The sequence below is a fragment of the Calonectris borealis genome, chromosome 1, assembly GCF_964195595.1.
Source record: "Calonectris borealis chromosome 1, bCalBor7.hap1.2, whole genome shotgun sequence".
In the NCBI taxonomy this organism is placed as follows: domain Eukaryota; kingdom Metazoa; phylum Chordata; class Aves; order Procellariiformes; family Procellariidae; genus Calonectris; species Calonectris borealis.
The window spans coordinates 58,470,389-58,604,628 of NC_134312.1; the positions used below are offsets into that span (position 1 = coordinate 58,470,389).

At 44.5% G+C, this 134,240-nt stretch overlaps 8 protein-coding genes across 19 annotated transcripts; 3 read left to right on the forward strand and 5 right to left on the reverse strand.

Annotated features, from left to right (window-relative positions):
- Positions 1-264: 264 nt before the first annotated feature.
- TMPRSS6 (transmembrane serine protease 6) lies at positions 265-19,386 on the forward strand. Its single transcript, XM_075155934.1, has 17 exons — positions 265-415; positions 591-733; positions 928-995; positions 2,231-2,415; positions 5,149-5,190; positions 6,153-6,357; positions 6,704-6,840; positions 7,418-7,530; positions 8,001-8,110; positions 9,594-9,739; positions 10,712-10,810; positions 12,942-13,055; positions 13,348-13,464; positions 14,193-14,361; positions 15,974-16,245; positions 17,495-17,631; positions 18,325-19,386. Exons 1-17 carry the CDS (start codon positions 268-270, stop codon positions 18,481-18,483), a joined length of 2,364 nt encoding a protein of 787 aa, XP_075012035.1. The 5' UTR covers positions 265-267; the 3' UTR covers positions 18,484-19,386.
- A 462-nt stretch (positions 19,387-19,848) lies between these two features.
- Positions 19,849-29,015, reverse strand: KCTD17 (potassium channel tetramerization domain containing 17). Of its 4 annotated transcripts, none has more exons than XM_075156026.1 (7): positions 27,016-29,015; positions 26,277-26,385; positions 24,413-24,504; positions 23,363-23,458; positions 22,863-22,988; positions 21,984-22,128; positions 19,849-20,598 (listed from the first exon to the last, which is right to left on the reverse strand). In XM_075156026.1, the coding sequence occupies exons 1-6, from the start codon at positions 27,226-27,228 to the stop codon at positions 22,033-22,035; spliced, it is 732 nt and encodes a 243-aa protein (XP_075012127.1). In that variant the 5' UTR covers positions 27,229-29,015; the 3' UTR covers positions 19,849-20,598; positions 21,984-22,032. The 4 variants fall into 4 exon arrangements, with proteins under 4 accessions (XP_075012127.1, XP_075012118.1, XP_075012108.1 ...); XM_075156017.1 differs by having other exon boundaries at positions 21,984-22,200; XM_075156007.1 differs by having other exon boundaries at positions 21,984-22,200; positions 24,398-24,504.
- LOC142084847 (3-mercaptopyruvate sulfurtransferase-like) lies at positions 24,424-36,766 on the reverse strand. 3 transcript variants are annotated; one of them, XR_012674459.1, is made up of 5 exons: positions 36,659-36,766; positions 35,441-36,092; positions 34,709-34,824; positions 29,023-29,646; positions 26,297-26,385 (listed from the first exon to the last, which is right to left on the reverse strand). XR_012674459.1 is itself a non-coding variant. In XM_075155956.1 (4 exons), exons 2-4 carry the CDS (start codon positions 36,033-36,035, stop codon positions 24,496-24,498), a joined length of 720 nt encoding a protein of 239 aa, XP_075012057.1. In that variant the 5' UTR covers positions 36,036-36,092; positions 36,659-36,766; the 3' UTR covers positions 24,424-24,495. The 3 variants fall into 3 exon arrangements, 2 of the variants coding, with proteins under 2 accessions (XP_075012057.1, XP_075012044.1); XM_075155956.1 differs by lacking the exons at positions 26,297-26,385; positions 29,023-29,646 and adding an exon at positions 24,424-24,504; XM_075155943.1 differs by lacking the exons at positions 26,297-26,385; positions 29,023-29,646 and having other exon boundaries at positions 33,825-34,824.
- A 50-nt stretch (positions 36,767-36,816) lies between these two features.
- Positions 36,817-45,491, forward strand: LOC142084864 (thiosulfate sulfurtransferase). Of its 2 annotated transcripts, none has more exons than XM_075155982.1 (2): positions 36,817-37,485; positions 45,005-45,491. In XM_075155982.1, exons 1-2 carry the CDS (start codon positions 36,891-36,893, stop codon positions 45,301-45,303), a joined length of 894 nt encoding a protein of 297 aa, XP_075012083.1. In that variant the 5' UTR covers positions 36,817-36,890; the 3' UTR covers positions 45,304-45,491. The 2 variants fall into 2 exon arrangements, with proteins under 2 accessions (XP_075012083.1, XP_075012093.1); XM_075155992.1 differs by having other exon boundaries at positions 36,822-37,476.
- Positions 45,492-46,003: 512 nt separating this feature from the next.
- On the forward strand, positions 46,004-51,961 carry CIMIP4 (ciliary microtubule inner protein 4). The gene is made up of 6 exons (XM_075155969.1): positions 46,004-46,205; positions 48,338-48,413; positions 49,078-49,718; positions 50,221-50,368; positions 51,474-51,584; positions 51,794-51,961. The coding sequence occupies exons 1-6, from the start codon at positions 46,188-46,190 to the stop codon at positions 51,877-51,879; spliced, it is 1,080 nt and encodes a 359-aa protein (XP_075012070.1). The 5' UTR covers positions 46,004-46,187; the 3' UTR covers positions 51,880-51,961.
- A 4,938-nt stretch (positions 51,962-56,899) lies between these two features.
- Positions 56,900-73,899, reverse strand: LOC142084887 (cytokine receptor common subunit beta-like). Its single transcript, XM_075156046.1, is given in 16 exon segments — positions 56,900-57,916; positions 57,918-58,006; positions 58,008-58,866; positions 60,529-60,626; positions 63,108-63,177; positions 63,457-63,547; positions 64,592-64,766; positions 64,870-65,015; positions 65,589-65,749; positions 65,852-65,984; positions 66,080-66,251; positions 66,724-66,932; positions 67,525-67,691; positions 70,026-70,155; positions 72,801-73,196; positions 73,505-73,899. Coding segments are annotated over 15 exon segments (2,697 nt in total). The 5' UTR covers positions 72,889-73,196; positions 73,505-73,899; the 3' UTR covers positions 56,900-57,807.
- A 9,845-nt stretch (positions 73,900-83,744) lies between these two features.
- Positions 83,745-99,635, reverse strand: LOC142084891 (cytokine receptor common subunit beta-like). 6 transcript variants are annotated; one of them, XM_075156113.1, is made up of 14 exons: positions 99,389-99,635; positions 98,376-98,471; positions 96,197-96,326; positions 94,016-94,200; positions 93,546-93,694; positions 92,900-93,071; positions 92,672-92,804; positions 92,409-92,569; positions 91,690-91,835; positions 91,412-91,586; positions 90,277-90,367; positions 89,928-89,997; positions 86,370-86,473; positions 83,745-86,087 (listed from the first exon to the last, which is right to left on the reverse strand). In XM_075156113.1, the coding sequence occupies exons 2-14, from the start codon at positions 98,443-98,445 to the stop codon at positions 84,890-84,892; spliced, it is 2,784 nt and encodes a 927-aa protein (XP_075012214.1). In that variant the 5' UTR covers positions 98,446-98,471; positions 99,389-99,635; the 3' UTR covers positions 83,745-84,889. The 6 variants fall into 6 exon arrangements, with proteins under 6 accessions (XP_075012214.1, XP_075012203.1, XP_075012193.1 ...); XM_075156102.1 differs by having other exon boundaries at positions 92,939-93,071; positions 98,376-98,537; positions 99,389-99,614; XM_075156092.1 differs by having other exon boundaries at positions 98,376-98,537; positions 99,389-99,614.
- A 2,498-nt stretch (positions 99,636-102,133) lies between these two features.
- Positions 102,134-113,014, reverse strand: NCF4 (neutrophil cytosolic factor 4). Its single transcript, XM_075156124.1, has 10 exons — positions 112,812-113,014; positions 110,951-111,035; positions 109,542-109,695; positions 109,172-109,242; positions 108,243-108,370; positions 107,205-107,262; positions 104,944-105,042; positions 104,083-104,213; positions 103,924-103,989; positions 102,134-103,155 (listed from the first exon to the last, which is right to left on the reverse strand). Exons 1-10 carry the CDS (start codon positions 112,841-112,843, stop codon positions 102,906-102,908), a joined length of 1,074 nt encoding a protein of 357 aa, XP_075012225.1. The 5' UTR covers positions 112,844-113,014; the 3' UTR covers positions 102,134-102,905.
- Positions 113,015-134,240: the final 21,226 nt, after the last annotated feature.

Consider the following 134,240-nt stretch of genomic DNA (forward strand, 5'->3'; position numbering starts at 1 on the left):
CCGAGGGAACGCCTTGAAAATTGAGGGATTACCCAGGAGGTATAGACAGGACAGTGTCCTGGAAGCCTGTCTCCCACTGATTTAGGAGTTTTACTCACATTTGCACTGAGCAAAGTCTTTGATGGTTAGCACACAGATCTCTTGGGGCTATAGATCTTGGGAGAGGAGCACAGAGAGCACAGAGCTCAGAGCACCTCCAGAGACAGATACAAAGGGATACAGAAAACCCAGCCTGACCATGGTGTGCTGTGTCACTAGATGCCCCTGATGGAGGCCGAGGAACAGGAGGAAGATGCCAACTCCCTCTCAAAGGACGAATCAGAGACTAACTCACGTGACTGCCTCCGCTATGTGCCTCTCGGGATAGCCTTTCTTTTGCTGGCTGGAGCTGCTGCAGCAACTTGGTATTTCCTAGGTAAAAATTCAACATGTTTTGTCCCCACGCAGGAGGTGGATGGGGTGTAGTCAAGGCAATGCCCAGCCCAAAGCGCATTAGTGACTCTGGGTGATCTTTACAGACTCATACACAGAGGTAAACCCCTCTCTCCTACATATCAGCAAGGTAATCCAGTAGTGTCTTCTGTTGGCAGACTACAGACCGTGGCACCTGGAACCAGCCGTCCTGCAGTTTTACTCTGGCAGCCTCCAGGTCCTCAATCGCCAATACTCCCCGGACCTTGGGCAGGTGGAGTCCAGAGCCTTCTGGTTGGAGTCAGCTAAGCTCCAGAAGATGGTGAGGACACTTTCATGACCAGAGCTGGCCCTGAGGCAGTTCAGTGAGTAGAAGGAGGAAGGGGCCAGGCACCCCCATGCAAGTGACAGACTTGGTGGGCCTGTACAGCAAGAGGGATGAAATATAGGGTTGGCCATAGGTCCTTTTCCACTGTAACATTGCGCGGTAGTTATCAGATGACATTCTCGTTGCAGCTGAAGGAACTGATTCGTGCCACAGAGCTGGGTCGATATTACAACTCGAGCACAGTGTATGCCTTTGGGTGAGTAGCACCCAGAGCATTTTTGCTTGTTCATGTGTGAAAGCTTCCAGTCAATTGTACTCTGTTTCACTGAAATCTGACCAAGATAAACTGCTGCAGTCCCCATCATGAGCTGTAGGCTAGGCTGGGCAGTCCAGAACCAGAATGGTTCCAGCATGACAGAGCTGGGGATATTTTGATGTTCATGTTCATCTGAGGTCATGATGAAAAGCCAAAACTGAGCAATTTTTCAGAGAGGCGAAAGTTCAAGAGAGGAAAAAAATTCACTGGAAAGAACTGAAAAAAAATCTGGGCTTGGCATTCTCAGTAGAAACTAAGCAGCTGGAAATTAATTTCTCTAAATTCAAGAAAGTCATTTTATGGCCTGATTCTAGGCACCAGAAGGGAGAGGTCAGAATGCACCATAGAAAAGGTATTCCAGCCAAGAAGCACGATCCCCCTGGGAATAGGGTAACAGTGGAATGGGACAGATGTGGTACTACAGCTTTGCAGGTCATCACAGTAGACCAAGAAAGCAGGAATAACTTCCAAACTGACGTATACATTTGCTTCTGATTTTTTTCTTCCATGGAAAACTACACCCCTAAATTTGTCCTGCAGCTAAGGAAAATTCCAATTTTGATGCAACTCCATTTTCAACTGGGGAAAGAAAAGTTTCACTTGCAATTCTTCCTCTAGCCTTTTACTGAACTAAGGTTTGTTTCAACATCTCTTCCCCCTGCCCCAGCCAATTTTCTCTGCCAGCTGGTTGAACAGAGCTTTCCCAGTCACAGTCTTCTGCAGCTTGAGCCTGCCCAGCATTAATGGCTTGCGGTAAGGTACTGAGTCATAAATCATCCACTTGTCACCACTGGGAGGTGAGACAATGAAGTCTTCAGTATTTCTTTTCAACTCCTGGTCAGTAGTAACCAAAGGTCATTTCTACCTGAAATGAGACTACTCATTAGACTAGTCTTGATTAATTATCACATTAGTTTGACCACGTATGGTCATCACTAAAGCCAGATGGCATAAAATGGCTTCCTCCCCCTAAGGACTGAGCATTAACTAGCACCATGGACGTAGCAGCTCTCCTGCCCCACTCAGAGTGGTTCCTCTGGGTCACAGCAGTAAGCTGGAAAGTCCACACAGTCTGATTTGTGGAAAAACAATCAGGAGTTAATCTCTGGGGTTTGCCTTTCCAGTGATTCTCGAGAGGAAGAGAGAGGATATTTAACATGTTATTTCTCTGTTAGGGAGGGGGCTCTGACCTTCTTCTTCTGGTTTACCCTCCAAATTCCTGAGACTCATCAGAAGGAGGTGACTGCTGAGAAGGTGAACACAATGCTCCACCAAGAGCTCTCCACCAGCTTCAATAGCTCGGGCAGCCTGTCCTACCAGACGGAGTACAGGGTCAACCCAGACTCGCTGGTTCTGCTGGGTAAGTACCAGCTGCTCAGCTATGGCCTGAGCAGTCAGAAATGCTCCAAGATTTAGAAGATGCAGAAAGGAGGTTAGGAGAAAAGGCCAGAAGTCACTACTGAAGGGGTAGGGGAAACCTGAAGAGGATAGGGAAAAAATGAGTATCAGGAGATAAAATTACACGTATTTCTTCCTGATAGAGGAGAACTGAAGTTTGATAAAAAAAAGCATCCTTCCTTTGAAGGATTAAAGATTATGGGAGATACAGCTGACCATGACCAGCTACGTAACTTTTTTTTTAATTCCTTCTCCCATCAGCTTTGGCTTCTGTGGAGTAAGATCTTACATAGGTCATTACTTTGATTAGCTCAGCTCAAAAATAGCGAGCAATTAGGTTTCCTACTTTCCTTTGGGAGATTATTCCAGGCTACTTGATTGAGAGAAGAACAAAGGCAACGTACCTGAGTCACCACTAGTCTTCCCCTGAGACAAAGCATTGTTGCCACTTCAGTTCTTGACATATGATTTTAAGGATTATTTACTGTTGCCTACAGTGAAGATCACAACCTGTTTAAAAAGCCACCCCTACAGAACTGCTCTAAAATAGGTGTTAGATAAAGGACTAGAGATATGTCTATATTCAATGCATCCAAGTCCAATGGAATTTTTATTTGGTCTTTATAATGGAACTTAACTTCTCAGCATGATCTGATCCCTCTTACAGAGCCCCAGACCTCACAGTTTTTAAAATACGTTGTGTTTCTTCTCTCCCCTTGGGACTCTCATTTCCAAGTTTCTTCTTCCCATGAAATGTTACATCACCAAGTTTTTTTCCCCAGACATGTTATCTTGCATTTTTCTAAGGCGAATCTTACTTTAATATATCCCACCCATATTTTCTTTAACTTTTCCCTCCACATCTCAATTGTTTTGTTTTAGGGGTTATTTTTTTGGTGTCCCCAAAGAAAATTTTATTTTCTCAAAATGATTTTCACTCCCTCATCCAGACCATCATGTTAAGATCTTATTCTGAAGCTGCATTAGCATCTCATGAAGACATCTTCTCACGCAGTTACCATTAGTCACTTACTTTTACTTATGATTTGTTTCCAGCATACCAGACCTTATGCTCAGCCAACTTAAATTAACTTTCTTAAGAAAGATATCATAAGATAATATGCTAAATGCTTCCAAGCCAGCCCATCTAGCATTTTCCCTTTATTTACTCACTTCATAATGTAGCTCTTAAACAAATAAAAAGGATGGTGCCATTCTTTTAGCAGTCCCCAATTCCCTCTTATTCCCTTTGCATCTATTTCACTGTTTTATTCATTTCAGCAGAGCACACTTCTTTCTATTTTGGAATTTACACACCAGTTGTAGTTTCTCCAGCTCCTTTTGCTTTCCCTAGTCCTTTCCACCTCCCTCTCCGGTCAGAAGCACAGTCTAGCAACTAAGGCAAAAGCCTGAAACCTCTTATACTGCTGGGCTAGGGCGACTTCAAGCCAGTGACTTAACCTCTGACTTTATTTGCTCTGTAAAATTAGAGTGAAAAAATAGCTAGCTAATAGCAAGTCATTAGCACTTCATTGCTTTCTGACAGACTCATCTGCTGACCTAAACATTAAGTCTCGCTGCAGCCTGCCTTAAGACACAGAGCTGCAAACCACTGACTAACGCAGGAACCTCTCCAATGCTTTATTTTCACAACAGCTACACTCGCCCCAGGACACTAGCCTCCCCTTTCCCCCAAAGAGTTTCAGGACTTCCTTCTCCTTAAAGGAACTCAGTTTTATTACCTTCAGGTAAAAGAGTACTTAATATCAGCTCAGCATCCATCCTTCCCTACAGCACATGAGCTTCTCTAGGAGCCTGCAGGATCATCTTTTCCACAACATCTGTTTTTGCCGTGACAAAACTGCTCAGCTCTCCCCACAGAATTGCAAGCTCTGCTTAGGAGCCACAAAAGACTAAAGCCCTGACCTAGGCAAGCCCCCACCAGCAATTCTCACACCCAACTGACCTCACGGTGCCTTTTATTTTGGCAATTATTCCCAGTAGCACCTGATCTCTGGCCGCTCCCAGTTCAGCTGGGAGGCTGGAGCAAAGCCCAGCTCTCCTAAAAGCATTGTCCACCCTGTGACTCTGTTTTGCACAGATTTGTAGTCCTTGCTGGTGGCTTTCTCTGCATCTCCCTTCTCCAGAGGTGGACTCTATAAGGATGTTGAGTAGTTCATCAACCAGTGGTCATCGAAAGAGACCTCCCTCCCCACCTTCAGTAACTCCCATGCTTTTCAGTGTGGGTTATTTAAACTAGGAGAGCAGGGGAGGGGTGAGCAGATGGTGAAGGCTCTGGGAATTGGGGTTGTGCCCTGTGGTGTGACTGGCAGGGGAGGGGGATGGCTGCCTGAAGCAATGCAGCTTCTCCTGGGAAGAGGAAGAGGTCTTGGAATAGCACACGAAATGGGCAAGAAAATAAGGCAAAGAAGCCCGTAGTGGGCTGGAAAACATGAATTGGGGCTGTTGGATTTGGGGCAGACGCCAGAGAGATTTCCCAGAGAGATGGGGTGGGGAAGGCATGGCTGAAACGGGTCCCCAAGAGCAGACAGAGAAATACCTGGAGGATGCCCCATGCCAAAGTTGTGAGTCATGTACATAGGAAGGAAGGGAGTCATCACCTGCCATGCTAGCATTCAGATACTACCAGTTTATCTTTTTGTTTATCTTCCTTTATATATTTCCTTTCTAACAGAATCCAGTATGAAAGACATAGTAGTGCTGAAATCCACTCTGGGTAGGCTATGTTTTCCTTTCCTTTTGAGTTTGTGACTTTATGGGAGGGATTTTTACAGGGGACAGAAAGCTTGTTGGCTTCCTGGAGTTGTAAATCCTAGGAAGGGGAGATGAGAACAGTAGCAAGGGAGCACCAGTGCCGCTGCTTGGCCAGATCCAAACTACATGATGCAGCTACATGCTGGACTGCTCTAAGCATCCTGACACCTCTGCCCCAGTAGCCCACTGCTCTGCAGAGATACCAGCTCCCAGCGGCAGTGCAGCCGCCTTAGTAAAGTCTTGCCCCTGTCCTGATAAGTCCTGTCAAATAGATTGATATACTGATACAGCGGTGCTAATTCCAGGCCCCATGAAAACCTACTGAGTGGGGTGGGGGTTTCCTGCATGGCTCTGCACTGGATGTAGTGTCAGTCATTTAGGAATCTGTTGTCTTAGAGATGTTTGAAGGTGCTTTTAGTAATTTCAGGCAGTGTTGTAAGTGCTGTGGCTGGCAGCTTGCATTAGATATGATATTAGAAACTCACCTTTAAGCTGAGTTTTACTCAAAAATCCTCGTCTGGAAACCTCCTGAAACCTGGAAATCAGTTGAGGTGATGTAAAGGCAGGAAGAATATGGGGGTGAGAGGTGAAAAAGGTGAAAAAGAAAATTAAACCAGTGGAAGATAACTGTGTTGTGCTGATATTTAAAGCCTGAAGCAGTATTGGCTTAACCAACGGAGAGGGGACAGTTCTTACAGAGAAAAACTGGGGCACTGGTACGAGGGGACCGGTGCCACCGCAACATATGTAAAAGTAAACTGAGATCATTGGGATGAGTCAGCCTTACCCCGAAATAAAGCTCACACTGATATCCCAAGTGACAATCCTATATCTTAATTTCCCTTACAACCACTCCTAAGCCCCTCTTGCCCCCGTTTACATCACCCTGAGGTTTAAATCCCTGTATCTTTCCCCTGGATTCAGGTTGCTACAGGTACAGCTATGTCCAGGAGGATGATGTTCTAAGGCTGGAGGGCCCTGACTACCTGGCCTCCAGTTGTCTTTGGCACCTCCACGGCCTCGAGGGCTACATGATCAAGCTACGCCTGGAGTGGACTCTCCTAGACTGCAGGGATCGCCTGGCTATGTATGACGCAGCCGGGCCCCTGGAGAAACACCTCATCACCTCGTAGGTAGCTCCTGAGCTGGGCGAGCACGGCGGGGAAGCCGGGCAGGATGGCACGACGCACCACAGCAGGGGAAGGTGTTAGACTACATCAGAGGAAATTCTCTTTGATGCAGAACCTGCCTCTCGCTGATCAGCTGAAGTCAGTGATGTGGGATATCACACAGCCAGCAGTGCAGTCTGAGAGATTACAGCAGCACGAGCTGTCTCTCTGCTGGCCCTTTATTTGATTCAGTTAGTGCCTCACAGCAGGCATGTGCTGTGGATGCCGTTGTCTCTCTCTCTTGTTCTTCTCTTTCGTTTGTTTGTTGCATGTTTCACTTCCATCCTTTTATCTCTTTTCCCTCAGGATCTATGGCTGCAGCCGGCAGGAACCCGTTGTGGAAGTCCTTTCATCAGGCCCTGTCATGTCCATTGTGTGGAAGAAAGCCATGTACAGCTACTATGACCCCTTCATCCTCTCAGCACAGGTGGTGCCCCTGGAAGGTGAGGAAGGCTGGAGGATGAGGGGCACAGAGATACAGGAAGGAGACAGGTTATCTCCTACAACATCACCGCTCCTAGAGTGCTCCATCCCCATTAGGGGCAGAATTCACTCTAGATTGCAAGAGTAGAGGTGATCAGTAAAAAGCAGGTTAGATGTTTCTCCCTCACCTGGACTCATACGTTAGCATCCGGCGTGAGTCTTTACAGCCGGGCTCTGGCAAGCAGAGCCTGAGTTATCGTGATACTTTAGGAGCAAGCCCAAGCTCACATGCATGGACAGACCAGATGTGGCCTGGACATCATGTCCAGATGCACTCGCAGATAAATGTCAATTCAATATAAGAGTCTAAAGCAGCAATATACGTTACCATTACCCTTCTCTGAGCAAGAGGAGGAGGCTAAAAGTCTCACCAGGTGGAAATGGCCCCTTGAGGGGGGACGGTAGAACATCCCAGTCACCTTTAGCATCAGGTCTTAGAGCCCCTTTTCTCCCTTCCTACAACGTGATGAGTACACGGCAACCCCAGACTGAGGTTGAGCTGACAGGTAGCAGGGCTTTGAACGTCTGCATTTACAGCCTGTGAAGTGAATATAACTCTGCGGGAAGGCCTGGAGCAGCAGGGGAAGATCGGCACCCCACACTACCCCAGTTACTACTCACCCAATACGCAGTGCACCTGGCACATGACGGTAAGAGCCAGCTCCCACAAGAGCATCCACCCCATCCCTGAAACCCACGTGGCACTCCCCACATTACAGGGGAGTACGGACAGCGGTCTCAGTCAGATCGTCATGAGAAGCAAGCAGAGGGTGGCAGCCTGCCTAGCCTCCACATAATGTGTGTTTCTGAAGGGGCAGGACTCTAATATTGCATGCCGGAGCAGAGATGCCATAGCTGAGGAGGAATCTGAAATCTGGTCTCCAGAGGAGTTCTTCAAGGCAGAACCAAATTGCTAGGAATTACCATGCTTTGAGACCGGCAGCAGAGCCACCCTGGGCTGCGGCATGGCCCCAGTTTAGACGGTGCTTCCTTCTGTCTTGCAATGTGTGAATTGGCAGCTCTCCCCTTCACACCTACCCTGCTTGTTTCTGGCATTTGGAGTGGGCTGCAACACTCATAGGAGCCATCTCCACTCTGCTCTGGACCCCCTTGCCTGCAGGTCCCATCCCTCAACTATGGGGTCACCTTGTGGTTCGATGCCTACGCGCTCAGCAGACAGAAGCATGACCTGCCCTGTACCCAAGGCCAGTGGATAATTCAGAACAGAAGGTGTGTGCTGGAGTCTTGGTCTCTGTCTCTCACTTCCCACGTGGGATTAAACTGGTGTTAAACTTCTGCAGATTTCCTGTTCACTTCAGCCACCAGGTCTGAGGAAGGAGAGCCCATCACCACACTCAGCAGACACTGTTTGTGTGGTGCCTCTTGCTTGTCTACTTCTCTTTCAGCCCGTTGTTTGCAGGCTCCCCGGTGAGCACATTATTATAGATTTCCTTCGAGCTACCAGCCTGCCTTCTCCGTCTTGCTGTTTGCATCAGGCTTCCTAGTTTTCTCCTGTGTGTGTAGCGTTGGCGTCCTCCCACGTCTCCTGTGTTTGCAAATCTGCCTGTCATTACCTCTGCAATATTATCTGTGTGTGCCATTGCCTCTCATCCACCTCTGTACAGATCTTCCACCTAGCTCCCTATCCTCCTGCTTTGATTACAGCCACTTCCCCCCTGCGGGACTTCCCAAAATCAGCATCCATACGCATCTGGGGCTGCTCCCCACCACTGCCCAGGTGCAAAGGACCAAGAGCTGCTCTGCTTCCATCTCCTCAAAGCAGGCTCTGAGCTGGATGGCTTTTGTTTTTCCTCCCACTTACTGCAAAATTTCCCCTTTCCCTCCAAAACCTCCCCCAGCCCATCTCATTAACTTCCTCTCCACTGCTCCTGTGGGGGTAATGTCTTTTCTTCTGAAGGGTCTGATCCAGAATCTACGTTCCCCTGGCTTGGGATTTTCACTTTTTCTCTCCCTGCTCTCCTCTCTTAAACTGTCAGCGCCACAGTTTCTACAACATGGCTTCTTCAGGAAGATAAATGTAAGAACTGAATTGCTTTGTGTGGCCTGAATTCAGAGCTTGCCCAGAAAGTGGGAAATGTCCAAAGATAATAGGGTCACTCTGGACTCGCATATGGCCTGAGGGTAGAAGTGGGTCACCATATCCATAGACTGTTTTTGTCCTGTTCGTCAGGCCTAATTTTGTCCTGTTGCCCCCAGTTATTTAGTGCTGAATATCACGGCCATTCCAGTTGTTTCCCCTCTCTCTGCATCAGTTCCCACCACAGCATTCACGTGTGGTGGTGTTTTCAGACCTGTTTATTTCTGGGGCTTCCTCACCTCACTTCTTCAGCCATTTTGGGGGAGCCCCTAGGTTAGTTATGCTGCCTTGCACCTAGAGAGGACCCCTTGTTTCACCCGGGTTACTCCCTCCTCATCCTGGTCTTGCTCAGTCACCAAGATGTGACCAGGCATACCATAGTCCAGTGTCAGCTCTCCCACATGTTAACAGGGCATGGGTTTAAATCGCAGCCTTTTCCCATTGATCCTTCATAATCTCATGACATATTGAAGGCATTTTGCCTTCCCAGCTTCCCACACACACCCACTCTGTGTGGCCCCCTTCGCACCCCAGCCCCACCGACCACCCTTGCCCCACTTTGTTGTCTTCTCCTCTCTCCCTGTCCGGGACATCCCGCCTGTATTTGCTCCTCAGGTTGTGTGGCCTGCGGACCCTGCAAGCCTACGCCGAGCGGATCCCAGTCACATCCTCAGCTGACATCACCATCACCTTCACCTCGCAGATCTCCTTAACCGGCCCCGGCGTACAGGCAGCTTACAGCCTGTACAACCTATCTGACCGTAAGTTCAGGCTCCTCCTTGCTCCTTAGTGGGGTGGTGGGGGTCCCAGTTGGCTGCCAGCAGCCCTTGTGCACTTGGCTTGTGTTAGGAGAAACACAAGACACAACCCGTGAGCCCTAGGTGCCATCTGCGCTTCAGGCACACGCTGACAAATGCGATGACGCACACACCCCTGATCTGCCAAAAAGAAGAGGCATTTACGTGCGAAGCTGCTTCTGCACATGTGGCCCTGCCTCATGTTACCAGAGCATCCATGCGCCGCAGCCCAGCTTCAGAGAGTTGTCTGCAGGCTCACCCTGTGCCCGCATCACAGACTGGCCTTGGGAATTCAATGAGAGACCATCTCTGACTTGAAGCGACTTTTATTTCGATTATAAGGGCTCTTTGAGAGAGCTGTTTCCTGCTCACCTTGGAATTCGTGCAAGTGAGAGACAAATAAAACCACACACAAATATGCATACGCACATATGCAAATGCACGCCCACAATTGTCTTTCCAAGGTTCCCCCATCTCCCTCCTAAAAGGTGCCTGTAATGCATACCAGTCCCTGAATACGTGCACCTACCAACACGTGTCTAACACCAACCCCTTCAAGGCCCCGACCAAGTTTTAATAACAACTCCAAAGAACTTATTTCAGCTTTCCCGGAGCATTCAGGAGTTACAAAACAGCGCTAACCCAGAGGTATAGCACGCCAGGCGGGTGGTTGTCTTGGCTCTTGCCCATTGATACAAAGGGAAACAGGGAAAGAGCCCTCCTTCCCCTGGTGCATAGCCTGGCTCCATTTGCCCTTGTTCAGAGCAGATGACGTGACAGATTCTGGGGAGCGCAGCGAGTGCCGCTGGCATGCTGCTGCAGCACACGTGTGGTCAGGAAGGTGTGCGGCTCCACGCTCCACTTTCAAGCCATGGTGCTCTGCTGCAAGGAGGTTTCCAGTCACTGGGGACTAACTACTCTCTGGTGGTTTCACAGCCTGTCCCGGGGAGTTCCTGTGTTCGGTGAACGGCTTGTGCGTCCCAGCCTGTGACGGGATCAAAGATTGCCCCAATGGGCTGGATGAGAGAAATTGTGGTGAGTGATTTCTTCTCCCCGCTGGTCGCTAGTCTCAGCAGAACACAGTCCCTTTCTCCTCCAAAGCTAGGGAGAGATGGGGAGTATTCAGTTGGCCTAGGTACCGCCTTGTACCTCCCCTCCAGGAGCTTAAAACCCTGCATGCATAAAAGCTCATCCCACTGCCAGGTGGCTTCAGCCTGCTCGGGGAGGAGCAACAACACTTCTTGCTCCTGTGCACCGCACAGTCTTCCTGGGAGAAACCCCTGATACCCATGCACCAAGACCTCCAGGCAGCCTGAAAGAAGGCCCCTGCCCAGGCTGTCCTCCACCTTGTCCTGCTTTCCCCCCACCCAGGCCCGACGATCAACCTCAGCCCTGGCCTACAGCCCCCTCTGCTGTCATACCACTCAGCATCCCCTTCCCAACCCTCCCTCCTTGCCCACACCTCCCCGAGCCAACCCGCTGCCTTGCTCTCTCCCCTCTCCCCCCAGGCCATTCGTGACACTTGATCTGTACAGATCTTTACCCACATATAGCCCCCCAATTTGGGAGCATCTAAGTCCTCAATCAGCCATCAGCTCTTCGTGCCAACAGCAATTAGTGCTGATGCAGATACTGTCCCCAGCATCCCAGGAGTCCTGCAAAGCCCCATTCTCATAGGAACAGCTATTTAGGCTCAGGCATGACACCTAATTCATCTACTCTCCCATCCCTGGTGTGAGGGGGGAGGGGCTTATCACATTGCTGCCACCACTAATTTTTCATTAATTGTCCCCTACATCTGTTTTTTCACAGACAGAAAGATCCCTGAACCACTGTAGACAGTGGCCAATTCTGAAAGATTCAGAGGAAGGTATAGAAAAGTCTAAAGTAAAAGGAAGAAGAAATCTTTCTCAAAGAAGTTTTAATTCAGTGTTGGAAGTGTGAGAGTTCGCACAGGATCACTGAGGCTGGGTTTTGCATTGTCTGCAGTCTTGATGGTGCACTCTGTTCCATCATCCAGCTGTCTGACATCAGGGCTTTCTTGCTTCCCTCATGCAGACAAGGATACATATGCATGCTTATGAATATCCAATCCTTTCTTGAATTCTGTTAGCTTCTTGGACCCAGGGATATCTTGTGTCATTCAGTTCCACAGGTTAACACAGACCAAGACTGAACAAAAAAAGTATTTGTTTCTCAGTGTTTTCAAACACCTCTTTGTATTTGAAAAAGTAAATAGAAACATCGTGATTTCCTTCCTTTCTTACACTCTTGCCGCTGTTGCATCCTTGCTTATTCACTCCATTTCCATATGGAACAGTCCCTGTCTTTAAAATCAATGTTCACATTGCCTGAGACCTCCAGTCATTTGGAAGCCTCACACTAATTACTGAAGAAATCGTAGTCGTTGCAGTAAGGAAATGCCCGGGAGGTACTGGCCCATCGTGCTTGGTGTTGCACACAGATACACACAAACACGGGACAAGGGGACAGTTCCTGCTATGAAAATGTGTAATCAGCAGTCAAACTCTGTGATGGGTAGGCACCTTAGGCCCATCTCCATCCTGAGTAGCTATCAGAGCTCATGGACATCAAGGAATCCATCATTGTTCAGGACTCACCTATCAGAGAGCAAGGGAAGCAGCTGCTCTGTAGGAGAAGGTGACCCATGAGCTGAGGGTGACAGCAAGGCAGGAGGAACAGTGACCTCACTAGACGGGATGCAGTCCTACAGAACCTGAACAAGGCAAGCAGACCAGGTCTGGTGATGGTAACGTGGGGTCAACCAAGAGTCCAGTGACCACAAGACAAGTCCATAGTGATGAGGCAGGTCCGAGGCCAAGCCAAGAAGTCAAGGAAAGTTAAGTCAGCATCAGCAAGGTATAAGACAGGGTGCAGGCATACCTACAACGTAGATCAGGCAAAGACCGATAGCAAGGACCTCAGATGAAATGCAACTGAGGGGACCAGGCTGCTGCTCTTCACGGCAGTCTGTTTCAAGACTACACAGTTGCACTATACCAGAGCTGGTCTTAAGCACAGGCTGCCAAATCCTTACGAGGTGGGGGATGAGGTCGCGGAGCCTACTGGTGCACTTAGGGCCCTGACCTCACACCTGACGCCTTGTCTTGCATGCCTAATTCCCGAGCACTTCCCTCCCGCGCAGTGTGCCCTGCAAAGTTCCAGTGCCAGGAGGACAGCACTTGCATCGAGTTCAGCAGGGTCTGCAATCAGCAGCTGGACTGTGTCAACGGGAGCGACGAGGAGCAGTGCAGTGAAGGTAGGGAGGGGACGGTGCTGGGCTGACAAATACCTTCCCCTATGCTTGAGTCATGGCTATCGGTAGCATACTTCCCTCTTACGAGGTAAGGGCACCAGCTGGGAGTTAACATGTCCAAACTGCTCACAACGTTTGCTCTGTAGCTGACCAAGCTTGCTCAGGAAATTCCCTGTCATCCTTTATGGAGTTCCCCCAAGCTCTCTGTTGCCTTCTTTCCCTCACTCAAAAGACTTCAGGCTGTGTTTGCAACCTGCCACCCTTCCTCAGCCCTGGTTCCCGCTCCTCTTCGCAGGGGTCACCTGTGGTCCTTTCACCTACCGCTGTGAAGATGGGACCTGTGTGAAGAAACCCAACCCCCTGTGTGACACCACTGCAGACTGCAAGGACCTGTCTGACGAGAAGCGCTGTGGTGAGGAAATGTTCAGTCGCACATCACCCAGGCAGGTTCAGGATGCCACGTAGCTGCAAGTCACCCCCTTTTACCCACGCCACCCCAACATAAGCACCCGCCCTCCCTTGTTTCACCACCTTCTCCTTACCCCAGCCCCACGGCAGCAGTGCCACTGCTCCATCCTGCAGGAGCTGCCAGGAGGCATTGTCTGCTCTTTGGACAGCTGCTCCCTATCTCCTTCAGGCAGGGGCATCAGGCCAGATAGACGTGTCTCACAGGCCAGGTCCTACCCACAGGCTGCCTGTTGGACCACTGTGCTGGCTTATGAGAAGTAATGTCATCCTACATGGCTCCAGCCAGGGAAATCACCTGTGAGTGCACGGTCACTGGCAGGGAGAGAGCTTGTGTTTTGATTTCCCTGCTTGGTATTTCTGGAGCCTCGGTGGGCAGCGAAAGGGAACGGCCGCGAGGGACAGCAGATAGCACAGGCAGCGTGCTGCCCCGAAGGCATCCCCAGGCTGCAGCTGGAGGTGGGGTAAGGCTGTGCAGGCATCAGCAGGGGCATGCACTTGGAGGGAGTGCTCTCCAGACCTGTCCTGGACAGTACATAAAGCATCTGCTGGCTGGGTAAGGCAAGGGATTAGAGGTCAAACACTTCAGTCAATTAAGTAGGAAAGGAAGGGCAGGCACAGTATATCATGTTCCCTTCCTCCCCTGAAGTACCTGCTATGTCTCCTCCTCCTCAGACTGTGGGCTGCAAGCCCCTCTCAGCAGGATCGTGGGTGGTGCAAATTCTGTGGAAGGGGAATGGCCGTGGCAGGCCAGTCTGCAAGTTCGGGGACGCCACATTTGTGGGGGAACACTCATTGCTGACCGCTGGGTGGTCTCAGCCGCACACTGCTTTCAGGATGAGAGGTAAATGGAGAGGGGAGGGTGCTGGACAGCAGAAGGATTTACATTGCCTTCCATGTCACACATGACGGGAGGATCATCCGGCTTGTGAAAATGTCACGGGGCAGCTGCACCCTTCATCTGGCAGCCATGTCATGCTTCCCGTGCCTGCCCTTTCAGGAGAAAGCATGGTCTCTCCCCCAGTTCCTTCTACCCAGTGTACGTACCACAACAATGGCAGTAACATACAGATCAGGGGGGTTCACTCATTCTTTCAAATTGGGAAGAAGTGAGGAGAAGGAAGGTCCACAGCTGTGCTGGGCGACAGGACTGGGTGGGGGAAGGAGTGTCCGCCTTCATGCCCAGTCTCCACCTCCTCCAAACTCCCTTTTTCCTCTGCCAGTGGGGATCCTCCACCTCCCCAGCTACTACTGCTGGACTTCCCCAGCTGCCCTTCCCTCCTGATGCAATGTGAGCTCCGGGAGGAGAAGCTGCTGGTCATCCTCGGTATGGTGACACCAGCCTTGGTAGGACTGGCACTGCTTTGCGGTTGCACTTCTCACCTTACCCTGCTCCTGCCATGCTCCTACCCGTGTCCTACAACCCTGCAAGGAAGTCCACCAGCACTTGGAGCAGGCCTTTCAAGTGGTCCATGAATTTGGCCATTTTGGAGTGTCCCAATGCAGGATGGATGGAGCTAGCACAGCCCTGTTAGATGGCATACGTGTGTGCCTCTCAGGGAGAGAGAGGGAATTTAAGTGGTGTGAGAGATAAGAAGTAGGAGAAAAAAAGAGGAGCAGCCTGGGGTGGGTTGTGCTATGGGCAGCAGTCTGTGCAGGCAATAGGCTGGACGTGAGTCCTGAAGGGGAGTTTGGAGCAAGAGAGATGGTCAAACCAAACCAGGGAGTTTTTCACACCCAGAAAGGCAGTGTGGGAGAAAATGGCACATGTAAGGCAAAAGGTGGACAGGACTCTGAGTCTAAACCAGCCCTCTTCCTGCTTCCTCCTGCTCTGGTCCAGGACGAGGTCCCCTCTGCTCCTCACCCTCCTGCTGGAGTCAGAGTCTCCCTCGGCTGTTAGCTCTTAGCTGTTCTGTTCTCAGAGGTGTCACCTTGTTAGGCTGTCCTCAGCTTTAGCCCCTGCTTCTGTAAAGGGCTATCATACCTTTTAATGCCCTCACCTCTAAGCTGCTTTTCTCGCTTCACTCCCTCTTAGCAGTTTCTCAGAGTTTGCTCCCCTTCTCCATGTCTTCTTCTCCTTGCAGCTTTGCTTCACCAGCTCAGTTCTTGTTCTCTGCCCTATCATAGTCACTTGCATGTGACCAGCCCCACTTGCTTGTCTAACCTACACACATCTTTTAGCCTGCTTTGCTAAGGAAAATAAGCAAATACAAGCAAGTTGCCCGTGTGTATGAGTGTCTGCCCAAAGTTGGTCCCATTGTACAGGCATGTCAAGGCATCAAAGTGATGTACTACCTAGTTTCTTGAAATCAGTAGCCAAATAAAGAAAGAGGCCCCTCTGAGGGAGATGATCATCCATATCAGAGACTCCTCAAAAGACTGTGACAGAAGCAGCCAGGCTCTGCCCATCCTTTTCTGTTCATGTGATGAGTTATCTTCTCTGCTGTGTCATACAGACTGGCCTCCGCCTCCATCTGGACCGTTTACTTGGGTAAATACTTGCAAAATGCCACCAGCCACACAGAGGTGTCCTTCAAGGTCATCCGCCTCTTCCTTCACCCTTATTACGAGGAGGACAGCCATGATTATGATGTGGCCCTGCTCCAGCTGGACCATCCTGTGATCATCTCGCCCTTAATCCAGCCCATCTGCTTGCCTGCTCCTTCTCACCTCTTTGAGCCTGGCCTTCATTGCTGGATCACTGGCTGGGGAGCCCTCAAGGAAGGCGGTAGGTGCAAAGTCTTTGTTGGTGGCCTATTGTAGCAGAGCCAAAGTGGAAACATAGGTTCTGATGTGGGGTAGGCAGAATAGACTTCTGTTCACCCCAAATCATTATGCCTCCTTCACCCCCTTTGATTTTGGGTCACAGGTTGGCCAAAAAGTTACTTATTGAGTGCCTTAAAACCTCATTCAGAGAGGCAGGCATGAGAGTCTGGTAAGCTATATGGGGACAGCATGTGTTCCTTCATCCAAAGGCTAGAATAGCCCTTCAGGAATTAGGGGTCTGACCAGGGGCTATTCAGCCATGGTCACAGCATGGAGCAGCCCCAGTCCCAAAGCCCAACCCTATGCCTACACAGATATGTGGGCTCCTGTTGGGTCCTTCCCCAGGGACAGAGCCTGACCAGAGAGAGTAGAGATGAACAACTGCTCTTCATCAAACCAGGACTGGGTCTCCTGGGGACACCTGTCTGCGGCCCCTGCAGCAATATTTTCCCCATGCCAAAGACCCTAGGACCTGGGTCCCCCCAGCAACACCTGCACTAGTAAATTCAATGATGGGAGCAATGCAGGGTCTGAGCACTGTCCCCCGAGGATCACACTTTGTAATTGTCAGCATGTGCCCTGGTGCCATTTTGGCCACATGGCAGCCTGCACACTGCCAGGGGACAACATGGACCAAGACCTGTTCCCATGGGGAGGTATGGATCCATCCATTCTGTTTTGTGAGGAAGAGTTTAGCTGTATGGGCATGACTCCTCATGTTCCCTCCCCATAGGGCCAACAAACAGGTCCAGGCTGTTCTCTAGCAGCGCATGGCACAGGAATATAGATGTGCTCAATCAGGTCAGCTTAGTGCCTTCACTCACACACTTGCTCCAGTTGCTTCCTAAATGGAAACACTCAGAGGTCTATCCAGCAGTGGACGCTTCTGGTTTGCATACTTAGCCAGAAGAACTTAACATTGAGAAGCAAATCCAAAACTCCAACATCTCAGAGGTTTACCCAAACCAGAATCCTCCTTATCCCAAAAGCTGAAGTACACACAACATATCTCTGCAGGGGGATGTTACTCCTCCCATGCAGGTGAAGTGCTCTGCTGAAAGTCAGACTGCGATGCCAGTGGAGAGCAGAACAGTAATTCAGATGCCAGCTTCCAGCATGCAGTGAGATGGGCATGGGCTGGGGGATCGCGGTAAATAGTGGGAAGATCCACCATTGCTCACCTGCACTGCTTTTTGTGCTCTACCCCTCAGGGCACATCAGCAATGTTCTGCAGAAGGTGGACGTGCAGCTCATCCAGCAGGACATCTGCAGCGAGGCCTATCACTACATGATTTCTCCCAGGATGCTGTGTGCTGGGTACTACAAGGGCAAGAAAGATGCCTGCCAGGTGACAGAGGAGTTGTGGGATCAGGGTTGACTACTGGAGGTGGGGTGTGTCCCAATCTCCCAAATGCACTCCATAGCCTGAAACAAAGGTGAAAAGACCATAAAATGCCTGACTCCTCCAACCCTTCCTCTGGTCTAAGTGGCCAACAACAGCTCTGAGGACCACTTCTTCCCAGCACCTTTGCCTTAGACAGGATCCAAATACATGTAAACTTCTCCTTTTCTCATTTCAGCCCATTCTCCACTCTTTACCTCCCACTTCCAAGTCTACATTAGTTTTCCCCCCTCAGCCTCATTAGCATCTGTCACACAGAGTAACCTGTCTGTTCCTTCATTACTAGCAATCTCAAGGAATTCCTCTGTCTCCCATCCCTCCGGGTATCCAGTTAAATTCCACCAGCTTCCTTGCTCTCCATGTATTTGGAAATGCCACACGGAGCAGAAGGAAACAACAGAGCTGTCAGCTTCTTGGGAGCTAGCTAAGGGGGAGGAATTTGCATGATGAAGGGTTGGATGTTTATGCTGGAGGCTGTGTTTGACAGCTGCCTAAGGTACAAGGGATGTTGCAGATGTCCCAGGCATGAGTTGAGGGGATACAGGAATCTGCATATAGAGGGACTCAAAGCTAGTGTAATCATCCAGCAGGAGAAGCTGGTGGATCACCATCACCCTATTTTTCTTTCCCTTTCTCTAGGGTGATTCTGGAGGTCCGCTGGCCTGCAAGGAACCCAGTGGCAGATGGTTTCTGGCTGGTTTGGTCAGCTGGGGAATGGGATGCGCACGTCCAAATCACTATGGGGTATACACCAGGATCACTAAAGTGCTGAGCTGGCTGAACCAAACCATGAGCTGAGAAAAGTGCATCTCTGCCTTCTCCCCATCAGACCTACACTCACGTGGCACTCATTCCTGATCTTGCTCACTTGCCTCTCAGAGAGAGTTTCTGTGTGGGATGTTGTCAGACCCAGGATGCTCTTCTGAGCAGGGTAAAAAAAGCCTGCACTGGGGATTGTACAGAAAAGCAAGCAGACCCTCTCCCCCCTCAGTGCTTCCCAGGGAGCATCCCAAAGTGTTTTAGGCCATCCCTCCAAAAGAGTTGGCGGGGGTGGGGGGGGGCACGACGACACACAGCAACGGTCGCAAGTTGATGGTTTCTGAGAAAAGGAATAAGGGGAGTTGAACTTTCCATGAACCATGTGATTCAGCCACAATCTTACACTGGAACATTTGCTGAAAGAAAATGTGACTGATGTAGTTAGAGATTCCAGTAACTGTGAAATCAATCTGCCTCCCTCTTCCTTCCTGCTGCTCGTCCTTCTTCCCCCTTCCCCTCCCATCACTCCTCCTCTTCCATCTCCCTAATTGCTTCTTTTCTTAGCTGGCGTGTGCTGTTCAGCTCAGTCAGGCAACTCTTCACGTCTCACTGACTCCCAGGCACGAGTCCAGCATCGCACCCCCAAGCGCGTGTCCTGCCTCCCTGCTGGCGCAGCACCCAGCCTCCGCTGCTGCACTTGGACTCCCTCAGGCAAAGGCCCCGGCCCCTCAGTAAAAACATTGGAGCAGCCTCCCATCCCCTTCCCTCAGCCCTTCTAAATACCTTTAACAAGAGGGCATCTCAGCTGCTTCCACCTCCCAACTCAGATGATAATCCAGGAGGTGAAGGAGAAGGCTTAAGGGCACAGTGCTTAAACAGTGACTGCTATGGGTTTGGTTTTTTTACTAAAGATATACATATATATGTGTGTGTGTATATACATATATAATGGACCACTCTCCAGAATTAGAAATAAAATTAATTTGAGGGTTTTTTTGGCTCTAGTTTGCCTTATTCTGTTAAAAATTATCTTGGGGTTTGTATCTTTTTGACCAAACTCCAATCCTGGCACTGGCAACTTGGCAAAAGTTTCCACAGCCCTGCCCTCCCTCTCAGCTGTGTCCCAGGCGCAGCGGGGTCAATACGCTAGCTAGATAGGCGGTCCTCGCCTGTTGTTATGATTTAGGAGTGCAGGTACCAATAAGCAAACCTGCTCTGTAGCCCAGCTGCCTGCAGTGGGGATGCAGCACAGACCCAGTGGGAAGTATCTCCAGCCCCCAGAAGACAGGCGCAGCACAAGCAGCTTCTGGTGGCTCCAGGTGATGAATCCAAACTCCTCTTCTCCAGCTCCCACCCCCTTCTACCAGCCCCAAATTTCTGCCACTTGAAATAAGAGGCGGGAAGGAGGAACACACTGTGAATTTTATTCAAGAGTTACAACCTGGTGTCCGCAGACAGAACAGTGAGGCAAAGGCCCTGCTCCCCGAGGCAGGGATCTCCTCGTGCTAGCAGACACGACACCAGGTGCCAGCGTGCTCCCGGTACCCGGGCAGCACGCCTGTCTCCTCCTCACCCTGCCGACACAGGGCTGCTTTGGGGGACAGGAAGGGAGGCACCAAGGAGCGTGACACCCCGCACAGGGACACCCCGTGAGCAGTGCAGGTGGCCCAGGAAAGGGCAGTGGCTCTGCATTTGCCTTCTGGCCACAAGCCCAGACCAGCTGCCTGCAACAGCGAAAGGGCGAGGACTGGTCCTACAGCAGCTGCCACCACCTCGGGGCCCCAGTCGCATCCAGGGTGTTCAGGAAGGGACCGCAGGCTGCAGTGGCTGATCACTGATGTCCCCAGCAGGGGCCACTGTGACATTAAGGAAAGCCAGCCTGCTAGGCATGGGAAGGGGTTGTGGGCTCCAGCCCCTACAGCAGCCCAGGGGCTCCTTGGAGCATCTGTCCTCCTCCAGAGCTGAGGCTCAGGCCTTCGAGGTGAGTTTGTAAAAAAGAATGGCTGCATGTGAAGAGTGAAGGGGGCTGAGTGGTGTCACTGTGGGGCAAGGGGCTGCTGTACGCCGCAGTACAAAAATAAAGATATAAACAAGAAATTAAAAGGCTGGAGTGGAGTGTTGGGATCACATCCTCAGACCTCTGGCTTGTAACAGCTAGAGAAGGAGAGAGAAAGAGAGAAAGAAAATCAACATCAGGAAAAAAAAGTGATTGAGCATGGAGAGGAAAGTGAGAAACAGGAAAAGGGAAATGACAGAGGAAATGAGAATAGAAGAAAAAGAAGAGAGATGAGGAGTGAGGGTGGGAGAACAGAGAAAAAGGAAGGAAAAGTCCGCGTGATTAACATACACTGACATTTAAGAGAATAACACTCAGGTCCCACAGCCATGGACAAGGAGGCTCTCGAACAGAGGGAGAGAGAAATGTCAGTTAGCTAAGTAGCGCCCTCCACCAGGAGAGTGGCACTGAGCACCTCTGGTTTAACAAGAGCCCCACAGTTTTCCAGTATGAGAGAGGAATACGCCTTCTAAAGCTTTACCCAGCCCCACGCACACAGGCCAGGCAGCCTCTCTGAGCAGGAGGCAGAGGTTCATTTCGCACACAGCTGCGAGAACATCTGGAGCGGGGACTGGCCGCTTCCGCTCTGCCTTAGCCACCCTCTCCCACTGCGCTCTCACCCTGGCAGAGGCGGTGAGAGAAAAGCCCAGGGAAGCGAGAGCAGGGAGGGGAAAATAACAGGCTGCCTTCTGCAAACTGCTCTCGGGCTGGCAGGCAAAGGAGCTGCGGATGGCAGTTTGGAGAAGCGATCTGGCATGCGTGTCAGGCAGACACGTGGCAGACTTCCTCGCCTTCCCCCTGCCACCCCTGCCTGCTTTGCATTCATTTCCACCCCTCCTCATTTTTCCCAGCTGCGCTCTCCTTTCTGCTGCCAGAGCCCCTGGTCCGGAGCAGTAGGGCCTGCTTGGCACGTAAAGGCACACATAGGATGAGAATTGGAAAAGCCACCTTAGGGATGAGTCAACCTCCCCTCCCTCCTTCCCCTCCCCAAGCTCTACAAACCAGGGCCATACCCACAAGAGGGAAGTGAGTCACTCATGCAGAGCTCAGGCTGGCAGGAGCTGAGAGTGCAGACAGGTAACGTACCTGCAGAGGAGGAAAAGTGAGGAGCAGAAAGGGACAGGGCCCCAGGCAGGGACCACTCTGAGCCCTGGGGGGCAAAAAGAGCAGAGGGAAGGATGCTGGAGGCTGGGGAGTGGGGCAGGGTGGGAGGTAGGTGACAGTGCTGGGATGGACACGGAGGGGAGCAGGAGGGAGGGTCCAGAGGAAGAAAGAGTTCAGTGCAATCTCAAATAGATGGAGAGTTTGCAAATAAAAATATAATCGTAAATAAACCAAGCAGTTTAAAATACAAAGCAGCAGCCACGGTAACAGCTCTCCCCTGCCAGCTTTATCTCCAGAGAGACTCCTGCTCCTGGAGAGGACTGGCCCCACACCCCACACCTGCCCTAGTCCTTCCCTGCCGCTAGCTGTGAGCTCTCACCAGAAAGGTGGACGGGTCTATGCTTGGGGAGTTATTTTTATCATTTTCCTCAAGGATTTGCTGCACCTTTCTCCTCTGCTTCTGCTTCTGCCTCTGCCTCCTCCTCCACCTCCTGCTCTTCCTCCTCCAGGTCCTCCTCTGTGCTCTGTGGCCCAGCATGCAGGACAAAGGGAAGAAAGAATGGAGATACTTGCAAGATGAGCCATGGCAGTTCTTTCTGACACACAAGGGAATAAAGCAATGGTCATGACACTGGAATAAAAAGGGACCTTTCCCCATCGCCAAGACAGCTCTGGGTCAGGGAGCAAAGAGACTTGTCTTCCTCTGGAGCATCACGTCAGGGCTATTTAACCCACTTATAAGTGCTGTGATCCCGCTGCCCAACAACTGCCATCAGTCACTAGTGCTCCTTCCTGTATCATGGGTGTCTACAGGATGTCATGCACTGCCACACGTTTCTGTCCTTCCCTCAAAAGGGGATCAGGTGATCTCCTGCTTCTTAGGCGGGGACTCAGCAAAAGGAAAGAGAACGCTGCAAAGTCTTCAGGAAAATTACACCCTAGAGGCAGAGTGACACACACAGCATGGTCATGAGGAGGCATGAGGGGGATTTAGAGTAGCATGAGAAGTGCCAGGGTCACTTGCTAAAGCCATTTGCCACACACAGCCGGACACCACCACTCTCAACAAGGGCACTCCTCCTTTTGGGCAATGGGTGTAATGCCATGGTACTGAACAGCAGGGCAAGCCTCTGTATTTCACCACTGAGGTGCCCCACAATCACAGTGGAGAGAGGAAAGAAAGAGGGAGCAAACAAGAGTGAAGGATCTCATAGGCAACAGGAGTAGGGCCACGGCAAGGTTGCAAGGTTGGTCTCACCTTGGCTTTGTGGCTGGGCTCAGAGCTCAGGCCATTGGGGGAGTTGTACAGCTCTTTGGAGACCACGCACAGGAACTCTGTCTGATCCTCATTCCCGTAGTTATAGGATGAGCCAATGTTTACAAGCTAGAAAAGATGAGAGCAAGAATCACAAGCACATGTTACTGCAAACATCCACTCCACCTGGGGAGCAAGGCAGAAAGCCCACCATGCAGCATGAAGTCCAATCCATACCCCCAATAGAAAGGCCTCATAACTAAGCTGACAAGGCAGCACAGAGAACCGGGAGAGGAGTCAGCCAGGACACAAAACAGCTTAACCTCACACAGTATCCTCTAAACCTCTAGGGAAGGGGCAAGAGAGAGCCAGTGTGACAGCATCATCAATGACTGACCCAATCTTCTCAGAGAGAGAAGGTGCATTGCCTGGGGACTGTATGGTATTCATGATCTTTTCGCCAAAAGACAACTCCTTCCTACCCCCCTCTACCTTCTTCATACCTGCTCAAAGCGCCATCCATCCGACATAGTGGAAACCATCTGAGTGAGCTCCTCTTCCTGGCACTGTAGCACACGGTAGACATGCTTAGGAGGCACCTGACAGCAAAATTGCAGACCACGTTGACAACGGTCAGATGCTAAAGGCTGTTGCCCTCCTGCAGAATCAAGTGGTAGTACCCCTCCTTGACCCCTCCCTCTGTCCTCTTCCCCATGTCCCAGGTTAAAAGGGAGTGGAAACCACAACCCAACTTTCTACAATGCTGTCATAGGGAGCAAGAACAACGGTATCTCTTCTGGAGAGGAGGGACTGAGCTGAGTGCTTCCTGCATTGTCCCCAGAAGGTACCGGGCTCTTTCGATGGGGAGTTCGCATTTGTTGTTACGAAGTCATTTATGCAAATGCCACAAAAGCTGATGGGGTTTTGCGAGCGCAAAGTGACTGTGTTGCTGGAGGCTTACAACCTGAGGCAGGCATGATGAAAAGCGAGATATCAGCCAACTCTCCCAGAAGACAGATTTTAAAAGGTTATTGGGCAAAACAAGGTGTGATTGTGCCACAGGATTGATTCCTTGTGCCTCATTGTCTGCATTTAACTCATCCACAGACATCCCTTCACCTGTTCCCTCCAGGTTTCTCTACAGGTATCCCCATACTCTTCACTGTGATTACACTCCCAGGACTCCCCACACCAGAGCTCTCCTCCCCACACCACCTTCGCTCTCCTCACAAACATTCTTCCATATCCCACCGCAACCAGCTGCCTTCTTCCAAAAGCTAGAGGAGCTGATTTGGTTGCAGGGGCTACATCCAGCATTACTTCTGGGGATGCAAAACAAGCCTGTGACTTGTTTATTGTAGCTAAAATGGCGGTAGCCTGTCCCCTGCAAGATTTTGCTATGCGGACATTAGCAAATAAACTCTAATTAGATGCTTCTTTCCATTCCTTGCTGCTTCTCCCAAGTCTGCTCTCCCTCTAGACTCACCTCTCCCTTTTCACATTCCCTCCTTTGCCCACCCCACCCTATATTTCCTTGCCATTTCTCTCCATACATGAGTTACTGTGTAATCCTTTTCCTCCAGTCGATCCTTGATTATTCGGATTAAAGGACCAATATTATAGAACTCGGCTTCTTCTAGGACCCCTGATAAAAAAGACAGAAGGACCACAAAGACAGAAAGTTAACAGCCCATCTTTGTTTTTTGGCTTGCAAAAGATCAATTCTGAGCTTCCCAAGGTCCATAGGGAGAAATGACACTGCATCCTCACTTTTTAACAGGTTTCTGTTGCCTGAAACTCTTACTGCAGAGAATTGAACCCTGGCTCTCTGTATTGAGTTTCTAATGCTCACCCCAATTTCGTTATGCTGCCTGCTACTACAGAAACAGCCACTGTCAGTGAAGGCTTGTGGCGAGGACTACTAATACCTTTCCCAGATAACTGGCCAAGGAGAATACACGTACGCTCCAGCCTCTCTCAATGACCAGTAGTTATCACCTTGTTCAGTTCCTCTTCTTAAGGCAGAGAACTACAACTTGTTCTGACCTTGTCACTAAAAGACCCTAAAAAAATCCCATCTTTCCTCCCGGGCCAGTTGGAGTTGCACCCACCTTGCAGCCACATATAACTTCATATGATCTTTGGCTCTTTCCCCTGTGCTTCACCTCAAAGCAGGTAAACAGAGAAGTGTTTTGGTTTTTTTCTGTATGGTATCTGCATCCGTCGCCTCTCCTGAGACTCACCTGTTGCTAACAGGCCTTCAGGGAAAAGGAGGGGGGTCCCCAGAGGGTCGCTGAGGAAAAGGTGGCTAGGAGCCAACACTCACATGTCCCCAAGGCAGTACACAGACAATGCAGATGGGGAGATTGATCCTTCACTACCTGACACACTCAGACCTCTTCCGAGTCCCTCATTCAGCTGTGAATCATCTACTGGGTTAGTTTTATGCCAGCCTGAGTGTCTGCAGCAGGCAATGTTAAGCTATGAATGGGACTCCTGTTTATGCTTCAGATTTTATGTTAAAACCTGTGGATGAACTCTGTCTGACCTCAGGATTACAAGAAATGTCAAGTAGGAAACACTCCAGAATTGTGTTTATTACAATTCTGTACCATTGCTTAGATATATTTTTGGAATTGTAACTCATAAGACAATTCTGAAGAAAACTTTCCTTGCATTAGGCAAAAATATGTAAGAAAGAGAGGCAAGACGACTAATGAACATGCAAAAACTGTGCTTGGCAAGGGCTAGACAGCACAGGCTGTCTTTGGAATTGGCCCCTTGTTAGACTCTAGCATCCAAAAAATAATAAGGCATTGGGGACTGCTGGCTGGTAACACCGTGATGTTACTGAGCTATCCTATTGGACCCCCTGTCAACCTCAAATGAGGGATTGGTTTGTCTGGCTTGCTCCACTGGAATTGCTGCAGTCCACAGCCCATCGGAGCACTAGTAGCATACATTGCATATCACTGATTAATGGTGGTCTTTATTACAGTCACTAGAAGAGATGAGCTTGGTTTTGTTTGGTCTTCTGGGTTTTCATTCCTAATTAGAAACACTCAGTCATTAACAGAAAACCAGTCACAGAGCCTGGTTAAAAGTGGATACGGAACAAGTAAAAAATGGTTTATTGAGGCTGAGAGATCTTGCCTACTTCCGTCTTGGTGACACCTCTGTTGAACAAACAGTCGTGAAGCCACACCACCTGTAGGATGCCTTCCTCACCTACTCTGAACCCCTTTAGTATAGGAAACATCAGTATGCTTTCCAAAAGCTGCAGGGATAGCCCTCTCAAATCCCCCCCCATCAACCTCCAGAAGGAGAATGAGAGACAACAAGGTCAACAACAAGTCCTACTCTGTCCTGGCTACAGCAGCGATGTTAAGCAGGAAGTTTCTGAGCTCCAAGACTCACCCTCTTCAGCCATATCTTTATCCAGGACCAGCTTCCCATGACGGAGGAAATTCAGGATGGGTCCAAAGTAAGTGGGGTCCCGATCTATTAGGTATGCACCAGTCTCATCCTAGCAACAGAGATAGACCACGAGGAGAAAAACCCCATGGAAACTTGTAACCAATCCTCAAATGCTCCAGACTATAAGAAAATACAAACCTAAGCAAAAATGTCCACCATTTCTAAGACTCCTTGGAAACCATGGGCCCCTGACAGCCCCTGGCCAAGTCAGTCCAGCTTGGATTTTAGCTTCTGTATTGGTATGCTCAGTGTGCCCACCTCAGCATGGACCAACCCAGCAGAGAAAGCCAAAAAAATAGGCGTCAGTCTCCTTCTGCAACTGTGCGTACAGGCCTGGTGTGAGAGAGCAGAGAGACCCCTTATAGGGGACAAGGCTGAGTCAGGCAGATACAGCTGGGAGGCAGATCCAGGGGATGTGGGGTGATAGAGAGGCGGGAAAGTAGGGGCGGAGGGGAGGTGGCCTTCCTTTTCCCCAGCTCGGGAAGACAGATGCCAGGCTACAACACAGCAAGGTGGGATCTGGCAAGGGGAAATCCTTCCCGGGAGAGAGTAGAGAAAGAGCAGGCATTTTTCACTCAGCTACTCATGCAGCTGTCGGGGTCTGGCTCCATCCCTGCATCCCTCCAGCCCTCCCCATGCTCGGTGGGGCACGGTGCGGGAGGCAACCCAGCTGCCTTACCCGGTCCGACTGCAGCTCCTCGCCCTGGCACAAGCGACACAGGAAAGATTTCTGCTCCCGACACAGGGTCTGCCTGGTGGTGAGGAAGACGGTGCCCCCCACATTGAGCCTCACCCACTTGGCCTGGGTGCCAGCGGGTGGCGAGATGTCCCAGGTGCAGGGTAGCCCTACGGCGCCCTGCATCTCCTCCCCGCCCTCCATCCTCATCCTCATCCTCACCCCCCCGCAGCGTGCAGGGACTGCCGCAGGTGCTGCCTGCCGGAGAATGCCGGGATCTGTAGTTTATCTGCCTCTCCCTCCACAGCAGCTGTGTCTCGTGGGGGCCAGGGTCCTCCCTGTGACCGCCAAGGGAGTCCCGAGGGGAGGAAGGAGATGCTCTGTGCTGGAGGATATCACTGCGGCTATTAGGGGTGGGCAAAACCACAGCTCCACAGTGCTGACGCTCCCTGGCTTTTCCCCTGTTCCCGTTTTCACTAACCAAGGGCCAGCCAGCACTTCGGAGGTGCAGGGTGTTATGCAAAAGTCCTCGGCATTTATTTCCATAGACATCCTCTCTGGCTCATTAAAAGGTTCTGGGAACTGTAGTTTGTCCCCTGCACAAAAGGGTGCTGGGAACTGTAGTTTTCCCAGCCCATTGTCCCTGCAATGAGGCTACTGTAATGAAGGGGGCTGCACTGTACTACATGACCCCAGCCCTGCAGCTGGTAGTCTGCCTGCTTCCAGTCCAGGTTCTTGCCTGCAAGCTTCCTCAGAGTCAGGAAGAACAACCTGCTCCCTGGCAGTCAGCAGATTCAGTCCGTCAGCACTGTACTCCACAGCTTTCCCTTCAGGAGATCCATTACCCCCATGCTCACAGCTCAGTGCTGCATCAGTTGCCACGCTGTTCTTGCTGCAAAATGTGCATACTGTTGCCTTCTTGCTAACACATGTAGGGACACTTCTGGGAACCGTATCCTGGATCTGCATGAAGTGCTGGCAGGGGGCAGGAGTAATTTCTCTTCCAGCTTGGAAGAGTCGCTGACTCAGCAAGCTCCCCCCAGTGCTGTCCTACCAGCACAAACCATGCCAGACAGAGACTCCCTGATCCTCCCCCCGTGTTTCTGCCATCCCTGTTTGTATCTGGGCAACAGAGAGCTCAGATTTTAACTTAGCTCTGTGTGGAGTTTTCTCTCTGCCCCAGGCACATATCACCCGCTGATGCCGATGTGCCAATCCTGCTGTACCGAACCTAGCCCTGCCTCTGTCACTCGCTCCTGCCAGGCTGAGCCTGGAGCTGAGCAACTCATGCCCCATGGGACACTGTTCAAATGCACTCCTTGGCACAGACACAACCTGAAAGAGCTCTCTCCCCAGCAGCTCTGCTTTTCTCACTCCCACCTAAGCACAGCCGTGCTTGCCAGCAGCTCGAGCATATTAGGAATGGAATGGAAAGGAAAGGCTGATGTTTCACCTGAATGTAGCCCAAAGCCTTCCTTCCCCTAAGCAACTTTCTGGCTCCTCCTTGCCAGGGCAACGCAGCATTGCAGAGACAGTGTGGTGCCTTGCAGACACTTTATTGTTCTTGCACCTAGATCTTTGTGTCTTTTGACGTGGGGGTTTATTGGGGGAAGAGGATGGATAGAGAGAAAGATCATGTTTTATTCTTATATTCCTTTTCTTTTAATCCTTTCCTCTTCTTTTACTTACAAATCACTCCCTTTTATCATTACAGGACATGAAGGCAGCATCTCCCTTCCCCCAAATCACCCAGGACTTCCTTCACAAAGACGGTGTAAGTGTGTACTTTGCTCCTTCTGTGGAGAAGTGCAAAGGGGAGGAGGTGAAGAGAAAGCAACACGGAAAAGGTTTCAAGATTGCTGACCTCCAGCTAATTTAAGCACAGGAACAATTCAGCTGCTGCAGGTTGTAAATTCAAATAACTCTGGATCTCCTTTAATTTATAACAGGAGCTGGCCAGCACTAGAGTGACCAATAACAGGGAAACGATGAAAAATTATTTTTGCCTACCTGTATGAAGCAGACTTTGGCCCAAATTAGTGCCCAGCCCTTGGACCAGTCTCCGCTGAGCAGTGGTGGGCATCAAAGATGCTCAGACTAACACTGACCTGAGCTGAAGCATCACACAGTGCAACACAGCTCTGGCCCGTGGGAATGTTGCCCTCCTACTTCTGGCTCTGGGTCAAACGACGGCAAATGTGAGAGCTCTGCCCTGCGCTCTGGTGTACAAGGGATGCAGGACCCTGTCTGTGCTGGCCGCAGCTCCAACAGAGAATTAGGGTGAGGACTGTGGCACTCTGATATGAATGCCGTAGTTGGGTGGCAGCCTATAGCCCCTTATCTCCCCCTCCAAGAAATCTGCCCTGCCTTAGTTTTCTTCCTTCTTCTATCAAGGGTTCACCCTGTCTCCCTTTCCTCCTCCCACAGCCCCTCAGCCTCTTGCTCCTTTTTAGGTCCAATCTCTTGTTTTCGATGCCTTCTTCTCCAACCTCTCCCATGCCAATGCTGCTCACAGCTCAGGGATGGTCTGTATTCAGAGCACACCTTCTTCCATCAACACCAGCCTCCATCTCTGGCCAGCACTTCAAGTCTTGCTCACCCCAGCGCCATGGTGTGAAAGGTTAGCTGGTAAATCTAAAGAGGTATACTATAAGTAAGGAAAGAGGTCAAGGTACACCATTCCCATCCCCAGAGCCTTCTTTTCCGCAACACACAGCATAAACTTTACTGGAAAACCTCCAGGCCAGGGCGTTCCCCATAGTACATGAAAATCCTCTTCGGGAAAAAGTCAGTCTGGGGTGAGTTACCAGCTGAAATGCTATGATGAGTTGGTGGTGTGGGCTAAATACAGGCCTGATTTGCACACCATCACCAGACATAGTTCTGAGATGCAACTAGCATGCCTGTATTAAGGTCCGTTAAAATTAAGCAACAGAACAGAGGAGAAATAAAATTAAATAATCCAATGGCTGTTCCTCCTGCTTTGATGATAACTATATATAAAATATACGCACAGAGAGACAGCAGCAAGAGCTTACACAGGGAAATGTGATTGTGTAACGCCGTACAGCCCCACTGCGTACCCAGTTAATCATGGGGACAACTGCACAGATAGACTGGGGGCAGGAAAAGCTGGACAGCCACACGGTAGATAGGTCATGGCAAGAGCTGAGGAAAACAGAGCAGGGGGTAAACTTTCTCGGTTCAGCAGCCAGCAGTGCAAACCTGCAGAAAGCTACACACACTGCAGTGCTCTGTACATACGTTGCAGCCTGACGAGTCAGCTGGGTACATGGCGTTTGATGCATCACTGAGTTGCAGAGCTGCTCTTAGGGAATTTTTGCATTGTGGAGCGTCAGTGGGAGCAGGGATCACCCTGTGTTGGCACAGACAGTGTCACCACTCTGGCAGGCTGGGAACACATCTGGGATTAAACGTGCGTGATCATTTAGTTAATGAACACACTGTGGGATGAGGCACCGGAGAAGAAACCATCTCCTCTCTCTTCTCTATAGGAAGTGGGGAGGGGAGGACAAGTAATGCTTTGACATTTGCCATTAAGCCAACAGTGAACTGGGAAAAGAAAACTCCCTACACTGGACTTGGGGGTGGGAGGAAGACAGTTCACTTGTAGCCAACAGAGCCCAGCTTGACTGCCAGCTGAGCCAGGCATATCAGAGCCGGAAGAGAAAGGTCCCATGGCATGCAGGTGAGCTAAACTTTCTCCAGCTCCTTATGCATCGTGTGGTCTGTGAGCAAAGTACCTGCATTCAAAATAGTGTGTAAGTCTGTGTGTGTATGTGCATCACTTAGCACCTCTGCTGGAAGAGTGCTGGGAGGAGGAGAGAAAACATCACGTAGCACCCAGTTGTGAGCTGGGACCAGGAGACATGGGAGGAACAAGAAAAGCCCCTGCAGGTAATAGTGATTACCACTGCTCATGCAGTGGTCGTTAGTGGGAAGGGGTAGCAGGGCTGGCAGAAGGAGGGCTGATTTGGGAAAGTTTGCAGGGGAATAAAACGTTCACTGGGAAATGAAGTGTGAAGTGGTGCAACCTGACTGCTAGGCAGCAGTAGGGAAGGAAGAGGAAGGCAGGGGATGAAGAGGAACAAGGGACTGTGGGATTACTGTTGGAGAACCATTGACCAGCCTGTTTTCACAGAGTCCAAAACTGCTTCAGGACAAAAGTATTACAGAGAGTAAAATATACCAATAAACCAATAAAGAGTTTACATGCTGGCCTGCGATTCTCAAATTTACATAGAGAGCTGTAAAAGCTCCAGTCTCAAGTTAGCCACGGGTCAATGTGACCCTCTTCCTACATCAGGGCTGTTCCCAGTGCTTTGCCTGCAGTGTGAGAACAGGTATCAGCTAAAACGAGGGAAAATATCAGAAGATACTCGTGGACTGAGCATTTTGATATATGATGTAACAGGGCATACCCCAGAAAGACAAAATATCTTGTCATGGGGAGAAAATTCTCCATTTCTCCTCTATGGGGAAATCAAGGCAAAGCTAAGCATCTGGTAAAAGATTTGCCAAAAGCTGGGAAACTGAAGAACAGCTGAGATTGTGTGGTTCCAAATCTGTCCAGGGTAAGGGAAGTTGAGTACTGCCAACTTTGGCACACATACCAGAGAGGGGAAAGGGCCCTGCTGGATGTCATCGAGCCACACAGTCAAAACGTAGAGCAAGGGGAGAGGGAAATCTTTCACTCAGTTTGCCATCTCCAGGCGGATGGCTGGGCTGCACCAGACACCTCCCCGCAACACACAGGACAGAGAAAAGCAGCTCAGCCTTCAAGAGGAAGCAGAGAGATTCCCACTGACCCCAGGGACTGCTGGGGTCAGTGGGAAAAAAGAAACACAGTGCTTAAGCTGCATTGCCAAATGTTCTGGAAGGACAAGAGCAAAAGCCAGCCCCCTGCATCCATTGGAAATGATTAACAAAGTCTAAAAGAATATGCCAATTTTCTCTAATAACTAAATTTTCCTGGACAAACACAGCCACAGTACTCGTATTTGTACATAGGGGCCTAGCCACATGTTGACAAAATCAGCCTCACCTTCCAGCCACACCCAGGGTGTTAAACGTTAATGACCCACCACGTGAAAGCCTCTTAGCTTGGCTGATGGTGGGAAAAGCTAGAAATCCTGAACTGAAAAGGTGTCACAAGCCAGATCCTGCTATAGGATCCTATACTACACCACACTGTACAAGTATCTTTAACTTAAAGTGTCCTAAAAAGCAGCACCCCTGTTGCTCAGATTGGGAGGCCCCTCCACAGAGAGTTTAGCACCACTTGCTGTTCCCAGCCAGACATCCCAGCCAGTGCTTATCCTTTTGTTTTCATGTCAACACAATACTTCAGCTTAAAAAATTTTTTTTAAATGCCCTCAGCTACAGACTGCAATCAGATGTCCTGCATGACACGCTGACTAGTTCTTCCCTTTTCCCTGCAGGAAACACTTGCTAGAAAATTACCCCACTCAGGATAAAGGAAGGTGTTTCTACCAGTCTTTAAAAACACACTAATTACCTGGGTGGGGAAATTCATAAAGCATGAGAATAGAAAACCTTTCCCTAGCAGGAAGGAGAAGAAAATTAATTAAACTGTCAATTAGATCCAGAACTGAAAGTCTTTAACAATTTGCAGGGCTTGCTGTAACCTGCAAAGGAAGCCCTTTTGGGAAGTCTAAGCCCAAAGAACTAAATGGAAGCTGGCAAATATAAAGGTTTATTATTTTATCCAGATCTGTGTCTTGCACTGTCTACTAAAGGGTCACTCGTTTCAGACCCCTGTGCACTCTATACTCAGCACTTGCTGTAATGCCAGCGCCAAGTCCCTGAAGAGCTAGGTTATTAGACTGGATGCAAGCAGGGAAATTGAATGCTTTCAATCACTGGAAATGGGTGGAAAGAAGGGTCAAGCTGTATGTGTAGGTAGGGAGGACAGAGGAAGAAATCACCTGGACAGTGAAACTCTAGCTCCACAGGAGGTGAGCAGAAATGGAGCTTGTGTCCATGCAAGCCAAGCCCAGGAACAAGCCAGAGCTGCAGGAGGCCAAAGGAAATGCGAAGAATAAAACACTCTCCAACAGAAAAGGATCCAGCCCTCATATTTAGTGCCTAGGAGGAAACCCTGCAAATCTGTGACCATGAGCATCCATAGCATCCCCTAGAAAGGATGACCCCTTCATCCTCAGCTGTCCACAGGTACCTGTTGCTACAAGCCCAAGAGCAGACCCTGTCTCATTAACTTTCTAAGTTACCAGTGGGCCAGAATAGGTGCAGGCTTGCTTTTTTCTTTTTTTTTTAGAGGAGAAAAATCCTAGAGAGAACAAATTCTTGAACATTGTCAGGGATACCCAGGGGGATTTCAACTCTCAGATATAAGACAAGGGTCTTGGGGAAAAATACGTGCCATTGTGGGCTATTCCTCTGTAGGTCTCAGCTCCTCTAAGTTTTTTAAAGTTACATGGCAAGTCTCATGGAAAGAACGGAAACACCCATGCAGTCCAATTTTCACCATGTGAGCTGACATCCAGTCTTTGAAGAACAGAGCTGTGACTAACATGGAGTTTTAGGCCAAAAAGCAAATGGGCAAGGACTGAAAGGAGGAAGATGGTAAAAAGTCCCAAGAGAGGCGCATGCCATTGTCTTTCCTGGGACAAAGAGCTTGTTGAAGGCAAGAGATGTAGTTCTACTCATGGAGAGAAGGAAACATCTCACTTGAATCATCAAGACAAAGTGATCCCGTAAAAATAGAATTCCTGAAAAGGAATCACCCAAGCAACACTCACATAAGTTCCTTTCTGCAGAAATACCTTGAAACACGTTTATTTACCCTTTTTTAATCCCAGAATCTTTTATTTTTCCCAAGGGGGATTTTGGACCATGGGGATACAAAACTGGCTAAGTACACATTGCAGTTAAGAGTCCAAGTGCAAGATGAAATCCAAACCAAGTCTCTAACCTAAGTGCCGACCTGGAAGGCATATTTGCTCCTTTAACAGCTATGTCTTTCCCCAAAGTTTTGCACTCAAAATGGCCATAAAGTGCATGGATGGCTTCTAGTACAGAGGCAGAGAGCAGGATCATGAGGCACAGTTATACAAGTATGACCATCCTGTGAGTGAACATGGTGGAATGTTCATGAGCTTGTCTTGACTCAATCACTTCCCCATGCTGCCACCAGCACTCTCTCCCTTCCATCTGGATATGGTAAAAAGGTCACAGAATCACAGAAAGGCTGAGATTGGAAGTGACCTTGGAAGGACGTCTGGTTCACCCTACCTGCTCAAGCAGGGTCACCTAGAGCTGGCTGCCCAGGTCATCTTTATGCTCCTAAGCAGCAGGAGTAGGGTAAGGAGAAAGTGCCAAAGCATCATGTGCCCGTACTTGCTACCCAACACCTTCACCTCAAGACACTTAACCAGGAATGCTAAACCCATCTTTTCCAAATCCTGTTTCAAGGCAAATTATCTGCACAGGTGGGAGACGAAGCAGCTTATTACACCGTCTTCCCCTTTCCCTCAGAAATAATATTTTCAGGCTGTGCCCGCATGTACCATTCCACCCAGGCCCCATCGTACACAGCAACATCTGGTTTGCCACAGAGGTATGCCCCCAGAGCCACATGGCAGGCAGTGACCCCAGAGCCACATGTGGCTACCACCGGCTTTAAGAGGTCCACCTTCTTCTCCTGGAACAGACTGCGGATCTGCTCAGGGGTCTTCTCTAAACCAGACTCTGTGAGGAAATCAGTGAAGGGGATGTTCATCGACCCAGGGACATGACCAGGCTCAATTCCTGGAGGAAAAGCAATACAGATAGGAATTAACCTCTACTGTCTGGGATAAATCCATTGCAAAACTCATTCTCTGTTTCACGGGGAGGAATATTTATTGTTTACTGTATTTTGTTAAAACAAATACATTTATTTTTGTTAAACTTTGCTTTACTAGATTACTGATTACTCAGGAAGGATGGCTCTAACCTTCAGGTTACCACATGGACACAATCCTGTCAAGTTCTGTTCTTCCTCCCAGTTCCCTCCACATCTTCCCCGTATCAGAGCAACCCACTCTGATGAGGCACTGACTGAAGCACCTCCATAGGCACTTCTGAGGGGAAGAGTAGTACCAGTATGTGAAGAGACCAATGAATATCTTTGAGGTGTATGAAAGCTACATTCCTCACCCCAGCCCCTCATGAGGAAAAAAATACACGGCTTCCCCAATCCTGAATTTTCAAAGAGCAGCACTTGCTCGTCAAAAGGAGAGGAGGACAGGTGGATACACTGCCTCAAGTCCCATCCTATAACGGACAACCATATTTCCCTTCATTACCTCTACAGAAGTCAAATTGATGGGCACCTTAAATGAAGCCCCTTTTTATTATGCCAATGTCTCAGGAGGCATATTACCATCTCGGGGCTCTGGCTCTACTCCCCGGAACCGTCCTGCAGCGCGCGCGTCCACTAGTTGGAAGCGGTGGGAATCCAAGTTATCTAAGACGTCCTCGTATGTTTTCACCAGGGACTTGTCCAAGGAGGCGTGGAACTCTGAGGGAGCTACATGGCTTTTCCCAGAGCTCAGCGCATTCCCCTCTCGCTGCCAGTTCTTCAGGCCACCATCCAGAAGGGAGACGGCTTCATGTCCGAAGGCCCGGAACATCCACCACACCCGGGGCGCTGAGAAGAGACCTTGGTCGCTGCCATCATACACCACAACATGGGAATCATTCCCCACACCCAGCTTCCCCACATACTCAGCAAAGTCATCAGCTTTGGGCAGCATGTGATCATAAGGTGAAGTACGGTCACTGCACTGGTCAATGTCAAAGAAAACTGCACCAGGGATATGGCGCTCCTCAAATTCGCGCTTCGGGTCACGCTTCATCTTCGGCAAATACCAGGACGCATCCACGATTCTCAAGGCCAGACCAGCTTGCTGGGACTTGATGGCTTCTGAAAGCCATTTAGCAGACACCAGAGCACGGTAGAGGAGTTGTTGTGACATGGCTCCTGAGTCCTGGTCGAGATTACCTATTCCTGGAGTCTGCCTGAATCCACCTGACTGCAAAAGGAATAAAGTCACAAATTAGAGACCAGTCTTACAAAAAGCAACTGGACAAAGATGCATTTTGGGACCAAAGATCTGTCTGCACTGAGGTGCTGGCCAAGCCTACAGTGAGGCGTTTGAAATGCTCCAGCTCTGAAAATAAAGAGTTTCACAGAGCTCAGCCCAAACCCTGCCCCGAGCGGGACAGCCATGGCACAGTCCTGCCCTGCGCCCAGCCCCCTGTAGCCCACCTGGTCCCTCTACCTCCAGCAACCACCAGCCAGAGCTGACAGCAGCAAGAGGGGAGCGGGGCAGCCCCAGGGACCCTGAGCGGAGGGGACCGAGCGTCCCGGGGTGAAGCACGGCCCCACGACGAGGGGGACTCTGCCCCACCGCTCTCACCACCCCGGAGCCCATTTCCAGCCGAGGCCTTACCGGGGCCCTGGCACCCCTCACGCAGGCTGGACCACCACCGCCGCCTCCCCCTGCGACCCCTCCTGCCCCGGCGGCGGCGGGGCCGCGGTTCCCTCCGCGCAGCAGCGGGGGAAGGAACGGAGCCGGCCCGTCGCGCTGCCCCGTACCTCCGTGCTGGGCCTCAGCGGAGCAGCACCCGCCCTCAGTCCCCGCCAGCCATGGCCGCCGCCGGGGGGCGGGAGCCGGGGCCCTCCCAGCGGGCCGGTCCCGGGCGGTGCCGCCCGCCCCCGCACCGCCCCCTCGGGCCGCGCCTCCCGGCCCGCGTCGCCCCGCCGCCGCCATTTTGTGTGTGTGTGTGTCCCCACCGGCGGCGCCCCCTCCCGGCCTCGGCCTTCCGAGATGGCGCCGAAGGTGCTCGGCAGGCCGCTGGTCACCGCTAAATGGCTCTCGGAAGCCTTGCGGGCCGGGCGGGTGGGAACGAGCCTCCGGGTACTGGACACCTCTTGGTACCCACCGCAGCAGCGAAACGCCCGGCAGGAGTTCAAGGAGAGACATATCCCCGGGGCGTCCTTCTTTGACATCGAAGAGTGCCGGGACCAGTCCTCCCCCTACGACTTCATGCTGCCCAGCGAGTCCCACTTCGCCGACTACGTGGGGCGCCTAGGGGTCAGCAACGACACCCACGTGGTGGTGTACGACGGGGACGAGCTGGGCACCTTCTACGCCCCCCGCGCCTGGTGGATGTTCCGGGCGTTCGGGCACAAGGAGGTCTCCGTGCTGAATGGCGGCTTCAAGAACTGGGTGAAGGAGGGCCACCCCGTCACGGCGGAAATCAGCCAGCCCACCCCAGCCGTCTTCAAGGCCAAGCTGAACATGGCCCTGCTGAAGACCTTCGAGGAGATGATACAGAATGTGGGGTCCCTGCGGTTCCAGGTGGTGGATTCCCGCCCTGAGGGCCGGTTCCGGGGGACCGAGCTGGACCAAGGTAACAGAGGTGGGAACGGCACCTGCCCCCTGCACCACAGCAGGATGAGTGTCGATACTAGTCTGGGTGTAATAACTCGTCCCGGCCAGCAAACAGATTTTCCTAATGCATAGGCATGCCTCAGCCTAACTCGTTGATTTACCTTAAGTGATCCACAGTTGAGCACTCGGATCCCAGTGCCCTCACAGAATGCTTCTCTTGTAGTTGGTTGTAAAGCTGCAGGAGGAAATAGCAGAAAAGGTCTGCAGTCAGTTGGCTCCCGTATCCCCCATCCCACACCCTGCAGAAGTTAATCAGACAGAATGCAAACATGGGAGGTGAGAGCTCCCAGGGGTTTGTTCAGGGTCCTATCTAACACTAGCAGACATGCACAAACTTATCAATATTCATACAGGCACCTCTCACCATAATGAATGCACCAGCAAAAGCCCAGGTTTTAGGCAAGATGGTAACCCAAGGGACATTTTCCTTTCTGCTCTGGTTGCCAGCAAATAGAGAACTTGCTTGAGCTGATGTTTGTCCTTTTGCTCTCTGCCATTAAATCTAACAAGCTTAAGTAAAAAAAGCCCCAAATCCTTCCCAAATGTATGGGCCGTCAACCTCTCTCTTTTGGAGGCCCCAAGTAACAGTAACGAAAATTGATTTTGTTACCTCGGTCAAACACTGGACACGCAAGCAGTGGGAGAAGTCCTGTGCAGTGGGGACAGCTGGTAGACAATGTGCCTGGAATGAAATTCAAATTAGTTGTTAAAGGAGGCCCTTACTGTGTAATTTAAGCCTTGGTATATCCCAGAATAACGTCTCCTCCAAAAGGGAATCACAGAAATGGTTTAAAAAGAAATGCAGAGTTTCAAAAACAAAGCACAGGAAAGCTCAGCAAGAGTTGTTGGGTTTGAGTTGAGCTCCATGCTGCAGGAGCGGGTGTGCGGCAGGCTTCTGTGGTCCTGAGGCAGTGCTGCGCTGCTGCCTTGCAGGTGGGTTGTCATTCTGCTCTGGCTGTTTTCTATGTCTGTGCTGCTGTACAGCCATTGCGTGTGACACCATGTCCTGAAATAAATTCCTGTGTACGAACCTCAGGAGCATTTGGCTGTGAAGGGCTCTGTACATGTGGTTCGCATAAGTGTCTACAGTGAGCCCCCGCAAACACACTCAACCTGTGCAAGACAATGCGGAAGGTGAGAGAGGTAATGGGAGTGACAGAGGAGACTGTTGCAGGGAGAGAGGGGGAGTTAGGCTTATCACTCATTCTGTTTCTTCACCTACCACAGCCCGTCAAAGTGAAGTTGAATTTTAACCTTAAGATGTGAGTAAAACGTTCCTTGCTGGTAGCTGGTGGATTTTGCATTCTCTTTCCCAAAGTGGGAGTTGTCACCAGGTGACAAATACCGCAGCGCCTGACAGCATCTCAAAGACAGATTTTTTCCTTTGAAATGAGTCAGCATGGAACAGTTTATTTGTGGTGGTCCAGTTTTGCTTCCCACAGCAGATCCAACAGGATAAGCACTCCAGCTGCAGCTGCTTGTTCCACAGGAGCTTGACAGCCTTCTGAACCAGGCTAGCCAGTAGCTGTGCTGCAGCCAGCAGTGGGTAAAAGGCAGCGCTTACACCTAAAAGAGCAATTTGAAATCAATGTTGATTAATTACAGGGGTCATCCAATCAGGGATGAGAAACGTTGCCTGCAATTTAGAGAAAAAGAATGGTCTTGAGGTTAAGGAACTTGCTGCGTTCTCAGGTGATTTCAGTTTAATTATTGCCTCAGCTCTTGACTTCCTAATTAAGTCAATTAATCTCTCCAGTTCCATGAACTCCATCTCTAGAAGAGGCTAATTTCAGCTGACTCCTTTGCCTCTTTAGTTTTTCAGTTCCTTGTGGTAGGAATTAGTTGTTCCTGTTCTATTTTTATGCAGCAGCTACCTTGCTGGGATTTAGACCTCTGTTTAAGATAGACGATAATATGGGCTAATTTTAATTGCTGGGGGAGGTTTACCCAGGTTGTCAGGGTGGAGAAAAATGGACAGTATTTCTATAAGCCAGGTCTCATAGGTCTTAAATGCAGGTATTGCTTTGAATGAAAAAGCTTGGATGTTCCTGCATGGTGTGCATAAGCCCATCAGATGGGCAACCCTGACCTATGCACTTAGTGGTTAAAGGTGTCCCTGCACAGTGCTGTGTTTCTGGAGGAACTAGCAACTCAGGCCTGCTCACTAGCTGTGATTCAGCAATGGCCAAACCGGGTTCTGCAAGGGCCTGCTTACTCAGGCGCTGTAGGATGCAGGTCTATGGAACCAGCCTGAACTGAGACAATCCCAGGCAATCCAGGGGCAGATGATAAAAATAATTACATGATGGTTACCAGTGCTGACTCTCTCTGAGGACTGGTCACTGAAAACTGAGGAACAAGAATTATAGCTGAACAAATGCATACAGAAAAGTTGTGAATTTCTGAATTCTTTTGCAGACACCTGAGAAAAGAGGGGAAAGTTGCCAGGCAAGAAATCGGTCAACTAAAAAAGAAAGCAAACCCAAAGTAGTTTCATGAGCTTCCAACTATTTTTCTTCTCATTCTCAGCCCTTGGGTAGTCCTTGTCTCTCTTGCGCAAACACAACTTTTAAGGTTTTGCCCATTTTCCCAGCTCTCAGTTCTCCCTGCCCCAAACATAAAGCTTTTGCTCAGCTTGAATGTTCAGTGGCAGTGGGAGTGAGAATGAAATGTTGCTGCTTCTTCCCTCTCTTCTCCAAGTGGAGTCTGCAGCTGGGAGTGGACTGGCTCTACTTTGACCATGAAGTAATATTCACGGCACAACATGGAGAGTGAGAGACTTTATCAGAAGTCTGTTTCAACCCACAGGAACCTACAATCCAAAGCTGTTCATTCACGTGACAAGGTTGACAAACATCAGCTGCCGGAATTAGTTAGCACCATGGTCCTGCTGGTTCTTAGAGCTGACTCTATATATGCACACAGTATTTTGACATTGATGGCAAAGGCCTGTTGATCTGACTGCGAGGACTGTCAGGGAGCTGGCCAGGACGAAGCTTAAAGTGTTCCTTCCAACGAGTTCACGATAGGTTAGGTGAGATCACTAATGGTCCGTTCCGAGGCATTCAATTTGAATGGAAGAGAGAGATAAAAAAGGAGGCAACAGAGGAGGCGTTTGGAAGGGAACAGCTATCTTCAGCCAGCCAGCTCCAAGACCACAGGGAGTTAAATGTGGACAAGGCACATCTTTTATCTTTTTGACGTTAAGAAATTCCATCTGGAGCTTTCATTGCAAAAGGAAAGGCTAGAGAGAACGGGCTGTAGTCTTAGCTAGATAAATAGCCAACCAAGAATATATATTTAAGCAGAGAATCTTAACAGATGTGGAAAAGGGGATTAAGCGGTGAAGAAGATAACATATTACAGGTTACAAATTGTGAAGGAGGATTGCCAGAAACCAAGCTGAGTGAGACTTGGCAAAAGGAATTAAAACAAATAACAAAAACTGCTGGAGCAAAGTGAATAAAAAGAGAACAAGGAAAGAAAGAGTAAATAGGGTTGCTATGCAGTTAGCAGGGGTTCCAGATGAAAGATTATTTGTGTACAGCCTCAGAATTATACTGAGTCTGTGCTACCGTTTTTTTTTTCTCCTGAGGATGAGTCTGCAGAGTAGGGGGAGGGGTAGCAAGAAGAAGGGGAAAGAAGTGGAAATGACCATTTCTAAAGAGGGAGTATAACCAAAAGATATCCACGTGCTCAAATCTGTGAGGCAGACGATCTCCATCCCAAATATGTGTCAAAAATCAGTCATGTGACATCGCAACTCAATGAGGCAAGAATTTAATAAATTTAATCAAAGTATGGTTCTGCAGGACAGAAACACTAGCAAAGTTTGAATTTGTATTTAGGGTAGGAGGTACAGCACAACCTAGGCAGCTGTTGATCTATTATCATAACATGGATAGACTGGAAGGCTTTCAAAAAACTCTTCAAGAAAAATTATCTGAAATGAAGGCAAAATTGAATAAAATACCTTGGTAAACTTGCACTGCTGCTAAGGGCTCTATTTTCTTGCCAACAGAATTGATTTGCCAGATAAGAGAAATGGGAACATGCATGCCTGGAAGTTATGTCTGATCTTTTCTTCTAGCCATTGGAAGCACCTGCGAGGTAGACTTGTTCCATTTGGACTTCATTAATACTTTGGATGCAATATTAGAGGGGCAATTATTAGTTCAATGTGAGAAGAGGGCTAATAGCACAAGTACTGTTAGATGCCCAAAAAAACGACTGAAAGACAGGTAAGGGAGATAAGAATAGCTTGTGCTGAAAGCATATCTGTGGGGCTGGAAGTTGCTAGCACAGTCCCATCATTATACTTCTATGTTTATTTCATATTTTTATGAATCATCGAGCCACTGAAAATAGGGAGTTGCTACTGAAATGTGCCACTGGCACAGCCTTGGGAAGGTTTAAATGATCACATGGGGAGTATTACGTGACGTACCACTTGCAGTGATAGAAGTGACAGGAAATACAGTGCTACAGAGGGCAAGGCTGGATGCTGAGTAGCCCGAAACACTTAGTTGCTTGTGTTTATCTTACCAGCTGGAGACCCACATTTGGAAGCAATAGAAGAGGATAAGACTTGGATGAATTAGTTGGGTGCAAGAACCTCAGATGTGATTTGGCCTGTCTACCAGTCGAGATGCTAGGAAATGCCACTTCCTTATCCAGAAGCCTGGTGGTCACCTAGAACTGTTTCTAGGGTGGCCAAGGCAGTGAAAAGTGTATCTAACGAGCCCTTACTGGGTTTAGGCTAAGGGCATGAGGTTGTTGAAAGTGCTGAGTGCTCGCCGTCAGTATGTTGGAACAATAGCAGAAAGGGAGAACTATTTCAGCCGCAGGGCAATATTAGCTCAAGGATAAATGGTGTGTGGACTGACCGTGATGAATTTAACGCTGGAAATGAATATTCCTCCTCATGTGAGCAAGGAGGTGCCTCAGCAGGAAGTTTCATGGCAAGAATCCAAACTGGTTCCGAGATGGATGCTTTTAGGAGAGGGAGCCTATAAAGTGATCACTGTAGTAGCTGGGAGCCAGGCTCTGTAATCCTAGGGTTCCTTTCTAAGGGTGACTGCATGAATCTGACGTGGAGTATGCTCTGTGTCGTATGAGGCAGGAGCAGATGTATCCTCTCCCCTATTCAGATCCCAGCTGCGTCTAGCCTTGCCTTCCAGTCCTGTGTTTCTCTGCTCTTGTCCCAGCAGAGAGCGAGCTGATAAAACTTCCTCAACCACTCAAGAGCGCTTCTTAGGCAGTCCAAAGGGTTGTGGTTGTGCAATGTCAGCTCTTTCTTTCAGCTGAACACCCACATTACATGAGTAAATGCAGTTTCTACAGAATTCCCCATCTTTTACTTGCAGAGTGCAAGCGCTGGTCTCTGACTCCAACAGACTTTTGAATCTCTGGAGCAAGGAAGTCTCCATATAGATCAAAGTCAAAAATGCTCTAAAATGAGATTGTTCTTTTCAGATCTCCTCAGCTCCTAACTGAAGAGTTGTTTAAGGGTGGTGAGTGTATGTCACGGCAGTCTCCAATAAGAGAGGGGTACAAACCTCCCTATTTTAAGATGTGTGGACAGTCTAGAAAAGCGATCATGACCATGGGACCTGGGACACCTAAGAACTGAATCGGTGCCCCAGCAAGCTTCTTTGAGCAAGAGCTGGCCCTTCTAGTTCAGCCCCCAGGACTTCTTGGTCTCAGTACACTTCCCAGTGCCCTAGGATGGTGTGAGACTGCTGTTCTGCAGCTCACAGACTTGTCTGTGTTGGGGTGATCACCAGTACTGCAGCAGAGCCTTGCAGAAACCCCTTGCCAAAGGACAGGGTCAGGACCATTGACTCTGTGGGAAAGCGGTAGCCTAACCCAGGCATGTAACTTTCTCCAGGAAGAAGCTCTGCAGTCTGAGAACTACAAATAAGTTTTTCTCAGCTCGTTCTTTGTATTATTTTTATTTCTCCTCTGTCATACAGACACTATATTAATGAGCATGGGTTTTGCAGTTCTCTGTACTGAAGTGATAAACTGTTGTTTCCTGGAACTGGAAAAAATGGGGTGAAAGCATCGGTCCAAAACACTGTCTTAGTCCCTCCAGAAGTCAGCAGTTTTTCTCCCGAATTCTTTCTGTAAGGCTAAACACCTCTGAAGGATGCATGAGGTGACTAGTAGACAACAGTGCCAGATTTCTAAGGCACTCAGGGAGGATGAATCAAGAGAGGAAGAGGGTCCATCTGGAACAGGGGGAGATCTTGTGAAGCTGACTCAGGGCAGCTTTGGTTGTCTTCAGGCTCTCACTCTTTGTCCAGCAGAGCAAAAATCCCCTCCTCAGTACCCTGCCAAAACCCTGTTTTCCCCTTACGACATATCTCATCATGTCATGACATGTCATGACTCTCCATGAGTGATGAAACTGCAATGTCATTATGATGTGTGATGTCAATCTCTGACTAGGTATACTTTAATCATGTGACTGTGACAGAGGTTCCCTGCCCCAATCTGTCCCATCTCCTGAGATCAGTTACCCTGATGACTTAGGCAAGTGGAAAGCTGTCAGTGAAACAGATTACTGTTTATGTGAATTTCCCAGGGCTGTCTCATTAGAAGTTCAAACCTAGCAAGGAACCATTCCCTTAAATGCATTTTCAACATATCATATAACGTTTCCTGCTCCAATGAGGCTTGATCCAAAGCCTCTCAAAGTCAGTGAAAAAGCTTCCATCGAGTGTAATGGACTTTGATTAAGCCTATTTCAAGGGCGTGATGAAAATCTTATCCATCATATTTTTATATCTGCTTCTCTCTAAAGACTTTGTTCATGAGATGCAACTTTCAACTTGCCTGAAGTGGTCAGTTATACCAGTAGAAAACCAGAACCCATGCTGATTTCATCCATGAAGTGGATAAAAAGTTGTACAAAATCTAAATTCTCACTTCTCTGACCCCATTGCCCCGGAATAGCTGCCTCAACAGTAATGTGGCTGACTTTAAGGTTGCTTTACTTTTCTGAAGTATGATTTTAAGGTGACACAGGAATAAACTGTGAACAGATAGAAGCCACGCTTCCTGCTTCTGAAAGCTGTGTCACCACACACTGCTTGGCACACTTGGGAAGGTCAGAAATGCACTGCTGCATTTCTTTTTACACAGATCCCCTTAATGCCTTTGTTAGGATCTTTTCTGTGGTGGTTCTTTGATTCTTGTCACGTCTAGGGCTTCTTCAGATTCCTACCTCTCATTGCTTTCAGGGGGGGAAATAGTTTGCTAAATATTCTGGAAGTTTTGACTTCAGTGAAGTTGAATAATCCTTGTTCTCTTTTTAGCCCCATACTCTTTGCATCTTCATCTTCATCTGAAACAAACAAGTATCTTGGAGAGAGTGAGAGTATCTGCAGTGATGTCTCTTTAATGTCTCTTTTGTAGGTGTCTTTCATCACCTACATTGGTGTCTCCTTGCTTATGTTTCCTTTTCTTATTCACTCTTGCAGGGCTGGAATCTGGTCACATCCCTGGTGCTGTGAACATACCTTTCCACTCATTCCTAACAGAAACTGGCCATGAGAAGAGTATTGAGGAGATCCAACAAATATTCCGTGAGAAGAAGGTGGATCTCTCAAAGCCACTGACGGCCACGTGCCGCAAAGGTGTCACGGCATGTCACATTGCCTTGGCAGCCTACCTATGTGGCAAGCGTGATGTGGCTGTTTATGATGGTTCCTGGTCAGAGTGGTTCCACCGTGCCCCACCTCGCTACAAGGTGTCTGAGTTGAAGCGCAACAAGGCCTAGAGGGAGAGTTGTTTCTTGGGCAATGAGATCTAGCAGCTGTCTCCAGCCCAGGGTACAGGGAAAGGGAGAAGGTGGAAGTAAAGGAAAAACATGCTGATTTATGTCTTGCCCGTTTTTCTAAGAATGATCAGTAGATTTCTGTCGATGTTTCGGTTTCTCACAATGAATAAAAGCTACTTCTAAGATGATGCATCTGTGAATATTTCTAATTCTTCTCTGTTGCTTGTGACCTGCTTGTGCTATGTGGGAAAAGCAGCTTTGCAACATGAATGAGAGTTGCACTCTTCCTTGGAGACTTGCAGAAATTCCGGTGGCCTGGTGAGAGCCCAGGTCCATGGTGGAGCAGAATGGATGAAAAGTCTGGGGCTAAAATATAGCACTGGGTGCTGGACGCAGGAGAGCCAAGCTGTGGTGTCATTGACTCAATATAAGACCTTTTGCCAGCCTACCATCTCCCCTTTTCTAATGTGGAAAACAGGGGCACCTTCCCCTTCCTCTCTGATGGGTGTCAGTGAGCTCATGTGAAGCATTTGGAGATGCTAGAAGATCCAGTTCTGCTGAAATACAGTCTTGTTGATTATCGTGACTGTGTTACGAAAGTCTCCAAGAAATCCTGTGTATGTGATGAGAACTTCCGGGCACTGGTGTTTCATGAGACATGAACCTTTTACTCTCCTCCTTGTTTGTTTTTTTCAATCAGCAAGGATGACCCTGACCTCTGCCATGTTTCTTCTGGTTCCCATGGAGACCACAGCTCATACATAGAGGGAGGGTTGTTCCCTAGCAACCATCTCTGCTCTTCCGCCTTCATCCCACCTCCATACCTGGACTTCAGCAGGACCTGCCTGCTTGTACGAACCACTGTGGCACCCACATCAGGGATCATGGACCAGCTAAGAGAGGTAGTTATGGAAGAGGCTTTGCCTCTTGTTAAATCCTGGATCTTTTCCTTTTTTTAAATTAAATTTTGACACCCATGGGGCTTCTCAGGTCTGAAAAGTCACTGAAATCTCCTCATATTTTGGAGGCCTGGCCAGATGTGGAAGACATATGAGACTGTTCTTGACCACATCTGGTGGCTGGTGAGAATGGCATACCAATTCCTACACCTGTCAGAGGAGGTTAATTTACTGCCTGGGAAAGACAGCTCCCTCCATGACTGCATGTTAGGAAAGTCAGAGTGTTAGGCTATGCTAAACATATGGTTTTTGGTTTTTTTTTCATTCAGAAAGAAAGATCAAGTTTAATCATTTTTAGTTCTTTGATCAAGATATGTCTTTTCTCATATGTCATCTGTTGTCCTTCACAGAATTGGCTTAGCAAAAGACATAGTAGACATAGTTCTGTGGCTTCTGTTACCCAGGAGGATGGTCAGATGGCCTTAAAGTCCATCTTGGCATCAAGATGTAGGAGTCTCAGAGTGGTGCTTTGACTTTGGACCTTCAGGCTCAGAAGTAAAATGAGCAATAAGCAATAACAATAACATCATATACAGTTACAAACTAGAAAGTAGGAACAGTTGCAGGCTTCAGTGTCATTTTGTCCAGGAGGGACTAGGGAAATGAAAGTTATCAATGAATGGGATTTGGGAGATGAGCACATTTCTTCGTTACACAGAAATTCTGCTTCATTGGAAGAAATGGGAGAGGAGGAATTTCTACAACAGCAGACTGGAAAGTTCTTTCCACTGAATATAATAATAATAACAAGTAGGAGGTGGAAGTTAACACAGGAGTTTAATTAGCAACACAGTTTCCTGCACTTTGATCATGTGTAAATGTCTGACTCTTCTTTAAAAAGAATGAAAAGCAATACAGAAAAGAAGCAGATCCTGCCCGGTGAGCCAGGACTGGCTTCCTCTCTTCATCTCTTGTGGCCCTGTTCTTTTTGTGGGAGAGGTTCTGTCTCTTAGTACATCTGCAGAACACACAGCACTGACTCCTGGAGTCTGTTTGATACAGTAACTTCGGCTTCAGGGTCCCAGTATTGTACCAGACATGCTGCTGCAAAGTACTGGCACAGTGTGAAACGCCAGCTGCTGTTTCGAGTCAGCCCTGGTGAGTTAACTTTGAAGCGGTAGGCTTCCTGCCCCATGGGCAATCGTGTCTTCATTCCAATAACTCGCCTCAAGAGCAGAAGGTAGGCATATATGTCATATCATGAGCTAATCTGACAAACACAAACATACATCCCTACCTGATCCAGATCCCATTTGTACTGCTGCTAGTGCCAGCAGGCTCACAATTACCATGTTCACCACCGTGGGCCATGGTTTCGGTTGTAACCTGTCACAGGTTTCACATGAGCTAAGCCTGTAGGGTCCCACTGGGAGGAGGGACACAGACCATCAGCAGGACACGACTGAGGGTTACACAGACATTCCCTCTGCAAGAAAGAAATGAGCTTCCTCCTAGTGCAGGAGGCAGTTTGCAAAGGCTGGGTGTTGGATCAATCGCATCAGCAGGGCTAGCAAAGCAAAACGGAATAGTCTGTGCCAGAATCAGGGAAGAAGCCCTGTCTCCAGCCTGTCTCCCTTCCTTTGCATAGGCAGCACTGCACAGGCATTTTATGTTTATCACTTTCTCTCCCCATTTTTCTGGCCTTACTTTAATGCACCAAAGGAAGGAAACGTTGTAACTGTACAGCACGTGACAGGTCTGGCATCTCTAGGTGCTTCAGAATAAAAAAAGACATTTTCACTGAGGTATTTTTCCATTTTGGCTTGTGTCTGCACCATTGCCTATGAAAACTCTTGCAGCTCAGTATTCCCCAGAGGCACTGGTTGGCAATGTCCTAGGCAGGCTGTCCCATGTGAGCTGTTAAAGTGAAATCCTGCAGGACTTCTGTGCTTTTTAATGTGAGAGGATCATGGGTTGTAGGACCAACCATGCAGGCAGGCAGAGGCAGTTCTATCTTGATCTGGGAAGGCGTATAATACATTAGTGTGACAATAATCTATGTCATCTAAAGATGAACAGGGCCTCCCCTTTCTTCCCGTCTCTGAGCCTCACACAGCCTTTGTTTCTCTTCCAAGGGTGTGGTAGAGGTTCCAGCTTCCTCTACACCTGATGTGGCAGAAGGTGACGCTGTGCTGGCCAACAGTACTTCAGGTAAGCAAGACAGAAGAGAAGCTGTCCCTCCTTCAGAGCTTGCTTTGCAGTACCGCTTGTGGGGCTGTGTGTCATTCCTTCCCTCCCTTCATACCATCCAGATTTGCATGTACCTCTGTGAAAACTACTCGGTCAGGGATCCCGTGTGCCATGAGCTGATGGGTTAAAATCCCACCGCCCCAAGCGTGTCTTCCTCCACTGCTGGACTTGTCTCACTACCTCCCTGCACAAGCGCAATAAGCCACTGCTGTGCTGTAAACTCATCAGCAAATACCAGTGAGCCACAGAGACTATAACTGCATGTTGACGAGTGTGAGAGTGTGTGAGAGTGATCACGGGTTGGAGGGGCCCCTACATGTAAGAAAGCACAGACTTTTGTGTGCCTGTTTGACCACAAGATTTTTACTTCCACACTTCTGTGCATGTTCATCTCTCAAGAGCATTTAAGACTCCTCAGGAACCTTCACCTGGTTCAGCAGGAAGACTGATATAATGCTGCTAGGTTGTTGCTTTTTTCTCTTTTCTTTTCCTCTTTGAGACCTTTACTGATCTTTTGTTGTCTGACAATGACACAATGACATGTCCGGTTGTTTCCAGCTCTTTACGGTACCACCTGTCATCAAAACAGTATCAAATTCATTGAGCTATTATTTTTGTCTTTAAGTGGAACCTGAGGAAGGGAAAAAGGAGTGTCTTCCAGAAGGCTTATGTCCCAGCAGACAGAGAACACCCCAAAGGAGCTCCAGCAGAGCCTCCTGGAAGATCTCCAAGGGCCCAGTGGTTCAGGCAACAGCAAAGAACACCTCATCTATTAAATCCCAGGCATCTCCTTCTGCAATATGTGTTCATACTAAAAGACAGAGCAAACTGAGTCTCCAGGCCAAAACTCCCTCCATGCAGGGTCTTCATTCAAGAAGACTTGAAGAGGAAAGAGAAGATACTTCTGCCACCAAAGATCCAACAGTGGGGCATGAGCCAAGAGGGAGGAACTGCACTTACCGCCTGTCTGCAATATCCAGGCAGAGGGAGGCAGACAGCACCAAATCCGTCTCAAACACCAAAGAACCAGTAGGAGGCAAGCACCAAACACTGGGGTCTAGAGGACCTGGATCCTCCCGGAAGACCATCAAAGCCAGCTATGAAAAAGCCAAGGAGACCTGCAGCAGGTTAAGTGCCAAAGAGTCCTTAGCATCATTAGGGCCACATATGAAAGCAGAATGGAAGCCCCTTCTGGAGAAGAGAAACAGCTTGATCCATGCTAACCGCAAATATAAATTTGCCAGTGCAGATGAACTGCATGAAGAGGTATTGGAGGAAGCCATTTCATGTCTCCTTTGTGGCAGGTTGAAGGCTGTTTTTATGGTGTAGCAGGGGGCTGAGTGGGTGGGATATTAAAAGTTTCTAGAAGACATGTAGAGGGATGGATTTGGGCTTCACACTAAGGGGCAGTGACACATGTTACAGACAGCCTTTCCCATCTCTTTTTTAATTTTATTTTTCCATCCCCCTTTCATTTATAAGGTTCCTGTAGCCAGGCAGAGTCCCAACTCAGCAAGGCAAAAAATGTGGTACCAGGACCTAGTCCAGGGCTCAAGACCATCATCCCTTTCTAATTCCCTCCTTTTTTACCAGTCCCAGTTGTCCTATGCAATTAAAGTGCCTACAGAAGCCGCTGAGGGAGAGTCAAGGACAGACCCAGGTCCCAGGGATTAGTCACAGCTCAAAGATGGAGGGGTGGAAATACCAGGATTTTGCTGCACTTAAGGAACGTGGACTGACAGTCGTTCCTTGTTGTTCGTGTTTTCAGGAACGGCGAGATCTGTGCAAGGCAGCATTAATCATGGGACAGAAGAGACTCGGCGACCGTACTGAAATGTTGAAGAACTCCCTGAACTCTACATCTTATGCTGATTACAACCAGCTGGGTTTTAACCTGAGGTCAAATATCTTCCAAGGTGAGAGGACACACATACCTATGCCTGACCTTCAAGCTGGTTCCATCTACACGTTGCCTGGGCTCAGGGCAGCCACACCACTTTTCTTTCACTCTTTTTTTTCCAAGGGGTGAAAAGTGAAGGTGTATCTTGACCCCTGTCCTCCATGTTCAGAGCTGTCCAAATGGACACCGTTTGCAATGACCCCTGTCATCTCCAGTCCCAGGTTACCTCCAGTTCCAATACTGATGTTATTTCTCTTCAAGACCTTCAAAGATGTGGGGCTCTGAAATGTCTTCGCCAAACCTCTGTTTCCAAGGTCCCCAAAGATCCCTCCATCTAAACAAACTTTGGGAACTAAGCATTCATCCCATTCTTGTTACCATCATATCCAAGAACCTCTGAAATAAGTGTCTCTGACTCCAGTTTCTTGTGTACCAGCATGAGACAGATTCCTTTTCCTTATACAGTACGTTCCATGACAAGACCTTGCTGGGTATTGAAGACTGCATTGTCCTGGGTTTGTGCAGTCACAGAGGAAGGAGGGACATCTTTCCCCAGGGAGCTCAAAATCATTATTATCGAGGAAAGGGTACAATAAAAAGGAAGGTGAAGAGGAGAGGATGAGAGATTAAAATAAAGGCCCCTCAAATGGTGAAAAGTCAAGAGGGGATAAGAAGAGAGGTCACAGTTGGGAACTATTTGTTAAGTATCGTAGTAGAAAAGGAGCTCAAGAAGGCCTGGAGTGGTAAGATGGTGCTTTTTGTGGAGCTGTGCTGCTGAATAGGAAGTTACTCACATGAATGAGGGGATTCAAGAGGAGATAAGTGGGCACTTGACTAAAGAAAGGGCACTGGGATACAAATAAAGATGATACCTTGCTGCATCCTCTCTGTGTGCGTGGTACTTGAGGATGAAAAGCAGATAAATCGGCAAACACAAGCTCCCTCCTGGGTGATGATGAAGCTATTATTCAGCACCTAGCCACACACCTGACCAAAGGTATTGCAGTCAACACATGCCTTTTCTTGAGCCCTTGAAACTGCTGGTGTTGCCCCCCTGCTCAATTCCAGGACTGCAGTAGGGTGATTTCTGCGTACAGTTCCTTATTTGCTGCTCCTTGCAGGTGGCCCACTGCAGAGCCGAAGCTTGATGAAAGATTCCTACACCCCTGATATAATTCAGAAGGCAATCAGGGATCGCAAGAATTGGCACGGAAGGAGGACTGATGAGCTAGGTATGGCTTCTGCCAGGAAAAGTACATTGCTGAATTCCTGAGATGGGTGCTGCTTCTACCAAGGACAACAGATGGGTTTGAGCAAAGGTGCAGGGAGACTAGAAATCGGCATTTTCACAGGAGAGGAGCTCTACAGCTAGAAAAATCCTTGAGGGATAATAGCATTAGAAGGGAAGCTGTAACTGAACTATGATTTGCTTTCTTTACAGGGAAATGGCATCAGAAAAATGCCCTAAATCTTAACCTGCAGAAAGCATTGGAGGACAAAGATGGGAAGAAAAAAGGCAAACCTTAGAAGATGAAGGTTGAGGATTGGAGTGCATTCACCGAGGGATTTTTTTCCTCAGCCACCTAATAAACCTCCATATAAGCACAAACCCGTAGCTTGCTAGTTGTCAACAGCAGATTTGTTGCTGATGCTCTCTTCCCCTCTCAATTAGGGTGTCTTTGGGGAGAGCAATGCAAGATAAATCTGAATGTGAATACAAAAAAAATCACTTTGTTGGTCACTGGTAAGGTGGGCCTGATTAGCGTGTGAGGTGCACACCCTTGCAGAGGGATGTGGTGGTGAGAGGAGGCCGTATAGAAATTCATCTGCTGGGCACATAAGATGGGGTAGGACCTGTGAGTGGTGTAAGAGGGCGATGGAGGGGGCGGTGCGTGTGTGTGTGTGCGCGCGCGCAAACTGATGTTTGCCAGAAGATTCATGATACTTCAACAGCTGCCCCAGCAGTCCAGAGAGAAGTACAGAGGATGCACTGGGAATGAACCAGGGTTGCCCAAGGACCTGAATGCTGCCTACCTCTCCCCACACTGAAGGCTGTAAAACTCCCACACAGGGAAGCTTCAGAGCTGTATGTACATAGCAGCTAGACACACCAAGCAAAGAACCAGCTCCCTATTGATGCTTCCAAGGTGAATTCAGGCTCTCTTGCCAGAAAGGCGCCAAAGAGTGTCTGCTCGATAACCTGGGCACAGCTCCGTATGATTGGCACCAGATGCCTACGTGGGGTAGGAGGGGAGGGTTCTCTGCCCACCACTCCAGTTTGGTTGTTACATCTGCCACGTGGAAGATTTCAGGGAACGCTTTTACCCTGGCAGGGAGCAGCAGTAATGTGTGAAAACAAATGAAAACTCACTTGAGAAGAGGAGGCATCATGGTATTCACTAAAGCCCACACTATTTGCAGGCCAAGCCAATGCAAAAAAACCCCAGCTTATCCCACCTAAAGGAGACAGGAAAGCTGCAAGAAGCCCCAGGACTTCTCCAATCTGCAAATCACCCCACAATGTGAATGGACCCTTACTGAAGCTCTCATAAGCCATACTCGCCCCTGTCAGCCCTTTCCCTAACTCAGAGATCAATGTCTCTCAGGGAGAAGCAAATGCGTCCACCATACATAATCTGAAGCTCCGAGAGTGTATCTGGACAGTAACCAAGGACCACCCAAGGGCTTGAATGATGCAGGACATGCAGGGTCTTTAGGACTTCCTGATGTGTTTTTCTCACAGTATTTAATGGCCCTTAGTGCAGGATCCTACCTTCCCGCTCCAAAACGTAGCAGTTTGGTGCAGCAATCACAAAGTACATGTCTGGGAATAGCGATGCCCTGACCTTTCCCATCTGGTCCCAAGTTTTCACCATTTTGAAAGACTGATGCTTTGCTCCCTGATATGAACTGTTTTGGGGCAGAATTAGGATTATTACTTCACCCTTCATCAACTGGGGATTAGATAACAATGTGCTGACTTGATAAAAGTAGTGAAGGAGGTTAAAATGTAACTAATGATAATCAAGTGATAATCATTTTCCACCAGCCATAATTAACCATTTGGAATTCAGATGTTTCCAGGCACATGTCTAAGTCTTTCAAATTAAGGAGACTGGCCAAACGGCAGCTTGTAGAAACCTCCTTGTGGGTTTTCCTTGCGCATCAGTACCAAGCGTCTCCCATCTGAGCACACACCACTCTAGCTTCAGCTGAAGAGCGCAGCTCTGTCGGAACACCCTGTTCTCTGTGTTGCATCCAGCACTGGTGACCAACGTGACTCCAAGTACATAATAAATGCTGCCTTCTGAGACCGCAGCAAGTCCTCATCCAGAAAACACGGAGCTGAACAGAAATCTGACACTCTTTGGTGTACTGGAAGCAGGCAGTTCTGGGTACAGTTAGCTAATACACACATAAGACATAACGTGGGCTGAATCAGCATACAGATTTACAGATCTATTTCTAATGTCTATTAGAAATAGACATAAGGGCAGGCAGACTGCAGAATTATGGTCCAGCTTGGAACATGCCCTTTGCTACCCGTGAAAGGCTCATGAAGAGACTAGATCAGAAGGGAAACGGACTGAAAGGTCTTGTTGGTGCACCACTACACCCTGCCACAAACTGTGTTGTTTGCCTCCTGCATGGAATAAAGTCACTTTGTCCACTTTTTACAAATTAAAGTATTTTTATAAGCACTTAAATAGTACAAAAGAGTTGGCATTGTATAATGCACTCAAATGGGTGACAGCTGTTTGATCCCAAATGAACATACATGTGGCAATCCCCCTTCATCTTCTTTGCTTTGCCGAATGTTACAGCTCAGTCAGGGGCAAACACTTTCTGATGGGTGACACATTGAAAGCTGCAGAGATAACTGAGGTAGCTTTCAACGAGACAGCGCAGCTACTGGGAGCAATCAATACCTGAAGTCTCCGAGTGCTGAACAGACTGGACTAATTTAGCCAGAACCTTGGCAAGGGGCATTACCCTGTGTGGCACTCTGTGTTGACTAGAGTGCTTTGCGTACCCAAACATGCTTATTTAAAGCCAGCTTTGGAATCCCCAAATAGCATGTCAGATGCAGCTAGACAAGAACAGGGCTGAAATAAGTGCTCACTGCAGCTGAAATCTCCCTTCTACCCATTCCTGGGCTCTCAGCAGTTCATTCCTTCTTGCTTGTTTTGTGCTGGTGCTGACACTTCCCTGCCCGCACCCTGAACTGATTCAACTTGATAAACCAGCAGAAAATCAATACAGAAGGAAAAAAGCAAAGTTAACAGGTTAACAAATTAAATTTTCTAAGCAAAGAACCTTGTTGCAGGGAAGGCAATGAGTGATGGGGTATGCAGATGTTGGGGAAAAGGAGTGGAAAGGGAGTGGAGGGGGAAATGGCCTTTCACTGCCTTTTTCGTGCAGTGAGAAATTAGTTGTCCTCCACTATATAGTCTCACTGAACTCAGCGCTTTGCAACGTAGGTAGCCTGTATTTAAGTGATTTTACAAGGTCTGATCATTGGGTGGCAGCTCTGAGCCAATGTTTTTATCTGAGAGGGCAGAACTTGGAAAAAAATGGGTTCTTCTCTGGTTTAGCTAAACCATTCACCGAAATAGCTACTTAAGAACTGTTTCAGTCATCTATAAACAGTCAATGCCCTTGAAAAATAGATAATCATACTATAGCAATTTGAAATAGAAAAGACCAATTACATCCAAGCTTCTGCACCACTCTCCTCATACTTTCTAGTATTTCTCGCAGAAATGGGTATTTTCCAGTTTAGGCTTATGTGTCCCTGCAGCTGAGGCACAGATCGTTCTGCAGGATATCGCTTTTAATAAAGATTTCCTGTTCTCCAGCCAATCTTTTTTTTCTTTTCATTTAACCCTCTGACTTTTGCTATCTTATGCTATCCTGAACGACTCCAACCTTTGATATCTCCACTGAAAATGATTTTGAATGGCTCATTAAAGAAATGGTAACAACTGTAAGAACAGGAGATAGTCACTGCAAGAACTCTTATCAGAGTCTTCAGCCTTCTATTAAAATCAATCTTTTATGCTGTAAAGCTTGCACTGAAGTAAAACTTAAATTCAGAGCTACATCTATCCTGAGGTAAGCCCAGTATTCCCAAAAGAATGGAGTACTTACTGCTGATCCTGCCTATAATGGGATAAAAAAGAAATCCAGCGCTGCTTGAAATGGCTAGAGATCACAACAAAGAGGGAGCAAGTGAATTGACTTCAGTGGATTTCACTCTCGTGCACTGGGGTTGAAATACAACTGTGTCTTAAGTTTGAAGGTACTTAAAACGCTATTATCCATCAAGAGACAATGGTGTTTTGAGGATTAGGAATTACCTGTGGTGTTCCCCTTGATGGTGGTAGAGCAAAGGAGCCATGGAGCAAGAAAATAATAATAAAAAAAAACCCCAAATGGTATTTTCCTCAGGGTTCTCTTTGAGTTTTGTTTGCCACAGACTCCTCTCTGAGGATCTGAAATGTTGAAGGGGCAGCGTGGGAGGGCAGACAGAACCAAGGCTTCGTGGGCTGAAGCTGCCAAGAGCAGCGACCCAGTGTCAGAGGTGGGATCACCGCACTTGGAAACAGTAAGAGGGGTTTAAGAGCAACATCTCCTTACGGATGAACAATGGACTCTCTCAGCTCTGGGCAAAACATGGGAATGGGTTACATTACCAAGAAGCTTTCAGGTTGTACTGCAAATTTTAGTAAACAGGCCTACCAGTGTTTATGATGAGTTGCCATTTTATCCCTTTTAATAAAATTCCTCTTCTTTTAAACCCTTGGATTCATTGCTCTTGAGCAGGAAAACTGATTGTCCAAGCTCATTATGTGCCCAAGTAAAATCATTTTCTTTTCCTATAACCTGAGAGCCTTGAACTGAAATTTATTCTCTATTTTTAGAAAGGAGCCCTAGCTAAATCTGGCTTCTTTCCCTGCCAATCACACCTATCAGGGGAATGTGAGCCTATCTAAATGCAGGTACATGGGAATTATGGCCTGTCCCTTTTACCACATACACTAATATAACTAAGAAAGAGGTAGGGTTGCTTGATATCTTTCACCATGTTGGACTAGAAGCTGGAGAGGAGAGGTAGCATTCATGGAAAGAAAATGGGATTATAATGGTGTCATTTTTCAGATTTTTGCCTTGGTTATCTAAGACCCCTCAAACTCCAGCAGGCTTTTCTGAATCTCAAAGCTGGCTACTTTCCTCTCCACAACAGCTTTCTTTAGTGTTTTGAAGATCTGAATCACCTCAATATTCTGTGCATTGTCTTCCTTGCCAGTGATGGATCCCCCATCATGTGCAGGCTATCTGATCATTTTAATGGATTTCCAAAACTTATTTACTTATTGTGGTGGGTTGACCCTGGCTGGACATCAGGTGCCCACCAAGCCGCTCTATCACTCCACCTCCTCAACTGGACAGGGGGAGAAAAATATGATGAAAGGCTCATGGGTCGAGATAAGGGAGATCACTCAGCAATTACTGTCACGGGCAAAAAAGACTCGACTTGGGGAAATTAATTTAATTTATTGTCAATCAAATCAGAGTAGGATAATGAGACATAAAAAACAAATATTAAAACACCTTCGCCCCACCCCTCCCTTCTTCCCAGGCTCAACTTCACTCCCAATTTCTCTACCTCATCCCCCTGAGCAGCACAGGGGGATAGGGAATGGGGGTTGTGGTCGGTTCATCACAGGTTGTCTCTGCCGCTCCTTCCTCCTCACGCTTTTCCCCTGCTCCAGTGTGGGATCCCACCCACGGGAGACAGTTCTTCATGATCTTCTCCAGTGTGGGTCCTTCCCACGGGCTGCAGTTCTTCACAAACTGCTCCAGCATGGGTCCTTTTCACAGGGTGTAGTCCTTCAGGAACAGACTGCTCCAGTGTGGGTTCCCCACATGGTCACAGGTTCTGCCAGAAGATCTGCTCCAGTGTGGGCTCTTCTCCACAGGGCCACAGGTCCTGCCAGGAGCCTGCTCCAGCATGGGCTTTCCACGGGGTCACAGCCTCCTTTGGGGCACATCCACCTGCTCCAGCGTGGTGTCCTCCACGGGCTGCAGGTGGATATCTGCTCCACTGTGGACCTTCATGGGTTTCAGGAGGACAACCTGCGTCACCATGGTCTTCACCATGGGCTGCAAGGGAATCTCTGCTCTGGCGCCTGGAGCACCTCCTTCCCCTCCTTCTTCACTGACTTTGGCGTCTGCAGAGTTGTTTCTCTCACATATTCTCACTCCTCTCTCCCTGCTGCTGTTGTGCAGTAGTTTTTATCCTTTCTTAAATATGTTATCCCGAGGTGCTACCATCGTCGCTGATTGGCTCAGCTTTGGCCAGCGGTGGGTCCATCTTGGAGCTAACTGGTACTGGCTCTATCAGACATGGGGGAAGCTTCTGGCATCTTCTCACAGAAGATAGCCTGCCCGCTACCAAAAGCTTGCCACGCAAACCCAATACACTTGGGGATCTTTCTGACTCATCTACACTTTCTTACTGGGTTTTAGGTTGGGGACAGGGTAGCAATTGCCCATAGTAGAGGAAAACTGTTATGGTGCTGCCAGGATTAAATATGACTACGTAGTTCTCCAACACAGATTCTTCAGGAAAAAAATGCTCCTTTTCAAAAAATATGTAAGGACATTTTTGTGGGTTCCGAATGTCCATGGAGGCCTGAAGGGTCTCCAAACACATCCAGGTGCAATTCAGGAGAAGAGGTTGGTGCTTGACCTGAAACTGGGACCATGACACCAGTTTTCCCAGAAGAAAACTCATGGCAAGAGTGGTCACTGGGGGCCTGGGGCTCCTGTGAGTCACAAGGTAACTCCCCAGCAGTGACAAGTGGCAGATGGGTGGAGTCACTGGCTGATGGCAATGACAGGCTCTCTGTGGTGATGTACTCCAAGGGGCACCGCTGAGGAGAGGTGATACAGCTAAGAGCCTGTGGAGATTTCTGCTCTTCTGTTCTCACGTTCGTGCCTTTCCCACAAGCTGGTGGGGCCGGTGAGACTTCTTTCTCATTGTCGAGGTGCTGCATCATTTCCTTCTGATCTGGGAGCAGGAAGGGCTGAGGAGGAGCTGCTGCTGGCTGTTCTTGCCCCTGTGGAGCCTGGGGACAGACTTCCTTTGGGAGGGTCACATACTGAAGGGAAACTGATTTCTCACGGACTCCCACTGGGTCCAGTGCCAGGGTCTGATGCATATCAGGCTGGGAGGACATCACTGGGCTGTACAAGTATGGACCATTGAAAGCAAAGCAAGTCTGGGAAGCAGTACTTGCATGAGCAGCGCTCTTCCCTGGAAGCCTGGCAAACAGGCAGGATGGACCAGCAGTCTGATTCAATGGGCAGACAAGTGCGGACAATGAAAGTGAGGTTTTATGTGGCACTCCAGAAGTCTGACATGAGTTTTGTGGAGCCAGTGTAGCATGGGAGAACTGCGCTGTCTCTACCTCAGCTCCATGGAACATTGCTGGACTCTTAGTCATCCTGTTCAGGTCAAGAAACACAGGACTTAGCTGCTATTGACAGCTCTCTAACTGACAGATCTCTAAGGTGATAACTGCATATAAACAGGAGATGCTCTAAGGGGGTACACTGTCTTCCAGGAAACCAGAAGGAACCTTTGGCCACATCTCTTGTACCTTCCTTAGAAGATGCAAGCCTCAGCCTTTACCGTGCCACAGCAAGAGATCAACTGTCTGCCGCCAAGTTTTCTCAATGCCAAGATATGCAAGCACAAATCAGCTTTTGAGAAAAGCTATGTTTTTGCTGTAAATAAAACAGGGCCAGGGACCATTCTTTGGCCCCCTGGTAGGATGACGTAGACTGGCTGTGTCCACACATGTATAGCCATGGTAGTCTTCTAGGTCTCCCACAGCGTCTCTGCAGTCTAAAACACAGCTAAGGTTTGGTGTCTGTTTTTGCAGTTCACAGTGCATGACGTAATGCAACCGCTGTGTTACAGCTGTATTCATGGTGTGAAACAGGATGCGTGTTGCACGGCCTGGGTGCAAAGCCTGCTAGAATACTGTTGAAGGACACTGGACACAGCCTAACCTGGTGCAGTCGTGTCCATGTTGCCCACTGGGAATGGTTGCTGCCCTGTGTTATCTCCCCAGCTGTGCCAGGATGTTATCTTGGAGAGCACTAGCTGGCACAGGCCAAACCATGGCAGGGAGAGCGCTGACAACAAAGCAGTGCAAGCAGTTACAAGGCAGTGCTAGATACTACATCTTGGCCCTGATTTATTTAGCAGTATAGGGTCAGGCAATTGGCTGCTAGCATCAGCATTTATGCAACTCTCGCGCTTTCAGTGATACTTTGCAGTCACTTCTTCAAAATAAAGGGCCCTGGTCTCTTATAAGCACTGAATGTGAGGCTAGACAAAGGGAGAAGACAAAGATTTCAAAGAAGTTACAAACATAATCCGTCTTTCCTTCACATGACTTACAAAAGTATATATTAAAAAGAGCTGACCCTCTCTCTTAAGAGGCAGATAATTATCATGAAACCCAAGAGTCAATTTAATTTGTGTCAGCTTCCCCAACTGCTCTGCAACCTAGGATAGTTTCCTGAACAGAGCACTATGGTCACCTGCCTGCTCCGTCTTTGAAGACCCAACACAAATTTGAGGCTGTATGGACAATTTAGAGCTATTTCTGATCAGCTGCACACTGGCCAGGACCATTGCAGCTCTTCTTTGTTCACATTCCACTTTCAAAGTCAGACTTCGCTTCAAGGAGCAGCAAGTATGTCATTTCTAGAGGATGAAAAGGTAAGGGAATATGTGTATTTTCATGAGAGGGAGGTTGTGTTCAGGCGGGCTGGGAGGAATTCAGCCAACAAGATTTCCACCCTATTAGGTCAATGCCTTTTATTCAAACCTATTTCGAAAGGAAATGCAGAGGAAGAAAGGGAGCAGGTTTCTATCCTCGGACTTCCAGCCAGGGAAGCCAAGGTCTGCAGCTGCAGCAATTCATTACAATTTCCACAGATGCTTGGAAGATGTACATAGACTTAGGAGGTATACAGGTGAAAATGCTTTGTCCTCCCCATCGCAGTGGGTGATATCCATGCACAGCCTGCTCTTATCCCATGGTTGGTAAGGAACCTTTCAAGAAAGGAGTAGGGAGTGAGCTGCTTACTTACCCATCCAGCACTTTAAGGCAGTTTATCTGCTCCACCTCCTCAGAAGTGGTCTGCTCATTGAGGCACACCTGGCTGGCCGGCCCTTGGCTGACAGGTTCCTGAAGAGAGAAAATGAAGATTGTAACACTTCTGAGGAAAGAGAGATCACGTTAAGCCCAGGAAGAACCGGGAGCCATGGGCACAAGAACGCTAGTAGCACATTTGTGATAGACACTTAGGACAAGAACGGGCTTCCAGGCATTCACATTGTATAATTAGTTTTACCAGTTTATCAACCCGTGTTTTAGAAGTAATCTTTTCTAAATAACTTTTGTCCCAACAACCTTGCTGTTCTCATTTTTAGGGCCATGCTGTTTCCCCACCTAAACACAATAGAAACATTGCTACAGGCAATCTTTAATAGATTGATGCAGGTTAAAAAACTGAAAGTATTCCTGGCACCTTCATACCCCTTTGATTTGTTCTAACATCTTCTATCAGCTTTTCCCTCCTTCGTCCTTGCTCCAGTCTGCAGATCCTCTTCACGTTTCAACCTTCATTCTGTAGCCAGAACAAGCTGAGATTGTTTCTCTTCCACCTTCAAGTCACAATGGATGGTAATGTGGAAGCAATTCCACCTCTGTGGCTACAAAATACGTTGTGTCCTCCAGAAGACTATTCCTTCACTTGCACATTGTCTATCCCCGACCTATCTTTATGCAGCGTAGGAGTCAGGGGCTGCTGCAGCTGCAGGTTCCTGTCACAGTAAACCTCAAAGCTGCTGTTTTGTGCAATGCCTACTCTGATTCAGCAGCACACGAGGACGCTCTGGGCAACATTTCATCTGTAGAGCTAAAATGACTGTCCTCTGTGCTGACTGACCAGAGAAACAGAATTGCTGGGATGTTTACAAAGTTTAGGGTAAGGGAATTTGCTACAGGGATGAAAACTCTCAAAACCGCAAGACTAACAGAGAGCACTTGTGGATGGAGAGCTGGGTATGAGATAGGTAACAAAGCTACTGTGATGCTTTTTAGAGTGGTGGATGGCCTTGTACTGATGTCGATTTTTGTGCGTGGACAGAAAAAGAAGTTGATGAAGTCTGTTGACGGTCAAATTAATCAGAAGGAACTTTAGAACAATGACTGATTGGCAAGGGGGATTTATCAGAGCCTGCAAAACATGCAGATATGCATCACGTAGAGCAGTCTGGTGTACCACACTTCCCCTATATCAACTGCTGACTGGATGCACGCCTGAGAGACATTGCTTGCTGACTGAATAAGGGGCTGAGAAATACTGGGTGCCAAATGAACAGTTAGCTCAGGACCATAACAGCCCACCATGTGCAGCACCCTCAAGAGCAATGCTAAGACCAGGCATTCCACTTAAGGTGAAAATATAAAATGGGACAAAAGAACTTGCAAGGTAGGAGGTAAGGCTGATAGAGAAGACAGGGGTGAAAAGCTGAAAATGTTGCAATTGGAGGAGTAACTGTTAAGTTAATCTTTGTAAAGACCACTCCTCCCTGGAGTTGTGTATCACTGACTTGCACTGCAGGGAGCCAGAAATGAGGTGGAAGTCATTTAGCTTAAGTAGAAGATAAAACACAGTGGCAAAAATAGCATGAGCTCTCTGACTGTAGAATGGAGATTAGCAGCATTGCCTTAAGCAGATAGAGACATTAGAGATGTGAGATCAAATACAAATCCAACAGTTCCAGGGGAGACTCACAGATAGATAAGGCTGTGGAATTACGATAGTGAGAAGCTGAAACACGCAAGAGTCAGCTCCAGGAAGAAGCCTAGCCACTGTTTTCATAAAACTCCAAGTATGCTCCATGCAGTGCCTCTTTTAGTGATATCCACCTACTAGGATATAATTTCTTTGGATCACAAGATTTGCAGGGCCCTTGCAGATGAAATCAGGAAATGGGAGAGAGAGAGAGATGGAAGAAAAAAGAACCCACTTACTTTTAAAAATGCCTCCAAAGATAAGACTGTGCAAACTATACATTTCCTTTTCTTTGCCCTCTCCTTTCTTACGTGGAGGAAAATATCCTTGTCCAGGAAGAATAGCATGTAGGAGGAAATATAGCTCTCACAGTATGAAGTCAACCTCCAGCAACTGCAGAGAAGTATACAGGGAGGTAATCATGCAAAGACTATAGAAGGTAGCACTGAAGAGAGTCAGGCAACATCCTGAGCAGGAATAGAGAAAGGTCAAGTCCATCTAGGGACAACAGGTTTCATGTATGAGGAGTCTGGTAGAGGCATTTTGAAGGCAAGGGATGGCAAAGCTGACCAGATGCGTCAAAGGGGAGAGTTGGTTTTATTTTTCAACCCTCAGTTCCTGGATACTAAGGCAGGAAAATAGGCAGAAGACCAAAGTCTGTAGTGAAGGGTTTCATGAGGCTCAGTCAGGCTCCATAATCATCCTGGACAGGACAGCAGTCTGTTAAGTGACAGTCCAGACCCTAAGTTGGTAGGTCCCCCTCAAAGAGATATCCCAACACACCCTTCCCTTCTTTCTTTTCACCCTGGAATAACTCCATGTTGTACTTCTCCAGGAACACCCTTCAAGGGACAGTTCCCTCTTACCTCCCAGTAGCTCTGGATTAGGCGACTCTTGCTGGGGTTCGGAATCTTTTCCTCCCACATTTTCTTCTTCCTGCAACAACACCACAGAGTTTTCAAGATTTGCTTCTCAACGTGGCTGCAGCCAGAAAAGACTGCACCCCATACACCGTGCTGCTCTGCACCACCAAGGCCCTGGCACACCACCAACCAACTCTCACCCTTGCACAGACATGCACAAGGCTGCCCATTGCACACCAAGCCTCATCTCCACATAGACCTCTCTCTCACGGGGGACAAGCAGTGCCTCAGCCTTTAGGCCACCCACATGGCCAACATGCTGCTAAATCTCCTAGTCACAACGCAAGCCTACCTGAGGAAATACTTATAGCTGCAATAAGCAACCATTAGCAAAGTGATGATGAGAGCTGGGAGCATCACTGGGAGAACCACTGGCGGCAGAGCTGAAACAGAGAAAAGAGAAATAGGTATCCACCCGCAGAGTGGCTGCTCCCGTAACAGGTTTTTCACTCTGCTCACTCTTCAGGAAAGCAGATCAGGGAAATGTAGGTGGCGTGTCAAGGGCTAGGATCAAGAGGCCTTCAAACTGTTGGGATATCCTCCAAAGTGGGACAGACCAAACGGGGCCGGCACAGCTTACTGACCAAAGGAGTTCATTGTTGCCTTCACTGATTCTTTTTCACTTTTTACTGACATCAGAGTAAACAATTTACGCTAATAAAAAGATGGTGAGGTGCCTTACTCCACCATGAACAATAGGCATGTCTTCAGGCATCTTAGGTCTGCCTTACTCTGTACAGTCCTGGAGCGGTGGGGTCTCAGAGATTTTCCAAGGAAGAGCTTCCTCTGCTCATGGCCATAACTGATCATCAACAACATACCAATTTCTTCCTGAGTACACTCATCAAAATTTGCCTACTGTCTTACCACTGCAAGCTTCCTCAGGACAGATCATATAAGACCTTGGGCACAAGACCATATGATAGCAGACATTCTGCCTCCAAGTCCAGAAACAGCAAAAACATTTGAAGGTTCCTGTCTCCACTAGACTCTACTGTGTGTTTTACACAACTCTATAGTCACTCGGCAAATATAAAAGACCGATGGCTTATATTCTGTCGCCTTGCAGTCTCGGGCTCTTCAGTCACTGACAGCAGAATGGACTTCTGGAATCAGGAAACAAGGATGAACTTTTGGGCAGGATCTTTGCTTGATTCTCCGTGTGGAAACCTTTACGGTTGGTTGTACTCACCTTGTGAAGGGAAGTAGGAAAGAAGCTTAACAGGTCATTCCTGCTCACCTCCTTCGTTAGCATTGCTGCTGTACTGCAAGGATGCAGACAGGACAGCTACCTTGTTAAGCGACCCCAGCTAGCTCGCGGCTGGACCGAACTTCAACCCCAGCTGAGAGAATGTGTTCTTCTACAGAGGCAATTCAGCCATTAACAGTCCACAAAATCTTACAGAAGTAGCCTACACGAAAAGTACCATTCTCAGTCTTCCAGGTGAACTCCTCACTCCATTCACTCCAAGGCCCCTCATAATCTGCAGGAGTATTCACCCTTGCACGCATTTTCCCCTTATATTCTGTAGATGATGCCAGCATCTGCAGGGTGAAGATGAAGGGAGGTTCATCATTGCTGATATTTAACTTCTGAAGAGTCTGGGGAGAAGAAAGAAGCACAAATGACAGAGGTGAGAGGAACTGCCTTTCCCATTTGCCCAGCAAAGAGGAATCCAGGACTCCTGCACTTTCTAAGACTTACCTTTTCGTATTGGTTGTTTTTCCAGTACTCGACTTGGTATCTCTGTGTTATGAAGTTATATTGCAAAGTGTGTTTTATCCACCTTAGTTCATACTCCTGGTTCTCCGTCACTGTTACTGACACGTTTGCAGGCGGCAGCACCTTAACTGGAACACACGGAAAATCTCAGACTACTTATCAACATACTGGTCCAGCGCTCCCTTTCACTATGGTGATTAGTTTCCAGAGACTGAAAACGATGTTGGTTTGTGCAGTGTAAGAAGTCTCAGCTTTTTAACACTTCTGAATTCTCCGCATCTTCATTTTCTAGTCAAATACAATAAACCAGTAGACACATTAAATAACAGAAAATCCATATCCATTAAGATTGACCACACTCCCTCTGTACAGAAAAGCAGCAAAGCAATATTTGAAGCATCTGTACTGGTCCACCTCATCTCCAGAGATTTTCAACTCTCTTGGATCTGAATTTCTGCCCAGCAGTTTCCACCGCTGCCACCTTCCTCAAGCAACAAGTGCCACTGAGGAATCCACACCTGCAAGCCACCTCTCCCGGACCTCTGACCTGACACAGCGTCCAGTTCCTTTCTTCATCTGTCCCGGTCTCTTCCTCTTCCCACACACTTTTCCTCACCACCGCTGTCCTGAGCCCCACTTGCCCAGACAGGCATCTCTCCAAGAAACAACCAGGAGAAGCAAGAAACAACACAGCAACTCACTGTTCTTGTAGGCTTCGATCCGTTTCTCCTCCGTCTTGGCCCGGACAGACACATGGTACTGGCTCTGACTGCTGGAGTTGCTAACAGGGATCTCACAGCTTTGGACCACATACGGGACGTGGGGCAAAGTCTTCTCGTGCACAGGAGAGCACTCCTCTTCTCTGAGAGGAGAAAAAGAGGTTGAGCTGAGATCAGGGGGAATGGGACAGAGCACAAACTCCATGGGAGAGGCACAGGCACACTGCCATGGACAGAGCACGTACGCTGATGCTGGAGTGGCTCTGAAGAACAAGCCAAAGAGGACAGAGGTGACGATCGCTTTCTTCACTTCCCAGCTGCATGTCAGTCGATCTGCACCATTGAAGAGGCAGCGAAGGTTCCTGGGCTGAAGGCCACCTTCAGAGAAGATGAGCGCAAGCTAAGTGACAGGAAAGGTCTGGCTTCTCAGCCAGCGCTTCCACCCCTGCACGGCCCCGCTCCATCCCAGCTACCTTCAGGGATCTCCCACGACACCTCCGTGCTCCACTCACTGTACTGCCCAGAGAAGCCACTGGCCCGCACCGGTCTGGCTCGCACACGGGCGACATAGCTGCTCCCCGGGACAAGGTCCTCGCGGCTGAGACGGCAACATGTGGTGTTGGAGAGCAAGAGCGAGGCAGCTTTCTGTTGTTGGGGGAAAGGAGGGAGAGCGGCACGGGAGGAAATTGGAGAACTGGGGATATGCACACTTAAAAATTTAAAAAAAAAAAAAAGCATCCTCCTGGAAGGGGAAGAAGCTTCAAATGTATTTTGCCATTTTCCCACATGAACCCATAGGTTCCTGTTGGAATGTGCTTTAATTCTGCTTGGGAGGGATTCGGGGCAAAATCAATTCCAACTCAAAACCCAAGCGCAGTGCTTTTTTCAGTCAAGAACGGATTTTTGCATTCTATTTAGGACAAATGGTATTTCATTGGGCAAGTCACTTGCAAACAGAAAGAGAGCCCCTTCCGCCTGACCTGAAACAACATTTGTTGCATCTCCTCATAGTGCCTGAGAACGGAAAGGCCATTCATTTGCACAACATTTACCACAAGCTGTCAACCGCCCAAAAGGGTGCAGCCAAACCAGGGCAGCCCGGCTCCCCCGCTCTTACCTCCCAGGCCTCCCACTCCCGCTTGTAAGTGACTTCATACTCCAGCGCATTGCCCAGCCCTTGGCTTCCATCAGCTGCTTTCCAGGTCAGCAAGAAGTCTCCTGATCTCATCAAGCTGACTGAGAGGTTTTGAGGTGGGAGGGTCTGGACTGAGAGGTTTTGAGGTGGGAGGGTCTGAACTGAGAGGTTTTGAGGTGGGAGGGTCTGAACTGGAAGGTGAAGGTACAACCCATGAGAGGAGATAGTGAGGACAGGGACATGAAGAGGGGAAGAAAATGCCTAGCTGATGTTCTCTGAATGACAGAATCTGGATATTTAACAATTTCCCTATAAATAATCCATGATTCTTTTTCACTGCAAAGTGCAAAATCTACAGGATCTTGGAAATATATTCATGAACAGAAGAGGAAAGTAGGGAGAGCAGTGCTGTTGTGCAGCTTCATAGCAACCTTGTGAAAGAATATGCTGTAATGCATGTAGAGCATGGTGCTGAAAACGAAGGGGGTTTTGATATCTTCCCCCAGTCCCAATCAAGACACTGGTTAGCTGGCAGGTCTACCCCCTTTTTTTCCATTGTAGTCATTTAAGCTAGACTCGTTTTTGTCTATCCCAATTGCACTGAATTTGAAGGTGGTAGTATGGCCTTACAGCCATTTAACTTCACTCTTGCTTACGTTTCAGGTTAAGGGCTGACCTAAGTATCTTTTTAGGATTAGATATATTTCAATAAATTCAATATATTAATCTGAAAAACTTTTAAATACTCAAGAATAGAGACAAGACTTAGTGGTTCATCTTTACCATTCTGAAACAAGTAGACATTTAGCTCTGCATGCAGTGTCAGGTCAAATTTGAAGTTGTAGATTGTTTGATCATATCCATGGATGTAACACACCCAGTGCATTGTGAAGTTCTGGCAGTCAGCATGGTTTTCACCTTTGTGGGACCTGCAGCTCATTTCTTTCTTCCTGGTTACACAGAAAAAAAGCATAACTATCTGAATAGGGTGCTGCTAGATGGCCCAAAGTGTGGTTTCTGAAACCTTCCCCACATGCTATTTTATTCTTTTTATGAATCAATGTTTATCATTGATAACATTGCATTATGTTGGCATACTCGTGTAGTTCATTAAGTGACATGAATGAATTCTCTAATATCAAGCACATCTGTTTTATTCTCTCTTCCTTTCCTCAAAGGAAGATACACTCACAATAACTATCTTGGGTTGGTAGGTGTCTGGGCCCTGAGCACAACCTCTTTCACCACCCCCCAAGGGGTTTGGCTACCCATGTTCAAGGCTGTCTAAGATGGCATCAGCCTGACTGAGGGCCTCCCCACCTTCACTCAGAAGCTGCATTTAATTCCAGACCCTTGCCTTTGGTCCTTGCTTGAGCTATGATGCAGCCATATTTGTGCCTGGTGATACCCGTTGCTGATTGTGATGGAATTGTCTTCCTAGCTTGACCTTAAGCTTGGCTGCTGGATAGGGACTTCCTTGGGGATCTGGACTGATGGCTGATCCTTGTCACTCTGACTGCTCTGCTTTTCTTGCTAATGTAGGATTACACCATTGTCAATGAGGTCAATGCCTTGCTGTTACCCTCAGCTCCTAGCTCGCCTTCCCTTAGCAAGCAAAGCTTGTTGCTTCTATAAAAGTAGGGTTGGCAGTTTACATGTGTACATATGTATGTTATGCTATGCTTACACTAGAGAAGTCAAAGAAGGTAAGCCAAAGAAATGCAGCTAGCAGTTGGGACAGAAGTTTTGTGAGGACTATGGGACTGTGGTCCTCCTACCAAAAAAAATTATTTCCATGCAGACTGTGGAGTCCTTTGTGCCACAGGAACACTTCTGTGGTTTGTAGACTTCAATCCACAGCAAACTGCTAACATTTGGGATGTGATTCAATACTGTAGAGACTGTAAGGAGCACCTTCTCCATTGAGTTCAACACCTGTCAGGTCAACCCATGAATGAATCCCAGAGCTCTTTCTCAAAAATAAAACCAGGATAACTTCTTCCTATTCTTATTTCATGTTTTCTTCCCACCCTCCAATCTCTCTGTTGTTTACTCCTCCATCTCGTGCTTCTACTATTATTCTTTTTTCTCCTTCCCCAATCTCTTCCTCCTTCTTTGACCCTTCCTCTCCCTCATACTTTCCAGTTTGACTGTTCTTGTTTTTTCTTGAAAGGAAGCAGAAGTAACAAAAAGATAGTGCAAGACAGCCTAGTATCTCTGAGAGGAAACCCAATGAGTCAAACACATACATACAACTGTTTTTCTCACAGTTTCTTTTGCAGAAATGTCCTGGTTTCGGCTGGGATAGAGTTAATTTTCTTCCTAGTAGCTGGTATAGTGCTGTGTTTTGGATTTAGTATGAGAATAATGTTGATAACACACTGATGTTTTATTGTTGCTAAGTAGTTCTAGTGCTTACACTAAGTCAAGGACTTTTCAGCTTCCCATGCTCTGCCAGGTGCACAAGAAGCTGGGAGGAAGCACAGCCAGGACAGCTGATCCAAACTGGCCAAAAGGATATTCCATACCATATGACGTCATGCTCAGTATATAAACTGGGGGGAGTTGGCCAGGGAGCAGCGATTGCTGCTCGGGGACTTGCTGGGCATCGGTCAGCAGGTGGTGAGCTGTTGTATCACTTGTTTTTTGCTGGGTTTTGTTCCTCTCTCTCTCCCTCTTGTTGTTTTCCTTTTCATTACATTTTTAAAAAGTATTTATTTTTTCTATTTTTTCTTTTTTCAGTTATTAAACTGTTCTTTTCTGAACCCATGAGTTTTCTTTTGCTCTTCAGATTCTCTTCCCCATCCAATTGGGATGGGACGGTGAGCGAGTGGCTGTGTGGTGCTTGGCTGCCGTCTGGGGTTAAACCACGACAAGAAATTTCAACATAGCTGTGCTCTTACTGGCATAAGGAAAAAGAAACCTTCTCTGCCATTCTGATTAGTTATTATCACAACTGCATCTAGTGTAACACACCCTTCTCCACTCAGGTGCAATAATTAACATGGCCTGCCATATTTTGTGTGTGTGCTGTCATGGCAAAAGCAGGGGAGAATGATTAAAAAGATAATAAAACCGACTTGATTAGCATGCTTTTCTTCCTGTTCTTCCTCATCCTTTACAGGTCCAACTTTCTCCCTAGCCTGGACATAACACTGGTATCTGCAAGCTGCATACTATGCTAGTTGCAAGCCCAGTTCACTGTCCTTTTGCCCAGCTCCACCTTTTAGGTTCAGCAGCCAAACCCCTTTAGACCCTTCACAGAATACCAGCCAGGCACTTACTTTTCACAGCTGTTGTTAAAGTCCAGGGTCACATTCAGGAATTGATGAGCCTCTGAACACTCCATCCATGTGCAAGTTGTAAGAGATATGTGGTCGTTATAACACTGTAGGGTTTGCATTGGGATGCTCTCTGAAAAGAGGAAACAATCAGAAGACGGATGGGGCTAAAGGAGGTAGTAGGCAAAGTAGAACACAAGCTCTGCTACTGTGCTGGGAAAGGCAGAGGCAGAGAAGTGAGGAGCTGAGTGATGAGATCTGCTGGGAATATCCCCTATGTTATTGAGCTCAGACTGCATGGATTTTCCAAATAAAATTTGGCCCTTCATGGGAAAGCCTGAAGGCAAGAAGTCTTCAACAGCAGCTGCTCTTAGAGTAGGCTGGACTGTCATTATGTTGCCAGAATGTTTATCAGAATTTTATCATGAGTCTTAGGACTGAGAAAGCCTCAACTTTTTGACTCTGCTTGTTTGTAAATCAAAATGGTCATGCAAGAAAAGAAAGATTCTGGTATACAACCTGTGAAGAAAAGCTGGAATTGTTTTGTAATAGGTAAAATTAATTTTCAAGAAATGTTCTAATTCAGAATAAGTCCAAAGGGTTAAGCTTGGTGTTTTTAAGCCTCATCGGACTTCATGCCTTTGAAGCAAAAAAGGGCCTCGTAACACTGGCTAAAACCTCAAACACATCTTCCCCTTTCTGTTCCCTGGCCCCAGACAGGAATCACAGCCATTCTGATACAGTGAACTATGATCTAAGACTTTAGATTGTACCTCTGTTTCTCTTCCTGAACTGCAGAGGCCTCATGCTCCATGAAACTCCAACACAGATGGAAAGCTGGTCAAGCAAGTGGGAGTATAAGACAGAAAGCCTAAAAGAGCAGCTGTCCCCAATGAGAAGCCTGTTGTCTCCTATGAATGATCTTTTGATATTCCCAGTAGGAGGAAATGAGAGTACCAAGACCAACTGGGCAATGCTGAATGGGGATTTATTTAGCTGAGCTCTCACATCAGCATCAGTGTCCCAGGATCAGCATGATTCTGAGTCCTGGTAAATCTCTGCATAGTTTTGCAATAAACAAGGGTCCAAGCCAAATGGGAGAACCCCCCAGGACCTAGGCAGTGTAATGTTGACTTTCATATGCCTTAATGACAGAAAGAATCTGGGAGACACTTTTAGAAAAACAACTTCTAAGAACATAATTATAGATTTTTAAAAAGCCAAACAAATGCTCTCACCAATTCACTGCTCTTCTAGCAGTCAAGAGGTGTCTCACTCAAAAGGCAGTAAGTGCAAGACATGAGTGAGGGAGTGATGTATTGTTTAAAGCAAAAAATCCAGATGCCTCATTGAGCAGGACATGCAGCTTTGCCTTTGTGGGTTGTTGTCATGGTGGTGAATACATTCACGTGCCCACAGAATAAGCCCACTTGCCTTAGCAAGAGTTACGCCTTTAGGAAGTCATAAAGTGAGACACCCCCACTCTGGTTAGCTACAATAACATTTAAGTCACAGAAAGGAGAAAGCTTCTTGACAAGGAAAACATATTTTAAAAATCTAGTGGCTGAAAAATTTGTGTCCCTCTATCAGTAAACAAACATGCCGCATAGGTGGATTTGCAGAGAACCTGCTTTTCCTTTTCCTTTTGTGAAAAAGCTCTGTGCAAGGAGGAGCTGAGTCTATGTTGAGGAAAGGTCACTGTTAACCTGGGAAAATGAATGTCCTCTTCCCTGAGAATTCAAACTCCAAGAACAGGCACTGGAGTTGTCTCTGCTATGATGGGAATTACTGACCCAGGCTCAGCTTGGTTGAGAGCTCTTTTTTTCAGAAACAGCAGCCAAGAGATGACAAGGAATGATTTTGCCATTCCTAGCAGGCCTAGGGCAGCTGATGCTTAATCTTGCAAGAAACACCTGTGCCCAAGCCAAGTCACTTTCAGGTCCGAAAAGTGAATTATGCTGCAAACACGACGTTGTTTCAGTCATCGTGGGGTTATTGCTTGAGAGACCAGAATGTCCATGGCATTCAGTACTGTGCATCACGTTAGGCAAGGGAGTATAATCCTCCCAAGTACCAGTGATACGTGTCTATCTCTGGAAAGATAAGTGTGCAACGGGTACACTTTTCAACACCTTTTATTTCAATACCTTTATTTAATACCTCAGAGCCTCCAACACTTATGACTAATGACTAAGTTCCTCACTCACACAGGTGCTGTGCCTCTGCTCTGCCAGCTGTGTTATCAACTGGCTCTCAGCTCCCTGTCTCTTAGGGAGCAGCCAAGCCCTCGCTCTAACTCTACAGAGAAGGAGAGCGTCACTCGGAGGCAGGACAAGTCAACAGACATAATGAAGAGACACCTATTGTTAAGGAAAAAAGGCAGGTTGGAAAAGAAGTTTTCTTTTGGTATAAACCAAAACAATATCTAACAATGGGACAGGCAAAGTCACAGCTCATACTGTTAATAGTCAGGCCTACTCAGATGTGAAACTTCATGACTAGTCAATATAAGTAAATATACTAACAGGCTTTGAACATTGTCTAGCCCATGAAGTTTGGGGTCTTGCCTAAATACCACTCACAATTCTGCCATTGGCATTAATCTGGAGTGTTTGGTATAGCCCTGGTAACTAGATATGTATACACTCACAGAGTCTCCTTCTCCTTCTGTCACCAAAATGAAAGCAGAAAACAAAGGGAGGATGGAGAAATATCAAGCTAAGGAACAATAATAGAAAAGAAAGGAGAAAAAAAAGAGGCAAAGAGTCTGAAACTCACCTCGAACATTTCCAACCCCCAAAACCAAGCATGGAGCCAGAAGAAGACTGATGAGCTCTCTCATCTTTACACCTTTCCACACAAGCATGATCTTGTCAGGCAACAGCTCCCTGCATCACTGGCTGTTCTTCCTCAAATGCATGCTCAACAGCCAATGTTTTTCCTTCTTTGTCACTGGTTGTAGCTGGAAGCAAAACTCATGTGGTTATCTGGGAGAGTCTTGGGCCTTCTGTTGGTCCCAAACCACCTCTTCCATCAACGCTGATGTGATTTCTCAGAGTAGCTTCATAGGAAGATAATTTATTATGGGGAAAACTTTCTGCCTCTTCACCAGAGGACAAGGACGAAGCTTGCTGTTTGGAACTAATGATAGGATTTTCCACCTCCTTCCTTCACCTTGAGAGTAAGAAATAACCCCTAAGTTATGGGAAGGAATTAATTACCCATGTTGATTCACTCATCTGATCCATACAAAGTACACTCTGCTGTTTCATTGAATCATGAACCTGTCCAAAAAGAAACACTTCCTTGCCTCTCTTACCACTCCTACTCACAAAAAAAGTATTTCTAGTGAATTGAGAGATCCAGTCCTCCTATTTCTTCACTTTAAGACCCGATTCATAGGGCTTTTAAGTCCTTGTTTGTTTGAGAAGAGAGGGCTCCTTGCCAATTCCTTCCCTACAGTAACAACACATTTGCCTTACCTGAATGCTGAGTGGTCTTCAAGGCACGTGCTTCACAGCAAGTGGTTATTTCACTTTCTTATTTATCGCTCACATGGAGTCAGTGCAAATGCAACTGCCAGTGGGACATCCACAGCCTTACCCCTTCAAATAAGCCTGTGCTCTATTTCCCTTTCATTGTGCTGTTGTAGTCTTCAGCACCAGAGGCATGTTTGACTTTTGTTCTTTCTGACCTTCTTGTTTATAGCGTAGGTCCACCAACTAAGTTCCTCATCAGATGTCATACAATTAAGAGGAAGAGGGAAGGAAGTACCTTTCACTGTTACATTTTGCTTCAACAATTTCCAAGAAATGTGATTAATTTTTCCACAAATAAGATGTAATGATCTCTTAACAGAGGCTGAAGTTTGCTGCTTGTTCTCTTTTCTGTTGATCTGCACTCAAAACCTGTCCTTTAAATCATCATTCGCTTTGTGTGCAATGTTTTCTGAAAGGAAAATTCATTGCCACCAAGTTAAATGGTCATTAAATAAAACATTAGTTTACATTGTGAATGTTGGCTTAAAGACACATTGCTGTGTCTTGCTAAGCCTGACCTGTATAAAACTGTCTCCATCCAAATAGTAGCACTAGAAGCGTGGATTCTGCTTAAACCAAAACCATGCTATTAAGGGATTAAAATTCAAGCCACACTCTGATTACATATTTTAACTTAAGTGATAGTATCACTCTGCATCAGTAGAAGTGAGGAAAATACACTCAAATGGAGACAGCGTAATTTAACATATCTAGCTCTTTTTAATCTTAGGAAAAAGAGGAAGGGGAGTGGTGGCATCTAAAGAAGTGAGAGGCGGTGAAGTTTCTTACTGCTTACTCTAATCTAGACTGCAGACTCTGTGAAGAAACTACTATAGTTTTGGGCACTACCTTTATCAACTGAAAGTAGCAGAGTTTAGGCATCCTCCGCAGCATACACAATTTCTTATGAATCAGTGGCAGCTGAAAATGCATTAGAAAAATTTTAAAAAAGCTAAAAGAAAAGCTGAGTAAGCCAAAGAGAAGAAGAAGAAGGGAAAGATACTTGGCAATAATTTTCAGGATATGCTGTAAAAGTGAACGTTGCACACAGTGTATGGACACAATCTTGAGAATGGAGACTTTTTGTCTTCGCAGTCGCCAAAGGGCACACATGCACTCTCCTTCTCTTCGTGCTTCTTTCACAGATAAAAAAGAGGTGTAAGCTTATCCCTTCAGTTTCTTCTTAACAGGCAGAAGAATTATCCCACTTACATGCATAGACCTCAGTGGAGAAAAATGAGGATTGGTAGTGAATACCCATGCATTATGTCTCTTCAAACTTCAGTCGTTCATAAGTAATTGCTTTTCCTTCTTTTTATGCTTGTTAAGCACATTCACACTGTGTGTGATTCCAAGCAATACTCTGTTACTCCTCTCACTTAATTTACTCCATTTAGGTTTTCACATCCCTGGACACGAAGGATCTACCTATCAGACAGACTGCTTCTGCAACAGAGCAATGCTTAGTGAAGATAAGATTAAAGTTCCCTTGGGTGGAACTGAAGCATGCCTCTTCAGCCAAGCTTCTAGAGTAACTTGAGCGTGCATGGAGTGTGTCTGAATCAGTGATAGTAAATTCACCGTGCTGGTCTCATAGCAGAGTCTGACACCACCAGTTACCTTGTTAATTTGCACAGAAATCAGTGTCCCAAGACATACCTATGCTACAGAGGCCTGAAGAGCTTTGGCTTCAGAAAGCTGAAAGGCAACTTCGTCTAGATAATCAGGCTGTGGAGTGATGCCTTTCTTTCTAAAGGCCTCACAAAGGGAATTAACTGGCATGTTAATTCCCTATCTAAAGTGAAATCCAGTGACAACCTTTAGCAGCAATTTAGAATAGGGGTTCAAGGAAACTATTCTGGCAAAAAAAAACAGGTATAAATCCCTGGATTTCCCCTGCTCTGTTTGCTGAGCCACAGTGAAAGCAACCTTCACGGGTATATATATATAAAGCAGTGAACAGATTGCCAGAAATTCAGTGGTAATCTCTTCAGGACTACTGGGATGGGCACTTCGACCAGAAAGACTTTAATTAATCCTTTCAGAAAACCCAGAATCATGCATTGAAAGACACCAAAAGGCCATTTACTAGTCAGTTAAAATCTTTTAACCCGAAGTGAGATATGACTTGACTGGATGGATGGACAAGTCAAGCCTTTCAGCTCCAAGACAGGACACGAAGAAGCTAAATCATTCTTCAGGCAACTGTGTGGGTCTTGTCATATCTGTATAGGCCACCTATAGCCTCTCTTGCACTCAGGGGAAGTTCTCTCTGGCATATGATGGCACAGACTGATATCACAGCAGCCAGGTATCCCTGGGTGGGCCAAGTCGATCTCCTGGATTTGGTCTTCACCTCCAGGAGAAGGTCACCCCCAAAAAGTGATCCTGGGTGACATGAACGCTAGCTAACACTGTGCCATGAGTTACTCAACACAGTGTGGTTGTTGTAGTTTAAACCTAGCCAGCAACTAAGCACCACGCAGCCACTTGCTCACCCCCTCGCTCCAGTAGGATGGGGGAGAGAATCGGGAGGGCACAAGTAGAAAAACTCACGGGTTGAGATAAAAACACTTTAATAATGGAAATAAAACAAAGTAGAACAGTAATAATAACGATAACAACAACAATAGCAGAATATACAAAGCAGGCAATGCACAATGCAACTGCTCACCACCTCCTGGTTCCAGCTGGGACAGAGTTAACTTTCTTTCCAGTAGCTGGGGAGGTGGGGTGTGCTGTGTTTTGGGTTTGGTATGAGAGGAGCGTTGATGGCCCATTGATGCTTTGGTTGTTGCTGGGTGGTGCTTGCACCAGGGACTTTTCAGTGTCCCATGCTCTGCCAAGGGCAAGGGAAGCTGGGGGGGGGGAAACACAGTGGGGTGGTTGACCCAGCTGCCCAATGGGGTATTCTATACCATGTGACGTCATGCTCAGGATAAAAACTGTGGGGGGGGGGGGGGGTTCCCCCCCCCCCCGTTCACAACACGCCGTCAGTGGTTGGTGAGCAGTTGCATTGTGCATCGCCTGCTTTGTATATTATGTTATTGTTGTTGTTATCATTGTTATTACTACTGGTCTGCTTTATTTTATTTCCATTATTAAACTGCTTTTATCTTAACCCGTGAGTTTTTCTACTTGTGCCCTCCCGATTCTCTTCCCCATCCCACCGGAGTGGGGAGGTGAACAAGCAGCTGTGTGGTGTTTAGTTGCTGGGTGGGGTTAAACCACAACACTCTGTCCCAGCCGGAACCGGGACAGGTACCATGTACAGCAAAGGCTGATGGGTGTTTTAAGTGAGATGGGCTCCCTTCAGGAGCAGAAAAAGTAAAATATCTCCTTCATTTCTAACAAAATTAAACAAGATCATGATCAAGTAAATAAAAACATGGACGAACATTTTACTAGAAAAGACCCATGCAGTTGAAAAGATGGCATATACCAAGAGGAATCTAGACATTCTCTTAGCAAGTGCTAAGAAAGACCCAATGGTTATGGCCCATATGCACACCACCAACAAAGAAACAGCCGGCGAGAGGTCCTGAAAGCAAAGTTTAAACCTGGAGACTAAAAATGCGGTCCTACATAGTAACATTCTTCAATGATCCTGGTTTTATACACTGTGTCAGATAACAGAGGCTCAGTCATGATTGATTAAACTGTGTAGGGAAGAGGGGATTATATTTATTAGTCTCTGGTAAATTTTTGAAGCAGATTAAGTTTATATAAGATGGGTTCCACCTAATCAAAACAGAATCAGTGCTGCTGACATTTAAGATTAAAAATGCTATGAGGCAATTTTAAAATGAAACCCAAGGAAATCATGCCAGGTGTGGAAACTAAATTGTTCAGACTGATATATCTGTGTAGTCTGAAATAACAGAAAGCCTATGACTTAGAAAAATTGATAGAATAGAAAGTAAGAAAAAAACAAAGAAAAACAATATCCCAGGTAAGCAGAGCATATAAAAATATGCAACTAGATCAAGATAAAAGCCCAAATATGTCTATACAAATACTTCAATTTTAAAATATGGTTTAAATGGCAGAACCATTGGCAAATGCCTTTTTTTAAAAAAAGCAAAATGTAATAGGCATTATGGAAGTTTGATGAAAAGAAGATATTCAGTGGAACACTAATACAAGAATATACATTTTGTACAAGAAGAGTAGTTTGCATTTGCACATTAATGCTAAAGAAAATATAGTGTCAAACAGAGTATGTGTCAACAGTTGTGTTGTACTACAGAATTTCAATGGCTGCAGAATTTCATTCCACGCTAAACGGAACAGTATGTTGTTAGTGCTATGCTATCAATCACCTGACCAAAAGGAGGTGAAGTGAAACGCTAGAGACGACCAGAGAGCCTGAAGGGCGGACGAACAGTAACAATGGGACAGTCCAATCATACTAGACTAGGTAAAAATCACAGTGAACCATGGTAGACTAAACCAGGAAAAGGCAAAGGTTTGAGCTCTGGAATGAGATCATAGACTCCGATCAATTGTTAGTGAACACTTTGACATGGCTTTTATCATAGAATCATAGAATAGTTTGGATTGGAAGGGACCTTTAAAGGTCATCTAGTCAACCCCCCCTGCCATGGGCAGGGATAGCTTCAACCAGATCAGGTTGCTCAGACCCCATCCAACCTGACCTTGAACATTTCCAGTGATGGGGCATCTACCACCTCTCTGGCCAAGCATTGTCCATGTCAATGAGCAAGCCAAGGACAGTTTCCAATATGCAGTGTGAAAGAGGCCACCTTTTACTGTTGGGGAGAGAGCTTGGATATATGAATCTTCCATGACTGCTCCATGTCAATTGCTCTTACAGCCAGAAATGGACCTTGGTCTACTTTATTGGTAGTACGGATCTAGTCACAGATTCTCCTATTTTAGCCACTATAAATGATTGCTTCTTGGAGCTATTTGTGAAAGCACTCACAACAAAAGAAATAAACTGATTTAGTCCTGAATAATATACAAGACTTAGTACAAGTTGAAACAACAAAAGATGCAAGTTTACTACAATAATGTTTTAAGGGCATACATAAAAATAACAAGACTGGCAAAAATAAGCCCAAGAAGCTGTTAAAAGGGTCAAATGTTTGCAGTGCTAAAGAGGCTGTTTAAAGAACCATTTAAAAACTCAAAAGTGAACTTAGGCCTTTTGCAAGTCTATCCATGCTATAAAGGTAGGGTTACTGTAGTCTTAATGTTCTGAAAAAGTAAATGAGGCAAGACATATAGAGAAAAATGTTAACTTATAATGATCTTTTCCAACTAAATCTTTCAGTTTAATAAAACATAATTACTTTCTTTACAAGCCTTGCATAACCTACATTCTTACTCAATTGCTTTCTTGTAATAAAATCTGTAAAGGAATTTAAAAATTCAATTGCTGAACAAGTAATTGAAGTAAATAATCAAAGGCTTTAACAGGCTTCAGTATTAGAGAAAAAGAAGTACCAAATGCAAGTTTTTGAGGAGTACTCAGAGAAGAATCCAGGGAACTACTGACCAATCAGGCTGGCTTTTGTACAAAAGGATAGGTGATACAAAGTACAATGAAAAATAGAAATAGTAGAGAGTAATGTTCTGGGGAAGAGTTAACATAGCTTTTGTAGAGAGTAGTCATGCTTCATAAAACTAGTTCTTGGAAGAACTCCAGGAGCAAACAGATACAGGGTTATCCAGTTAGTGTGTTATACCTAGATGTCTAAAAAGCCTGATGAAGCCCCTCAAAAATGCAGTTCCAAGAAACTAAGAGATAAAAGGAAGGTTCTCATGTAGATTAAAGTCAGTTAAAGACAGAAAACAAATGAGAGAAATTAATGGTTAGTTTTCACATTGGAGGAAAGCTTTAAGTAAGTTCTCCCAGGAATTTATAATCTTCAACATAATTATAAATTATCTGGAAGACTGAATGATGAGACACCTCTCACCTGAGAGATCTGGGTGACTGAGAAAGACAAAATTTTATGTAGGGTACTCCAATCTAACAATGATGGAGAAAACGCTGAGTTATTAGGTATAAATAGGGTATGAAATTAGAATCATAGAACCATAGAATTATAGAATGGTTTGGGTTGGAAGGGTCCAACGCCTCTGCCATGGGCAGGGACATCTTTCACTAGATCAGCTTGCTCAAAGCCCTCTCCAACCTGACTTTGAACACTTCCAGTGATGGGGCATCCACAACTTCCCTGCACAACCAGTTTCCGAGTCTCACCACCGTCATTGTAAAAAATTTCTTCCTCATATCCAATCTAAATCTACCCTCTTTCAGTTTAAAACCGTTGCCCCTTGTCCTGTTACTACAGGCCCTGGCAAAAAGTCTTTCTCTGTCTTTCTTTTAAGCCCCCTTTATATACTGAAAGGCCGCAATAAGGTGTCCCCAGAGCCTTCTCTTCTCCAGGCTGAATAACGCCAACTCTCTCAGCCTTTCTTCATAGGAGAGATGTTCCAGTTCCTCATTTTCATGGCCCTTCTGTGGACCTGCTCTAACAGGTCCGTGTCTTTCTTGTACTGGGGACCCCAGAACTGGATACAGTACTCCAGGTGGGGTCTCATGAGAGCGGAGTAGAGGGGAAGAATCGCCTCCCTTGACCTGCTGGCCACGCTTCTTTTGATGCAGCCCAGAATACGATTGGCTTTCTGGGTTGCGAGCTCCCATTGCCTGGCTCTAATATCTAATTTTCCATCCACCATTATCCCTAAGTCCTTCTCTGAAGGGTTGCTCTCAATCAATTAATCAATTCAGTGTTAATAAATACATAGAAATTCATGTGACAAAAAATAATTCTCACTATACAACAAGATCAAAGAACCTGTCAGAGCAGACAAATAATAGTAATGGGAGAGTCCAATTATCACAGACTGGCTAAATAACGTGTTTTTTGAATACCATACTGAGTTCTTGTCATCTCATCTCTGAAGGAATACTGTAGAATACTCTGTTGAAACAGAAAAGGTACAGAGGTGTTATCAGAAATACGGGATCTATAGGAAGAGAGACTAATTACTATGGAATTCTTCAGCAAAAGAAACAACGGAGAGATGATTTGACAGAAGTTTGTAGCATCTCAAACAGGAGATGGTGAATAAGGAATGATGGTCTATCAATTCTCCTAGAACAAGAACAAAGAAGTAACTTACCATGCAACTGGAACAAAATTAGTCCAGGAAAATGGGGGGGGGTGGGGGGTGGGGGGGTGTTATGTTTTTCGTTATAAACAAATTGATTAATGCTTTACTATCAGACATCATGAAGCCAAAAATTTAGTGGTTTTAGAAAGGGATTAATTGTATGTCTAAAGGATAGAGCCGTTAAGTACATATTATCTACAACAGCTTAGGTGTAACCTTCAACTCAGGAAGGCTCTGGGACAGGTACCAGGTAAATATATCAGTTAAGGATTTAATTATTTAATGTATACTTTTCCATGTTTACTACACCCTGGCTTTAAGCATCCAGTGTAAATATTGGCAGAGACAGAATACTGGGCAAGATGGAATGACTGTTTAGACCCAGTGTGTTAGTCTTATGTTCCTATATTACAGTCTCTGCTGCAAGTAGAAGGGAAGAAAAGAGTGTCTTTAGATGCTGAAACAGCATCATGAATCCATCATGAATCTGCAGTGAATAAAATAAACTTGAAAATGTGCGTCAACATCCTATGTACTTCTGAATGCAGCAGAAGGACAATCAGGTTAGAAGTACACTACAAGGCTACAGCAGATGCAAAAGTACTCATCTCAAAAGTTTGCAATGTATGTGCAGGCTGTGAACAAGGAGCTGGAAAAGTTTTAAGAGAATAGGAAAAGCCAGCCAATTGTTTCAGGTAGCTTAACACCTACTTTTCTAGACAAACAAATTAGCCTTCAACAACAAGGGCCATATGCTCCTCTACCAACAAACTGGAAAGGATGCAATGAATCTACAAAGCTTTTGACCTGTTGAGCAAGATTGCAGAGGAGTCTGGGTCCACCCACCTAACGCCATGGTGAAACACCCATTGTGTAATATGAGGAGTTGTTAGGATCAAGGTTGGAGCATACAGAATCCTGGCAGCCACTCGGAAGGACTTAAAAAGGGCCAAAACAGGCATGAAGTCATTGTGCTACTTATTCCCCACATACAGAACATGACATGCAGGGTTTCTTTTCATGGAAATTTCAGCTCTGTAGTGAGAGCAGAGGGAGCATGTAGGAGTGAGGAGAGGCAGAGATCATTCGTTGGAGTTGTATGAGAATAAGATTGTGCGTACAAATGTGTTTGAATGAACAAGAAACTACACAAGGACTGGCAGGATGGGTAGGGTTTGTTTTCCATTACTCTGCAGAGATACAGGATTCTCAGAAATCTTCCAGCTGTTGTTCCTTGAGGCCTTGGAGGGCTTTCCACTGCAGGCTTCCTTTTCTAGCAAACCATTCAGCCTCATTTTCCTTTCTTACATAAAAGTCAACCCCCAGGCTAACAGAAACAGAACAACAGACTAGTTCAGCATGGATCTCAATTAGAACTATTGAGGTCACAATATACTTACTACCCTAATCTCATGCAAATTCAGGTAATATATTTCTGGTTGAGGAAGATTATGATAAGGGAATAATAAACTGATTACTTCAGAGCAACGAAGAGAAAATTGCCTGCTGTTAAAACACACGCAGAATCTTTGATATTTGAGCATATGGTAAGGAAAGGGTTGCAATGATTTCATAACTGTATATTTAATGTAAATAGAGAGTTGTAAAATGTGATTTAGAGTATTAATTGAGATGCCTACCTCTCCTTTTTTGACTATATAGGAAGCATTGGTGTATCATCACTCACATACACAAGCTGAGGGGCTGGAACTACTTAGTGGAAAGCCCTACAGAGAGGAGCATGTCATAATTGGCTCCTGAATCATCAGAATGATGATTTCTCACCTGTATATCAGTACCTAAGCACTGGGGAAGGTAGCAGCAACCTCCTTTTGCACAGTAACTTTGTGACTCAAGCTAATGATCAGGAAGTTGAAGACCTGCGACTCACAACAGCTCCTAAGTCTTGAATGACCAGGCTACAGGACTGTAAAATGCTTTTTATCACCCCCACTGCAGCTGGACCTCATGCAGAAGAGAATGGAAGATTCGTAGGATCAGCAACAGATGAAGTTTAGGGAAGCTTTGATTCTGTAACCCAGTAAGAAGTGGATTTCTCTGGCACAGCAGAGCCGTATGTTGTGACCCCTGCTTCCAATGTTCATTACATATTTAATGAGGCTTAAACTCATTCTGCCCTAAAACAATCGTTATAGTTGCAAAAGAAAACCACTGTTCAGCTCCCCTAGCCTGACAATGGCATGTTACTCTGCAAGTTCCAGGCTCCTGAAGTGATCTTCAGATCATAATATCTGCTCTGTGGGGTCATATCAAATGTTTGTGTATCTATAAATCTTGTCTCCAAAAGCAGCCTCTACAAACGCCCAGTGAAGTGCAGGACAGGAGGAACAGCTCTTAGAGTACTCATCACAATGCAAATGGGCTTCATCCAAAAGCCACTGAGCTGAATAAAAGTTCTCCCACTCACTATTCTTCTTGGTTATTAAAAACACAGCAATTCAAGGCCCAGCAAGGTGATGCATATCTAAGATGTGAACCCAGATACCAAACTTGCATATGAATTTGAACATCTTCTAGTACATGCCTAGATAGTGCACAATCATACAGTGGAAGAAATTGTTTGTGCTACTCATAAAACGCCAAAGAAGAGACTAACAAAAAAATCCATTGATTAGGAAAGGACTAAATTGAAAATCTCTTGAAGTGTTCATCAATATTCTCTATCAGAGGCTGCAACTGCCTGCCTTTTGCTGTCAAGAACACCAAACTAAGTTTGCACACCTTTCAGATTTAAAATGGTATTTATAAGGATTTAAATTCTGAAAAAACCAATGCATTTCACTGCAATTTCTGAATCAGCGCTGTCCCATTAACCCAGCAGGAGGAATCAGCTGGCACAAACACAAAACTCCTTCTCATTATCTCTGTCAACTAAAATAGTAAAGTCAGGAGAAAACATCCTACCTCACAGGTGACAGAGCTGAACCTACAGAATTTTTTGAGGCCTGATCAGATGAGCTAATAGTAATGTGATTGTAACCACAATGCTTTTAACATATGAAAGGAAAGATTTATAGGAAGAGATAATATTTTTATTAGTACAAATTTTATATTTGAAAAAAGAAACATGTTTTTTTGGAATGCAAGCCCACCTTCAGGTCTGAAACCAAAGCCTTTTACTGATCACAGAATGGCAGCTCTGAAAAAATGCTCTTACCTTGCACCTTTTTCTTTACAGCAGAATTGGGAAAAAAATGGCTGCTCTTTCTCAATACAGCTTATTACTCAGAAAAAAAAACCACTGAGAATAAATTACATAGTTAAGATTAATTATATCATGCATAAACAGCCAATGAATTTAAAAGAAAATCATATAGTAGTTTAATACTTAGAAATAGAAAAACCCCAGCGGATATAGGCTTGTGCACCTTCACAACATTTCTCGCCTGTAATTTTCTGTTACCTGCCCCACTCCCTTCCTCTCACTGCACCTTACGAATCCTTGGGTTTTCTTTCAGTAATGTATCTTCTTCCCATGATTCTCTACAGCCTACTTTATGTATCCCAGTAATGTTTCCTTCTTACCCTTACGCTGTCATACACTGCACCTTAACATTAAGAAAGGTTTCCTGGACTTCAACAATTTTTTCTCATTTTTTATTTACCCTTCTATTACCGTCTGGGGTTTTTTTCACCTTAGACAATACCTATTTCATGCCAGTAGTGGAAAGGTAGAGATATGAAAGCTCCTTGGTGACTCTTAGATCTATTTTACACACACACAAAAGTTCAACAAAATTGCTCATAAGAATATAAGTTTTCTTTCCAAGGTTTCCGAGCCTGCCTTCTTAGGATAGCATTTCATGCTGTTAAATCTGCATTTCCTGCCACGAGTTTTGCCTCAGGCAATCTGGTATTATTGCAAGATGACTGTGATCTGTCACAGGATCATAAGGAGGCTAAACTGTTCATTGTGGATAAGCCCAAAAGTTTGAAAAACACCAAAGGGCAATATTCGGATTGTCTTTCATGCCAAATCTGTGAAGGCCATTGAGAAGGATATTGAGCTACTTCAAGTCTTTCAAGATGTTGGACTGGAAGCTGGAAAAGGGAACTGGCGTTTATTTGTTCCTAGGTTTGAGGGTTCATTTTCATCAGATAGTTGCAACCTCTTTCAGATAGCTGTAGCTTTGGTATTCATTAATATTTGCCCATTTAACAGATTTCTGTGATCCTCAAAGATTGCTGCCAAGAGAAGTAATCATCTGATTTCAGGTTTTTGAAAAGCTGAATAGCCTGCATTTTTGATTCATCCTTTTCCTTGCCAGTCATGGATTCATCATCAGATATAGGCTTCCCAGGTGTTGTCTTGCCTTCAGAAGGTTTCTTTACTTGATGGTCTTCCTGGCTAATATCCATCTTCACACTGGATTTTAGGCTGTGGAAGCAATAGTCACCAACCTGGCAAAGGAAGAGTGGCTCAGTGCTGTCAGGGTTTAACACCACCAAGTTACCTTCTGACAAAGGCTGCTTTCTAGGAAGATCGTTTCCCTTCTGTAAGACAGGCAAAGAAATCTTTGAGGGTTCTGAATGTCCATGGGGACCTAAAGGGACAGTAAGATAGTCTCCAAATGTATCCAGGTGCAATTCAGGAGAAGAGGTTGGTGCTTGACCTGAAACTGGGACCATGACACCAGTTTTCCCAGGAGAAAACTCATGGCAAGAGTGGTCACTGGGGGCCTGGGGCTCCTGTGAGTCACAAGGTAACTCCCCAGCAGTGACAAGTGGCAGATGGGTGGAGTCACTGGCTGATGGCAATGACAGGCTCTCTGTGGTGATGTACTCCAAGGGGCACCGCTGAGGAGAGGTGATACAGCTAAGAGCCTGTGGAGATTTCTGCTCTTCTGTTGTCACGTTCGTGCCTTTCCCACAAGCTGGTGGGGCCGGTGAGACTTCTTTCTCATTGTCGAGGTGCTGCATCATTTCCTTCTGATCTGGGAGCAGGAAGGGCTGAGGAGGAGCTGCTGCTGGCTGTTCTTGCCCCTGTGGAGCCTGGGGACAGACTTCCTTTGGGAGGGTCACATACTGGAGGGAAACTGATTTCTCACGGACTCCCACTGGGTCCAGTGCCAGGGTCTGATGCATATCAGGCTGGGAGGACATCACTGGGCTGTACAAGTATGGACCATTGAAAGCAAAGCAAGGGATTGCTGTCTGGGAAGTAATACTTGCATCAGCACTGTTTCTCCTTGAAACAGGAAAGGAATGACCAGCAATCTGACTTGAGCAGACAGCTGGGTTATGCTCTGGCTCATTTAAAGCATGGTATGAGTTCTGTAAGTCCAGTGCAACAGGAGAATCATCTGTCTTTTTAGCCTGCCCTTCAGAGGACTCTGCCAAAATCTTCGTCTGCCTGAATGTGGGAAAGTTAAAAGTTGCTCATGAGAGATATTATTGTGGTAAACATCAAACATAAAACAAGCTTAGTTGAAAACACACATAGCTACACATAGGGTTAGAAAAAAATCTTTCTTGGAGAAGCAGGCTAGCCCAGATAGCAAAAAATTGTATCCCTTTCTCAAAAGCAACTTGTATAGGCTTTTTAGTAACAGAAGATTTGATTATATCCTTCCATGACTTGGGAGCTCTTTGAGACTATCCTCCACAATGTCACTATAATGTGCTGTTCACTCACCTGTCCACAATTTGAAGGAGGCTAGCCTGCTCCATCTTCTCTGAAAAGTTGTATTTGTCGAAGTCCAGCTGGCTGCTTGTTGGCCAGTTTCCTAAATGTACTTTCTGAAAACAAAAAAGCAGACATGACAAAAAAGCAACGTGTCACTGGCAGTAGAATCAAGAACCATAGATGCCTCATAGACAAAGAAAACAAATAGGAGAGCCTACAGCATCTGGCAATAGGGATACAACTTCACTCATATGACTAGAAGGTGTGTTCTGTTCTCCAGAAGATGGTTACTTCAAACCCGTATTGCCTTACCGCTGATCTAACTACAAGTACTCAGTGAGCCAACTAGGAAAGATGCCCTCCTAGACTTGTTATTTGTGGACAGAGAAGGACCTGTGGGAGATGTGATGGTAGGTGGCTGTCTTGGCCACAGTAATCACAAAATGGTGGAGTTTAAAATTTTCAGAGTAATGAGAAAAAAGGACAGCAGGGTTGCTACCTTGGATTTCAAGAGAGCAAACTTTGAGCTATTCAGGGAGCTACTTAGCAGTGTCCACTGGGAATCTGCTTTTGAGGGCTTGGGAGTCCCAATTGTAAGGGACCAGCTATATCAGCTGAATGTTCATAAGTCCATGGGGCCTGATGGGATTCATCCCAGGGTACTGAAGGAGCTAGTGGATGTTACAGCAGGACCCATCTTGATCATCTACCAAAGATCTTGGGAGCCTGGGGAGGTCCCTGCTGCCTGGAAGCGAGCCGATGTTATTCCAATTTACAAGAAGGGCATGAGGGAGGACCCAGAAAACTACAGACCTGTTAGTCTAACCTCAGTTCCCGGAAAAATTATGGAGAGGATCATACTGGGTGCTATTGAAAGGCATTTAAAGAACAATGCAATCATCAGGCACAGTCAGCATGGGTTCACAAAAGGAAAGCCCTGTTTAACTAATTCGATAACCTTCTATGATAAGGTCACCCGCCTAGTGGATGAAGAGAAGGCAGTGGATGTAGGTTTTTTTTATTTTAGTAAGGCTTTTGATACTGTCCCTCACAGCATCCTTCTGGACAAGTTATCCAACTGTGAGATAAGCAGGTACACAGTGTGCTGTGTGAAGAACTGGCTGAAGGGCAGAGCTCAAAGTGTTGTAGTGAATGGGGCTACATCTGGCTGGTGATCAGTCACCAGTGGTGTACCTCAGGGCTCAATTCTAGGGCCAGTTCAGTATTTTTATCAATGATCTGGATGCAGGAGTTGAAGGCACCGTTAGCAAGTTTGCAGACAATACCAAACTTGGAGGTGCTGTTGACTCTCTTGAGGGATAAAAGGCCTTGCAGAGGGATGTAGATAGATTGGAGCATTGGGCAATCATCAATGGAATTAAATTTAAGAAGTCCAAATGCCGGATTCTGCACCTGGGACAGAGTGACGCTGGGCACAAGTATAATTGTGCACACAGTGTACCCTGGCACCCAAGAGGGCAAACAGCATCCTGGGGTGCATCAAACACAGCATAACCAGCTGGTCAAAAGAGGTTATTATCCTGCTGTATTTAGCAATGGTGTGGTCTCACCTTGAATACTGTATGCAGTTCTGGGCCCCACAACTTAAGAAGGATGTTAAGGTACTCGAATGCGTCCAGAAGAGGGCAACAAAGCTGGTGAAAAGGCTGGAAGGAAAGTCCTCTAAGGAGCAGCTAAGGACTTTGGGTTTATCTAGTTTGGAGAAAAAGATGCTGAGGGACTACCTCATTGCTCTCTACAGCTTCCTCAGGAGGGGAAGTGGAGAGGGAGTTGCTGATCTCTTCTCCTCGGTATCCAGTGATAGAACGCGTGGGAATGGTTCAAAGCTGAGCCAGGGGAGGTTTAGACTGGACATTAGGAAGCATTTTTTTACTAAGAGGGTGGCAAAGACTGGAACAGGCTTCCTAGAGAGGTGGTCAATGCCCCAAGCCTGTCAGTGTTTAAGAGGCATTTGGATAATGCCCTTAATAATATGCTTTAACTTTTGGTCAGCCCTGAAGTGGTCAGGCAGTTGGACTAGATGATCATTTTAGGTCCCCTCCAACTGAACTATTCTATTCTATTCTATTCTATTCTATTCTATTCTATCCTATCCTATCCTATCCTATTCTATTCTACTCTATTCTATCCTATCCTATTCTATTCTAACTTTACATAGCATAGGGGACAGGAGCTGCCTCCTTAAAGAGCTCATAGAGATGCTGCAGGTTCCTACCACAATAAACATCAAAGCTACTGCTTTGTGCAGTGTCTACTCTTTTCCAGCACCATATGGGGACACTCTGGGCAATATTTCACCTATAGAGGTATAATGACTGTCCTTCTGTACCAGCTGACCAGAGAAATAGAATTACTGGGATGTTTACAAAACTTAGGATAAGGTAATTCAGTGCAGGGAAGGAATCTTTCAAAACCATGAAACTAAGGCAGTGAGCACTTGTGGATGGAGAAACAGGTAGGGGATAGGAAACAAAGCTCTTAAGGTGCTTCTTAGAGTGGGAAAAAGTTTCCAGTTTTTACTGTAGAGATCAGGCAAAAGAAACTAACTTGAGACTTTAGCATTAGCATAACCAGTTTGTCTTCTGGCACAAGAGAATCCATGCCTAGTCTTTGCCATCTATTCAAAAATTATGTATTAAATCAGGTCATTACAAAGAAAGTCCATTTTACAGCAACATAACAAATGTGCGATGGTTAACAAACATGTTAACTCATTTACTCACAAATGTAGATACTGTAAGTGCTCATTCGCCTCACACAAAGGCCATGTTGTAAATTATACTCATTGGATTGCCATGTATATATATATACTTACTGTAACCCATTCCTTATGAACATAGAATAGAATCAACTGTTATAGAAAAATATGTCTCTGTCTCTGTGTGTGTGTGTGTCTGTATGTGTGTGTTGGGGTGGGCACATTACTGAATTAGCTACTCTTGCAAGACTGGAAGACTTTTAGCACCAAAATCTAGAGATGCCTATACCACCCATTCCAGATGTTGTTTTTTTTTGGAAGGGAGGAAGAGGGAGGGAGGTTCTACTTACACAGCTTTGACCAAATGCTGTCTAAGTGTGTTCCTTGATTTCCAATAAAGCATGCTTGTCCTGGTAACAGACAGGCATATGGTAATGTTTATTACAGAAAATCCAGCATGTTAAAATAAAAGTTTGTTTAACAGGGCTACTACCCCATTCTAAAAAGCTCTGAATTAGTAGTGTTGATTACTATTTGGATATGAATGAAAGCACCAGCTGATGAAGTTTGCTAATGACACTAGATTATTTCAGTCAGTTAAAATTTTAAAGTACTGAAAATTTTCTAGCTTGATTTTAAATCACAGTGATGCTGACAAGCACAACACAAAGAATAGTGTAAATATAAGATCACAGAATATAACCAGAACTTCACCTAAAAATAAGGCATAGACTAATGAAGATATCTGTTCATTGTGGACTAGGAGACAAGAAGAGCTCTTAAGATTATTGAAAGTCCTGAAAAAGAGAGAGAAATAATGAACCCTTGAAGGTACAGTTCCCTCTTACCTCCCAGTAGCTCTGGATTAGGCGACTCTTGCTGGGGTTCGGAATCTTTTCCTCCCACATTTTCTTCTTCCTGCAACAACACCACAGAGTTTTCAAGATTTGCTTCTCAACGTGGCTGCAGCCAGAAAAGACTGCACCCCGTACACCGTGCTGCTCTGCACCACCAAGGCCCTGGCACACCACCAACCAACTCTCACCCTTGCACAGACATGCACAAGGCTGCCCATTGCACACCAAGCCTCATCTCCACATAGACCTCTCTCTCACGGGGGACAAGCAGTGCCTCAGCCTTTAGGCCACCCACATGGCCAACATGCTGCTAAATCTCCTAGTCACAACGCAAGCCTACCTGAGGAAATACTTATAGCTGCAATAAGCAACCATTAGCAAAGTGATGATGAGAGCTGGGAGCATCACTGGGAGAACCACTGGCGGCAGAGCTGAAACAGAGAAAAGAGAAATAGGTATCCACCCGCAGAGTGGCTGCTCCCGTAACAGGTTTTTCACTCTGCTCACTCTTCAGGAAAGCAGATCAGGGAAATGTAGGTGGCGTGTCAAGGGCTAGGATCAAGAGGCCTTCAAACTGTTGGGATATCCTCCAAAGTGGGACAGACCAAACGGGGCCGGCACAGCTTACTGACCAAAGGAGTTCATTGTTGCCTTCACTGATTCTTTTTCACTTTTTACTGACATCAGAGTAAACAATTTATGCTAATAAAAAGATGGTGAGGTGCCTTACTCCACCATGAACAATAGGCATGTCTTCAGGCATCTTAGGTCTGCCTTACTCTGTACAGTCCTGGAGCGGTGGGGTCTCAGAGATTTTCCAAGGAAGAGCTTCCTCTGCTCATGGCCATAACTGATCATCAACAACATACCAATTTCTTCCTGAGTACACTCATCAAAATTTGCCTACTGTCTTACCACTGCAAGCTTCCTCAGGACAGATCATATAAGACCTTGGGCACAAGACCATATGATAGCAGACATTCTGCCTCCAAGTCCAGAAACAGCAAAAACATTTGAAGGTTCCTGTCTCCACTAGACTCTACTGTGTGTTTTACACAACTCTATAGTCACTCGGCAAATATAAAAGACCGATGGCTTATATTCTGTCGCTTTGCAGTCTCGGGCTCTTCAGTCACTGACAGCAGAATGGACTTCTGGAATCAGGAAACAAGGATGATCTTTTGGGCAGGATCTTTGCTTGATTCTCCGTGTGGAAACCTTTACGGTTGGTTGTACTCACCTTGTGAAGGGAAGTAGGAAAGAAGCTTAACAGGTCATTCCTGCTCACCTCCTTCGTTAGCATTGCTGCTGTACTGCAAGGATGCAGACAGGACAGCTACCTTGTTAAGCGACCCCAGCTAGCTCGCGGCTGGACCGAACTTCAACCCCAGCTGAGAGAATGTGTTCTTCTACAGAGGCAATTCAGCCATTAACAGTCCACAAAATCTTACAGAAGTAGCCTACACGAAAAGTACCATTCTCAGTCTTCCAGGTGAACTCCTCACTCCATTCACTCCAAGGCCCCTCATAATCTGCAGGAGTATTCACCCTTGCACGCATTTTCCCCCTATATTCTGTAGATGATGCCAGCATCTGCAGGGTGAAGATGAAGGGAGGTTCATCATTGCTGATATTTAACTTCTGAAGAGTCTGGGGAGAAGAAAGAAGCACAAATGACAGAGGTGAGAGGAACTGCCTTTCCCATTTGCCCAGCAAAGAGGAATCCAGGACTCCTGCACTTTCTAAGACTTACCTTTTCGTATTGGTTGTTTTTCCAGTACTCGACTTGGTATCTCTGTGTTATGAAGTTATATTGCAAAGTGTGTTTTATCCACCTTAGTTCATACTCCTGGTTCTCCGTCACTGTTACTGACACGTTTGCAGGCGGCAGCACCTTAACTGGAACACACGGAAAATCTCAGACTACTTATCAACATACTGGTCCAGCGCTCCCTTTCACTATGGTGATTAGTTTCCAGAGACTGAAAACGATGTTGGTTTGTGCAGTGTAAGAAGTCTCAGCTTTTTAACACTTCTGAATTCTCCGCATCTTCATTTTCTAGTCAAATACAATAAACCAGTAGACACATTAAATAACAGAAAATCCATATCCATTAAGATTGACCACACTCCCTCTGTACAGAAAAGCAGCAAAGCAATATTTGAAGCATCTGTACTGGTCCACCTCATCTCCAGAGATTTTCAACTCTCTTGGATCTGAATTTCTGCCCAGCAGTTTCCACTGCTGCCACCTTCCTCAAGCAACAAGTGCCACTGAGGAATCCACACCTGCAAGCCACCTCTCCCGGACCTCTGACCTGACACAGCGTCCAGTTCCTTTCTTCATCTGTCCCGGTCTCTTCCTCTTCCCACACACTTTTCCTCACCACCGCTGTCCTGAGCCCCACTTGCCCAGACAGGCATCTCTCCAAGAAACAACCAGGAGAAGCAAGAAACAACACAGCAACTCACTGTTCTTGTAGGCTTCGATCAGTTTCTCCTCCGTCTTGGCCCGGACAGACACATGGTACTGGCTCTGACTGCTGGAGTTGCTAACAGGGATCTCACAGCTTTGGACCACATACGGGATGTGGGGCAAAGTCTTCTCGTGCACAGGAGAGCACTCCTCTTCTCTGAGAGGAGAAAAAGAGGTTGAGCTGAGATCAGGGGGAATGGGACAGAGCACAAACTCCATGGGAGAGGCACAGGCACACTGCCATGGACAGAGCACGTACGCTGATGCTGGAGTGGCTCTGAAGAACAAGCCAAAGAGGACAGAGGTGACGATCGCTTTCTTCACTTCCCAGCTGCATGTCAGTCGATCTGCACCATTGAAGAGGCAGCGAAGGTTCCTGGGCTGAAGGCCACCTTCAGAGAAGATGAGCGCAAGCTAAGTGACAGGAAAGCTCTGGCTTCTCAGCCAGCGCTTCCACCCCTGCACGGCCCCGCTCCATCCCAGCTACCTTCAGGGATCTCCCACGACACCTCCGTGCTCCACTCACTGTACTGCCCAGAGAAGCCACTGGCCCGCACCGGTCTGGCTCGCACACGGGCGACATAGCTGCTCCCCGGGACAAGGTCCTCGCGGCTGAGACGGCAACATGTGGTGTTGGAGAGCAAGAGCGAGGCAGCTTTCTGTTGTTGGGGGAAAGGAGGGAGAGCGGCACGGGAGGAAATTGGAGAACTGGGGATATGCACACTTAAAAATTAAAAAAAAAAAAAAAAAGCATCCTCCTGGAAGGGGAAGAAGCTTCAAATGTATTTTGCCATTTTCCCACATGAACCCATAGGTTCCTGTTGGAATGTGCTTTAATTCCGCTTGGGAGGGATTCGGGGCAAAATCAATTCCAACTCAAAACCCAAGCGCAGTGCTTTTTTCAGTCAAGAACGGATTTTTGCATTCTATTTAGGACAAATGGTATTTCATTGGGCAAGTCACTTGCAAACAGAAAGAGAGCCCCTTCCACCTGACCTGAAACAACATTTGTTGCATCTCCTCATAGTGCCTGAGAACGGAAAGGCCATTCATTTGCACAACATTTACCACAAGCTGTCAACTGCCCAAAAGGGTGCAGCCAAACCAGGGCAGCCCGGCTCCCCGGCTCTTACCTCCCAGGCCTCCCACTCCCGCTTGTAAGTGACTTCATACTCCAGTGCATTGCCCAGCCCTTGGCTTCCATCAGCTGCTTTCCAGGTCAGCAAGAAGTCTCCTGATCTCATCAAGCTGACTGAGAGGTTTTGAGGTGGGAGGGTCTGAACTGGAAGGTGAAGGTACAACCCATGAGAGGAGATAGTGCGGACAGGGACATGAAGAGGGGAAGAAAATGCCTAGGTAAGCTTCCCCATTTCCAGAGTATCTTATCCCTGGCACACCAAGTAGCTCCTGCTTGAGTCCACCTTCCAGGTCCAGCTGCTCCCAGAAACTTGCCCTCTCCCCTCCCTGCCCCATCCTCTCAATGTGGAGCTCTTTGGCAGTTTTCACAGTGGAAGTGGAATTCACTTCCTGACTGAACGGCAAATCCATTCTCAAAGATCCCTAATATTAATTGGAAAATGAGAATTTTGTATTTAATCCTTACCATTTTGGAAAAGATCAACATTTAGTTCTGCTTGAAGCATCTTGTTAGGTTTGAAGCTGTAAATATCATCTACCCCTATTCCAAAATTGTTTGTAGTGCTGCGACAAACCCAGTGCACATAGGAGTCTGGAGCCTCATGTAAGTCATTTTCTACCTGGTGTTTGCAAAGCATCTCCTTGTTCTCCCTGTGTGTAGAGAAAGTGATCTATAAAGATCTGATTTGTAGACCTATAGTTAATGCAAAATTAAATGCCTGAAACCAATTCCATCCCATTCTCTTGTTATAATTTACTCAGGTACTTATATCCTCTTCTCACTGTACCTATTAGTCCTGTTTTGCATAAGTTAATATGATAAACATTTTTAACACCAGGATTTTTGTCAAGTGCCTTCCCATTTCAAAGTTGTGCAGCAGAATGTTATATTTTGGTACCAGTCTATTTTTGTTAGTTTTTAGCCTAACTCAATGTAATCTCGTATTTTTTATGTGAGAATAGTATGATTAAAAATACCATCATGGAAATGCACCTTTTACTCAGAGTGAAAGGCAGTAAAGTTTCTGATGATCCTTAGCTTCTTGAAGACATTCATTTTGCAGTCCCAGAAAGTCACTTAAAAAAAAATTCCTCAACCAAAATGTACCTTAAGTAGTTCTATTCTGTCAAGGGACTTTACGTATTCATTAAAGATTTCATCCAGAATGTTAATCATCCTTTTAGATAGCCTTTCACCAGGCCAAGGAGCATCACAAAAATTAGAAACAATATTTTAAACTAGACAGGAGAGGATAAGCTTTGTGTGCTTGCAGTAGCCAGAGCTGCTGGAGAGATGTGTTGCTTCTTTTCGTACCCTCTGGAATTTTGTTTGTGCTTGTGGCTTCATGCCCAGTATATTACATTGTTCCAGTTCAGATGAGAAATATTAAGTTGTGAATATCTAAGGCTAAATACTGTCTTGCAGGATAGGATGGAGTCTCCTAGCCAACTACAGGTCAGCAAGCATTATTCAGCACTATTGCTATTTTTAAAGGTTGAGTATTAGCAAGGAGACCAGGGATATTCCTGAAGTATGTGTGGGACTGACCATACATGTGTGTACCCTTAAACAAAAGAGTCAGCCCAAGGGTGGTGAAGTCCTGAAGATATTGCTATCTACTCACCAGCATTACCTTACAGTTTGGGATTTAGTCAACCATTCTTCATCTATGAGCTGACCTTGTTTAATCATTGGCCATTTTTATTTCAGCTGTGTGACTATCCACACTTAATATCTGCTTGTCTGATTAGTTCACTTCAGTCATGTTTCTTGTGCGATTCACACACGCTATCATGTAACAGGGTTCCAGAGAATCCTCCAAAGGTCCAAGTAATTTTATATCATCTTTTTCCAGAAGCATTAGCTTTAAGGTCCTGTTCCAAAGACCTTCTACTGATTTCAGCTGCTCTTAGGTCTATTAATTCTCTCTTCTTTACAATGAAATCAAGAGTTCTTTCTCTTTCCTTCCTGTATCCCCGGACTCTAAGTAATTTTCTTCTCAGGTTTCCATCTTTGTCTTCCTCTCTCCCTTGACTATTCCTCCCTCTCTGTCCTTTCTTATGCTTACAATTGATCCATTCTGGTGATTCAGTTCCCTTTTCATAAGGAAACAGATGTAACACAGAGATACTGTCATAAACAGACCAGTATCGCTGGGAGGAAAAGTGAAAGCATGATGAACTTACCAGTCTTCTCTATCTCACAAACACACAGTCTATACATGTTTCTCAGAAGTGATCAAAACGATACTCTCAGTGATGCTTTTAAATGGGCAAAATAACAGGAGAAATGTCTCCTCCCTTTTAGGTTTATAAACAACACTCAGGCTCACACTTGTTCTGACACCATCTTCTCCACCCCATTAATAGCAACCTACATGCTCCATCTTATTTCATATCTATGATCCCACAATAAAATTATGGGAAAACAATTGTAAAGGTGATAAAAATGACTCCACTAGCATACCCTATTCATTCCTCCCTTCCTAGAAGAGGCCTCAGAAGCAGGCACAATTTTTACATTAACCCCATGACAGAAAGAGGTGGCCATGCTTTCTGAAAATCTGACTGCTGGTCCCTGGGATTCCAAGCTGTGGCCAAGTTCCCTCTGGACTTTTACCCAGCACAGCACATTTCAGATACTTACATTATAATATTATCCCTTTGGTAAAGAATCATACCAACAAGGGCATGAGCCTCTGAATGCTCCATCCACGTGCAGGTCATCTGTGAGTTGTAGTCGTTGTAGCAGCTCAAGCTCTTCATAGGGATACTCTCTGAGAAAGGAATTCAGGCAAAAAAGATGCAGGGATTACAAATGCAAAAAGTGAGAGATAGCAGGAGGTACAGTGATTCTGCCAGCAGAATGGGGAAGGCACTGATAACAGTACTCTCCTCATGACACCAGAAAATGACTCTTGGTGAAAATATGTACAGAGTTGTGGCCATTCTGTGCATCTCCACAACACGCAAGTGTCCAAATCAAGCTACAAGTAACAATAACGAAGTGAGACCTTTGTGCCTGCAAGGCACATAATTCTAGCCAAGGTATCACTTTTCAAACACTGATTGTTTCCAGGGATTAGTAGATACCATGGTCAGCAGACATATGGTGATCATTTCATCTTTGTGTCTTGCTGTATGGGACTTCTTGCCACTAACCTCTTAGTAAAGGTTATGACACTAGAAAGATATATTTAAATGTGAGATACTCTGGGAAGAATCTTGTTATGACTCAGAAGAATGCCCAAACTAATTTGTTGGAACTAAATTTATGACCCAGAAATGGCCAGATATCCCTCCCATCAGGGATAACTTTTTTTTTTTAACCTCACAACTGTGAAGTGCGAAAATACAAGCCGCCCCTGATACATTCACTACGATGCAAGTTGCTTTCTTCTCATTCTTTATTTTCTCTCATCTGTGCTGCACTATTGGGATGTGACCTTCAGATGACAAATATGTCAGCGTGCAAACATGACTGTGCTCTCTCAAATAATTTTTCTTGATGAGAACTACTATCAGCTTGGCTGAGGGGCTTTTTACAGGTAAAAAATATCAGAAAAGTATGATGGTGTCTTAGCTAGCAGGCATAAGAGGGACCTTACTTTGAGCTTTTACTGAAAACCAGTGCAAAATAAGTTCTATGGCATTCCTTGCATAACCAGAAAATGGAGCATCCTACAGAGAAAGGGATGGTCTGAATATAAGGCTAAGGCTCAGAATGCCAAGAGACCAGTCTGACCTACACTGTAATACATTTTCTCTCAGACATCTCAAAGGGAGATGTCCTGCAATTGACACTGGGCCAGGCAGCATAACTTCCCCAGCTACTGCGGACATCAGGTTTTGGCATCTGTCTTGGAAAAGGTAGATGTCCATTAGGCACACCTTCTGACAACACTTTTATTCTGATATGTTTAGGATGGGTACAGGCTTAGTGCTGATGCAGACATGGTGCGCTGGGTGATCCAAGGAGATACTTCCCATTCCCTGCTCTGCTAAATCAAATGAAGGGAAGGGAAGGGAAGGGAAGGGAAAGGGGGAAGGGAAGGGAAGGGAAGGGAAGGGAAGGGAAGGGAAGGGAAGGGAAGGGAAGGCAAGGCAAGGCAAGGCAAGGCAAGGCAAGGCAAGGCAAGGCAAGGCAAGGCAAGGCAGAGGAGAGGAGAGGAGAGGAGAGGAGAGGAGAGGAGAGGAGAGGAGAGGAGAGGAGAGGAGAGGAGAGGAGAGGAGAGGAGAGGAGAGGAGAGGAGAGGAGAAGGAAAGAAAGAAAGAGAGAAAGAAAGAAAGAGTTGTTCTCATTGTATCAGAAGAGGAAAGACATTAAACTCAGAAACACAAGCAATGGATATTGCAGATGGTCTCTTTATCTGTCAGCAATTCCACAAGAAGAAAATGAGGTAATCTGGATGTTGCTGTTGGTAGCCCCCACAAACACCCCCATCTTGTGTCTGTCCACTTGTCTCTACTCCTGTACACTACCATCTGAATCATGCAGCCCTTCGTTTTCCTATGTTTTCACTAACTATCAGGGTCTATTCCTCCCTCCTATTCACTCATTAAGCAGTCAGCTTGTTCATCTCATCCATTTGTCCAGTATTTCACCTGTCCATACCACCAACCTACAACTGATTTGTCTGTACATGCATCTACTACACACTGGTTTTGATCAAGATGTCTGTTCTCCACCAGCATAGAAGATGGTGGCAGAAGGAAGCAAAAAAGCAAGCAGAAAATGAGGAAGAGCATTAGCTGAAAGAAGGAGACAAATACAAAAAGAAAGGCAATAATGGAAGGACAAAAGAGACTACAAATTTAAAACTCACCTCGAATGGCTTGGTCACTGAAGACCAAATACAGATTCAGCAGAAGGATGAAAATCTCTTTCATGATCATACTGTCCTTTGCGCCCAAGTTTGATCCTAATTCAGAAGATAATGTTTTCATTACCCGCTGGCTACTCTCTTGTTCTGCTTATTGTGGAGCTTCTTGTTTTCATTTCACATAAAGAGAAGTAAAACTGAATTAGGGAACTTGTTTAGGCTTTGTGTTGGAGTGAGATTCAGAAAAAAATTCTACCAAGTATTTATTGTAAGACAAAATCCATGTCTTATCGTATGAGCTTGCAATATGAGCAAAGAATGAAGAAGTAAAAGCACATTTCCAAGGAAGTGCAGGGATTCTTTCAGCTGAGTAGCAACAAGAAACAATCCTAATCTGTGAAAAGAACTCAGCCTTCAAATTCACTTGTGCTTTTCATGCTCAAAGCCTTCCTAATGAACCGCAATGGTGTTCTGTTTTTTACCTTTCCTTAAAAATATGATCCCCAACCACATAGCTCCTGGGAGCTATACGGGTTGAATTTCCATATTCATTCACTTTCAGATTTCTCTTCAACATGCTACTTTTCCAGCTGCCCCCCAAACAAGTTGCAAATTGTAGAAATAGTACCAAAGAAACTATTTCTGCTTTTTTTTGATGATTGTTGAGATTGAGAGTAGGTTGAGTGGTTCAACGACCATAGACCACATTGTTCAATAGGGGAATTCAAGTCCTTTTGTCCATCTTTCACTGCTCTCTCAAAAGTATAATAAACTCACCTACTCAAGTATGTTACAGAGCTGAGACTCTTTTCTACTTTAGGGGAGCATGGAAAAAACCTTCTTTTAAATTCCTATTGAGTTTCAGATTCCTGAATGCCACTTCCTGGCACCAGAAACAGCTGGCTGAGCGCTTGAATAATCATCACAGCTAAGGAATCCCTTAATGACTTACAAGCCCTTGTATGAAGGCAGACTCTGCCATTGTGCTTTCCCCAGAGAGGAGGCAGTTCCCTTACCTGGATCCAGAGCTGTCAGGGAGGCAGATGATTCAACCTGATGGGAGACTCTCCCTGTCCAGCCTCCTCCCACAGCATCAGAATCCTCTGATGCAGAAACCAGCAAAACCACACTTCCCTAGAACTGGAGACAGAAGGTATAAAACCAACCACAGGATTTTCTTGGCCAGTCAGTCTTCAAAATAACTGCTATATCTTCTATGCACCTCAAATGCCACTTTCAAAGAAGCAGACCACGCCTTTTCAAGGAAAGTCTGTGTAATTGCCTGTAAAATAGGAAGTCTGCACTTCCTATTTTAGCCCCCAAAGCACTTACTTAGATGGGAGTGTTTAACTGGGAAGGGAGGGGAAGGAAGTTTGTCATTGCCAATCTGCATGTTAACAATTACCAGATCATGGGACTAACGTATTGTTAGAAAAAAGAGGATTGACTGCAGCAGAAGTGAGAAAGACTAAGAAAGAATTCTCTGGTTTTTACTCCAGTGCTGTTTCTTGCTTTACTCTAGGCTAGACAATCTTCAAGGCAGGGATCATTTTGTACTTTATGTTTATTTGTACATATATACTGTGGGGGAGAGAGAGAGAACTACCTTTATCTCTGTAACCCTTTAATTTGAGTAATATTTTTAAAAGTAAGTTTTACAACTTTTCAACAACAATTAATAATAAATTATAAGTATTACAGTACATAGAAGAAACGAACAAAAACTGGTGAGAAGAGTTGATCTGAAGTTATCCTACATCCAAGGCAGCCACACTGTTTTAAATCCAGCTTTAAAACTTAGCCCAGTAGCCTTCAATAATAAGATCTATAGGGAAGTTAGGTAGCCATAAGGGAAAGACACACTCAGGTTTGCGCTCTCAGGGGTAAACTACAGGGGGACTAAGATGAGTCCCCAGATACAGAATATAACTGCCGGAGTCTGTCTGTCCTGCACTGCTACTACACCTTCTCTAAATCCCTGTAGTACTGACCAAAACCATAGTTAGCACAGTTAGGCTCTCACAAAAACTACATCAATATACAAGGAAAAAAATGTATACTATGAATAAGGGAAACATGTGCAGAGCAAGAAGGAGAATATGAGAGTGTCTGAGGAAATTGTGTGTCGTTGGGACTATCAGGAGGTATGCATATAAAACCTGCAGACAAGGGGGGAATACGCGACTTTGCTGGATAGGCAGAATTTACTTTGCATTACAGTATAAAGGCAGAAAGAAATTCTCCTGCTCTGATTTTCAGATGCCAGTAAGTTTATGTATGTTCTTCCCTCACCCTTAGAAAAGAGGTTTCTTGTTTCCCAGCAGACATTCTCCCTCCCTTTCCTTCCTCAGTCAAACAGCTCTTCCATCGTCAAACAGACTTGCTGAGCTGCTGGTTACATCACAGGATCTAGCTGTCAGTGAAAATCTTCAGGAACTGAAGATTCTGTTGAACTCTGTTGAACTCCAGGAACAGGTAACAGGTAATCCTGCACACCAGAAGCTTTGCAGGCCATGCATGCCAATTAGGTTTCAAACTTACAATGCATTCTCTCATGTATCATAAGGTGTAAGATTACTAACATTATCATTGTATATTGCTTCATCTCCTTCCTAAACCGCATTGCTACAATGCCTTTGAAGTGAGAAGTTACATTTTGTAACATTTTAGTAAAATAATGTCAACTAAAACCTTCCATCTTTGAGAAAAAAGAAGGCATAATCTGTGTCTCTTCTGAATATATGTTATCTACCTCTGAAATTTAATATGCATGGATTCTTCAGGTGGAACCTTTGTACCTGGAAAGCAGATATGGCCTGTAGCACATCTTACAACTCTTTGGAGAGTGCATTTTCTTACACAAGTCTGTACAGGATTGGTATACTGTTAGAACTATGCACTTAATATTAAGTGTCAAGTAAGAAATTATTTACGGATCCCAATATAGCAAATGATATGCTTATCTTTAAATAGCAACTCTTTCCTTTATTTCCAATACACTTATATGCATAAATGCAGGGCTACGGAAAATAGAGTATTAAAGCTTATGTATACAAATAAGTGTATGTATATACATCAGGAAGAAAAAAAAAACCAACAAGTTTAAAGGGTAAGTCATATTAAATACTTCTCTTGTTGTTGAAGATCTTGTTACCTGATAGCATTTCAGGTAACATCTAAAAAAAAGAGAAAACATTCTTTTGCCAGTTTTGGGAGGGGCAGGTTAGTTATTCATGCATCCTTAGTTAGCTGTTTCTTAGTACCTGCAGATACTTGTTGATCTTCCCTTTTGTCTGTACAAATCTTAGCAGCAGGTCAAGGACAAAGATTTTTTAAAATGAGGAACTGTAGCTTAATGCCACAGAAACTAACAGTTGAATCCAAAGCATGGTGTCTGAAAATTCTTTTAACGTCTTATTTTTTACTGATTATATTTATACTTGGTGGTATCTTTTTAACACCGTGACTGAATGGTGTTTTTAAAATACAGAATTTTAAGTATCAAACAATTTACGTAAAATGCACTAACTTGTAATTCTTACAAGCAGCAGTAAATTTGTTCAAGAAGAAAATATTTTAATTGCATGACCATTGAAGAAATTATTGCAAGATATATTTTGTTCAATAATGAACTCCTCCTTAAGGAAAGCTGAATAAGTAACATTCAAATTCTTCTTCAAAATTATCTCACTTTCAAGCAAAAAAAAAAGGAGCAAATTATTTCATCCCCCCCCCAAAAAAATTGTTTTAATAGAAACTGATAAACTCATATGTAACTTTATTTGTTGAAGAATCTGATACAGTAATTTCTTGTTAGTTCTGCTTTGCAATGAGGTGACAGAAAGCAGAAGATAGACAGAGAAGAAATTGCTATTTGAATAGGCATCACACAAATTTTCCCAGAATGCAGAAATAAGTAGTCCGTACAATTATAAAGAGGTCTATGAGGAACACCACAGGTGTACTAGGTTTGATTCAGGGAATTCAAAATATTGGTCAATGGAAAGAAGAAAGCAAAGGTAGGCTGCAATTTCTTCACTGAAATTTGAAAAAGTTTTCTTGATGCTTCCAGAACAAACTCTGAATGCCCAGTCAAGACTCTCATGTGACAGAAATAATTATGCATTCATAAGCACTGGCACACAAACCTTCATATCAGCAAGTGAAGAGAAAATTATGGCAGTCTAGAAAAAAAGCATATGAAGACATTCTGGACAAATAATTAGCTCTGGGAGCGAGAATAGAGATTAGAGCAGGAGGTCTTGGGGCTCAGGACACTAAACCTCTATTGCAGGCTAACACTGACTTGCTTTGTGAATATGGCCAGTGATTTTATTTCCCTATTCCTCACTTTCTCTGGTCTCTATGTAGATGTCTCTATTACAGAGGAGTGCTAAAAAGCTGAAGAAGCTAACTAAGTACAGATTTTGCATTGAAAGGTAATATATTACTAAAAATTACTCTTTTCAAGCTCATTTCAAAGGCTGTTAAATGGAACTGCAGAGAGGGATTACAGAACGACTCTATAGCTACCTACTGGAACATCTCTATATAGCACTTATGTTGCTCTGACTGAGTAGCACCTATTCCTGGACTAGTGTTGTAGACACCCAAGTCATCTTTGTGACTGACGTGCAACTTCCAAGGGAAGAAATGCTTCTCAGAGGGCCTTCTCCTGCTCTGAGACACCATGAGTTCAACATCCTGATCGGAGAGCAACCGGATCAGATCACCATCAACGTCCCGGTAATTCAAAACAATGTCATGTTGGTCAAACTCCCGCCTGGTAGAAAAGAAATGGATTGATCCCCAGAAATCAAGGAATGCCTGGAAGGTGCTGCATAATGAACAATATACTGGCAATCTAATTCATTCTACTAAAAGCCACACAAAGCCTTGGGTGTCTTAGCATTCTTGATACAGCTAGTACTAGAAATCATACAGCCACATTCATGCTGTGTTGTGTTCAAGCTAAGAAATCTGTCAGAACCAAGAACCATTTTCAGTAACACCACATGCATGGCACAATTAATCTGTGAGTTTGGTAAAATTCCCATACATAAGAGTTGACTATAGTTACTACCCACTTTTGCCTACTTATGGTTGCTTTTTTTGAGGGGAGGGCAGGTTAAGGAATTACTAATGTTTGATGTTCTAATGTGTTGATGTTCAACACTAGATTAATCTAGTTTAACACTAGTTTAACAGGTGTTAGAAGGCAGTGTCCTGCATCCTGAAGAAGTATATTAGACAAAAGATCCTTGCATGGGGGTATGGCTCTGATCTTCGAACAAGAAATGGAAACTTATACCCAGCATAATTGAGTTAGAAGTGTGTGGCATTCCATATTTACTAACAATCCCAAGGCAGACTAGTGTCTGCACAGATGGCCCTGGGCCAAGTCAAGGTACAACTTCTTCAGGACACTTGAAAAGTATTTCACACCCAAAACATGACGATGACCAAGTAGAATGTGGAAAATCTAGGACTGGAAGGAACTTGACAAATGTTTAAATGATATTAAACATACAACTAACTGCTTGTATTGTACCTCATCAATTCCATGAGATCTTTGAATGATGGAATGCTGCTCAGATCCTCTTCCACCGAGATATCCCTGTAACAAGAACAAATCTAATCATTACGTATCATGAAAAGAGAATTGTCGGCTTTTCTTCCGCAGTAAACTGGAAGACTATTTTCTTACTACCTTATAGTGCTCACAGTCTCATCATGGTAATAACAGCGAACTTTATTAACTGTGTCTTCCTGCTGTGGTAAATCTTTTATGATCTTCACAAAAGCACATGGGAAAATCCCAGTGGCATCATCAGCTGTTCCCTGGAACGATAGGAAGTGTTAGAATGAAGAAAACCATGCCATTTTGGCCACATACAGTAAGTTCTGGAATTCAATTAATTTCCATGGAAACATCAGGAAGAATTTTTCTACTATAATCAAGAAAAGAAAGGCTATGGAAGTGACCTGATGGCATTCCTATAAAAAGATTATACAATCGCGTAGTCAATGCGGGGGAGTGAAACTGTGTAAAAAATGAGTCAGATGGATACCAAGGAAGGCTGTGGTGTTTGAGCAAGCAGAGATATCATATCAGCAAACACACAGTATGTTCTCCTCATCCTTTTTCAGCACACTGCTGCATTGCCCAAGTTCTCTCTAATCAGGCTGACGTGTGTTGTGGTATGAAGCATGAAGTATATAACAACTCACCCTGAGGCAAGAAACCAATTAATCGCTGAAATGGAGTTTCCATCCTCTTTCTGTGGCCTTTTTGTGTTCTAATCTCTTCCAAAGAATTTAAAAACATTCCAGCAGAAGCAAATGCACATGAAAACTGAAGTCTAGAGGGCAGAAAATTTGTAAGCTAAAAACCATCAAGGAAGGAAACGATTTCAAATTTGGAGTCAAGTATTTATTCTTGACAGTAAGACCTGATTATTGTACAGTTTCTTCTTGAAAGGAGGAGACAGATCCCAAGGACTAGGAGAGCCCTTTCTACTCATATATTTCAAGGTATGCTAATAATTCAGTACTGCTATTGCAGTCTTACCTCCAACCAGTCTTTGTTTACTCTGCTGAGTAGATAGATCAAGTCTCCCTTCTTGAAGTTGAGTTCCAGTTTATTGGTTCCAGAAAAATCAAACAGTGCCTATGGAAAATGATAACACTGAAATTATTAATTCACACAATTACAAAAGCGAATCTTTCTTTCTGTTCTGTTCTTGGGGTGAGAGCATATGCACCTTGTCATGACAGATGTATTTCTGGGGTAAGGTCATATATATGACTGTAGTCTGCAGTTCTCACAATTTGTTCTCCTATTCAGCATACACAAAAATGCTTTGAAGAAGTAGTGGAAGCAGTAGGATAAACACGGCTCTGAGAAGGCTACAAGCTAGAATTCTTAAAGTGGCAGGACACTGAGCACCAGAGAAATAAATATAAAGAAGTTGAAAACACTTAAGAGCAAGTAAGTCAACAGCGCTGAAGACAACTGACAACTTGAAAACTTGAAATCCTGAGAATTGAAAAAATATATATTATTTCTTTTTGCAGTTTTACAGCTTTCAGATTTGCTGCAAAATATCACAGAGAGCCTTAAAAATTGCAGAAGAGTTGTGTCCAATTAAAGGGTAACTAACTGCTGTTTTTACATCTAGCTTTCAGGACTGTATGCTGAACTGAAAGATTTGGGGAAGTCTGGGAAATTGACATGTAGTTAAAATGGAACTGAGATGCCCCCTTCAGGGAAAAAAAAAAAAGAGGAGGTAAGCACATGCTACCACCCTAACAAGCTGTTCTTGAATAATCAAAGTGGCCAAGTTATCAAAAATTGTCCTGCTTTCAGCTGGAATGGAGTTGATTTTCTTCCTATTAACAGGTATAGTGCTGTGTTTTGGATGTAGTATGAGAATAATGTTGATAACACACTGATGTTTTCGTTGTTGCTACGTAATGTTTACATAGTCAAGGACTTTTTATCTTCCCATGCCCTGCTGGGTGCATGGAGGGCTGGGCGGGAGCGTGGCCAGGACGGCTGGCCCAGCTGGCCAGTGGGGTATTCCATACCATATGACGTCATGCTCAGCATATAAGGCTGGGCGAAGAAGAAGGAAGGGGGGGACGTTCAGAGTGATGGCGTTTGTCTTCCCAAGTAACCGTTATGCGTGATGGAGCCCTGCTTTCCTGGAGATGGATGAACACTTGCCCGCTGATGGGAAGTGGTGAATGAATTCCTTGTTTTGCTTTGCTTGCGCACGCGGCTTTTTTTACCTATTAAACTGTCTTTATGTCAACCCATGAGTTTTCTCACTTTTACCCTTCTGATTTTCTCTCTCTCCGTCCCACTGGAGGGGGGAGTGAGCGAGCAGCTGTGTGGTATTTGGCTCCCTGCCAGGTTACACCATGGCAAAAATGCACATCTCCCCCATTGTCCTTAGAGAACATAGTAGCCATTTAAATGCTCTTAGAGAAGCAAAAATGAAAAGTTTTTCTTCATTCTGTGTTGAGATGGTTCTTTTGGTCTTGTTAATGCCAAGAGTTCTCCTAATAAAAAAAGACAATGGCTACTGTTGTGCTGGTAGTTCATATGTCTACTTAATAGCTCTTTCAAAAGCCTTTTTTCATCTATTGAAAAGTTTTAGTAGGTATATTAAATACTAATAAATTAATAGATAAAACCCAAGAGATATGACTGATCCAAGCCCTGCCATACTCAGTGTAAAAAACAAAAACAACAAACCCCAAAGCACTTGCATGTTTTTCTTTTTAATCTAACATAGCAAAGTCACATGTTCCAGAAAGCAAGACCATGCTCAGACAAGTACTGGTTACAAAGCAGTTCCATGTGCTTAATACCAAGACAATATACACCAAACAACAAGGGTATAGGCACTTCTCAGTAGAACATTTATGTTACAGGAAATACTAAGATGCCTCACCTGCAAAGCTTTTAAACATATGCTGAAGTCAATGAGACTGAAGCTTGTGCTTGTTTTAAATTTAATTTATGGGTATCACTATGTAAATATGGACCATTTGGCAGTAAGCTGTACATGTCTCTCAGTTTTGAACCTCCTGTCATTCTGACTTAACAGTGGACCTCCTTATTACTCAAATAAGTAGGAACAAAACACTTCTTTCCATCCTTTGTTTCATTCCCTGTTGTTAAAATCAATTGCTTTCCTGTGTCGATTTCACTTTCCCTTCTTTCCCCAAGTTCTAATTGGAAAAGGCAACTTGATCGATGAGATATCAAAGTAAAAGAGGGTTTAATCTCCTATCCTATGACAGATTGTGCAGAGTACTCACCTCAGCCCGTGGAGTTGCCATGCGGTCAAAAATAGGCACTTGAGGTGAAATGCTTTTACTGCAAAGAAAGGAGACAACAGGGAGGTAAATATGTCTTTCTGGTCATCAAAAATACTACACGATCAGTAGTACAGTGTCTGCATTTTCATTATTTAAGAGGCAGGCAAGCCATAGATCACTGGAGAAACTGCATGAGAATCTGTGTGCAGCACTGAAGTAAATAAATATGGATGCAACAACATTGCCCTAGTTCTCTCAGTTTCAGTACAGAGCAGCAGCAAACTGATGATGTCTGCTGCTGAGAACAGATGGAATTTTCAATACAGTCATATCCTGGACCTCTCTTCCACAGCACTGCTCAGCCCCCCTATTCTGCCTTCTGGGCATCCCTGTTTCTAGCATTTATAGCATTCAGTTCAAACTCTGCCATCACACACACATCCAGGAATGCATACGCACATGCAGTTTCTGCACTGTTTGAGGTAAGTGAAAAGAAAGCAGATCCATCTTTGCTATGTTGAAAGGAGAATTAATTTGTCTGAAGGGTAATGAAATATGACATCTACTTAGCAGTTCTCCAAAGGGGTGTCAATGTTGCTATGTAGGACAGGCCCTTGTTTAGACAAAGGACAGGAACAAATTAAGTATTTCGTTTCACTTAGTGTCTGAACCAGATCTCACTGAATTCAGTGCCAAAACTCAAAATTACTTCAGTGGTGCAAGCCTACGTCCTTAAGCTTGACCTGTGTATTCTGCAAATTATAACAGATACTACCATTAAAGAATTATCATTTTTTTAAAAGGAAGCTACACTCTCATTTTGGAATTTTACTTTAACGCAAGTACCACATCCACTTTAAAAATTTGAGATTACTGAAAACAAGAAATAGCCTGTGTTCACTCTACCACAAAGATTCTCATATTAGGACTTCATGGATTCACTTGGGAAACACAGTGGTGATCCTCATCTCTCTCTCCCCCCAAAACTGGACAGCATTTCTTACATCATCAATGCTGAAAAAACATGTCAAAACTTACACTCGGCGTGTCCGTGGACGAAGCCGTCTCAGTCTGTGAGGTACCTGTTCACTATCAAAGGTTGAATGGTAGAAGAACAGCCGTACCTCTTCATCCATCAACACCCAAACGGGTAGGCAGAGTAGGTTCTGTGCCAAGAGCAAGTAAGAAGCAGAGTGTAACAGTGGGAGAGACCAATTCTCTATTTATTTATATGTATCAAATATGCCTCTCTGATCTACAGGATCATGAAGGATATTCATTACTGCCAGAAATATCCCTCCTCTCCCTTCTCACTCAGCAGGACATGGCTCAACAGTTGACAGTTTCTCCTGTTTACTCCTGGAGTTGGCCAATGTATTGCTTCACTCTTTTTGTGCCTGATTTACTGCAGAAGGAGTAAATTGCTCTTTGTGTTTCCCTTCAGAACATGAATGACCATGGAAAGAAGGCAATCTTAAGTACTGGAAGTCTTGGCCAGTGCTTCAGACTTTTACTGATTTAAAGTCAGGTCTTCAGTTAACCTGCACACAAAGAATTTCTCTCCTCGATGTTACTGGCTGTGTCTTCACTGTAGAGCAGGTACACCCAGAACCCACCCCTCTCTCCTAGTCCCTCAGGTACACATACCAACTCCATATTCACGCAACAGCTGGAGATTCACCATTTCCTCACACATCTTGGGGTTTTTTTTGTAAGGATATCTATCTATATATGAAGGCAGGGAGTAAGCCTTTGTGAACTGTGTACTCCAGCAGATCCTACAATCTGAACAATCTGGGGAATAGGACTGCAGGTTGTCCCACAGTGCGGACACTGTGTCTTCAGGAAAAACAATACAGAGAGAAGCAGATACCTAGGACTACAACAGTACTGTCTCTCTTAGCTGATTTCAAGGGGTAAGTATCTGCAGTGCTCAGTGCAATCTCTGCCTTAAAATTAAGATTTACCTTCATGTAGACATTTAAGATAGGAATCCTATTCTCAGCAATTTCCTTTTTGGCCCCAACATAAACTTTTCCTGGAAAATATAAAACCTGTGACAGTTATTGAAGAAAAAAAATGGAGGCGGTCAGAGAAATGAAGCAATCGGGAGAAAGTAGGATCTCCAAAAAAATACATATTTTCTAAAGGATTTTAGGTTTCTAAATGTACTTTACCACAAGTGGAGGGACTGCCAATGGAATTTGACTTCTCCAGCATCCACAGCTGGGAACTAGTTCCTTGTCACAACTACTTCCCTACAATGCACTCCTCTTTAGGACAGCCTGGGATTGAGAAAGCTGCTAATCATGCACAGATTTGGTACTGACAGCTTACCTGGCAATACGGGGAGCGTGCAGGTAAAAGGGCTGTTTTTGCTTTCTGCCCCATATCTCTCCTCTAGCTTGGTGTGCAGGGCATAGAACTGACGATAGCGTCGGAAAATCAGGTATCTGCCACCACCTTTAACCTTTACTTCAATGACAAACATCTGAAACAGAAAAAGGGGATTCAGGCTGATGTTCATACTTATAAATACTTACCAAATGAAAGTGAGGCATACAATAGGAACATAAGATCAGTGCTCTGGTAGTGGAAATATTGTCTTAGGGGCAGAGTGGAAAGCAAGCCTTCAGTAAAGCATCTGCAGACTCAAGTACTAGAAAATAACAAGTTAGCACCAGTGTGGTATATGTGTGAGTACAGCTTTCCCATGGATCATGTCCCTGTGGCTGCTTTCTATTACATAATCTTAAAAGGAAACCTGAAATGACTAGATGCTGCTTTATGCTTATACACCTTCCCTCCGTGACAAGCAAAACATATTAGGGAGGTAAATACAAATATTTTACAGTAGGATGCTTTGGACATCAAAATCTATAGACAGACATCTAAATGAATTGATTTTCAGGGTTGAAGGCATTCATACTTCTTTTTGACTTTAAAGTACACAATTTCAGAAATTATGGTCTGACCAAAGGTAAGGCCAGAAAAAAAACTTAGTCACCTTACTTCTAATGCCCTCCTCCAACCACTATCTTATTTCTTATCTTTTGCCAAAATTGCTTTGCTCTAAAGGAGCCCATGATTTCCATGCACTGACCTTTGAGTAGCATTGTAGTCAGATCCTTCAGAAAACATAAAGACAGAGCAACCAAAGGTCACTATATTCCAGAGTAAAACCTGCATACTGCAGTGGGAAGGTTTTTGAGCAATGTCTCCAGCAAAAGCAGCATACCCTGCAAAAGTCAGACTGAGCTGGTCTTATCCAAAACCCCTCTTCAGAAAATCTCATAGTGCTTTTCCCTACTATTCCCTTCCTGTGTGCTCTTTCATGACTTATTAATATGCTACCTTCTGTGGAGATGGAAGCATCCTAACTTGCCGGTACCACGGAATAATGAAGACAAGACCCTGCCCTTCTACCCTCTTTGAATTCCTTTCCCAGTATCTTCACCAAAGGTACAGCACTCTAATAGGAAATAAATCAGAAATTAGGTAAGAATTTAGAAAACAAGCAATGTTAGAGGATACCTCTGTCACATTTCACCCAGACAATAAATTTTTAGACTAAATCTGTGATAGACTAACCTCCATTCTAGAAAAAAAGAAGCACTGAGAAGTTCTCCGCACAGAACTATTCATGCCAAAAAAACAACTACACCAGATTAACTGCATTTTGCTTCCCACAACCAAACCAGTCACAGGTGAGGGCATATAGAGGCAGGATAAATCTCCCTTCTTACATAATAATTACTAAAGCCTTTCTTCTCTTCAATATCTGCAATGTTAGCTGAAACAGGTACATCATCTGGAAGCTGGTCAAAATCACTGTGAAGCAAGAACAAAAGATTTAGGTTACTCATACTGGCATTAGCCTTTGGAGGTCTCTATGCCTACAGAACAAAGACAATTAGGCAACATGACATTATCTAGTGTCAAAACCAAGAAGTTAGAAACTTATGGTATCATTCTCTTCCTCTGGAGGTCTGATCTTGAGATGTCAAGCTTCTATAAGTTCAGCACATGTCAGTGACCATTGTGAAGATTCATCAAGCCTGAAAAACATCCCTATCATTCACAGGCTTGCTAGAGTAGCAGGACTACAAAAGAAACATTTGAGCTGGTAAGTTTTTCCTGAGAAATGTGATCAACTGTGGATGCATTCTTAATCCTTCCTACACCATCTAGTCGACTTAAAATAATAACTCTGCAGCAGTATCTCTTATCCTAAGGAGAGCATTATATACCATGATTTATGCTGTTATTATTACTGCATTACTGTAGGGAATAGGAAAAAGTTCTGAGAAAAGAGCTTGGTGCTGTAGAAACTGACAGCACAAAGCTAATTCCTAAAAACCTATGTGTAAGATGCATACAATGTACCTTATACATATAAGATAAGAAACAAGAGAAGGATAAGCACAAACAGAAAAAAAGCAAAGAAACAAAGACATAGTATTGTTCTATATCATGACTAGTGGTGCCTGCACCAGCTATCAAAATGTTGTCAAGTTTTCTTGTAAACATCACAGTAAAGCACACTCTTAAAGAAGCTTTGAAAAAAGAACAAGTAGCCTAGCAAATATTTACAGGGAGACCTCCCAGTCACAGCAGATAACCTCAAGCAAGCACAAAGATACTTGTTTGAAAATGTCAAAAATGTGTGAAGGAATACGTGACAGTGGGCAAGGTTAGAATAAGCTTTGTAGATCCTAGAAAGTACTGGATTTGAAGCAAAAGAGAAGGAAGGATCCGTGCAGGAACGCCTAAAGAGCAGCCATATGACCACACCCTCATGTTTCTTGTCTATATTGTCCATACAATAAAACAGCATGACTGGCAGGTGCTTTTTCCTCTGGGACCTTCTCTTTGGTACAGCGTCTTTGACAATCAGAAGATAAATTCACCTTTGCTTCAATCTTACAACTCAGTGTTGTTAGAATAGTATTTATATTAACACTTAAGTAAAAAGGATCAAGAATGAGGAGAAAAGGATAACAAATGAGGTAGAGAGAAAGAGAAACTTTAAAAAGGAACATCTAAGAAACACCAAGCTGACGTAATGTTAAATATTCTGATAATACTAAAATCATGGCAGTTGGCTCAGTTTATTCTGCTAGGAGAACATCCCAAGCAGGGGCTTCCACAATGCATAGCCCATCTGGAAGGCTGAAGTAATGATTCAAAGTCTTGCAATAGCTTGCTGTACGAGGAGAATGACATGAATCAGCACCACCCACAACACCGCAAATACTACGACTTACTATGAAGAGGGATGTGGTAATGGAGATCAAGAGAATTAGACATATCACAAAAACTCATATCACAAACCCCAGTAAAAGGGAAACTGTTTGCAGCTATGCAAACAGGACAATGACTCACTATTGTCCTAGGTGGTGAATATTCTCCAGGAAAAGAAGAAAGAAAGTCCACTCCAACTTAAGAAATGGTCTGCTCCACATTGAGCAGCCTAATAGTTTGGAAGCTACGATAACAAGAAGCCTTTTAGAATCACAAAAGAAGCATGCATCCAAATTAAATGAACAGATTGTAACAGTTACATGGAGGCTTGTGGGGAGGCGGGCGGAGAGAGAGACACATTACCTCTTTTCTCGCAGCTGGCGGGGAAGAGACATGGTTTTCAGCTTCTTAAATCCAGACGGCTAGGCTCTATTCCTCCACTTCTTGGGCAGTTCCTGGCTGAATAGGATGAACACAGCCAAAGGAATTCTCCCTGCGTGAATCAAGACTCCTTTGCAAGGCCTCAGAGATCTTTTTTTTAATGTTTCAGTGTCAGACGATTTCTTCTGTACCTCCCCACCCCCATGAGATTGAGGAAGTACTAGAGAAAAAACAGTCATAAAGAAAGACTGTTTTGTGATGTCTGTCATGTATCGAAACTGCCACCGTTGAGAAACCAAAAGCCCAACAAAAAGCAGAAACTATGAGCCACATATTCCATTGTCCACCTCTTCACCAAAATATCTGCCTCTGTAGAAAGCCAGTATGAGTGGGCTCAACAAATTCTGTTTTGCCCCAGCTAAAATGTCCCCATACACACCTCTACACTAATGCTTGTAAACTAGGATGAATACTTCTGATCCCTTCTTGAGGCTCTGTGATTCCCAAGAATCCTCCTTTCCATGGACCAAGAGCCAGGAGGTGGAGCTAAAGAATAAATTTTCAAGTGGGAGCAGAATGTATGGTCAGGAAATTCAACCTTGTCAAACATATGCGTACCAGAGTATCAGGTACAGGAGATTAGGAAATGAGCTTTGAAGGATGGATCAATACAAGTAAAACATGAGCCCTTGAAAGAGCAGAGATCTTTTCAGCTTCATGTGCTCAAAACAATCCACATTTGCCACCTACAAAGACAGGGTAATGGCTCATCCAAAGAGAATCCTGACTGCCCTGCCTTGTACACAAAGAGTAGTGATATAGCATTTGTATAACATCAGCTGACAATCTTTCAAGAAGAAAATAATAGGAAGAAAGTGACAAGGAAACCATCATTTCCTAACACTGCGTAGAAGTTGCAGCATAGCTTATCTGCCTTAGTCAAAAGCTGTCATCTGTAGTATATTTGCCTCCTCATTTCAGTCTTTGACTCTTTTCCATTTTCATGTTCAATACATATTTGGTTCCTTCTCCTCCTTCCGCTGTCAAGCACAAAAATTCTCATCTGAATGGAGGAAAAGTCAACCAGCATCCTTCAAAATAAAACTCTATTTACAACTGTAATCATCAGCCTTGAGAGTAAACTGCATTTCACTGCATTTTAATGAAGTAAATTCTTCACCCATCTCTTCCCTGTGGATAACTGAAGGCACCATCATAGAATTTGAGAGGGGATATAGTATCTCTTGATCAGAAGGGACCAGGAGAAGCTGCAAAATTCTGAACTGTATTTTCTGGGTAATCTGCTACTCTGTGCTGCCCACACAGACTTAGCAGAGTAGTTTTAAGTGGTGATGTTGGATATAAGTATTTACCTAGACCTTCACACTCTGCTGTGTACTCCATTTTCTTGATTAGGCCTGCTAAATGTGCAGTCCTCATGTAACGTGAAGTCAGGCTCATTATTCTCTTCCATTTGCCTTCAATGAGAGAGACAATAATCAAGTTTTCTAACTGCAATCCTCTTGCTTTCTCCTGTCATTCAGAAGGAAATAGGAACAGATCACCTTGACCAGCACTCTTAATCACAGGATCAATATATATGAACTCATGAAAATTCAGAGGGGCCCTCCTGACACATGCCAAAAGATTGTGGAAAGCACAAGAACTGCACAAACTTTAATAGAATTGAAAGAGAAAGTCTGGAGGGGTGCTTTTAAAGTAACTGTTTATATTTGATGCATATCATAGTTTTGACAGGAAAATCATAAAAAGGATATTCTAATCTTTTCAAATCTCTTGGAAGATAGTCTAGATACAATGCAGGTACATCTTTTAAGAGACTATGACACAATGCAAAAATACTTGCTCGTTGTTTACCTGGAGACATGGCTTTTCAAGAACAAGTCAACAGACAACCTCACAGACAAATTGTCTATGCAACTGCTTTGCTTTAAGCCAAGTAAAACAAATTGAGAGCAGCTCCTCAATTCCACTACTCTCTACTAGAGATTATAGCCACTAATAATATTAATCTGACAGAATAATGCTAAACCTGCTAATAAAGTTTCTGATTCTGCAATATTTTCTTGTTCTGAACTAAACCAAAACCAAGACCACCTTTTCTGACAAAAAGGCAGATTCCTATCTCAGAAGAGTGGATAGCTGATTGGTTAGAGGGCTCACTGAGGGTGTGAGAGACTAAGATTTGAAACGCTGCTTCGCCATGTTCTTCTGTGCCACACCAGTGCCTCAACTACCAGGTATTTTCTCTCAATTTCTACTTTTGTGCTACTATAGTAGAAATAGCAATTTCTTCTATTTGGGCTGAGGAAATGGGCTGGGTCTAGTCAAACCCACATTCTCTCTCTGCTCAAATAATTACTTTATTATTGATGAATTAAATAAATGTCCATTACAAAATTGATACCATAATGACGGTACCCATGTCAAGAGATATGTCTGCACTAGGAGAGTATCCAATTTCATCAGTTGACATGGTCAGCTCTCAGTTTTGAGAAAACCCACCCATACACCATGGGCGGCATGGTCATTATGGCACTATGCACTGACCCTTATCCATATGCAAAAGAAGGCAGGCATCTGGGTGCAAGAAATACTAACAAATTAATTAATTAAAGGAGACTACTAAGAAAACCATCAGGTGACTAACTCAAGACCATATGCTGACACCATTACGTACCTTTTCACAGTTCAGCATCTACTATATTATTTTGGCCATATATGCCTGTGAGCTGTGAAATTGTGGCCTCCTGTCTAACGCACATGTTGTTAGAAAATACTTGTACAAGGATACATAGCACCGTGGAAATCTGAGAGTATCAGCTATAACCAAACAGCCAGAGCGAGCATGGAATTTTAATGGAAAATGGGAATGTAGTCCCAAATCACTAAAGATACATGAACCACTAATAAAAGGTAAATCAAAGGAACACAGCAAAAATACTCAGCTGAATCAATTCTGATGACAGCACTACATACCATGTCTACTACGGCAGCAGATACTGGGCTATTTTGGCTGTGCATGTCTGTACACTCTAGAATAATGGCTTCTCTCTGAGGCACCTGATGTTAGAAAAGTGCTGCATAGTTATGTTTAATCACCAGCCATAGAATAAATCTGTTAAGTGACAGAATAAAGTGAATAAGAATAACATTCTTGAAAGATGTCTGGTCTCATCACAGATTAATCTGTAATGGAAATAACTGCAAGGAAGCTGAACATCAAATAAAAACAGATATAAAAACAATATAGCAGAGTTGGCTTGCAAGACACTTTCATTCAACCTATTGTTTTCAAAGGATATGTGGAATATTTGTTTCTGTAGCTATACATCATCAGCAGTTGAGAGTCTTTTCTTCTGTGGTTGCTTGAGGCTGAGCTGCAACTGATAACACTGATTTGGGAAAAGTTATTTGGGGCTATATTCCATTTTCCATTCATATTACATACTTGTTCAGATTTTGCTTTTATGGTTACCATCAGCTTTACAGAATGCTTTAATACATTCTTACAATATTTATTTTCAAATACAGTCATCTTTAAACTCCTTATCATTGTCATAATAGCACATGAATAATGAATTACAGCTCTGCAAAATTTTTGGACAAAAGTTACATAAGCTAAGCTACTCATGTCTGCCCTGTAATCTTCAGTGCTCTTTTGCAGGTAGTGCTACAAAATCCTTAGAAGGCAGTTGGTCCAATGGTAAGCAACAAGACTCTCTTTCTTTGATATATGCTTTCAGGACAGCTGAACACAAATCCATCCAGAAAAAAAAAAAAAAAAGTTGTTGAACTTCTTAAAAAAAAACCAAGAGGAGATAAGTTGAGCTGATTGGTTTTGTATTCTTCATTATATAAGGGCTCAATCCATATTGTCTGAGTGCATGGATACTCTCCCTGTCACACATTGTGTTGGGAGGAAAAAAGGCACAGGAGTGTAGATAAATAGAACTTTGGAAATTTGCTTTGATTTAAATCTGGACACAGTTTCCATGACTGCTTGTTTAGGGCAAAAAGTAACTAGTAGGCATTTGCAGAAAAGGACTGTGATCATGCCCTGCTGATATAAACACAACTAAACAATGCATTGTGAACTAAAGAAACTTAAAGGTCAACATCTACCACTGTTCCTGACAGTGAATTTGATGGTGTCATTTCTAGAACAAATTACTACTCAACATGAATATGCTTTACAGAACCAAATATCAAAGAAACAGCAGCCTTTTTTTTTTTAATGACATTTTCCTTGGAACTTCAAACTAAATCCCATAACTGAATCTTGGCTTTTGCACCTCAATTGCTTGAACAAAACAAGGAGTAAGTATTGCAGGAAAAAATACCCCAAAAAAGTGAATTTTTCCTTTAGTCATTATGAGCTATTTTGGAATACACATTCAACAATCATTCTGGGTTTTGTTAGTTCATGATGCCAGATCTTGCCAGCTTTTCTTATGCAGGGCAATATCACAAGCAGTATTATGATCTTTCTCTCTGTGGAAAACAATTCTTCCTTTACAGTAAACCTGCTTCCTTTAAAAATCTTTTAAAAAGATACAGGATTTCTCTCTGATGTAGTAGGATCACTTAAGACTGGAAGAGTTAGAGGAAGTCTTACCAGAACAGTAGTAACTTCTTCTTGATGAGCAATGGAAAGCTTGCAGAGCTCAGATGGATATTGATGCCCAAGATTAGACTAAGTGAGAAAAATGGAAGCTCAGAAACAGCATCAGAACATTTCTTCATCCAGATAGCACATCATTTCCAGAATAAAAGAGGCAAATAGGGAAGAAATAGGGCAAAGCTTGCCACTGCTACTGTGTATGACAGATGTATGATTGTGTATGACCCTTATGCTCCAGTCAACTACCAGTGTCAAAATCTGGTAACTGGACATCGCAGACAAAGAAGTAGGATAGCTCCATCCAGGAACTCCTGAGAGAGGTATGCCTACAACCATTCCTCCAGAAGCTTAAAACCTAGTTTTAAGTGCATAGCAGCAGTGATCCCTTGTGGCAGGAGAGTCTCTGTGTTTTAGTCTCCTAATCACCTTGAGAGTCAAAAATCTCTTGCTACTCAAGACAAAGAAAATCCTTCTTCATCTCTTTCAAAAGTTCAAAAGACCTGTCAAAATTACTCAAAAAAAATTTTCACCGAACTTTCCCAAATCTCAAAGTAGGGTTGGGATTTGCTAAAATTTGTGCGGTGCTGCATTCAAAACATCCTACACTGTTCCTAATAGTTTCATTTCCCCATCCATTTGATGAAATCCTGTGACCAAATTCCTTTTACTTAGTTTAGACACTTCAGACAAGTGCCTTTAGTTAAGTGGAAGCTCTCTGAACAGACAGTGAAGAGAGACAGGCACCACTAGCCAGTAAATCACACCTCAAGTGGGCCAACTCCCCCTCTGAAGGTTTTATCTGTCTCCTTGGAATATACATGAATTATAAAGTAACTATATTCCAAATTTTGTCACCTCAGGTTCCTAAAGTTAAGGAAATAAATCTGTGCCTTACTGTGGACCTAGTTATTACTGGTATAAAGGTACCTTCCCATTCGGGACTCAGCTATATTTGGATATGCACTTTTACACTGGTATGATTGTCTTTACCCTAGGGGAGTTGTACTACTTAAGCTACACTGATATAGTCAAAGAAGCACAATTTTCTGGTGCAGACATATCCAGTCTGCTCATTATAGAGAGTTTATGGCTCATTTTCCAATGGTTCATAAATTGGGACAATATTCCCTAATAAAATTGGGGGGCAAGGGGGCTAGAGATTAGGATAGGCAGGCAAGTGGCAAATATAGAGGCAATAAGTATCAAGATCCTGTAATTTTCGAAGTTCTGTTCTGTCAGAATTCCTCACAGCGTATACTTATAGCCTGTCTTATCTGCTGCCTCACCTACTGGCCTTTCATTACTTCAGCCTTTATTCCTTGAAAGATAAACTTGTGGAATGAGCCCACCAATTACCGTACCAATAAGCAATCTGACCCCAGGCCAGCTGCCAGTCTGTCCATTTCAAGTATGGAAGGCTGGAGTTTCTGTTCCCCATACCTCAATAGGCAGAAGGCTGCCTTGTTGTGTGAGGCTGGGTCTAAATAAAAGACCTCTCAATTAACTCCATTCAGTTCAGCCATTGGCTTGCTATGTGACTCCTTATGCCTCAGCTTTGCCATCTGTGAAGTAGGGCTGACAGTAATACTTTTCTCATGGGGGGATAGTGAGGAGGAAAAATGCTTAACAGAGGTATAATTCTTTGGGAAAGTCAGGTGAAAAGTGAGAAACTACAACCGTTATCCTTAGCAACCCACCTGCACTCAAAATCACCTACAGTGCAAATTGAAAACAATATAAAAATGTAGCTCTTCAAAAATGTGCCAGTAATGCTCTGATGCCAGAACTGATTCTCAAACCCTTAGAAAAGAATGTAAGTGCTAAACTATCACATATGTTAAACAGCAGTAGCCAACGGGCCTGCCCTAAGGAGGGACAAGGAACAAGGAAACAAAATGAAGAATAGCTTTCTGCTCCAGAGCGCTATCTAAACTGGGAATACATCATCCTGCTTGCAGATTGCTTTAATAATCTGAGCCAAACAAAGGTAAAGGGGAACTCTGAAGTTATGATTTCAAGAAATGAGTATATGGCGATGGTATCAGCTTAGGAAATTCCCTGTCCTCGCATACTCTTGCTTTTTCCTGCCCCATAGGATGGCACATCTGAGGCTGTGCTGCAAAATACATCAGCTAATTAATCCAGCTGTAAAAACATTTTTTTAAGCCACGGATCAATTTCCCAGCCCAGCTCACAGCACAGACATCAATGTGGAGAACGAATGGGGAGGAATACATTAAACCAGCATTGCTGCCTCACAAGTTTTTCTTACGAAAGCACTCTGACAACACAGTGAATGTATGTGTGTACACGTACATCCCCAAACAATTCAGGCAAGTGCACATTTATGTCTTTTGGCAATCCACCTCCACATACAGATGCTAATGCAGCCTCTCTCATGCATATGCTTCAGGGCAATCTTACACTGGTGTGGCAAGGATTTTACCGCTTTTATGACGTAAGAAGAGAGCCAAAACACACCCTCAAACCATGACCTTTTCTGTAATAGTTTTTCTGAATGAGATAGCTGCTACTGAGATAGTATCTAAAGAATCCAGTCCTTGAATAGCTGCTTCTCTCTGCTTTAGTGCTTTTGCCCTGTTTGCCAGCACTTAATTTAGTTTTCCAGATTTCACTACAAACAACTTGTATAAGCTGTTGCACAATCTGAATGTAATGCCATTACAGTGGGTTTCTCACCGGGAATCAGACCACAGGAAGGTGGAAAGGAGGGCAGAAAACTATGTATCAATGGCACTTCTTCATGAGTGAAAAGCAATTTCCTTGTGAAAAGACAAAAGTAAGAAATCTTCAGAATAAAGGAAAAAGAGCAAATGAAGGGCGAAAAAAAGGAAGAAAAATTAAACATCCCTGTTACTAAGACACACAATAAAATCTATTTACTACTCAAATAATCTTTGCTCCAAGCCAACTGTTATGACACTCTCAGATATGTCTGCTACAAAACAGTAAAAGGTAGAGGGGGATTGATGTCCCATTCCAGTTCTTTCTGTTCCACCTCTAGCCTCTGAGTTCTGCTGAATGTGACATTTTTCCCTGGCGCCTAATACACAGAACTCTGCTGCTAATTTTATGCACAGAGTTCTCATGCTGTGTAATTTGAGGCCAGAGACTCCTCCAACAGCCTGCCAGACAGAGTACCCACCCTTCAACACTGCTGCTGCTGCAGAGAAATGGGGGAAGGGAGAAGGAAATGAGCCAAACAAGAAACAAGAAACAAGCTTCCAAACTTGTCCAAGATGTTTGGTTGATTTTTGGCTCTCAGATCTACCAGGGATCTATTTCCAGCTCTCCCTATCCTGTTTGTCAACAGACCGGTCCAGTGGATTTGCCAGCAATTACAAAGACTCAGTCAACTTAAGGCACTCACTTCTCCCATTTTTTTTCCCCATATTAGATTCTGTCTGGCTGCTCTAATACTACATCAAGCTGTTGGCCACAAGGCCCCTTTAATATTACCCTGAGACAGAATAAGAAGTGATTTCTGCAAGATTATAATCAAGGATTTAAAAGAGAAACTGGTGTCTCTTTTTCCCCACTTTGGTTAACATCCCTGCATCTCACAAAGATGGTCTACACTGTAATATAGTGCACAAAAATGAGAATGTACAAGTAACCTTCAAAACCTGCCCTGATCGTACTCAAAAGGGGATTGAACTGGATGTATCCCCATTAACTACTAGAAAAGCCTTTGTGCCAGACACGCCTCTTTGCTTCCAACTAACTGGACCAACTTGTGCTGAAGACTTTTAGTGGAATCATCACTTTCCACAGCAGAGAAAGTATTGAATTAGACCCATTTTCGATACTACTTATTTCTACGCTGGTGCTGATAATGCCAGAAGGAGAACACCCCATACCACGGTCTTCTCCCAACTCCGACTTTTCTTTGTCTTGACTGTATCAACCAATGGACAGTGAGGGAACTACAGGTTAAAAAGAAAAAACTTTGATAACAGAATTATATCGATAACTTTTCCTACTGAGAACACGTTATGCCAGAACAAAATAAACTGCACTGCTTGAAGACTTCTTTGGATGGTACAGCATCCTCCTCACTAATGCTTCTTCTCTTATAATTATGTTGGCCAGCAGAATTAAGTACACACCTGGTCCTAAAGATAACGGATCTCAGGCCTTGCTGTACAGCAAGTGCTATTATAGCCCACAGACCCATCTGAGACTAAATAAAATCTTGCTTGAGAATTTGAAAAGAGCTGGGACTTTTACTGCTGTTCAGCTGCAAAAGAACATAATGAGCTTTGACATCCAGAGAACTTTCTTTGCAGTGCCTCTCATCATGAAATATGTGCCTATGTAGAGAGAACAAGGGAGGAAAGACTGGGAAGAGGAACATAGTCCTCTGTTCCGTATCTGGGGTGTGGGATAAACAAATAATTAGCATAAAAGTCAGGTAAGTTCATATACTGATCTGATACAGCCATCAACATGCTCAACTGGAGAAAAAGAAGAGAATGAGAGGAAAAATAGGGACAATGCACAGTTGACAAAAAGAGGAACATAAAAGGAAAAAATAGGGATGTGTGGAAACAATCAAATGTAAAGAAGGATTGGGAAGAATCCATCCCTCCTCTAAAGACATGCATTGCATTTCCAAACTTGACCCACATGTGTCTGGTTATCTAATTTATGAGAGCCGTGAAGCTGACCGGCCAGCAGGGTGGCCATAAATTACATCTATTAGATAAGCCAAGATGATTTACATCAGGAGACAGGATAAGAATCTTGCCCTTGCCCTCCTGGGCACTGCCTGGGATATACTCTGTTGGCACCTAAAAATCTGCAGGTGTCTTGAGTTGGCAATATTCCTTGCCAAGACCTCTCCATTATAAAAGCTAATAGATCAGAGCCTTTTTTCCACTGCCTGATAGCATGGCTGCCTAGCACAACTTTTAGATCCACGATACTTGCAATTTTGCTGGCCAAGCTTTGCTCAAATCCTTGCTTTTTCTTCTTCTTTCATATATCTTCATTGTTTATCTCCTTTATTTCTCTGTATATATGCACTTTTTTTTTTTTTTTGCATTAGCAAAACAGTAGCCAGTAGGTCAAGAGAAATTGTTTTTCTTCTCTACTAAATGCTTATAAGGCTGTATCTGGAATACTATCACTAGTTTTTGAGCCCCCAAAACAAGAGAAATATTGACAATCTGGATAGAGTTCAACAGAGGACAAATCAGGCTGGAGCATAGGATATATGAGGAAAGGTTGAAGTAAATGGGTTTGTTTAGCTTAGAGAAGAGAAGACAGAGAGGGAGATCTAATTGCAAATCCAACTAAACAAAGTGGGATTAAAGGGGAGACATAGCTAGCCTCTTCTCCTAGGTGCATAATGAAAGGACAGGAGACAAGAATCACAAGTTACAGCAAGGGAAAAATTTCATTGGACATAAGGAAAAATAATTCAACATGACACTGGAACAAGGGCCCAGAAAGGCTATGGGATCTCCATCCAGGGAGCTTTGCAAACTTTGACTAGACAAGATTGATCTATATCTTTTATATTAGCCCAGCTTTGAGAAAGGCATTGCATAGATGACATCCAGTGGCCCCTTCTAATCTTATTTATTCTATGTTCAGACACCAGATGCTATCTTCAGCTAACCAAAGTCTCCATCGGAGTTACTGGTCACCTTATCCAAGACAATCTGCTTGACCTAAATTAAAACCTCACATGCATTTGGCAACTGTGAACATTTCAGAGAGTCTATGGTACAGTGCTATAAAATTAAATTCCCTGTATAAAAAGAAAAAAAAGGAATGGGAGGAAACACAAGTTCTCCTAAAAACAAGACTTCTAAAAACATTACCTTTAATAACTTTATAGCAACACATATTGGTGGATATTCTCTGACTGGATTGCCAGTAGGAAGCAATCAACTGACCTTTGTGCCTTGCTTATACTACCTACCTCATGCGTCTGCAAATTCTTTTCTCTTTGAACACCAACTTTTCCCTCCTCACCATTTTACTCTCGTGACACTCACCCCTCTCCAAGCCCATCAACCTACTTTCCTCTCCATGTCACCTTTTTTTGTCTTTTTTTGAATGCCTATCTAACCTTTTATTCTTCTGGTCCTAAATCTCTGATCCTGAGTTGGAAAAGAATTCTTCAAGGCACCTCCCCTAAAGAGCAGCTAATTATTTGGCTTTGGGCCTGCTCCTGCTTTGTCAGCTCTCTCTTGTCAACAGGTCTATCAAGTGTGTGAGGAAGCTTTGAAATGACCAAGAAACCCATAAACTGATCCAGTAATCCCAGGGCAAGCCTGGTCTGCATTAATGATTCTTGTAAAATAAACAAGAGAGTTTGATGCCTAAAGTGCCTTAGAGCAGCCTTCCTCAAATGTTGTCTGACACATCAAGTATTCAGTGCTTGAAATGGGGGCAGGAGAGGAATATGGCTACCATGAAAATGAATAGAGAGACTAAACTTAGGCACCACAGAAGCACCAGGCCTGCACTAATTTTATTAGCAATAAATATAGTTCTTCAGGTTTTCTTTTGCCTTAGTAGCTTGGCTCCCATTACCATCAGTCTCTTTATTCTTGTTAGTGCTGTGGCCTTTAGACACCAAGAGTCTTACTGTAAGAAATAAAATGGTTATAGAAACTTAGCATGCCTGGCTATATGTCTGACACAGTGAAAAAAAGGATGAAGAAAAATTTACCCAACTTAAAATTGGACTTTTAAGACCATTAACTAGCGAGCAATCAGAAAGGCTGCAGAGAACAGGCTGGTTCAGAGAACAAGAATCACAGAAGATAACACTTTCACCACATAACTACGGAAGTCCAATTGGTATTTCAGAGATATAATTTGAAAATTCAGTGTAATTTTGCTCTCAGTTACAGAAAAGTCACTGTTCACGTATGTTTGAAAGCCAGACATAATGCTTACCAGTCCACCTATGTCATGATGTAACTATACAAAGAGTTTATGAACCTCAGAAATTTTTATACTAGAAAAATTGTTAGTTTCTCTCACTCTTGAATCCATATTTTGATTTGTCAGAGCAGACCTATATTCCTACTCTGAATATTTTCTTTCCAATAGTGCTTTATTCCATATGTTGCAGAAAAAAAATTTGAATACAAAACACGCTTGCTTTGGCAATACAGTTCACATTTTTACTCCTACTGATGATTGTTTTATGCTTTCAAAGTCTACCAGATTTAGCTAGGCTAACAGCAGATACTCTACTTTTACATATAATCCTTCTTCAAATCTCAATAAACTCTTTGCTGAAATAATAGCCATCCAGCTGCTAAACTCACAAGATAATTAAACATTCTGTGAAAGGACATTTCTTTTTAAGCAGATTTAAATTTTATCAAATAATTACTCCATCTTAATTTGAATAATAATTATTCAAGTACTTTTTTCTTTTTAACCTTTTCTCACCTAAGTCTTTCTTGGGCCCTTGGGCAATAGAAAAACTAAAAATGTAACTGTGGGATAGCAGAAGAAGGCAAGAAAAAAAAAAGGCATGAAATAGTTACTGGATTCTCATTTAGGCTCCAAATCTAGCTTCAGAGGGACTATTCATAGTTTAAAAGTTAAGCATAAAGCAGAAGGCTGTGCAAGATCACAGTGTCTTTGTTTCTCACTATGAGACATATAAGTACAATACTTACGAAATGCCCTATTTACAGTTGGATCTACAAAATTTGATGCAGTATAAAAACAAGTGAGAAAGAAGCATCTAGGGAAACAAACTTCTAGTAATTTCTAATATGTCTATTCTCCAAATAAATATCTGACTGAGTTTTCTTGTGTTGATTTGGTTTGAGTCTCCATTTTTGATTGCACATATGAAGTACTGGTCAACATGTCTACTTTACTGTCCACAAACAGTTAAGTAGGTGCGGTAGCCATGATTAAGAATTCACACTTGAATTAATGCTGCTACAGAAGTGCAAAGACTTCATCTAAACATGACAGTCTATTAAAAAGATACAATGGGAAAAGAAGTTAACAATAGCTATTTTTTGTGGGCTAGCAAACTACCTAGAACTACAGGAGAAGGGTGTTTGCTATAAGCTATTGATTCCAATCAGGATATCCTTTCCTTCACTTTGTAAAGAGAACAACCCTCTTAAATACTTACACATTTGGTTTTCTTTCTCCAAGTGTCTATATCTACAAAAATCCCTTCTCACCTGAAAACAACCTATTTGTTTCTCTAAACTATGACTATATGGTGTGCTACCATTCTAAAGGAGACTTTAGCAGATGTTTTTGCTTTGCTGTCTCATCTTCAGGCTCCTTTTAAGGAGCTATTAGTCTTTAAGGTTCCCTAATCCCCCAACTAAATTTATCAGCAGTTGATTGCAGCCAAGGGTTAAGCTAAATTAAACTTTGAAATCCCTGTACAGTGTATCAGATGCACTTCTGGTAGGGGAGGTGGAGCAGAAAGCTCCAAAAGTTCCCCTTACCAAGAGGTAGGGGAACCATGCTTTTCTCTAAAGGTTTCTCAAAGCTTCCACACATTTTTCAAGATCACCACAATTTCCCTGATTTTATAAGAGCAAGAACTCAACTATCGAAACAACTTGCCATTTAACTCCATATCAGGTGTGTGCATGCGTACATGTGCATGCACACACAGGTACATATTTTCCTCTACTAGTGTGTATATTATATACCGAGGAGGTATGTGTACACACACACTTAGGTTACGGCTGCATGCACGCTTGAGGCATCTGTTCCAACTGACACACATATGGTGAAAAGGTATTTATCTACACACACACACATATATATCTCTCTCTCACACACACACAGTGTGTGTATGTGTGTATGTATGTATCTGTTCCCCAGTCTTTGTCCTCACACAAACAATCATTCCCTTGTTTGCTTCTCTCACTCATACTCATAAGTAATTACCAGAACAGATAACCCTCCTGCTCTCACTCCTGCTCTTAGTGGGTAGTAAAAGACAGTGTCTAAAAATAATTTGCATTTCAACATCAATTGTTGGTTAGTTTTAATGACAATATATGATAAGCCCTTATTATTCCAGAACTGTGAACTTCTATGGTACTTCTATGTCACAATTATGTATCCTTACAGACACACACACACACGAAAAAAAAAAACACCACACGAAACAAAACATAAAAAGGGGCAGTCCAGTATGTGCTCTTCCTTAAAAAGAAAAAAGCACATAGAAAAAATATGGATGCATAAGAGGAAATGGCATAAGATAGAGATTTTTTACCTGTGGGACAGTAATTCCAATCTAAACCATCAGTAGTTTTCAGAAGTCACTGATATCTAACAAGAGATCAGTACCCACATAGGTTGATGGTGTCAATCAAACTCCTAACAGATTGGCCTTCTCTCTACAAAGTAATTATTCAGTGCTACTAAGTGATCCCTATCTCTTTGCAATTTCTGTAAAAAGCTCTAGAAGAGAGGCCTGGTGAAATCTCCATTAAAAACACCAGAAAGAGTCACAATGATAGCTGTGGAAGATGGCTCAGATCCCAGAAAGACAACTGAGTTGAGACTACAGCTCTCTGGATGTAAAAGCAATTCTTGCAAACCAAGTTACAGTAAACTGGTGAAATAAAAACAAACTTCCTCTCCAAAGACTTCATAGCATTTACTCTGAGGACACATCAAAGATTTGTTTCCAAAATCATTTGTCTATCATTTTCACCAGTTTTTTTTTCAGGAGAGAAAGCGTGTGTGAGAAGTGTGATTTCTGCTGTCTGTATCCCCATGGCTACTAGAAACAGCTAGAAAGGGAATTGGGCGCATCACAGCACACAAAATGTCAGGTTAACAAATTCCAACACAACAGCTCAGAGAAACAGACGCTTGCTTTCTCCCACCTTCATCCTCCCATATCACACTAGAAGAAAAGGGAAAAAAAAGTCAACAACAGAAAACTAGCCAAAGCCATGTAAGGGAATCAAATATGTCCTTCAGAAATGTAAACTTCTCTAAAAATAGGATGAAAGGCTAAGCAAGTCACTTGTTTTTACTCATAGCTGTAATAAAAGGTCCTTGTAAGGGATTGACACAAGTTCTGTGCTGTTACAGTAGCATCTGTCTCCTCATTGCTGGAGAGAAAAGGTGAAGAGGATTTAGAGTGTGGGTAACCCGAGAGAGAAATCATCTGTCATTCCCTCACAGGACATTTGCAAACTTTCCCTCTCCTGGGAGAAGGAAGAACCACTTTCCTTTCCCTGCCTTTTGTGATTACAGCTTTAAGCTTTATTATAATAAACATGCTTATGAATAATATTAATAATTAGAAAAAATCTAACTCTATTAAGAAAGGGTAAGAGAAGCCCAATTGAAAAGAGACAACATTTTGTGCAATACACAGGGTGAACCTGGTAGCAAAGAAGAGGTCAAGTAACAAACAGATCCTCTCTGTGAAAGGGATGATCCCTTTGCTCCACCCAAGTAAAACTGCTATCGCAAGCTACAGTTCTCACAATCAAGATCTAGAGCAACACAAAAAGAAAAGGATGGTCCATTTTGGAAGATATTATCCCAGAACAGGTTGCAACATGCAATTTCTTGTGCCACTCTATTTTGTGGTCTCATGCAAACAGTTGATTTGTTGATGTTTCAGTTGTCTGCCCTTTAACAAGAGAAAGTGTTGTTGGAAAAATGAATCCCAAGACAGTCAGACAATAGTAATGGAAGACATGGAGGTACACTACCTCAGAGATCAACGAGGTTTTTAGTATGCCCTGCTACTTGGTTTTTCTTCCCCAAATTAGAGGGTAGAAATGTCAACAGAAGTGCAGAAAAATAACCGAGATGATACATTTCAAAGAGGCAAAATGCTGCCAATCAGCACATCACTTGTATCTTGCGAGTCTCTGCTTCATCCAAAAGCAAGATATTAATGATCAATTTACTGAAATATCTCATTCTTCTTCAAGATAGCAGCTTATATGTCCCGCTCAGATCAAAACTCAAAGGGCCTGGAAGCTACCGCCTCTTACAAATAACTGTCAAAATATTACAGCATGAGCTAAAAGTGCTGTTGCATATAATTCAGATCTGTACCATATGCTACGTTGATGCTCCACTGCTAGATTACAACTTTATTTTACCTACACAAGGAATATTCACAAAGTTTTGAAAGAGGAGTGCAAAAAGGCCCTACAATAAGGTGATTTATATAAGAGATCACCACCATGAACATTTTTAGGAAGGAGAAACAATACAAACATCCAAGAAAAAAAAGTATGCCCATAATGAGCATAAATTCAGATGTGCAGAATATAAAAAACATAATGTAAGTTTCTATAAAATGGGTTAGTCCAATAAAACTATTTCTTTTTTTGCAAATAATGTTTTAGATCGTGGGAATAAACTTTTTCACATTGCCTAGGAAAAAAAAAGAAATCCCCATGTATAAGATTATGAACAAGGTGATAAGATGATTATCAGAAGGAATATCTAAAAGGGAATTGTAAGAAGAAGTTGTGGTACACTGGTAATGGCAGGGTAAACATACTTCCCTTAGGAATATGCCAGTGAGTCTTTCTTCAATAAAATTCTCTCCAAAAGACAGAGGATAAGGATGTTACAAAAGATAAACTCAAATTTTCAGTTTGACATTTACCTGAGGGAGTCCCAGATGCAGCAGAAGTAAATGCTGCTGGACAAGCTAACACTTGAATGTCCGTCCATTCTCTCAGGAAGTTTAGCATAGGTAACAAGAGTCCTGCAGTCCTCCCTTTAGGCAACCTGAAGAGATAAAGGAGGGAAAGTACAGGAGAATTCAGTGTTTGGGTCTGATTCAGGCCATGAACTACATGGAGATATTCTTTTAGTGCCAATAAGTTTGTTTTGTTTGTATCTGTTTATTAACACTGGACTGGGGCTGTTCCACTCATTTCATCAGGGTGACTGAAACAGTACTACAGAATAATGACTTTTATTTACTGATATTCTCCTTGGCTGGATTCAAATCATGACCTAAACCTGAGAAGATACCTCATTTACCAATCGTTTAAGTGGAAGAATTGTTTTCTAATGAAATATTGTTAATAAATAAACAGCTGACACAACCCTGCTCCTTTTCTGCTGCTAGTTATAGACTTTCTTAGCCAGCGATTTCGCCTTGGGAGGTTGGCAGGAAAAGCCCCAACTTGCCATTTGAGCACCACTGCTATAAAATTCTCCCCACTTGCTGTTTACCCAGAAAGATACGACTCCTTTACAAACCTCTGACTTTTAAATCCATCTCACTGCGCACTAACAGCTCTGAAACAAATTATAAGAGCGTAAGGAAAAAAAAAAAACAGATTCATTAAAGAATAACTATCAAAATTTGGATTACCACAGGATTCCAACTACTAAAACTGAAGTCAAATTTCCCCAAAAGCTGTTTACCCTGATCTAAATGCTTTGACGGCTCTTCTATCAGCAGCCTAGTATAAATCGGAATAAGTAATGAAGCCGTCTTTCTGCTGTGCTAGTTTTTCTGGAATATAACCCCTGTGGTAATAATTACATGGGCTTATCCATCCCAGTGTGAACACCACCAGAGTGTCAATTATGACAAATGTCTGATACCCACAAGTGTCCGTTGTAAAGAAAACCAACTGTTTCCATTCTTTTAACCTTGGGGTCAGGGTTTCCCACTGGGACTAACAGCTTTTTTTTCCTGCTGTAACTATCCATCTGAGAGTTGCTAGGAGGTGTTATGACACACAGATCTACTCTTTCAGCATGAGCTTTTTTCTTGCTTGGTAAACTGAGCCTAACTCTCACCAGGGATTTACACAGAAACACCTATCACTGTTTTTCATTTGTATTATCTCCTTTGGGTGATACTGTTCAAGACATTTCACTTTCTTTTCCACACCATTTGCAATACAAGCTGGAGAGTCCCTAAAGCCCACTGGTAGCATGGACTACTAGTGACCTACTTCTAGCCTCTGGGGTATCTCTTGTAGTCATTTGCTACTTCCAGCTTTTGAGCCAATTATCAGAGGAGTCGTATTGAAAAATGGAACCACTAAGCTTTGATCCTAGGAACACAGACTTCTCTCAGGCAAACCAAAGGATAGTCCATTGCATGGACTATGAAGAAGTAATGGAACCTACAAAGCCTGAATCCATCTGGCAGAAGGAAATGATAATTAGTATATACAAAACAACTGACATTTTCAGTCACAGGATAGTAGTGTAAAATATAGATATATACCTGAACAAATATGCTCATATACAGCCTAAAGAGGGCATATATGAACTTGAGAGCAGCATATAAGCAAAGAGTCACAGTCACATGGACTGAAGTTTCCTGTTTCATATTAGCAAAGAAAAAGATTTTTTTCTATGGGTACTGCGAGTCATTCTTTTAACTGATTTATTTTTCATATACATTCTGTCCACCTGATCCTTCCACTTTTCACACGTGTGTGATATTATAAACTACACTGAGGAAAATAAGTTAAGAACCACCATACCAGATCAAAATAAGTTTCCTCTAGTCCTCTTAGCCAGTATCCTGTCCCCAACAGCGGACATAGACAAAAGCCTCTGGAGGAATGTAAGCACAAGGCAATCACATTATGACACTTGCCCCTAATCCTATCCCAAATCCCAACCACTTTAGCTCAGGAACTTCACAAGCTGGATGTGGCCTGTATGAGTTTGGTAACCTTCAATGGATCTCTCTTCCATGAATTTGCTCATTCTCTTCTCCAACACATAAAAGCTCTCAACATCACAACATCCTTGGCAGACTAAATTTAATAGATGCTACATTCTTTACTATGTAAATGTACCTTTCGAAAAAGCTACAAGTTGTACTCACCAACATGAAAGGTTTAGTGGTACTTTTGCCAGGAGAGGTTTGTCCTAAAATTCTGGACAACTTCTAATGTGGGTATCAACATTTCATCTTCCTAATAACTCCCAATTGTGTTATATTAATTAAACCTCATATTTACTCCTACTTCTCCGAAAGACTTTTGGTATAGGGTTTCTGGAATCCTGAATCACAGTATGGTATGGTTTATGGTTATACAGAGCACCTAAGGCATGTCATTTCAGCTAAGAAGGATAGCAATATGATATTTCTTCCCTTTTTTAGAACTAAGATGAAAGAGGGCAATATCCCTAGGATGTTGTGAGAAGGGGCAAGTTTGATAGCAGGAGCAGGAGGAAGAAACATACACTTATGCCATAACTTACAGGGAAAACACCAAAGAAAATACTGCCATTGTAAAGATTCCTGTCCTGCCTCTAAACATAGGTGAAACCAGCACTGAGCTTTGCCTTAGAGGAAAATGAAGGAATTCCTATATAATGAATGTTGGCTATAAAATGCTTCAAAATGGTTTTAACCAAAATATGCTGCAGGTATACAAAATATTCTTTAAAAGATTTTCAATTTTTGTGTGAATTCTTTCCAAATCTAAATGCAATGTGGATGGGTATATATGCAATGTGGACTGTATGTACGTCTCGGACTGCAGCAAATTCAACCTGATTTATCATTCTTGTCTTATATAACGGGTTGGAGACTATATACTTTAGAATATGCTACAAGCTCAGACAGCCAAGTATCTCCATATTATGCTGGGCACCACAATACCAAGAAGATGGCAACAAAACCAGAGGAATACCAAAAACAAGTAAGAAAAAATGATTACAGGCCCAGAGAGGCTGATTCATGAGCAAATATGTAAAATAAATAATACTGTATAGCTTGGCTAAACCAAGGGCTGAAGGATCTTGTAACTTACTTGATTGTAAAATCAAATGAAAGGTATAGGCTCCAAGAAGACAGTAAAAAAGAAGGCTGATCCAGAGACTTATATGAGATGTTGTTGAGATAAAAATATGTAAGAGAAATGTTAACTGGCAACCAAGAAACATTTCTTACCAATGAAACCTCTAAATTTTAGAATATGCTTTCAAATAAAGGAATTCATATGGCTTCTTTAACAAATAAGTAGGAAAAGAAATGCAGGGCAAGTAAAAGATGGCTGACTGATGGTATCCCTGAAGACTGAAGTTGCTTGTCACAAGACATGTACTAGACATGGGAGATAGCAGCAGGACAAGCTTCCTTTTTAAAGTGCTATGCTAGCACTATGATGATAACATCAAAAATTTCCAGTACATTGGCCGATACGGACCTGGAGCACCTTATTATTCAGATTACAGTTATTTATGTGTGGTGGGAAAGAGAAAAAGAAATGATAATGGATAAGCGTCCCTATCAACTCTGCAGTGTATATATATCCTAGAGGGGAAGCCCAGTCCTAATCTTTTCCTGAATGAATCTGATAGATATGATAGTAAATATGTAACCACATTAATGAAACTGATGAGTGCAGTAACACAAACTTCCTCCCTAAATTCTATCATTTCACACAGGTGAACTCTCAGTGATCCTGTTGCCACAACTCCCCATGTCTTCCAGCTTCAGGTAGATTTGTACAAATAAGCCAAAAGTGTCAGATTTTGATTGTATTCTTCTTACTACAAAAAGATCCCAACAACAAAACCCCTTTTAACTAATTAAATACTTGACATATAACAAAGACCCGATGAGGTCATAAATCTGCTGCTCTCTTTGTAAATAAGCCTTAGAAGGAACTAACTAAAAGGATAAGAAAGGATTTCCACTAATCAAGATTGCTTTCACTTGGCTGAATTACACAGAGAGATCACAATGACTAGCCCTGCACTTGCTCTCCTTTCACCAGTGGAAAAATGCACTCATTCCAATGGAGCAGATAGAAATGGAAGTCACACTCTAGTAGCCAAAAAGATGGTCCTACAATCCTTGTCCTCTCTAAACTGCCAAAAGAAGGTAAGAGAGAAAAGTTGTTCTGTCAGCTATCAAATGGAAATAGAGCATCCACCTAACAACCACAAGATACTGGTATCTCTAAACCAGAATCTAATCTTGGTACTACATCAAGGGTATATAATATGTGAAAGTGTAATGCAAACCCCACACCACTGAATTTAGCAAACAGCTTACTATGAATCATACTGCTCCAAAGGCAACACACCAAGTTGGTTGAAACATTTGAACCCACAAGAGTCAGCTACCTCACATTGCAATTAAATACAAAGTCTTACCTGCTCTGAGCTAGGGCACAGGCACAGTGTTTGTGAGAAATAAAGGAGGCTACCTGAAAGGTAATATTACTTCCCCTACTACTGTAGCACACTGAAAATTCAAAAACCACTACAGGAAGTATAATAAAAATAAATACGAGAGAGAACATTAAACTGATTGAATTAACCTTTGTCGTGTTTGATTCAATAAAGCTTTCTCTTTAGAAATTATCTAAACCTGCTGGAGAATTTCCAATTTATCACAGAACTTGGCATCAAAATGACACTGGCAGTAGAGAAATATTTTTAAATATTCTTATCCCATACATAACTCAATTATCTTTCCTCCCTTCTAGGATCAATTAACCAAGCTAGAAAAATCAAATCTCACTTTTGCAGCACCTGCCTTTCCCAAAAGATAATTTCAGTTGTATCACAACAGCCTTGGTTGGTTTTTAACCTAAGAACTGTTGGGTTTGAGTCCTGAAACAGGAAAGATTTTTTTTTTACTCACAAGTATACTCCAGATAAATGTGATTCATAGTCCTTCATAAAATGTTTCCCCTTGCCAGAAAAACATTAAATATCAGGAAAAGTGTCCCCAGGTGGATTACAGAATGGCAAATAGGTCTCAATGGCATTTTTATTGTTGTTGTTATTGC

Coding starts and splice junctions, on each gene's coding strand:
- TMPRSS6 (XM_075155934.1), top strand. CDS start 268: ATGGAGGCCGAGGAACAGGAGGAAGATGCCAACTCCCTCTCAAAGGAC. Junction 416..590: donor AGCAACTTGGTATTTCCTAG/GTAAAAATTCAA, acceptor TTCTGTTGGCAG/ACTACAGACCGTGGCACCTG. Junction 2,416..5,148: donor AGACTCGCTGGTTCTGCTGG/GTAAGTACCAGC, acceptor CCTTTCTAACAG/AATCCAGTATGAAAGACATA.
- KCTD17 (XM_075156007.1), bottom strand. CDS start 27,228: ATGAGGATGAGGATGGAGGGCGGGGAGGAGATGCAGGGCGCCGTAGGG. Junction 24,505..26,276: donor TAAAGATATGGCTGAAGAGG/GTGAGTCTTGGA, acceptor CTTTTTTATCAG/GGGTCCTAGAAGAAGCCGAG. Junction 22,201..22,862: donor AGCCCAGCCACAAAGCCAAG/GTGAGACCAACC, acceptor CTTGTGTGTCAG/AAAGAACTGCCATGGCTCAT.
- LOC142084847 (XM_075155943.1), bottom strand. CDS start 36,035: ATGTCACAACAACTCCTCTACCGTGCTCTGGTGTCTGCTAAATGGCTT. Junction 34,825..35,440: donor AGAGCCAGAGCCCCGAGATG/GTAATATGCCTC, acceptor CTTTTCCTCCAG/GAATTGAGCCTGGTCATGTC.
- LOC142084864 (XM_075155982.1), top strand. CDS start 36,891: ATGGCGCCGAAGGTGCTCGGCAGGCCGCTGGTCACCGCTAAATGGCTC. Junction 37,486..45,004: donor GCTGGACCAAGGTAACAGAG/GTGGGAACGGCA, acceptor TCACTCTTGCAG/GGCTGGAATCTGGTCACATC.
- CIMIP4 (XM_075155969.1), top strand. Junction 49,719..50,220: donor CAGATGAACTGCATGAAGAG/GTATTGGAGGAA, acceptor TCGTGTTTTCAG/GAACGGCGAGATCTGTGCAA. Junction 50,369..51,473: donor GAGGTCAAATATCTTCCAAG/GTGAGAGGACAC, acceptor TGCTCCTTGCAG/GTGGCCCACTGCAGAGCCGA.
- LOC142084891 (XM_075156070.1), bottom strand. CDS start 98,496: ATGAAAACATTATCTTCTGAATTAGGATCAAACTTGGGCGCAAAGGAC. Junction 91,587..91,689: donor AAAACAACCAATACGAAAAG/GTAAGTCTTAGA, acceptor TCTTCTCCCCAG/ACTCTTCAGAAGTTAAATAT. Junction 86,088..86,369: donor CTCCTTCAAATTGTGGACAG/GTGAGTGAACAG, acceptor TCCCACATTCAG/GCAGACGAAGATTTTGGCAG.
- NCF4 (XM_075156124.1), bottom strand. CDS start 112,843: ATGTCTCTTCCCCGCCAGCTGCGAGAAAAGAG. Junction 107,263..108,242: donor CGTCCACGGACACGCCGAGT/GTAAGTTTTGAC, acceptor CTTTCTTTGCAG/TAAAAGCATTTCACCTCAAG. Junction 104,214..104,943: donor TAAACAAAGACTGGTTGGAG/GTAAGACTGCAA, acceptor CTATCGTTCCAG/GGAACAGCTGATGATGCCAC.